Here is a 111,966-nt window from a genome sequence, read left to right on the forward strand (position 1 = left end):
GGTGCAGGGCGGGGACTTCGCGGTGCTGCGGCGCGTCTACGTCGACTTCGCAGGGATCAGCTTCAAGCGCAAGTTCCTGGGGGGGCTGGAGCCCGAGGCCGTCAACATGATGATCGGTGAGCACCCATGGGTGCTGGGGGGAGGGGGGGGCACCCATGGGTGCTGCGGGGGGTGTCCTGGGGGCAGGGGGAGAAGTCAAAGGGGGTTATGGGGGCGGATGGGGGGGTTTAGGGGCGCCCGTGGGGTGGTTTGGGGGGCTCTATTGGGGTGTCTAGGTGCTGGGGGGCACCCATGGGTGCTGGGGGGGCAGGGGGGTACCCATGGGTGCTGCATGGGGTGTCCCGAGGGGAAGGGGGCAGCCAAAGGGGGTTATGGGGTGGATGGGGGGGTTTAGGGGCGCCCGTGGGGTGCTTTGGGGGGCTCTATGGGGGTGTCTGGGTGCTGGGGGGCACCCATGGGTGCTTTTGGGGTCCCTATGGGGGTGTCTAGGTGTTGGGAGGCACCCATGGGTGCTTTTGGGGTCCTCCATAGGGTGTTTTGGGGTGCTTTTGGGGTCCTCGTGGAAGTTTTGGGGTCTCCGTGGGGGTTTTGGGGGTGCTCCGGGTGTCCCTATGGGGGTTTTGGGGTGCTGGGGGGCACCCATGGGTGCTTTTGGGGTCCCTATGGGGGTTTTGGGGTGCTGGGGGTCCCCACGGGGTGTTTTGGGGTGGGGGCGGCGCCGGCAGCACCCATGGGTGCTGCGGGTGCTGATCGGGGGGGGGGGCGCAGGCTCCATCCGCATCGACAGCCTGGGGGCGCTGACGGAGCTGTCGGAGTGCGACGGGCGCCTCTTCCCAGTGGGCTACCAGTGAGCACTGGGACGGACTGGGAGGGACTGGGAGGGACTGGGAGGGGGCGGGGGGGCTGGGGGGCACTGCGAGGGGACTGGGAGGGGGCTGGGGGGTACTGGGAGGGCACTGGGGGGTACTGGGAGGGACTGGGAGGGGGCTGGGGGGTACTGGGAGGGCACTGGGGGGTACTGGGAGGGCACTGGGAGGGGACTGGGAGGCATTGGTCCATACTGGGGGTTACTGTTCTGTACTGGGACACCCATAGGTGCTGGCAGCTTTACCGGTGGTTGCAGTGGGGGATACTGGGCGGCACTGGGGTGTACTGGGAGGGTCCTGGGGGGTTCCTAGTTCATACTGGGGGGTTGTAGTTCATACTGGGTGGCACTGGTTCATACTGGGAGGGCTCAGAGGAGGTCCTGGCTCCTCCTGCGAGGCTCCCCAGTTGGTACTGGGTGCACTGGTTCATACTGGGAGGGCCTGGTAGGGTTCCTAGCACATACTGGAAGGGCCCTGGAGCATACTGGGAGGCACTGGTCCATACTGGGGGGGCTCAGAGGAGGTCCTGGCTCCTCCACGGGGCCTCCCAGTTGGTACTGGGTGCACTGGTTCATACTGGGAGGGCTCAGAGTAGGTCCTGGTGTATACTGGGGCTCCCAGTCCATACTGGGAGCACTGTTTCATACTGGGAGAGCCTGGTAGGGTTCCTAGTTCATACTGAGGTGCTCCCAGTCCATACTGGGAGCACTGGTTCATACTGGAAGGGCACTAATGAGGTCCTAGTGCATACTGGGGGGCCTTACAGTCAGTACTGGGAGCACTGGTTCATACTGGGAAGGCCCATTAGGGTTCTTAGCACCTCCCAGGGGTCTCTAGTCCATACTGGGTGGCACTGGTTCATACTGGGAGGGCTCAGAGGAGGCCCTGGTGCCTCCCAGGGGTCTCCCAGTTGGAACTGGGCACACTGGTTCATACTGGGAGGGCCCAGTAGGGTTCCTAGCACCTCTTGGGGGCCTCCCAGTTGGTACTGGGAGCACTGGTTCATACTGGGAGGGCCCATTAGGGTACGTAATGCCTCCTGGGGGGCCTCCCAGCATGTACTGGGCGCACTGGTTCATACTGGGAGGGCCCATTAGGGTACCTAGCTCCTCCCAGGGGCCTCCCAGTCCATACTGGGAGCACTGGTTCATACTGGGAGGGCACTAATGAGGTCCTAGTTCATACTGGAGGGCTCCCAGTCCATACTGGGTGCACTGGTTCATACTGGGAGGGCCCTGTTAGGGTACGTAATGCCTCCAAGGGGCCTCCCAGTCCTTACTGGGCGCACTGGTTCATACTGGGAGGGCCCGTTAGGGTACCTAGCGCCTCCCGGGGGCCTCCCAGTCCATACTGGGCGCACTGGTCCATACTGGGAGGGCTCTGATGAGGTCCTAGTTCATACTGGAGGGCTCCCAGTCCGTACTGGGAGGCACTGGTCCGTACTGGGGGGCTCAGAGGGGGCCCTGGCTCCTCCCGGGGCCGTCCCAGCGGGTGCACTGGGCGCACTGGTTCCTACTGGGCGGCAGGTGCTGGCGGCTGTACTGGAGCACGCGGGACGCGCGGCGCCGCTGCTGGTATCGCTGCCGCATCCTGGAGCACCACCCCCGCCCCCCGGGGGGGCCCCGCGCCCGGCGGCCCCGAGGAGAACAGGACCATCGCCCACGGGACCCCGGTGAGGGACCCCCACCCATGGGACCCCCCCACCCATGGGACTCCCCCCAGCCTTGGGACACCCCAAACCTATGGGACCCCCACCCATGGGACCCCCACCCATGGGACATCCCCCATCCCCCCCGTGGGACCCTACCTATGGGAGACCCCCACCCACAGGACCCCCACCCATGGGAGCCCCCCACCCTATGGGACACCCCCCCATAGACCCCCAGCCATGGGACCCCATCTGTGGGACACCCCTCACCCACGGGAGACCCCCCAAGTCTATGGGACCCCACCCATGGGACCCCCCACCCTTGGGACACCCCAAACCTATGGGACCCCCACCCATGGGACCCCCCACCCTCCCATGGGACCCCATCTATGGGACACCCCCACCCACGGGAAACCCCCAAAATCTATGGGACCCCACCCATGGGACCCCCCACCCTTGGGACACCCCAAACCCATGAGACACCCCCCCCCACCCATGGGACCCCCCACCCATGGGACCACCCACCCATGGGACACCCCCACCCACGGGAAACCCCCCAAATCTATGGGACCCCACCCATGGGACCCCCCACCCTTGGGACACCCCCCACCCCCCGTGGGACCCTACCTCTGGGAGACCCCCACCCATGGGACCCCCACCCATGGGACCACCCACCCATGGGACACCCCCACCCACGGGAAACCCCCAAACCTATGGGACCCCACCCATGGGACCCCCCACCCTTGGGACACCCCCCACCCCCCGTGGGACCCTACCTCTGGGAGACCCCACCCATGGGACCCCCACCCATGGGACTCCCTCACCCTTGGGACACCCCAAACCTATGGGACCTCCCCCATAGGGACCCCCCAGCCATGGGACCCCATCTGTGGGACACCCCCACCCACGGGAGACCCCCCAAGTCTATGGGACCCCACCCATGGGACCCCCACCCTTGGGACACCCCAAACCTATGGGAGACCCCCACCCACGGGACTCCCACCAATGGGACCCCATCTATGGGACACCCCCACCCATGGGAAACCCCCCAAATCTATGGGACCCCCACCCATGGGACCCCCCACCCAGGGGACTCCCCCACCCATGGGACCCCCACCCATGGGACCCCATCTATGGGACACCCCCACCCACGGGAAACCCCCCAAATCTATGGGACCCCACCCATGGGACCCCCCACCCTTGGGACACCCCCCACCCCCCCGTGGGACCCTACCTCTGGGAGACCCCCACCCATGGGACGCCCACCTATGGGACTCCCCCACCCTTGGGACACCCCAAACCTCTGGGACCCCCACCCATGGGACCCCCCACCCTTGGGACATCCCCCACCCCCCTGTGGGACCCTACCTATGGGACCCCCACCCACAGGACCCCCCCACCCATGGGACCCCCCACCCATGGGACCCCATCTATGGGACACCCCCACCCACGGGAAACCCCCCAAATCTATGGGACCCCACCCATGGGACCCCCACCCTTGGGACACCCCAAACCTATGGGAGACCCCCACCCACGGGACCCCCCCCATGGGACCCCTACACCCTTGGGACACCACAAACCTATGGGACCCCCACCCATGGGACCCCCACCAATCGGACCCCATCTATGGGACACCCCCACCCATGGGAAACCCCCCAAATCTATGGGACCCCCACCCATGGGACCCCCCACCCTTGGGACACCCCCCACCCCCCCTGTTGGACCCTACCTATGGGACCCCCACCCACAGGACCCCCCACCCATGGGACCCCGACTCATGGGACCCCCCACCCATGGGACACCCCCACCCACAGGAAACCCCCCAAATCTATGAGACCCCACCCATGAGACCCCCCACCCATGGGACCCCCCCACACTCCTGTGAGCCCCCACCCATAGGACCCCCACACCCATGGGACCCCCCCCAACCCATAAGACCCCCCCCCTAAATCCTGGGACCCCCCCCCCCATGGGACCCCCACCCATCACCCCCCCCCCATGGGACCCCCACCCATCACCCCCCACCCATGGGACCCCCACCCATCACCCCCCTACCCATTCCCCCCCACCCATGGGACCCCCACCCATGGGACCCCCACCCATCACCCCCCACCCATCACCCCCCACCCATGCCCCCCCCCCCCAACCCTCAAACAAAGGGCTTGGGGGGGGTGGTCAAAACAGACTTGGGTGGGGGGGGCACCCTTGGGTCCCTTTCCATCGGAGGGGGTTGGGTCAGGACGGGGCAGGACACCCTTGGGTGCCCCCTGACCCCCCTCCCTTTCTCCCCTCCCCCCCCAGGCGGCAGCAGCGGGGCCCCCCCCCAGCCCCGGCGGCGGGACCCCCCCCGAGGCCCCCCGGGGCCCCCCCAGCGCCCGCCCGCGGGCCCCCGGCTTCTCGCCCACCCGGCGGCCCCCCCCCGGCAGCTCCTCGCGGCCCCTCCCCTCCCCCGGTGAGTTTGGGGACGTTTGGGGACATTTGGGGACGTTTGGGGACGGGGGGGCACACGGGGGGGCTTTGGGGACCCTTTGGGGTCAAGGGGGGGGGCTTTGGGGTCCCTTGGGGGCATGGGGCACCCTTTGGGGACGCGGAGGGCATTTGGGGTCACGGAGAGGGGGGACGGGGACACCCCCTTGTCCCCCGGCGTCCCCGTAACCGGTGTCCCCCCCCCCCTCCTGTGTCCCCCCCCCCTCCAGGCAGCGCCCCCCCGGTGCCCCACCACATCCTGACCGTGGGGGACCCCGAGTTCCCCCCGCCCCGCCGGGCGCGCCGGGCGCTGTCCCCCGCCGGCGTCACCCGCGGCCACCGGTGGCCCCCGGGGGCCACCCGCCCGCCGCCACCGTCACCCGTGGGGACGAGGTCGGCCACCAAGGCGGCGTCACCCAACGGGCCAGCGTCACCCAACGGGACGTCACCCAACGGGACGTCACCCAACGGGCCACCGTCACCCAACGGGCCACCGTCACCCAACTGGACGTCGCCCAATGGGCCGGCGTCACCCAACGGGCCACCGTCACCTGACTGGATGTCACCCAACGGGCCACCGTCACCCAACGGGCCAGCGTCACCCCGACTGGCCCATGTCACCTCGTGGGCCATCGTCACCCAACGGGCCATCGTCACCCAACTGGACGTCACCCAACGGGCCAATGTCACCCAACGGGCCAACGTCAACCAGCAAGCCATTGTCACCCAGCGGGCCAAGGTCAACCAATGGGGTGCTGTCACCCAGCGGGCCACCATCAACCAACGGGCCATCGTCACCCAGCGGGCCACCAACGGTCTTCGGACAAGCGTCACCCATGGGATCAAGGTCACCCCTGAGGCCAGCGTCACCCATGGGATCAATGTCACCCATAAGGCCAACGTCACCCATGGGATCAACATCACCCCTGAGGCCAACGTCACCCCTAAGGACAATGTCACCCGCGGGACCAGCGTCACCCACGGGACCAGCGTCCCCCATGAGGCCAACGTCACCCATGGGACCGCGCCCCCCCCCGACGCCGCCGTCCCCTCTGGAGCCGCTGTCCCCGCCGGGTGGCCCGGACCTGGCGCTGGACGAGCTGGACGTCACCGAGCTGGCCCTGGCCGCCGGGCTCCTCGTCCCCCCGGGCCCGGTGACGGGGGACAGCAGCGAGGACGAGGAGGGGGCGCGGGGCGGCCCCCGGGGGCGCTACTACCGCTTCGCCCGCACCGTGGTGACGCGGGAGCCGCCCCCCGCCGTCGCCGTGTCCCCTCCCGCTGCCCCACATCGACCAGCTGGACGGGGTGGACGACGGGGACAAGGGGGCGCGGGGACGGCGGGACGGGGCGCCCCCGGTGCCGCCCCCCCCCGCCCCCCGCCGCCGGTGCCACCGCCCGCCGCCGAGGACCTGCCCTCGGACATCGTCGACTTCGTCCTGAAGAACATGGCGAGGGACGGCGCCAAGGCCAGCGCCACGCGGCCCGCGGGGGCGGGCGTCAACGGCGACAGCGGCGGTGGCACCCAGTGGGTGACGGAAGAGCCCGCCCGGCGCCCTGCCGGGGGGTGGGGGGCACGGGACGGCCACCCCGGGGTGCCCCGCGGCGGGGACGCGGAAGCGGGTGACGGAGGTGGCGCCTACGGGGACGTCACCGGTGGACGCGGCACCCGCGGGGGTGGCACCCATGGGCGCATCGTCGATGGCCACCGCCTCCTCGGAGATGCCACCAACGGCCACGCCACCCGTGAAGACGCCACCCGTGAAGACGCCACCCGCAGAGACCCCACCCACGAAGGCGTCACCCCTGGAGACCCCACCCACGAAGACGTCGCCCACCACAACGGCACCCACGGCCACGCCGCCACCCACGGGCGCCACCACGCCGACGCCGCCCGCCGCGGCGCCACCTTCTGCGCCAGCACCCACGGCCGCGTCACCCGCCTCAGCGCCACCCGGCACAGCGCCGCCCTGGGCGAGGCCGCCTGGGGGGCACCCTGGGGACCCGCCGGGGTGCCCAACACCCAAGGGGGGGCACCCAGCACCCAAGGGGGGGCACCCAAGCGCCCCGGGGAGACGCTGGGTCCGGGTGCCAAGAGGCCCAAGCTGGAGGCCACCGACGATGAGGAAGGGGACACCAAGGACGCGCTGGCCACCGGGTGAGTCACGGCCAACGGCACCCAAGGGTGTCCCCCAGCACCCAGGGGTGCCCACCATGGTGGGACCATCCCAGTACTCCCAGTAGGGCCCATAGGTTCCCACCGTGCTGGGACCGTCCCAGTTGGGCCCATGGGTGTCCCCCATGATGGGGCCATCCCAGTACTCCCAGTTGGTTCCAGTTGGGCCCATGGGTGCCTACCATGCTGGGTCCATCCCAGTTGGGCCCATGGGTGCCCACCATACTGGGACCATCCCAGTACTCCCAGTTGGGCCAGTGGGTGCCCACCATAGTGGGACCATCCCAGTTGGACCCATGGGTGCCCACCATGATGGGATGGGACCATCCCAGTTGGGCCCATGGGTGCTCCCAGCCCTCCTTGGCATTGGAGGAGGTGGCCGCGGGAGCCGGGAGCACCCATGGGTGACGCTGCACCCGCAGGCTGGGCCAGGTCCCCGTACCACCACTGCCACCGCTCCGGGACCTGCTGGACGTCAAGGAGGAGCCCGAGGACCTCAGCGACACCGGGAGCTACGGGTGAGCGCCCAGCACCCATCCTGAGCGCCCAGCACCCATCCATGGGTGCCCAGCACCCATCCTTGAGCACCCTCCACCTGTCCTTGGGTGTCCAGCACCCATCCTTGAGCACCCTCCACCTGTCTTTGGGTGCCCAGCACCCATCCTGAGCACCCAGCACCCATCTATAGGCACCCAGCACCCATCCAGGGGCACCCAGCACCCATCCTGAGCACCCAGCACCTATCCAGGGGCACCCAACACCCATCCACAGGCACCCAGCACCCATCCTGAGCACCCAGCACCCATCCATGGGTGTCCAGCACCCATCCGTGAGCACCCTCCACCTGTCTTTGGGTGCCCAGCACCCATCCTGAGCACCCAGCACCCTTCATTGGGCACCCCAGCACCCATCCAGGGGCACCCAGCACCCATCCTGAGCACCCAGCACCCATCCAAGGGTACCCAACACCCATCCTGAGCACCCAGCACCCATCTATAGGCACCCAGCACCCATCCAGGGGCACCCAGCACCCATCCTGAGCACCCATCACCTATCCAGGGGCACCCAACACCCATCCACAGGCACCCAGCACCCATCCTGAGCACCCAGCACCCATCTATAGGCACCCAACACCCATCCTGAGCACCCAGCACCCATCTATAGGCACCCAGCACCCATCCATGGGCACCCAGTACCCATCCTGAGCACCCAGCACCCCTCGTTGGGCACCCAGCACCCCAGGGTGCCGCGCCCCCCCCTGACCCCTGTCCCCTCAGGTCCCCTCCGGGCCCGTCGCCCTCCCCTGGCTGCAGCCCCCCCCGGAGTGACGGCGCCTTGGAGCCCCCCTGGGCCGCCTGCGCAGGTAGGGGCACCCATGGGTGCCACTGGGGTGGGGTGGGAGACACCCCTGTGGGACACCAGCTTCAGGTGGGGGCACCCATGGGTGCCACTGGGGTGGGGTGGGGGACACCCCTCTGGGACACCAGCTTCAGGTGGGGGCACCCATGGGTGCCATTGGCTTGAGGTAGGGGACACCCTTGGGTGCTACCAGCTGGTGTAGGGGGCACCCATGGGTGCCACTGGCTTTATGTAGGGGGCACCAATGGTTGCTACCAGCTTGAGGTAGGAGACACCCATGGGTGCCATGGGCTTGATGTAGGGGTACCCATGGGTGCCACTGACTTTATAGAGGGGGCACCCATGGGTGCTATCAGCTTGAGGTAGGGGACACCCTTGGGTGCTACCAGCTGGTGTAGGGGGCACCCATGGGTGCCACTGGCTTTATGTAGGGGGCACCAATGGTTGCTACCAGCTTGTGGTAGGAGACACCCATGGGTGCCATGGGCTTGATGTAGGGGTACCCATGGGTGCCACTGACTTTATAGAGGGGGCACCCATGGGTGCTATCAGCTTGAGGTAGGGGACACCCATGGGTGCCACCATCTCGGTGTAGGGGCACCCATGGGTGCTACCAGCTTGAGGTAGGGGACACCCATGGGTGCCACCATCTTGGTGTAGGGGCACCCATGGGTGCTACCAGCTCGACGTAGGAGGCACCCATGGGTGGCGCTGGCTTTATGTAGGGGGTACCCATGGGTGCTAGCAGCTGGTGTGGGGCCACCCATGGGTGCCACTGCCTTTATGTAGGGGCCACCCATGGGTGCCCCCCCCCACACACAACGGGAGGGAATCGGGGCCACCCCTGGGCGCCCCCAGCTTGGCGTAGGGCCCACCCCTGGGCGCCCCCAGCCCGGGATCGGATCAGGGCCACCCATGGGTGCCCCCCCCGCCCCCCCCAGGTGGCAGCTCGGAGGACGAGGCCCCCCCCGAGCCCCCCCCCGGGCCGGCCGAGCCCCCCCCCCCCGGGCGCCCCCACCTGCGCTTCGAGATCAGCAGCGAGGACGGGCTGAGCGTCAGCGCCGACACCATCGACGGTGGGGGGGGGCGCGGGGACGGGGGGGGACACGGGGGGGGGGACACGGGGACACGGGGGGGGGGCTCGGGGACATGGGGGGGGACATGGGGACATGGGGGGGACGGGGGGGGGACATTGGGGACATGGGGGGGTGGGGGGCACGGGGGGGGCACGGGGTGGTTGGGGACATTGGGGGGGGGGCAAGGGGGGGGCATTGGGGACATTGGGGGACGTTGGGGATATGGGGGGGGGGCAAGGGGACATTGGGGGGACATTGGGGACGGGGGGGGCCATGGGGGGCTCTGGGGGGGGGGGGACATCGGGCTCGGGGGGGGGGGGGGGTGACGCGGGGCACCCATGGGTGCTGCTCCCCCCCCCAGGCGCCTGGCGCGCCGTCATCGAGAAGGTGCAGGAGGCGCGCGCCCACGCCCGGCTCAAGCAGCTCTCCTTCGCCGGTCAGCGGGCACCCATGGGTGCTGGGGGGGGGGGGGCAGGGGGGCGGGCAATGGGTGCTGGGGGGGGGCTGGGGGGGGCTGGGGGGGTGGGTGCTGGGGGGGGGCGGGGGGTAATGGGGGGGTAATGGGGGTTGGGGGGGGGGGTGCTGGGGGGGTAATGGGTGCTCGGGGCACCCATGGGTGCTGCGGGGGGGGCCCTATGGGGGCTGGGGGGGGGCTAACACCCCCCCCAAAAAAAAGCCCCTCCCCAATAAAATTCCCTCCCCCCCCAAAAAATTGCCCCCCCCCAAAGATGATTGCCCCCCCCCCCAAAGAAAATGCCCCCCAAAAATCCCCCCTCCCTCAAAATCCCCCCATAAAACCACCCCAGTTCTGCCCCAAATCCCCCAATACCCCCCAACCCCCCCCCCAAAATCCCCCAATAGCCCCCCCCAAATAAAATGCCCCCCCCCAAATAATTCCCCCCCCCCCCAAAAAACCGCCCCCCCCCCCAGGGATGAGCAGGATGCTGGGCATGCACCACGACGCCGTGCTGTTCCTGGATTTCCTCCCCCAAAAAAAAGCCCCCCCCCCAAATCCAACCCCCCCAAAGTGCCCCCCCCAATAAAATCGACCCCCCCTCAAAATAAAATGACCCCCCCAAATTAAAATGACCCCCCCAAATAATAAATGACCCCCCCCAAAATAAAATGACCCCCTAAAATCACCCCCAATATCAAATCCCCCACGAAACCAGCGCCCCATTGCCCCCCAAATCCCCCAATACCCCCCCGAAATGCCCCCCCCCGATAAAATTGACCCCCCCCCAAAATAAAATGACCCCCCCAAGTCAAAAAGACCCCCCCCAAAATAAAATGCCCCCCCCCAATAAACCTCCCCCCCCCCAAGGGATGAGCGGGTGCTGGGCATGCACGGTGCCACCGATGGCGTGTTCCTGGTTTTCCTCCCCCCAAAAAAGCCCCCCCCCAAAAAAATACCCCCCCAAAATGACCCCCCCGCCCCCCCCAAAAAAATAAATGCCCCCCCCAAATAAAATCACCCCCCCCAAAATGAAATCCTCCTCCAAAATGACCCCAAAATCAAATCCCCCCACGAAACCAGTGCCCCCTTCCCCCCCAAATCCCAAATACCCCCCCCAATAAAATCGCCCCCCCCCCCCAAAATAAATTTGCCCCCCCCCCCAAAATAACTGCCCCCCCCCAGGGATGAGCGGCCTGCGCCTGCTGGGCATGCACCACGACGCCGTGCTGTTCCTGGTGGAGCAGCTGCCGGGGGCGGGCGCCTGCCCCTCGTACCGCTTCCGCTACCACCCCCGGGGGCAGCCCCTGCCCGCCCCCCCCCCGCAACCCCTCCGGCTGCGCCCGCGCCGAGCTCTACGTGAGGTGGGTGCTGCCTCGGGGGGGGGGGCACCCTTGGGTGCTGCGGGGGGGGGGGGGGTCAAAGGGGGCTGGGGGGGGTTAAGGGAGAGTGTGGGGTGCTGGGGGGGGCCTTAAAGGGGGCTGTGGGGGGGGTTGGGGTGGTCTAGGGGCACCCATGGGTGCTAGGGGGGGTTAAAGGGGGGCTGGGGGGGGTCTAAAGGGGGAGTGGGGAGGGGTTAAGGGGGGCTGGAGGGGGTCCTGGGGGGGCTCAAAGGGGGCTTGGGGGGGGGTTGGGGGTGGCCACGGGGCACCCATGGGTGCTGGGGGGGCACCCGGGGGTGCTGGGGGGCAAGTAGGGGGGTTCAAATGGGGCTGGGGGAGGGGTTGGGGGTGGCTAAGGGGCACCCATGGGTGCTGGGGGGGGGTTAAAGTGGGGCGTGGGGGGGTCCTGGGGGGGCTCAAAGGGGGCTGGGGGGGCTCTGGGGGGGGTTTAAAGGGGGCTGGGGGGGGTTGGGGTGGTCTAGGGGCACCCATGGGTGCTGGGGGGGGTTAAAGGGGGCTTGGGGGAGGGTTGGGGGTGGCCACGGGGCACCCATGGGTGCTGGGGGGGCACCCGGGGGTGCTGGGGGGCACGGCCAGGGTGGTTCTGAACCCCTACGGGGCACCCATGGGTGCTGGGGGGCATCCCTGGGGTTGTTTCACAACCTTTCTGGGGCACCAATGGGTGCTAGGACCCTCCCCGGAGCACCCATGGGTGCCAGGTATACCCCCCAGGGCACCCATGGGTGCCTAGAGGGGGCTGCGTCACCCCATTGGGGTGCTTGAGGGGGTCTGGGAAGGTTCCCTGGGCACCCCTGGGTGCTGGGGAGCATCATCAGGGTGGTTCTAAGCCTCTGTGGGGCACCCCTGGGTGTCTGGGACCCTCCCCGGGGCACCCATGGGTGCTGGGGGACACAGCTAGGGTGGTTCTGAACCCCTATGGGGCACCCATGGGTGCTGGGGGGCATCTCTGGGGTTGTTTCACAACCTCTCTGGGGCACCCATGGGTGTCAGGGATAGCCCCCAGGGCACCTATGGGTGCCTAGAGGGGGCAGCTTCACCCCGTTGGGGTGCTTGAGGGGGTCTGGGAAGGTGCCGTGGGCACCCATGGGTGCTGGGGGGGCATCATCAGGGTGGTTCCAAGCCTCTGTGGGGCACCCCTGGGTGTCTGGGACCCTCCCCGGGGCACCCATGGGTGCTGGGGGGCATCCCTGGGATTGTTTCACAACCTCTCCGGGGCACCCATGGGTGTCAGGGATACCCCGCAGGGCACCCATGGGTGCCTAGAGGGGGCAGCGTCACCCCGTTGGGGTGCTTGAGGAGGTCTGGGAAGGTGCCGTGGGCACCCATGGGTGCTGGGCGGCATCATCAGGGTGGTTCCAAGCGTCTCTGGAGCACCCCTGGGTGTCTGGGACCCTCCCCAGAGCACCCATGGGTGCCCCACTGACCCCCCCAGGAAGTGCACCTTCGACATGTTCAGCTTCCTGGCGTCCCAGCACCGCACCCTGCCCGAGGGGCGGCCCCGCGACGACGAGGAGGACGAGGTGCAGCTGAAGCCCACCCGGTGAGCGCCCCTCCCCCCCCCCCCCCCCGTGGGTGCGCCCCCCCACCCATGGGTGCTCCCCCATACGCCTGGGTCCCGCCCCGAAAAAATGGGTTATTCCTCTCCAAATTTGGGTTCTGCCCCAAAACTTGGGTCTTTTTCTGAATATTTGGGTGCACCCGAATATTCGGGTGCCCCCACCCATGGGCGCCCCCACCCTTGGGTGCCTCCCACCCTTGGGTGCCTCCCACCCTTGGGTGCCTCCCACCCATGGGTGCTCCCCAAAAAACGTTGGGTTTGCCCCCAAAATGTGTGTTCTTTCTGCAAAACTTGGGTTATTCCCCAAAACTTGGGTCTTTTCCTGGGTATTTGGGTGCACCCAAATATTTGGGTGCCCCCCCCCCCCATGGGGGCCCCCCCCCATGGGTGTCCCCACCCTTGGGTGCCCCCCAAAACATTGGATTCGCCCCCGAAATGGGGGTTCTTCCTCAAAACTTGATTTCTTGCCCCAAAATTGGGTCTTCTCCTGGCTACCCGGGTGCCCCTAAATATTTGGTGACCCCCACCCGTGGGTGCCCCCACCCATGGGTGCCCCCCAGAACTTGGGTTTCTTCTCAAAACTTAGGTCCTTCCCCCAAAATTGGCCCTTCTCTTGGGTCTCTGGGTGCCCCCAAACCTCTCGGTACCCCCACCCCTGGGTGCCCCCCACCCCTGGGTACCCCCCCACCCCTGGGCGCCCCCACCCATGGGTGCCCCCACCCACGGGCGCTCCCCCAAATCCCTGCACATCCCCCGAACACCTGGGTTCTGCCCCAAAAATTGAGCCTTCCCCTGGGTCTCTGGGCGCCCCCCACCCCTGGGTGCCCCCTACCCCTGGGTACCCCCACCCTTGGGTGCCCCCCACCCATGGGTGCCCCCGGGGGGGGGAGGGGCGTTGCCCTGACCGCCCCCCAGCCGTGCCACCAGCCTGGAGCTGCCCATGGCCATAGCGCTTCCGGCACCTCAAGAGGACCTCGAAGGAGGCCGTGGGCGTCTACCGGTGAGTGGTGGCGCCGTCACCCCGTCACCCTGTCACTGTGTCACCATGTCACCCTGTCACCCCGTCACCCTGTCACCCTGTAACCGTGTCACCCCGTCACTGTGTCACCCTGTCACCGTGTCACCCCCGTCACCGTGTCACCCCGTCACCCCGTCACCCGTCACCGTGTCACCCCATCACTGTGTCACCCCGTCACCCTGTCACCCCGTCACTGTGTCACCTTGTCACCCCCGTCACCATGTCACCCCCATCACCCTGTCACCATGTCACCCCATCACCGTGTCACCGTGTCACTATGTCACCCTGTCACCTTGTCACCCTGTCACCGTGTCACCTCATCACTGTCACCTTGTCACCGTGTCACCGTGTCACTATGTCACCCCGTCACCCTGTCACCTTGTCACCCTGTCACCTTGTCACCCCATCACCGTGTCACCTCATCACCCTGTCACCCTGTCACCCCATCACCGTGTCACCTCATCACCCTGTCACCGTGTCACCCTGTCACCGTGTCACCCCGTCACCATGTCACCCTGTCTCCATGTCACCCCATCACCTTGTCACCCTGTCACCATGCCACCCTGTCACCTTGTCACCATGTCACCTTGTCACCATGTCACCGTGTCACCATGTCACCCTGTCACGTCAACGTGTCACCTTATCACCGTGTCATCACATCACGGTATCACTGTGTCACCCCGTCACCGTGTCACCCTGTCACTACACCACCACGTCACCACGTCCCCACATCACTACATCACCATGTCACCACGTCACCGTATCACTATGTCACCGTGTCACTTTGTCACCACGTCACCACGTCACTCTGTCACCACGTCACTCTGTCACCATGTCACCGTGCCACCATGTCACCACGTCACCGTATCACTATGTCACCGTGTCACTCTGTCACCACGTCACTCTGTCACTCTGTCACCATGTCACCATGTACCTATGTCACCATGTCACCGTGTCACTATGTCACCGTGTCACTTTGTCACCACGTCCCCATGTCCCCATGTCACCCTGTCACCCTGTCACCATGTCACCAATGCACATCACTGTGTCACTTTGTCACCCCGTCACCCTGTCACCGTGTCCCCGCACCACCCCGCGTCCCCATCCCAATCCCACCCCCACCCCGGACCCTCCCCGTCCGTGCGCGCCCGTTCCCAGGGCGGTGGCCCTTGGGTGGGGTCAGGTTTCGTGGCGACGGCCGTGTCACCCCCCTGTCCCCAACCCTGTCCCCGCGCCCCCAGGTCGGCCATCCACGGGCGGGGGCTGTTCTGCAAGCGCAACATCGACGCGGGCGAGATGGTGATCGAGTACTCGGGCATCGTCGTGCGCTCCGTGCTCACCGACAAGCGCGAGAAGTTCTACGACAGCAAGGTGGGGGACGCCTGGGGACACCCTGGGGACACCTGGGGACATCCTGGGGGCACCTTGGGGGCACCTTGGGGGCAGTTGGGGACATTTTGGGGGCACCTGGGGGCAGTTGGGGACATCCTGGGGGCACCTTAGGGGCACTTGGGGACATCGTAGGGGCAAGTGGGGGCACTTGGGGGCACGTGGGGACATCTTGGGGGCACCTGGGGGCATTTGGGGACATCTTGGGGACTCTTGGAGACACCTTGGGGGCACCTTGGGGCTGTTGGGGACATTTTGGGGGCACTTGGGGTCATCTTGGGGACACCTTGGGGGCACCTTGGGGCTGTTGGGGACATCCTGGGGGCACTTGAGGTCATCTTGGGGACACCTTGGGGCACTTGGGGACACCTTAGGGGCAACTGGAGGCACCTGGGGACATTTTGGGGGGCACGTGGGGGACATCTTGGGGGCACGTGGGGGCATTTGGGGGACACCTGGGGGCATTTGGGGACATCTTGGGGACTCTTGGAGACACCTTGGGGGCACCTTGGGGCCAGTTGGGGACATTTTGGGGACACCTTGGAGGCACTTGGGGACATCTTGGGGGCAACTGGGGACATCTTGGGGGCACGTGGGGGCATTTGGGGACACCTGGGGGCATTTGGGGACATCTTGGGGACTCTTGGGGACACCTTGGGGGCACCTTGGGGCCAACTGGGGACATTTTGGGGGCACTTGGGGTCATCTTGGGGACACCTTGGGGGGACTTGGGGACATCTTAGGGGCAACTGGGGGCACCTTGGGACATCTGGGGACATCCTGGGGGCACTTGAGGGCACTTGAGGACATTTTGGGGGCACCTTTGGGGCACTTGGGGACATTTTGGGAGCACCTGGGGACACTTGGGGGTACTTGGGGACACCTGGGGGCATTTGGGGACATCTTGGAGACATCTCGGGGACACCTGGGGACATTTTGGAGGCACCTGGGGACATCCTGGGGGCACCAGGAGGCACTTGGGGGACACTCGGAGACTTCTTGGGGGCACCTTGGGGACATCTTGGGGCTCCTGGGAGCATTTGGGGACGCTTGGGGACGTCTTGGGGACATCCGGGGGCACCCTGGGGACGTGGTGGGGACAGGGAGGCACCTTGGGGATGTGTTGGGGACACCTGGGGACACCTTTGGGACACTTAGGGACATCTTGGGGGCACTTGGGGACACCTGGGGACATCTTGGAGGCACTTGGGGACATTTTGGTGGCACGTGGGGACACTTGGTGATAGTTTGGGGTACATGGGGATATTTTGGGGGCATTTGGGGACATTTTGGGGCATCTTGAGGGCACTTTGGGACACTTGGGGGTACTTGGGAACACCTTGGGGGCATCTGGGGACACTTGGGGACATCTTGGGGACCCTTGGAGATACCTTGGGGCACCTGGGGACACCTTGAAGGCAGCTGGGGACATCCTGGGGACACTTGTGGGCACCTTGGGGACGCATGGGGACATCTTGGGGGGCACGTGGGGACACCCTGGGGACATCTTTGGGACAGCTGGGGGGCACCTCGGGGCACCGGGGGGACACCTTGGGGGCACTTGGGGACATCTTGGGGGCACCTTGGGGGCAGTTGGGGACGTCTTGGGGGCACCTTGGGGAAGTGGTTGGGGCACCTTGGGGACATCCTGGGGACACCACGGGGACACGAGGACACCTTGGGGACGCCTTGGGGACGCCTTGGGGACACCTTGGGGACGCCTTGGGGACGCCTTGGGGACGCCTTGGGGACACCTTGGGGACACCTTGGGGGCACGGGGGTGTCCCCACCCCGTGTTGACGTCCCCATCCCTTGATGACGTCCCCATCCCCCAACGATGTCCCCATCTCCCCAAGGGCGTCTTGACCCCATAACGACGCCCCCACCCCATAACTCCCCGCGTCCCTCCCACGGCATTGGGTGCTCCATGCCCCCACCCCATGGTGATGTCCCCACCCCATGGCGATGTCCCCATCTCCCAACGATGTCCCCACCCAATAACGACGTCCCCATCTCCCAAGGGCGTCTCGACCCCATAACGACGCCCCCACCCCATAACTCCCCCTGTCCCCCCCCAGGACATCGGGTGCTCCATGCCCCCGCCCCACAACGCTGCCCCCACTCCATGGCAGTGTCCCCACCCCATGGCGACGTCCCCATCCCTTGATGACGTCCCCATCCCCCAACGATGTCCCAGTCCCCCAAGGGTATCTTGACCCCATAACGACGCCCCCACCCCATAACTCCCCGCGTCCCTCCCACGGCATTGGCTGCTCCATGCCCCCACCCCATGGCGATGTCCCCACCCAATAACGACGTCCCCATCTCCCAAGGGCGTCTCAACCCCATAACGACGCGTCCACCCCATAACTCCTCGTGTCCCTCCCAGGGCGTTGGGTGCTCCATGCCCCCACCCCATGGCGACGTCCCCATCCCTTGATGACGTCCCCATCCCCCAACGATGTCCCAGTCTCCCAAGGGCGTCTCGACCCCATAACGACGCCCCCACCCCATAACTCCCCGTGTCCCTCCCAAGGCATTGGGTGCTCCATGCCCCCACCCCATGGCGATGTCCCCATGATGATGTCCCCATCCCTTGATGATGTCCCCACCTCCCAACGATGTCCCAATCTCCCCATGGCATCTCGACCCCATAATGACGCCCCCGCCCCATAACGCCCCCACTACCCTTTAGGGCATCGGGTGCTCCATGCCCCCACCCCATGGCGATGTCCCCACCCCATGATGATGTCCCCACCTCTTGATGACGTCCCCATCTCCCAACGATGTCCCCACCCAATAACGATGTCCCCATCTCCCAAGGGCATCTCGACCCCATAACGACGCCCCCACCCCATAACTCCCCGTGTCCCTCCCAAGGCATTGGGTGCTCCATGCCCCCACTCCATGGCGATGTCCCCATGATGATGTCCCCACCTCTTGGTGATGTCCCCACCTCCCAACGATGTCCCAATCCCCCCCGGGCGTCTCTTTCCCGTAACGACTCCCCACCCCCACCCCATAACCATCTCTCCCCGTGCCGTCTCGACCCCGTAACGCCCCTCCCCCTTTTACCGCCCCCCCCGCAGGGCATCGGCTGCTACATGTTCCGCATCGACGACGCCGAGGTGGTGGACGCCACCATGCACGGCAGCGCGGCGCGCTTCATCAACCACTCGTGCGAGCCCAACTGCTACTCGCGCGTCATCCACGTGGAGGGCCACAAGCGCATCGTCATCTTCGCCCTGCGCCGCATCCTGCGCGGCGAGGAGCTCACCTACGACTACAAGTTCCCCATCGAGGAGCCCGCCGCCAAGCTGCCCTGCAACTGCGGCGCCAAGCGCTGCCGCCGCTTCCTCAACTGAGGCGGGGGCGAGGGCGCCCCCCCCCGAGGGCGTGCCGGGGTGTCCCGGGGGCGTTGCGGGGCGCCCTGAGGTGTTACGGGGCGTCTTGGGGGTGTTACGGGGCGTCTTGAGGGTGTTACGGGGCGCCCCGAGGGCATTCCGGGGTGTTCCGGGGGTGTTGCGGGGCGCCCTGAGGTGTTACGGGGCTTCTTGGGGGTGTTACGGGGCACCCTAAGGTGCTATGGGGTGCCTTGAGGGTGCTGTGGGGCGCCCCGAGGGCGTGCCGGGGTGTCCCGGGGGCGTTGCGGGGCGCCCTGAGGGTGTTGCGGGGCGTTTCGGGGGTGTTCCAGGGTGTCTTGGGGGTGTTACGGGGCACCCTGAGGCGTTACAGGGCACCCTGAGGCGTTACGGGGCACCCTGAGGTGTTACGGGGCGTCTTGAGGGTGTTGCGGGGCGCCCTGAGGGTGTTACGGGGCGTCTTGAGGGTGTTACGGGGCGCCCTGAGGGTGTTACGGGGCGTCTTGGGGGTGTTACGGGGCACCCTAAGGTGCTATGGGGTGCCTTGAGGGTGCTGTGGGGCGCCCTGAGGGCATTCTGGGGTGTCCCGGGGGTGTTGCGGGGTGCCCTGAGGTGTTACGGGGCACCCTGAGGCATTACGGGGCATCTTGAGGGTGTTACGGGGCGCCCCGAGGGCATTCCGGGGTGTTCCGGGGGTGTTGCGGGGCGTCTTGGGGTGTTACAGGGCACCCTAAGGTGCTATGGGGCGCCTTGAGGGTGCTGTGGGGTGCCCCGAGGGCGTGCCGGGGTGTTCCAGGGGTGTTGCGGGGCGCCCGGAGGCATTATGGGGTGTCTTGGGGGTGTGACGGGGCACCCTAAGGTGTTACGGGGCACCCTGAGGTGTTATGGGGCGCCTTGGGGGTGTTACGGGGCACCCTAAGGTGTTATGGGGCACCCTGAGGTGTTATGGGGCGTCTTGGGGGTGTTACGGGGCACCCTAAGGTGTTGCAGGGCGCCTTGAGGGTGCTATGGGGTGCGTTGGGGTGTTACGGGGCGCCTTGAGGTTGTTATGGGGCACCCCGAGGTGCTATGGGGCACCCCGAGGTGCTGTGGGGTGTCTTGAGGGTGCTACGGGGCGTCTTGATGGTGTTACAGGGTGCATTGAGGTGTTACGGGGCACCTTGAGGTGGTTACGGGGCACCCCGAGGTGCTACAGGGCACCCCAAGGTGTTACGGGGCACCCCAAGGTGCTATGGGGTGCCTTGAGGGTGTTACGGGGCGCGTTGAGGTGTTATGGGGCACCTTGAGGTTGTTACAGGGCACCTTGAGGGTGTAACGGGGCACCCTGAGGTGCCACGGGGCACCCCGAGGTGCTATGGGGCACCCCGAGGTGTTTCGGGGTGCCGGTGGGGAGGTGGGTGCGGAAGTCCTGGAGGTGCCTACAAGCAACGGGACCAATCGCTGGGCACGGGGAGCACCCATTGGCCACGGGGAGCACCCATGGGTCTTGGGGAGCGCCCACTGACAACAGGGAGCACCCATTGACCACAAAGCCCTCGTGCAAATGCTTCCAGGAACCACCGAGCACCCATGGGTGCTGAGGACACACCACCACCCTTGAGGCCGCCCCGGAGCACGCATGGGTGCTGAGGACATCAAAAACACCCCCCATAGGTCCACCCCGGAGCACCCATGGGTGCTGAGGAGAACACGAGGCCACCCCGGAGCACCCATGGGTGCAGAGGCCAACACGACACCGCCCATGAGGCCACCCCAGAGCACCCATGGGTGCTGAAGACATCAGAACCCCCCCCCCCCATGGGTTCATCCCGGAGCACCCATGGGTGCCGAGGCCAACACGACAACAGCCATGAAGCCACCCCGGAGCACCCATGGGTGCTGAGGAGGACACGAGGCCACCCTGGAGCACCCATCGGTGCCGAGGCCAACAGGACACCAGCCATGAAGCCACCCCGGAGCACCCATGGGTGCTGAGGAGGACACACCACCACCACCCTTGAGGCCCCCACGGAGCACCCACGCGTGCCGAAGCCAACACGACACCACCCATGAAGCCACCACCGAGCACCCATGGGTGCCAAGGACATCAAAACATCACCCACGAGGCCACCCCGGAGCACCCATGGGTGACGAGGAGGACACAAGGCCACCCCGGAGCACCCGTGGGTGCCGAGGCCAACAGGACACCAGCCATGAAGCCACCCCAGAGCACCCATGGGTGCTGAAGACATCAAATCACCCCCCCATGGGTCCACCCCGGAGCACCCATGGGTGCCGAGGAGGACGCGAGGCCCCCGCGGAGCACCCATGGGTGCCCCCCCTGTAGATACTGTACAGCTCCTTTGTAGACTTTTTGGGCTTTTTTCTATGCACTTTTGGGTCCGGTTTTGGTTTTTTTTTGGTTGTTTTTTTTTTCTCGTCTTTTTTTGTTGTTTTTCCGATTTTTTGGTTTTTTATTTAAGGCGGGCGAGGCTCCGCCCCCTCCCCCCCCCTCCTCCTCCTCTCCCCCCCCCCCCCCCAATAAAGGAGGCGCTTTGGAAGTCGCTGTGGGGGGGGATTTGGGGACGCGGGGGGGGGGGCACGGGGGGGTTGGGGACATGGGGGGGGGTCGTGGGGACATGGGGGGGCACGGGGGGTCCTGGGGGGGGTCATTGGGGATTTGGGGGGGGGGCGTGGGGGGGGATTTGGGGACATGGGGGGGGCATTGGGGACATGGGGGGGGCGTCTTTGGGGTGGGGGGGTCACGGGGGGGGGGGGCGGTCCTGGGGTCGGGGGGGGCATTTGAGGCCCGGGGGGGGTCACCGGGGGACACGGGGGGGCTTCGGGGGGTCACGGGGTCGCGGCGGGGTCACGGGGGGGCTCTGGGGACGAGGGGGGGGGGGGGGCGCTGCCGCAGACCACGTGACCCCTCCCCCCCGCCCTCCCCTCGTCACGTGACAGCGGCCGGGCGGCGGTGACCACGTGACCGCGGCGACGCTTCTCCCTCGGGGGGGCGGGGCATATGGAAGGGGGCGGGGCAAGGGGAGGGGCGGGGCCAGGGGGAAGGGGCGGGGCCAGGGGGAAGGGGGCGGGGCCAGGGGAAGGGGGCGGGGCTAGGGGAAGGGGGCGGGGCTAGGGAAGGGGCGGGGCCAGGGGAAGGGGCGGGGCGCTGCCATTGGCCGAGCCGCGCCTGCTCCCGGCGTGCCCCGCGCGGGGCGGGGCCGGAAGTGCCGCTGCCGGGGCCCGGGCAGGTACCGGGGGGGGGGCCCGGGGGGCCTGGGGGGGGCAATTGGGGGCCCTGGGGGGCAACCGTGGGGCTGGGGGCGCTCCTGGGGCAGTTACGGGGCTGGGGGGGCGCCTGGGGGGCGGTTACGGGGCTGGGGAGGCCCGGGGGGCAGTTGGGGGGCTGGGGGGTGCTTGGGGGTATTTGGGGGGCCTGGGGGGCAATTGGGGGCCGGGGAGGGGCAATTGAGGGGCTGGGGGGCAGTTGTGGGGCTGGGGGCTCTTGGGGGGCAGTTGTGGGGCATTTATGGGGCTGGAGAGGCCCGGGGGGGGCAGTTGGGGGGCCGGGGGGCTCCTGGGGGGTATTTATGGGGGTGGGGGGGCCCGGGGGGGGGCACTTGAGGGGCTGGAGAGCCCCGGGGGGGGCACTTGGGGGGTATTTATGGGGCTGGGGAGGCCATGGGGGGCACTTGGGGGGTATTTATGGGGCTGGGGGCTCTTGGGGGGCACTTATGGGGCTGGAAAGGGGCTGGGGGGGCACTTACGGGGCTGGAGAGCCCCGGGGGGGGCACTTGGGGGTATTTATGGGGCTGGGGAGGCCCGGGGGGGCAATTGGGGGGCTGGGGGGCAGTTGTGGGGTGGTTATGGGGATGGGGGGGCAATTGGGGGGCAACTGGGGGCTGGGGGCGCCCTGGGGGGCACTTGGGAAGGGTGGGGGGGCCACTTATGGGGCTGGAGAGCCCGGGGGGGGGCATTTATGGGGCTGGGGGCTCTTGGGGGGGACACTTACGGGGCCGGGGAGCCGCTTGTGGGGCTGAGGAGTGCTGCTGGGGGCGGTTGTGGGGCCGGGGGGGCACTTGTGGGGCCGGGGGGATGTGGGGGGGTTGGGGGGCACTTGTGGGGCTGGGCCTCCCCCCCATCGCCCCCCCGCCCCCCCCCCCCCCCCCCCCCAGGATGAACCTGGAGCGGGTTTCCAACGAGGACAAGCTGGAGCTGTGCCGCAAGTACTACCTGGGTGAGCGCCCCATAGCGCCCCACGGCTGCCCCATGGCTGCCCCACGGCTGCCCCATGGCTGCCCCATGGCTGCCCCATGGCTGCCCCATAGCGGCTCCACGGCTGCCCCACGGCTGCCCCATAACTGCCCCATAGCTGCCCTATAGATACCCTATAAGTGCCCCATAGGTACCCCATGGCTGCCCCATAGGTACCCCAGAGACACCCCACAGCCACCCCTGCGGACCCCCTATAGCTCCCCATAGACCCCCCCCCATAGCCCCTATAGGTCCCCCTATAGCTCCCCATAGACCCCCCCCATAGCCCCTATAGGTCCCCCCATAGCTCCCCATAGCTCCCCCCACCCCCCTATAGGCTCCCTGCAGGCTCCTTACGGCCCCCACAGATTCCCCGTAGACCCTCTATAGGTGCCCTGCAGCCCCTATAGATTCCCACCGCTCCCTGTGGACCCCCTATAGATTCTCTGCAGGTCCCCTATGGATTCTATAGGCCCCCTCTAGCCCCCCCGCAGACCCCCGTATCGATCCCCCATAACCCCAGGAGACCCTATGGACCCCCTATAGGTCCCCTTAGCTCCTCAGAGAGTCCCTATAGATTCCACATAGACCCTTTACGGCCCCTCCTGCAGCTCCTATAGATCGCTGTCTCCCTATAGACCTCCTGTAGACCCTATAGATCTCCTTAGTTCTTCCCATAGACCTTCTATGGATCCCCTATAGATCCTCCTAGCTCCCTATAGCTTCCCTGTAGACCCCCTATAGATCCCCCACAGGCCCCCTATAGATCCCCCACAGCCCCCGTGGGCCCCTATAGATCCCCCATCCCGCCCTACATCTCCTCCACAGATCCCCTTTCGGCTGCCCGTGGCACCTATAGATCCCGTGTGGCCTACGTAGGCCCCCCATAGATGCCCCACAACCCCCTATAGATCCCCTATAGATCTCCCACAACCCCCCGGCCCCTATATCCCCCCATACTGCCCACAGATCCCCTTTAGCCCCCCTCCAGCCCCCCATATACCCCCTGTACCCCCCTATATGCCCCCCGTAGACCCATTCTAGGCCCCCTCTGGGCCCCTATAGATCCCCCACAACCCCCGTAGAGCCCCCGTATCCCCCCTATACCCCCCATACACCCTCTTTAGCCCCCCGTATCCTCCCCATACCACCTATAGATCCCCCAAACCCCTATAGAGCCCCCATAGAGCCCCTATATCCCTCCTATACCCCCCGTAAAACCATTATACTGCCCCCGGACCCCCTACAACCCCCCACTCCAGACCCCTATATCCACCCCCCAGACCCTATACGCCCCCACTGCCCCCTGTGGCCCCCATATCCCGTATCTCCCCCCGCCAGACCCCTATATCCCCCCCAGACGCCTATATTCCCCCCCCCAGACCCCTATAAACCCCACCCCAAACCCCTATTGCCCCCATATCCCCCCAAGACCCCCCTATACCCCCCCCAGACCCCCCAGACCTCCCTATATCCCCCCAGACCCTATAAAAGCCCCCCCAGACCCCCATATGCCCCCCATATCCCTCCTCCAGACCCCCCACCGCCCCCTGTGGCTCCCATACCCCCCCATATCCCCCCCCAAACCCTATAACCCCCCTGACCCTATAAAAGCCCCCCAGACCCCTATAAACCCCGCTCAGACCCCCTCAGACCCCCATATGCCCCCCCATATCCCCGCAAGAGCCCCCTATATCCCCCCATACCCCCTGAGACCCCCATATACCCCCCCACCCCCTATGGCCCCCATATCCCCCCATATCCCCCCAGCCCCCCCCCACACCCCCTATGGCCCCCATACCCCCCCATATGCCCCCAAGACCCCCTTATACCCCCCCAGACCCCCTATATCCCCCCCAGACCCCCATATGCCCCCCCCCCGCCCCCTATGGCCCCCATATCCCACCCCCAATACCCCCCCAGACCCACTCCCTGCCCCCTATGGCTCCCATATCCCCCCCATACCCCCCAAAACCCCCCAATACCCCCCCCCCCATCCCCCCCATCCCCCCCCGCCCCCTATGGCCCCCATAGGTGACCCCCCCCGCCCCCCCGCAGGGGGCTTCGCGCTGCTGCCCTTCCTGTGGCTGGTGAACGTGCTCTGGTTCTTCCGCGAGGCCTTCGTGGCCCCCCCTACGGGCAGCAGCCGCTCATCAAGCGCTGTGAGCGGGGGGCGCGGGGGGGCTGGGGGGTCCTGGGGGGCTTTGGGGGAGTTTGGGAGGGTCCTGGGGGGTTTGGGGGGGGCTTTGGGGGAATTTGGGGGGGGTCCTGGGGGATTTGGGGGGGCTGGGGGGTCCTGGGGGAGTTTGGGAGGGTCCTGGGGGGGTTGGGGGGCAACTGAGGGGGCTGGGGGGAATTTGGGGGGGTCCTGGGGGCTTTGGGGGGGTTGGGGGGTCCTGGGGGGTTGGGGGGCAACTGAGGGGGCTGGGGGAATTTGGGGGTCCTGGGGGCTTTGGGGGTTGGGGGGTCCTGGGGGGGGGGGGGGGGGTTTGGGGGGGCACCTTTGGGGGGGGCTGGGGGGTCCTGGGGGGAATTTGGGGGTGGTTGAAGGGGATCTGGGGGTCCTGGGGGGAATTTGGGGGGTTTTGGGGGGTCCTGGGGGCCTGGGGGGGTTAAGGGAATTTGGGGGTTGGGGGGCTTTGGGGGGAATTTGGGGGTCCTGGGGGGTTGGGGGAGTTTGGGGGGTCCTGGGGGGTTTGGGGGGGGTTTTGGGGGGGTCCTGGGGGGTCCTGGGGGCTGGGGGGGTTAAGGGAATTTGGGGGTTGGGGGGCTGGGGGAATTTTGGGGGGGTTTGGGGGCTTTGGGGGAATTTGGGGGGGGTCCTGGGGGGCTTTGGGGGGGGGGTTAGGGGGGGTCATGGGGGGAATTTGGGGGGTCCTGGGGGTCCTGGGGGCCTGGGAGCTTTGGGGGCTCCTGGGGGGCTTTGGGTGAATTTGGGGGCTCCTGGGGGGGGGTCCCCGGGGGCTCTGGGGGGAGTTTGGGGGGGGTTATGGGGTTGGGGGGGGCCCTTACTGCTTCGGGGGGGGGGGGGCGTTATGGGGTCGTGGGGGGGGCTATAGGATTTGGGGGCTGTTACGGGGTTTGTGGGTTCGGGGGGGCTTTACGGGTTCGGGGAGTCCTGGGGTCGGGGGGGGTGCTGTGTTTTTTTTCGGGGGGGGGGGTCCCGGGGCTGTCCCCGACCCCCCCCCCCCCCCCCCCCCCCCCCCCCCCCAGACGTGCGGCGCTCGGCGCTGGGGCTGCTGCTGTGGGCGCTGGCGCTGGGGGCCTGGGTGGGCGCCTTCCAGAGCCAGCGCGGGGCCTGGGGGGCGCTGGGGGAGCGCCTCGCCTTCACCCTGCCCCTGGGGGCGCCCTGACCCCCCCCCGGGGCCCCCGGACCCCCCGCACCGACGGGACCCCCCCGGACCCCCCCACATTGAGGAGACCCCCCCCATTTCAGGGGGACCCCCCCCATGTAATTGGGAGCCCATTGGGACCCCCCCGCCTTCACCCTGCCCCTGGGGGCGCCCTGACCCCCCCCCAGGACCCCCGGACCCCCCGCATCAAGGAGACCCCCCATTTAAATGGGACCCCCCCGGACCCCCCCAATACCGAGGAGACCCCCCATTTAAATGGGACCCCCCCATTTCACAGGGACCCCCCACACACCGAGGGGACCCCCAGGACCCCCCCCCCCATTTAATTGGGACCCCCCCCCGTTTTAATTGGGACCCCCCATTTAATTGGACCCCCCCATTTCATCGGGACCCCCCCCCAAATTCCAATTACCCCCCCCCGTTAATACTGCCCCCCCATTTAAATTGGGACCCCCCCCTTTTAATTACGCCCCCCCCCCCATTTAAATGGGAGCCCCCCCACCAAGACCAGGACCCCCCCCTTTAAATTAGGACCCCCCCATTTATTTTGCCCCCCCCCCATTTAAATTGGAGCCCCCCCCTTAACCAGGACCCCCGTTTTAATTAGCGCCCCCAGATTGCAATTGGGGACCCCCCATTTAATTTAAGGCCCCCCCCCCATTAAGTTTAGGCCCCCCCCCCTTTTATTGGGACCCTCCCCCCAAATTGGACCTGGGACCCCCCATTTAATTTAGGCCCCCCCCCCATTTTAATTGGGACCCCCCCATTAAGACCACGACCCCCCCATTTAATTGAGACCCCCCATTAATACTGGGACCCCCCAATTAAGACCAAGACCCCCCATTTTAATTGGGACCCCCCTTTAATTTAGACCCCCCCTTTTATTGATGGACCCCCCCAAATTGGAACTGGGACCCCCCCTTTAATTTAGGGCCCCCCATTTTAATTGGAGCCCCCTAATTAAGACCAGGACCCCCCCATTTAATTTAGGCCCCCCCCCCCCTTGAAACCGACCCCCCAGGACCCCCCCCCCAATTAACCCCCCCAGCCCCCCCCATTTTAAAGAGACCCCCCACTGGCCCCGCCCCCAGGACCTCGGGGAGCCCCCAGGATGGGGGGCGCAGGTAAGGGGGGGGGCAGTTTTGGGGTGAAATCCTCGGGTTTTGGGGAAATTGTTGGGGGGGGGGCAGGGAGGAATGTGGGGGGTGGGGGGGCTGGGAGGGGACGGGGATTTTGGGGGAGAAAATTGGGGTTTTGGGGGAGGGGGGGGCTGGGGGGAAAATCGAGGGGTTTGGGGCAAAATTGTAAAATTTTGGGGGTCGTTTTGGGGGGAGAAAATCAGGATTTGGGGGGTGGGGGGATTTGGGGGGAAATTGTAATGTTTTGGGGTGAATTTTGGGGGGTTTTGGGGGCGTAGGGGCTCAGTGGTGGGATTTGGGGGGGAAATCAGCGAAATTTGGGGGAAAATTCCCAATATTTAGGGAATATTTGGGAAAAAACCTCCAGTATTTGAAAACAGATGACAACATTTGGGGCGAAATAGCAGTGGTTTGGGGAAAAAACCTGAAACGGGGTTGGAATCTGTAAGTTTAGAGGGAAATCTCCAATATTTTGGGGTGAAACGGTGAAATTCGGAGGGAAATTTCCAAAATGTTGGGGGAAATGCTCCAAATTTGTGAAATTGCCCAAATTCGGGAGAGGATCCCCAAAAATAAGGCGAAAATCTCCGATACGTGTTGTGAGCTCCCAAAATTTGGGGGAAGAGTTCCCCAAAATTTGGATAATAACCCCAAAATCTGGAGTGAAATTCCCAAATTTGGCAGAAAAACAAAAACAAACTTTAGGAGCAAATTCAAGAATTTGGGATGAAATCCCCAAATTTGGGGGAAAATCCCAGTATTTAAATTGAAATCCTGAAATCGTGGGGGAAATCTTTGACGGTGGAGAGTTAGTTCCAAAATTTGGGAGAAAAGCAATAAAAATTCGGGTAACGCCCCCCCAAATGTGAAGCGAATTTCCTAAATTTTGGTGAAAACGCACAAATTTCGGTGACGATCCCCAAATTTACAGAAAAACTCTAAAATTTAGGTGCAAAATCTGAAAACTTTGTGCAAAAGCAGCACTTGAGGCGAAACCTCGAGTATCTTAGGAAAAAAATCCCAGAATTTGGGTTAAAACCTCAAAATTTTGGGGCAAATCCCCAAATTTGGGGCAACCCCCTTTTTTTGGTGCCGCGGTCGGATTTTGGGGTAAAACCCCGCCGTTTTCTCCCGCCGCTGACCCCGCCCCTTTCTTCCTCCCCCCAGGCGTGGCTCCGCCCCCTCCCACCACCGACCAATAAAAACCGCCCGGCCCCGCCCCCCCGGACCCCATCAACCAATCAGCGCCCGCCTCCTCTGTTCCGGGGGGGGCGTTTATTGACCGATAACCAACGCCGGGAGGGGAGGGGGCGGGGCCACACCGAGGGGGCGTGGCCTGCTGGGACAGGCCCCGCCCCCGCCGCGCGCTGATTGGCCGGGGGCGGGGCCGGGGGGCGTGGCCTCACTGCCGCTCGTAGATGCGCCGCAGGAGGCGGAGGCTGGCGCCGTAGCGCTGCTGCTGCCGCTGGGCCGCCTCCTTCCACCTGCCGTGACGTCATCGGGGGCGTGACGTCACCGTGACGTCACCACCCCCGAGGCCCCGCCCACCCACCCCCCCGAGGCCCCGCCCCTCACCGCTGCCGGACGCGCTTCCAGCGCTCCATGTGCTTGTAGATGAGCGCCGGCATCGAGGGGGCGGGGTCGGGGGGCTGTGACGTCATCGGGGGCGTGACGTCATCGAGGGGGGCGTGATGTCATCGAGGGGGCGTGACGTCATCGAGGGGGGCAGGGCGTCGTCGGCCACGCCCCCCCCCCCAGATGGGGGTGACGTCACGCCCGAAGGGGGAGGGGAGGGGGGGAAAGGGAGGGGTGGGGGCGGGTGATATTGGGGGGCGGTCACATCATGGGGGGTGATGATGTCATCGGGGTGGTGACGTCATCATGAGGGCAGTGACGTCATCGGGGGACGTGATGATGTCATATGGGGTCAGGTGACTGGATGGGGGAGGGGGGAAGGGGATTTGGGGCTGTTTTGGGGGGGGCCCCGGGGGGATTGGGGGCGCTTGGGGGTCCCGGGGGGGATTTGGGGTCTGGGGATTTTGGGGTTGGGGGGGGGGACTTTGGGGTCCTGGGGAAGGATTTGGGGTCCCCGGGGGGGGTTGGGGTCTCGGGGGGATTTGGGGTCCCGGGGGGATTTGGGGATCTCGGGGGGGGGGATTTGGGGTCCCAGGGGGGATGTGGGGTCTGGGGGGGGGGATGTGGGGTCTCGGGGGGGGATTTGGGGTCTGTGGGGGGATTTGGGGTCCCGGGGGGTCTCACCTGGTCGGGGGGGGGCGCCCCTTCCCTCAGGCCCCAGGGGCGAGGGGGATGCGGGGGGCCCCGGCGGGGCGGGGGGGGCAGCTCGTAAATGTCCTCGCCCTTCCCGGGGGCCCCGCAGAGCCCTGGGGGGGGGGGGGGAGAAAAAATACAAAGGGGGGTTGTGGGGGGAGCTCGACCCCCCCCCCCCCAGCCCCATATGGGGACCTTGGGACCCCCCCCCAGCCCCATACGGGGGATATGGGGACCCCCACACCCCGTTCTCGTAGGGGGGGGGGGCCTGACCTCGGGGCGGGGGGGGCCGGGGGCGGGGGCGGGTGCCCCCCCCCTGGCGGCGGGGCAGTTGCGCATCCAGGCGCGGCAGACGGGGTAGAGGGGGTGCCCGCGGGGAACTGCCCCAGCTCCACGCTGCGGTCGAACAGCTTGATCACGTACGTGCCTGGGGGGGGCCGGGGGGGGTCACGGGGGGGGCACGGCCCCACAGAGGGCCCGCCCGCCCCATAGAGAGCCTGCCCGCCCCATAGGAATCCGTCCTGCTCCCATAGAAACGGGTTCTGCCCCATAGAAACCCTCCCACCCCATAGAAATGGCTCTCGCCCTATAGAATCCCTCCTACCCCATAGAAATGCCTTGGCCCCATAGAATCCCTCCTGCCCCATAGAAATGGTTCCAGCCCCATAGAAATGTTTCCTGCCCCATAGGAATCTCTCCTGCCTCGTATGAATCCCTCCTGCCCCATAGGAATCCCCCCACCCCATAGAAATTCCTCCCTCCCCATAGAAGTCCCTCCTGCCCCACAGAAATTCCTCCTGCCCCACAGAAGTCCCGCCCGCCCCATAGAATCCCTCTCGCCCCATAGAAACGTGCCCTGCCCCATAGAAATCCCTCCTGCCCCATAGAAATGTCTCCTGCCCCATAGAAAGGGTTTCTGCCCCATAGAAGTTCCTCCCTGCCCCATAGAAATCCCTCCTGCCCCATAGACTCTCTCCTGCCCCATAGAAACCCCCCCGCCCCATAGGAATCCCTCCCCGCCCCATAGAATTTCCTCCCGCCCCATAGAATCCCTCCTGCCCCATACAATCGCTCCTGCCCCATAGAAATCCCACCCCATAGGAATCCCTCCTGCCCTATAGAAACGCCTGCGTGCCCCATAGAATCCCTCCCGCCCCCATAGAATTCCTTCTGCCCATAGAACCTTTCCTGCCCCATAGAAATCCCGCCCCACAGCGACCCCTCCTGCCCCATAGAAGTGGCTCCTGCCCCATAGCGCGGTGTCGGGGACCCCCCCCCCCCCAGCCTTCCCCCCGGGGCGCCCCCCTCACTGTGCCGCTGCTGGGGGCGTCGGGGAGCCCCTCGTCCGCCTCGCGCCGCTTCTTGCGCCGGTGGTGGGAGAAGCGCCCCGAGGGCCTGGGGGGAGAGATGTGGGGCTGCCCCATAGATCCGGGGCTGCCCCACAACTTTGGGGCTGCCCCATAGATGTGGGGCTGCCCCATAGATGTGGGGCTGCCCCATAGATGTGGGGCTGCCCCATAGAGCCGGAGGGCTGCCCCATAGAGCCGGGGCTGCCCCATAGATGTGGGGCTGGCCCCACAGATCCACCCCCGCCCCATAGATGTGGGGCAGCCCCACAGCCCTGCCCCCGCCCCACAGATGTGGGGCACCCCACAGATCCCACCCCCGCCCCATAGATGTGGGGCACCCCATAGATCCCACCCCCACCCCATAGATGTGGGGCACCCCATAGATCCCACCCCCACCCCATAGATGTGGGGCTGGCCCCATAGATCCTGCCCCTGCCCCACAGATCCCACCCCCGCCCCATAGATGTGGGGCAGCCCTATAGCCCTGCCCCCACCCCACAGATCCCGCCCCCGCCCCATAGATGTGGGGCTGGCCCCATAGATCCCACCCCCGCCCCACAGATGTGGGGCAGCCCCACACACCCCCCCCTCCCCCCCTCACCTCTTCCCCGGCGCCGTGGGGGAGGCGTCCCTGCGAGACACGAGACGGGGGGCGGGGCTTCAGCGCCGAGGGGGCGGAGCCTCGCCAAAGGGGGCGTGGCCAACGCAAGCCCCGCCCCTCCCAGGCCCCGCCCCCTTTAGGCCCCGCCCCCTTTAGGCCCCGCCCCTCACTTGCTGTGGGCGTCGCCCGGCGCCTTCCCGGCCTCCTCCTCCAGCGGCTCCCTGGGGGCACAGAACGGGGGGGGGACCCAAAATTGGGGGTTTTTGCCCCATTTTCCCCCCCCCCCGTTTCCCCCCCCCCCGCGGGATTTTTCCCGATTTTGGCCGTTCCCTCCCCATTCCCGGCCCCGGCCCCGGCCCCAAACCCCCCAAATCCCCCCCCCCAAATTCCCCCGGTTTTCCCCCAAATTTTCCCCCTTTCCCCCCATTTTTTTGCCGCCCCCCCCCAAATTCCCCCCCCATTTCTTAGGGCCCCCCCAATATTTTTGGGGTCCCCCCCCCAATTTTAAGCCCCCCCACCCCATTTCCCCCCAATTTTAGGGTCTCCCCCCAATCCTGCCCCCAAATCCCCCCAAATTTCCCCCCTTTTCCCCATTTTTTTCACCGCCCCCCCCCCAAATTCCCCCCCCCCCATTTCTTAGGACCCCCCCCCATATTTTTGGGGCCCCCCTCAATATTTGGGGTCCCCCCCCCAAATCTCCCCCCATTTTCCGCTGCCCCCCCCCAAATCCTGCCCCCAAATCCCCCCAATTTCTCCCCAAATTTCCCCCATTTTTCACCGCCCCCCCCAAATCCCCCCCCCCATTTCTTAGGACCCCCCAATATTTTTAGGGCCCCCCCCTCAATTTTTGCCCCCCCCCCCCACTTTTCGGGCCCTCACCGCTCGCCCTCGCTGCGCTCCAGCAGCCCCTGCAGCACCGCGTCCAGGCGGCTCCGCGCCGACGCCATCTCCAGGTCTGGGGGGGGGGAAATAAGGGGGGGGGGGCCCAAAATTGAGGGGGCCCCAAAAATATTGGGGGGGGCAAAAATATTGGGGGGGGGATTTGGGGGGGGGCAGGGGAAAATGGGGGGAAAGGGGGATTTGGGGGAAATTGGGGGATTTGGGGGCAGGATTTGGGGGCACCGTAAAATGGGGGGGGGAGATTTGGGGGGACCCCAAAAAATTGAGGGGGGGCCCAAAAATATTGGGGGGGGGCTTAAAAAATGGGGGGGGGGGATTGTGTGTGGGGGGGGGAAGGGGGAAAATGGGGGGAAAGGGGGGGATTTGGGGGGAAATTGGGGGGATTTGGGTTTTTTTTGGGGGGGGGGGGCAGAGGTTTGGGGGGCCCCCGGGGGGTTGGGGGTCGCGGGGGGGGGGGCCCCAAAATGTTGGGGGGGTCCAAAGGGGTGGGGGGCAATGGGGGTCCTGAAATGGGGGGTCCCCAAAAATGGGGGGAGGGGGAGGGGGGGGCACTCACCCGGCTTCTCCACCTTCACCTTGACGGCCAGCATGGCCCTGGGGGGGGGGGGGGGACCCTATGGATCCCATAGGGAGCCCCCCGGGACCCCCCCCCCCCCCACCCTATAGGGACCCCATAACCCCCCCCCCATAACCCCCCCCCCCATAACCCCCCCAGCCCCCCATAACCCCCCCCCCGACACCCTATAGCCCCCCCCCAGCCCCTATAGGACCCCGCAAGCCCCCCCCCGGCCCCTATAGAGACCCTTAACCCCCCCCCATATGCCCCGGAGACCCCCCGTAGGCCCCTATAGCCCCCATAACGCCCCCCCGACCACCTTTAGCCCCCCGCAGCACCCCTATAGGGGCTTACGGCCCCCCCCCCCGGCCCCTATAGTCCCCCTATAAGACCCCCCAGGCCCCTACAGCCCCCCTATAGGCCCCCTATAGGCCCCTATAGGCCCCATAGCCCCCCCCCCAACACTCCCCAGACCCCAGAGGCCCCCTCATAAAGCCCTATACGGCCTTATAGCCCCACCATAAACCCCTATAGCCCCCCCAGCCCCCTATACACCCCCTATAGGCCCCATAGGACCCCGTAAGCCCCCGTAACACCCCACAGGCCCCCATAACCCCCTATAGCCCTTTATAATCCCCCAATAAGCCCCTATAGCCCCCTTATAGGTCCCCTTTAGGCTCCTATACACCCCCCATAGCCCCCTATACGCCCCTATAGGCCCCCGTAACACCCCGCAGGCCCCCATAAGCCCCCATAGGACCTTATAATCCCCCCCATAGCCCCCCTATAGGCCCCACAGCCCCCCATGAACCCCTACAGTTGTTTATGCCCCCCCATAACCCCTATAGCCCCCTATAGACCCCCTTTAAACACCTATACACTCTCTATAAACCCTCTACAGCCCCATATATGTCCCCGTAACCCGTTACAGATCTTCTATACAACCCCCATAGACCCCTATATGCCCCCAAAAGCCTCTATAGAGCCTTATAACTCCTCATAAACCCCCATAACCCCCTATAGACCCCCTATAGACCCCCTATAGGCCCCTATAGGCCCCATAGGACCCCATAGCGCCCTACAAGCCCCTGTAAGGCCTTATAAGCCCCAATAAACGCCTACAAACCCCTACGAACCGTCTATATATGCTCTATATCCCCCATAGATCCCCTATAGACCCCCTATAGACCCCTATGGAAGCCCAGCGCCTCACCGCTCCGCTCCCCGCCGCCGCTCACCCGCCCGCCACCGCCTCGGGCCCCGCCGCGCCCCTCCCATTGGCCGCCCGGCCCGCCCGTCAAACCCCTCCGCCAATCACAACGCGGAGCGGCCAAGGGGGGCGGGGCCGGCGCGGCCGCCATTTCGAGCCGGCCGCCATTTTGGGCGGCGGCGCGGGGGCCATGGGAAATGGAGTCCGGCGCGGGTGTGGGGCGTTGCTAGGCGACGGGAGGCGGAAGTAGCGGGCAGAGCGGAAGTGGTCGCGAAGGGAATGCTGGGAAATGTAGTCTGGCGGGGGGCGTTGCTAAGCGACGGGAGGCGGAAGTGGGAGTCCGCTCCCCCGCGCGGGGGCTGCCGGGATCGTGGCGGACCCCATGGAGCCGGTGAGGGCCGGGGGGGGGGGCGCGGGGGGCACCCATGGGTGCTGGGGGGGGCCTTTAACCCCCCCCCCACCACCCCCGGGATTTTACAGGGCCTGGGCCTGCAGGAGCGCACGGAGCGGCTGCTGAGGAGAAGGTGCCCCCCGCCCCATAAGTGCCCCCCCAGCCCCATAAGTGCTCCCCCCTCACCCCATAACTGACCCCCCAGCCCCATAAGTGCCCCCCGCCCCCCATTTCCCCCCCTAACTGCCCCCTCCCACCAGCGAGGCCGTGCTCTGCCAGCGCCCGCCGCCCCCGCGCCCCCCAGGTAAGAGACCACGCCCCCTTTCCCCTAGCCCCGCCCCCTTTCCCCTAGCCCCGCCCCCTAGCCCCTAGCCCCGCCCCCTTTCCCCAGCCCCGCCCCTTTCCCCATAGCCCCGCCCCCTTTCCCCTAGCCCCGCCCCCTTTCCCCTAGCCCCGCCCCTTTCCCATAGCCCCGCCCCTTTCCCCATAGCCCCGCCCATTTCCCATAGCCCCGCCCCCTTTCCCCAGCCCCGCCCCTTTCCCCATAGCCCCGCCCCTTTCCCCTAGCCCCGCCCCCTTTCCCCTAGCCCCGCCCCCTTGGCCCCACCCTCCTTCCACCCACCCCCAGGTCCTCCAGCCCCGCCCCCCTCGGTCCCAGGGGCGGGGGTTTAAATCGGCCACGCCCCTTTTCCTCTGGGCGGGGGGCGTGGCCTGCCTAGGCCACGCCCCTCCCCCCATGATGCCTTGCGCACAGGGCGGGGCCGGGAGGGGCGGGGCCACGAGGAGGAGGAGGGGGCCTCCCAGGATGCTTTGCAGCTCTGGCGGGCCGCCAGGAGGCGGGGCTCCCGGCTGGCCCCGCCCCCCGTGACGTCACACGAGGGGCGGGGCTCCCCCGCTCCCAGGAGGCCGTGCGGCGGCGGGGGGCGGAGCCCGAGGACTACAGCTCCCATGAGGCTCTGCGGCCCGGGGGGCGGGGCTACGAGGAGGAGGTGGGGGCGGGGCTATGGGGCTGGGGGCGGGGTTAAAAGGGATGGGGCGGGGCTATGGGGTTGGGGGCGGGGCTACGGGGCTGGGGGCGGGGCTATGGGGCGGGGGGCGGGGCTACGGGGCTGGGGGCGGGGCTACGGGGCTGGGGGCGGGGCTACGGGGCTGGGGGCGGGGCTACGGGGCTGGGGGCGGGGCTATGGGGCGGGGGCGGGGCTACGGGGCTGGGGGCGGGGCTATGGGGCTGGGGCGGGGCTACGGGGCTGGGGGCGGGGCTACGGGGCTGGGGGCGGGGCCATGGGGCTGGGGGCGGGGCCATGGGGCTGGGGGCGGGGCTACGGGGCTGGGGGGCGGGGCTACGGGGCTGGGGGCGGGGCTATGGGTTGGGGCGGGGCTATGGGGCTGGGGGCGGGGCTACGGGGGCTGGGGGGCGGGGCCACGGGGCTGGGGGCGGGGCCATGGGGCTGGGGGCGGGGCCATGGGGCTGGGGGCGGGGCTATGGGGCTGGGGGCGGGGCTGCAGGGCTGGGGGCGGGGCCATGGGGCCGGGGGCGGGGCTATGGGGCCGAGCCGTGGGGCCGGGGCCTCCCGCAGGCGCCGTGGGGCCGAGCCGTGGGGCAGGAGGCGGCCGCCGGGGAGCTGCTGCAGCAGGCGCTGGGTGAGGGGGGCGCCGGGGGGGGCTGGGGGGTTGGGGGTCCTGGGGGGGCACTTGGGGGTCCTGGGGGGGGGTTGGGGTCTGGGGGGGCACTTGGGGGTATTTGGGGGGCACTTGGGGGTCCCTGGACGGATTTTGGGGGTTCCGGGGGGCACTTGGGGGTCCCGGGGGGGGGTTGGGGTCGGGGGGGGAGATATTTGGGGGGCACTTGGGGGTCCTGGGGGGGATTTTGGGGTCTGGGGGGGGCACTTGGGGGGCTGGGGGGCACTTGGGGGTCCCGGGGCGGGGGTTGGGGTCCCGGGAGGGAAACTCTGGGGGGGCACTTGGGGGTCCCGGGGGGGGGGGGTTGGGGTCAGGGGGGATTTGGGGGTCCTGGGGGGCACTTGGGGGTCCCAGGGGGGATTTTGGGGTCGGGGGGGCACTTGGGGGTCCCAGGGGGGATTTTGGGGTCGGGGGTGGGCATTTGGGGGTCCTGGGGGGGATTTTTGAGGTCTGAGGGGGGGCACTTGGGGGTCCTGGGGGGGATTTAGGGTCGGGGGGGACTTGGGGGGTATTTGGGGGGCACTTGGGGGTCCCTGGACGGATTTTGGGGGTCCCGGGGGGGATTTTGGGGTCCCGGGGGGCAATTGGGGGGCTGGGGGCACTTGGGGCTCCTGGGGGGTTGGGGTCCCGGGGGGGGCATTTGGGGGTCCTGGGGGATTTAGGGTCGGGGGGCACTTGGGGGTCCCGGGGCGGGATTTGGGGTTCGGGGGGCTTTTGGGGGCTATTTGGGGGGCGCTTGGGGGTCTGGGGGTTGGGGGGGGACTTGGGGGTCCCGGGGGGGATTCGGGGCGGGGGGGGGGCACTTGTGGGGCAGCCCCCCACCCTCTGACCCCCCCCGGCCTCCCCCAGATTCGGACGAGGCCGAGGCCCCCGAGGACCCGGTGCTGCGGGCGCTGCGGGGCCGGCGCCGGGCGCTGCGGGGGCTGCTGCGGTACGTGGGGGGGGGACCCCAAAAGGGGGCGCCCCATAAGTCGGGGGGCGCCCCCATAAGTCGGGGGGCCGCCCCATAAGTTGGGGGGCCGCCCCATAACTTGGTTTGCCCCATAAGTTGGGGGGCTGCCCCATAAATTATGGGATTACCCTATAGGTTGGGGGGCTGCCCCATAACTTCTGGGGTTACCCCATAACTTGGGGGCTGCCCCCTAACTTGGGGGCTGCCCCCTAACTCCGCGTGCCCCCTAACTTAGGGGTCTGCCCCATAAATTGTAGGATTGGGCCCCAAATTGGGGGTCTGCCCCATAACTTGGGGGTCTGCCCCATAGATTGTGGGGTTACCCCCTAATTTATGGGGCTGCCCCCTAACTTGTGGGGCTGCCCCATAGATTGTGGGGCTGCCCCATAAGTGACGCTTCTCCCCCCCCCCCCCCCCAGGGCCGTCGAGAGCCTCCTGGCCGCCCCCCCCCAGATTTGGGGGGCGCAATAAAAGCGCTGCTGCCCCCCGCTGCCTTGTGGGGGTGTCCCCATCCCCCCCCCCCCGGGACCCCCCAGAGCCCCCCAAAACCCCTTGAGGACCCCCAGAGCCCCCCCCCCAAGCCCCCCAAATCCTTTGGGACCCCGCAGAGCCCCCCAAATCCTTTAAGGACCCCCAGAGCCCCCCCCAAGCCCCCCAAATCCTTTGGGGACCCCCCAGAGCCCCCCCAAATCCCTTTAAGGACCCCCAGAGACCCCCCCAAGCCCCCCCAAATCCTTTGGGGACCCCCCAGAGCCCCCCAAATCCCTTAAGGACCCCCAAAGACCCCCCCCCCAAGCCCCCCGAATACTCTGGGGACCCCCAGAGCTCCCCCAAAACCCCTTGGGGACCCCCAGAGACCCCCCCCCAAGCCCCCCCAAAAGCCTTTGGGGACCCCCAGAATCCCCCCCCCAAATTGCCTTGGGAGCCCCCAGGACCCCCCCCCCCAAAAGCCCTTAAGGACCCCAGAGCCCCCCCAAATCCCATGGGGACCCCAAAAGCCCCCCCCAAATCCCATGGGGACCCCCAGAGCCCCCCCCCCCAAATCCCATGGGGACCCCAAAAGCCCCCCCCAAATCCCATGGGGACCCCCAGAGCCCCCCCAAATCCCATGGGGACCCCGAAAGCCCCCCCAAATCCCATGGGGACCCCAACCCCATTTTGGGGACCCCCACCAGCCCCCTTCTCCCCCCCCCCCGTTGCCTTTTGTGCCCCCCAGGACATTTTGGGGACCCCCCGGGACATTTTGGGGCCCCCTGGGTCGCTTAGCCCCCCCCCCGCCCCCCAAATCCCCCTAGGAGCCCCCCCACCCTATTCCGTAATGGCTGCCCACCCCTCGGACTACATCTCCCAGCACACCCCGCGCGCCGCCTGCAACTCCCATCAGCCCCCGGGCTCCTTTCCCGCCTCTCCCCCTCCGTTCCCTTTAATGGGCATCGCTCCGCGCCGCCTACAACTCCCAGCGCCCCTCGCGGCCCCCTCTCGTCCAATCAATGCTCCCCGTCGTCCCCCCGCGCCCCGCCTACAACTCCCATCACCCCCCGCGCCCCTCCCATTCCCTCCGTTACCCGCCCCGCCCTCCGCGACTACAACTCCCGGCGTCCCTTGCGCGCGCGCGCGGGCTCTTTCCCGCCGCTGCCGCCATTTTGCGACCGCCTCCCCGCCGGCATTTCGCGGCCATGGCGGCCGCCGAGGCCGCGCTGCGGCGCTGGGCCGAGGCCGAGATGGCGCTGCCCGCCCCCCCCGCCGCCCCCGTCCTCCGCAGGTGCCGCCGGCGGGACCCCCCCGTCCCCCCCCCACCCCGACCCCTTTCCCCGGGGGGCTTCGCCTCACGGGAGCCCCGGGGATGGGGCCCTTTAGCGGGGGGGGGGGGCGGGTTCTCTTCATAGAACTGGGGGCCCCGTGCGAACCGGGGCCGCTTTTTCTTCGCGGGACCCCCCCGCGAATATTTTCCCCTCAGGGGCCCCCCAGAACCCTTTTTTCATTCATAGAAGACCCCCCCCAGGAATCTATATCCCTTCACGAGGCCCCCACGGGACCATTTTTCTCTCAGAGCCCCCCCCCAAAAAAACATTTTTCATTACAGAACCCCCCAGACCCTTTTTCCCCTCACAGACTCCCCCCCCCCCCCCCCAAAAAAAAAAAAAACTTTTACCTCGCTGACTCCCCCCAAATCCATTTTCCTCTCATGGGACCCCCCGGGTCCATTTTTCCGCCAGAGCCCCCCAAAACCCTTTTTCCCCTCCCAGACCCCCCGAAAAAGCCTTCTTCCTTCACAGATTTCCTCCCAAACCCCATTTTCTTTTTACAGACCCCCCCCAAGACCCTTTTTCCCCTCACAGACTCCCCCCAAAGAGAAATAAAACTTTTACCTTCCTGACCCCCCCCCAAATCCATTTTCCCCTCATGGGACCCCCCACACCCCATTTTTCCCTCACAGACCCGCCCCGAAAAACCCTTTATCCCCTCGCAACCCCCCCAAAACCCTTTTTATCTCACAGGACCCCCCCCCCAAACTTTTTATCTCCTCACAGACCCCCCAAAACCCTTTATCTCCTCACAGACCCTCACCCCAAAAACTCTTTTACCTCACACCCCCCCCAAAACCCATTTTCCCCTCAGAGACCGCCCCAAAAAAGATTTTTCCCCTCCCACAGCCCCCCAAAATCCCTTTTTACCTCACAAACCCCCCAAAAAAACTTCTTCCCCTCACAGCCCCCCCTTAAAACCTTTTTTACCTCACAGACCACCCCCAAAAAAAAAACTTTTCCCCTCACAACCCCCCCAAAAACCCTTTTTGCCTCACAAACCCCCAAAAGCCCTTTTTACCTCACAAACCCCCCAAAAAAACCTTTTACCTCACAGACCCCCCCCAAAAACCCTTTTTCCCCTCAGAGATCCCCCCCAAAATCCCTTTTTACCTCACAACCCCCCCCAAAAACCCTTTTTTTACCTCCCACCCCCCCAAAAAAACCCTTTTTCCCCTCCTGCGAACCCCCCAGGGGTTTAGGATTGGGATTTTGGGGTCCTCGGGGGGCTTATGGGGTTTGGGGGGTATTTTTTAGGGGTTTTAGGGAATTTGGGGAGGATTTGGGGAATTTTTGGGGTATTTGGGGTTATTTTAAAAGGGCTGTAGGGAATTTAGGGAGGATTTGAGGATTTTGGGGGGCATTTGGGGTTATTTTTTTAAGGTTTTTATGGAGTTTAGGGAGGATTTGGGTTTTTTTGCGGGGGATTATGTTTATTTTAAAAGCGTTTGGGCATTCTTTTGGGGTAGAAAAAGGGGATTTGGGGCTTGGAGGCGGTTTGAGTTTTTTTAAGGGGCTTTTGGGGTTTTCTGTGAGGGGGTTTGGGGTTTCTTTGGGGTCTTCAGGGTCTGCGGGAGGTTTTGGGGTTGATTTTTGGGACAAAACCATGAAGATTCGGGTGTTTATAAAGGGAAAAGGAACGCATCGGGATTTTTTTTTAATGGGGGGATTTTGGGGTCCTTCGTAGGTTTTGGGCTGCCCCCAGACCCCGTTAATTTTATTCCCCCCCCAGGTTGTGCTCGGGGCCCTGCGCTGACATCTGGCTCTACGTCACCCGCCACGTGCGGCACCCGCAGTGAGTGGGACCCCAAAACCCCGAAACTGTCCCCAAAACCCCACATGGGGGCCCCAAAACCCCATAGGGGGCCCCAAAACCCCGAAAGGGTCCCAAAACCCTAATAAAGAGGTCCCAAAACCCCAATAAAGGGGCCCCAAACCCCACCAAGGGCCCCGAAACCCCACAGGGGTCCCCAAAACCCCATAAAGGGCCCCCAAATCCCATAAATTGTACCCAAATCCCCCTAAAGGGGCCCCAAAACCCCATAGGGGACCCCAAAACCACATAAATGGCCCCAAAACCCCACAAAGGGTCCCCAAAACCCCATAGGGGTCCCCAATATTCCAAAAGTTATCCCCAAAACCCCACAAAGGGGCCCCAAAACCCCATAGAGGGCCCCAAAACGCCACAGGTGTCTCCAAAACCCCATAAAGGGCCCCAAAATCCCATAAATTGTCCCCAACCCCCCCCCAAAGGGGCCCCAAAACCCCATAGGGGACCCCAAAACCACATAAATGGCCCCAAAATCCCACAAAGGGGCCCCAAAACTGTATAAGCGGGTCCCCAAAATCCCATAAAGAGCCTCAAAACCCCATAGGGGTCCCCAAAATCCCAAAAGTTATCCCCAAAACCCCACAAAGGGGCCCGAAAACCCCATAAGGGGACCCCAAAACCCCATAGGGGGTCTCCAAAACCGCATAAAGGGCCCCAAAATCCCATATATTGTACCCAAAACCCCCACAAAGGGGCCTCAAAACCCCATAAAGGAGCCCCCAAACCCCCTAAATTGTCCCCAAAACCCCATAAATTGTCCCCAAAATCCTGTAAAGCGCCCCAAAACCCCATAAGTTGTCCCCAAAACCCTAAACTTGGCTTTTTTTGTTTTTTATAGGAACGTGAAGAAGATTCGGGGCAATTTGCTGTGGTATCCTTAAAAAAAAAATCCTAAAAAATGGGTGGGGGACCCCAAAATTTATGGGGCCGCCCCCAAATCCTCCCAGAAACCCCAAAAAGCTCCAAGAATCCCCCAAATCTTGCCCCAAATCGCCCAAATTTTGCCCCAAATCCTCCCGGACACCCCAAAAACCTCCAATTATCCCCCAAATCTTGCCCCAAATCCCCAAATCTTGCCCCAAATCCTCCCCAAATCTTTTGGGGTCGCCACAACTCCTTTAGGGTCCCCCCAAATCCGTTCCCCTGAAAGGGTTTTTGGGGATTTTCCCCAAAATCGCTCGTTTTTGGGGTCCTTGACTCGGGGTCAGGTACCGGCACCTGGAGGAGACGGAGGTGAGGAGGGGGGGGAGAAGGGATTTTGGGGGGAAAAATGGGGAATTTGGGGTTATTTGGGGGGGGGGCTGTGGGGTTTGGGGGATTATGGGGGTTAAAAGGGGATTCCTGTAAATTTTGGGGGGAGAAAAGGTGGATTTGGGTTTTGGGGGGGGTGATTGAAGGGATTTTGGGGGGATTGGGGGGGATTAAGGGAGTTTGGGGGGATTTTGGGGGGGATTAAGGGATTTTGGGGGGCAGGTTGGAGGGGATTTGGGGGGATTAAAGGGTTTTGGGTGGGAGAGGAGGGGGATAAAGGGATTGGGGTTAGGATTTGGGGGGATTTTGAGGGGGATTGGGGGATTTGGGGGAGATTAAGGGATTTTGGGGAGGGTTTGGGGGGAATTAAGGGGTTCTGGGGGGATTTTGGGGAGAGTTGAAGGGATTTGGGGGTTATTGTGGGATTTTAGTGGGATTTCGGGGCGTTTAGGGGATTTTAGTGGGATTTGGGATTCAAGGGATTTGGGGAGGATTTGAGGGATTTTAGTGGGATTTGGGGGCAATTGTAGGGAATTTGGGGCGTATTCAGGGATTTTGGTGGGATTTGGAAGGAATTCAAGGATTTGAGGGGAGTTAAAGGGATTTTAGTGGGATTTGGGGAAGAATTTCAGGGATTTGGGGGAGAATTGAAGGGATTTGCGGGTTATTGAGGGATTTTAGTAGGATTTCGGGAGGAATTAGAGAGATTTTGGTTGGGATTAAGGGATTTTAGTGGGATTTTGGTGAGAATTGAAGGCATTTGGGGGTTTTTAAGGAATTGTAGGATTTCAGGAGGAATTAAAGAGGTTTCGGTTGGGATTAAGGGATTTTAGTGGGATTTGGGGGAGAATTGAAGGGATTTGGGGTTTATTGAGGAACTTTAATAGGATTTTGGGGGCTATTAAAGGTGTTTTGGTGATGATTGGGGGATTTTTAATGGGATTTTGGGGGAAATTAAGAGAATCTGGAGAGAGTTAAAGGGATTTTAATGGGATTTTGGGGAGAATTGAAGGGATTTGGGGGTTAGTAAGGAATTGTAGTAGGCTTTTGGGAGGAATTAAAGAGATTTTAGTGGGATTTTGGGGAGAATTGAAGGGATTTGGGGGAGAATTGAAGGGATTTGGGGGTTAATAAGGAATTGTAGTAGGATTTTGGGAGGAATTAAAGAGATCTTGGTTGGGATTAAGGGATTTTAGTGGGATTTTGGTGGGAATTAAGGGGATTTGGGGGCGTTAAAGGGATTTTATTGGGATTATGGGAAGATTTGAAGGGATTTTGGGTAGAATTGAAGGGATTTGGGGGTTTTTAAGGAATTGTAGTAGGATTTCGGGAGGAATTAAAGAGGTTTTGGTTGGGATTAAGGGATTTTAGTGGGATTTGGGGGAGAATTGAAGGGATTTGGGGTTTATTGAGGAATTTTAATAGGATTTTGGGGGCTATTAAAGGTGTTTTGGTGACAATTGAGGGATTTTAATGGGATTTGGGGGAAATTAAGAGAATCTGGAGGGAGTTAAAGGGATTTTAATGGGATTTTGGGGAGGTTTGAAGGGATTGTGGGGGTTATTGAGGCTTTTTAGTGGGATTTGGGGGGAAATAAAGGGATTTTAGTGGGATTTTGGGGAGAATTGAAGGGATTTGGGGGAGAATTCAAGGGATGTGGCGGTTAATGTGGAATTTTAGTAGGATTTCGGGAGGAATTAAAGAGATTTTGGTTGGGATTAAGGGATTTTAGTGGGATTTTGGGAGCAAGTAAAGGGATTTGAGGGGATTAAAGGGATTTTAGTGGGATTTGGTGGAGATTAAAGGGATTTCAGTGGGATTTGGGGGAGGATTGGAGGGATCTCAGTGAGATTTGGGGCAAATTCAAGGGATTTTGGGAGGATTAAAGGGATTTTAGTGGGATTTGGGGGAGGATTGAAGGGATTTTAGTGAGATTTGGGGCAAATTCAAGGGATTTTGGGAGGATTAAAGGCATTTTAGTGGGAATTAAAGGGATTTGGGGCCCGTTAAAGGGATTTTAGCGGAATTTGGGTGGGTTAAAGGCGCTTTAATGGGATTTTGGGGGGATTTAAGGAATCCCCATGGGATTTGGGGGGATTCAGTGGATTTGGGGCCGTTACGGGTTTGGGGGGCTCTTTGGGGTCCCCCCTGAGCGGTGCCGTGCAGGGGGCGCCTCCCCCCCGTCCCCGCCGCGCGGGCGGAGCTGCAGCGGCTGCGCCAGGAGCTGGGGGGGCTGCAGGAGGCGCTGGGGGGCCCAGCGCGAGGCCCTGGCCCTGGGTGAGTATTTTGGGGGCGTTTAGGGCTTTTTGCTTATTTTTGTGTTTTTTTGGGGGGGAGGTTGGGGGGTTCTAAAGGGGTTTGGGGAGGATTGGGGGGGTTGGGGGGAATTTGGGGTTTTTGGGGAGGCTGGGGGGTTAGGAGGGTGTCCATGGGGTTCGGGGGGTCGCAGAAGGGTTTGGGGGGGGGGCTGGGGGGTTTTGGGGTCAAATTGGGGGTTTTTGGGTGTCTCGTAGGGTTTTGGGGGGAGCTGGGGGAATTGGGGTTTTGGGGGAGAAAATGTGATTTTGGGGGGTGTTTGGAGGCGTTTGGGGGGGTTCTGAGTTTATAGGGGAGTTCCGGGGGGCGGTGGGGAGATTTTCGGGGTGAAACGTTGGGGTTTTGGGGCTCTCCCAGTATCGAAGCGCAGGGCGCTGAGAATGGGGGCGCGGCCCCTTTAAGCGCGCTGACCCCGCCCCCTCCCCCTCCCCGCAGAGGAGGAGCTGGGGGCGGGGCTTCGCCGCCGGGGGCGGGGCTTGCCGGGGCTCTGCGCCTGCGCGTGCTGGGGGAGGCGGCGGCGGCGGAGGGGCGGCGCCTGAGGGCGGGGCTTCCGGCCACGCCCCCTCGGCCTCGGTGAGTGGGCGGGGCTTGGGCGAGTGGGCGGGGCTTTGGTGGGCGTGGCATGCCCCTTAGCCCCTCCCCCGCGACGCCCGCAGGCCGGAAGGGGCGGGGCCGGAGCTGGCAGCGGCCGTCGCCATGGGAACGGAGCCGGAAGTGCTGGTGAGTGTGGGGGGCGTGGCCAAGCCTTGCCCGGAGCCTCCCCATTGGCTGGGCGGTTGCCGGGTAACGGCGAGGCCCCGCCCCCCAGGTGGCGCTGCGCAGCCTGAGCCGGGAGCGGGCGGAGACGCTGCGGGGGCTGCTGGAGCCCCGCCCACCCGCCGGGTAAGCCCCGCCCCTCCCCGCCCCCCGCCAATCACTGCTGGTGCTCCCCTAGTCCCGCCTACCGGCTGTCAATCACCCGCAGCCCACCAATCACAGCCCTTGGGGGCCGTTGGATTGGCAACGATTGGCTATTTTAATTATTAAGGACCTAATTAGGTGCTAGGCGACCAGATTAATTAATTGTTAATTAAGTGTTGGTGCATTAATGATGGGTAATCAGTTATTCTTTGTTGATTGGGAATTAGTAGGGTGTTAATTTTATTTTAATTAGTCAAAATTGGGGCTGAAACAGGCTGAGTTGGTAATTATCATAGGGCATTTGTTATTTTGAATGTTTTAATTAGCTGTGTGTTTATTATATATTTTTAAATTAGTCTTCATTAATTTTAATTTAGCTCAATTAGTAGTCATTTGGTTTAATTAATACTATTTATGCATATTAATTAGCTATTAAGACATCTGAAAACATGATTTTTAAGCTATTTTTTGTGATTTTGGGCTTGTCGGGGTTGTTTCCTACCCCCGCCCTTTCCCGCGTTGCTCATTCCCTCGCTAATTACCTTGAACGCGGACCGCTAATTAATCCCCCGCCCCCCCCCCAGCAGCCAGCAGCAGCCGACGGACGCCGCCCAGTGGCGCTGGCTCCGAGCCGCCCAGGTAGGTGCTGCCCCCCCTGTGACATCACCCCATGACGTCACCACCCCGGTGATGACGTCATCAACACCCTGATGACATCATCAACACCCCCGATGACGTCATCACCCCCCCCCCAGGAGGTGCTGTCCCGCCACCCCCGGCGGCGGTGCTGTGGGCGCTGGAGCAGCTGGCGCTGGAGAGCACCCGGGGGCTGAAGCCCCTCCCCAGGTGGGCGGGGCCTAAAAGGGGGCGGGGCCCTGGTGGGGCGGGGCCTAAAGGGGCGGGGCCTAAAGGGGCGGGGCTTGAGGGGGCGGGGCTAAGGGGCAGGGGGCGTGGCCTGTGCTGACCCCGCCCCCTTTCAGCCCGCTGGACCTGGAGGCTGAGGCCGGGGCCCCGCCCACGGTGCAGAGCCTGCTGCAGGTGGGGGGGCTATGGGGGCGGGGGGCATTTGGGGTCTTGGGGGGGCATTTGGGGTCTTGGGGGGGCATTTGGGGTCTTGGGGAGGGCATTTGGGGTCTTGGGGGGATTCAAAGGGGTCTGGGGTGGGGTTTTAGGGTCTAAGGGGGAAGCATTTTGGGGGCAGGGGGGGCATTTGGGGGCTGGGGGGGCATTTTGGGGTCTTGGGGGGCGTTCGGGGTCTGGGGGGATTCAAAGGGTTCTGGGGGGGTTATAGGGTCTAAGGGGGGCATTTTGGGGTCGGGGGGGCATTTTGGGGCCTTGGGGGGCGTTTGGGGTGTGGGGGGGATTCAAAGGGTTCTGGGGGTTATAGGGTCTAAGGGGGGAGCATTTTGGGGTCTGGGGGGGCATTTGGGGTCTTGGGGGGATTCAAAGGGGTCTGGGGGGGTTATAGGGTCTAAGGGGGGGCATTTGGGGTCTGGGAGGGGGCATTTGGGGGCTGGGGGGGCATTTGGGGTCTTGGGGGGGGATTCAAAGGGGTCAGGGGGGTTATAGGCTCTAAGGGAGGAGCATTTTGGGGTCGGGGGGCATTTTGGGGTCTTGGGGGGGCGTTTGGGGTGTGGGGGATTCAAAGGAGTCTTGGGGGGTTATAGGGTCTAAGGGGGGAGCATTTGGGGGCTGGGTGGGGGATTCAAAGGGTTCTGGGGGGGTTATAGGGTCTAAGGGGGGCATTTGGGGTCTGGGGTCGGCTTTTGGGGGCTGGGGGGGCTATGGGGGCGGGGAGGGGGCATTTGGGGTCTTGGGGGGGTTCAAAGGGGTCGGGGGGGCTATAGGGTCTAAGGGGTGTATTTTGGGGGCTGGGGGGCATTTGGGGGCTGGGGGGCATTCAAAGGGGTTTGGGGGGGTTATAGGGTCTAAGGGGGGGCATTTTGGGGTCGGGGGGGGGCATTTAGTGTCTGGGAGGGGGCATTTGGGGGTCTGTGGGGGGTTATTATGGGGCCGGGAGGGGCGTTTGGGGGGCACAGGGGGGATTTAGGGGGCATTTATGGGTCTGGGGGGGGGGGATATTTGGGGTCTTGGGGGGCGTTTGGGGTTGGGGGGTGAATCGGGGTCTGGGAGGAGATGTTCAGGGTCTGGGGGGGGCATTTGGGGAGTTCATGGGGGTCTGGGGGGGATTTGGGGTCTGGGGGGGGGGATATTTGGGGTCGGGGGGGATTTGGGGTCGGGGGGGCATTTGGGGGGTCTGAGGGGGGCTATTCGGTGTGGGGGGGGGGCATTTATGGGGCTGGGGGGCTCCTTTGGGGTCCAGGGAGGGGGAATTGGGGGTTGGGGGGGGCAGGGGAGGGTTGGGGGGGCGTTTATGGGGCTGGGGGGATTCGGGGGGGGGATTTATGGGGTTTGCGGGGTTGGGGGGCAGTTGGGGGTCCTGGGGGGGCTTATTTGTTTCGGGGGTGTCCGGGGGCCCCCAAAGGGGTTGTCGGGGCCGTGACCCCCCCGTGCCCCCCCCCCAGGAGTGTTGGGGCACCGTGGGGGGCTGTGGGCCCGGCTGCCCCCCCTGGGCGCCCGCCTGCGCCCTGCGCCTGCGGCTGCAGCGCCTGCGCCGGGAGCTGGACGCGGCCCTGGGGGGGACCCCGGGGCCCTGCAGGCTGCCAGGTAACGGCCCCCCCCAAATACCCCCCCCAAATACCCCCTAAATACCCCCCCCCCCCAAATTAACCCTCCCCAGGGATCTCCCCCCCCCCCAGCTGCTATTTTGGGGTCTCTTTGCCCCCCCCCCCAAATAGGCTTTTTGCCCCCCAAAACTGGAGTTTTTTCCCCTTCCCCCCCCCAAAAACCTTTTAACCCCCCCCAACACCCTCAGGGACCCTTTGGGCCCCCCCCCGGCCCCATTTTGGGGTCCCAAAGCCCCCCAAAGCCCTTTAACCCCCCCCCCCCCAACTCCCCCAAGGACCCTTTGGGGTCCCCTCAGGCCGCATTTTGGGGTCCCAGAGACCCCCCCAAACCCTAAATAGGATTTTTCCGTCCCCCACCCCCCTAAAAAAGCCTTTTAACCCCCCCAAAGCTCCTTTAACCTCCCCAAGACCCCCAGGAACCCTTTGCCCCCCAGGCCCCATTTTAGGGTTTTTTTGCCCCCCCCCCCAAACCCCTAAATAGGATTTTTCCCCCCCAAAACCTGCTTTAACCCCCCCCCCAAAACTCTTTAGCCCCCCACCCCAACCTCCCCAGGCCCCATTTTAGGATCCGTTCCCCCCCAAAACCCTAAATAGGATTTTTCCCCCCCAAAAAAACCCTTTAACCCCTCCCAAAGCCCTTTAACCTCCCCCAAGACCCCCAACACCCCTTTGCCCCCCCAGGCCCCATTTTAGGGACTTTTGCCCCCCCAAAAACCCCTAAGTAGGATTTTTCCCCCAAAACCCCCCCTTAAACCCCCCCCCCCCAAAACTCTTTAATCCCCCCCAACCCCCCAGGCCCCATTTTAGGCTCCCTTCCCCCCCCAAAACCCTACATAGGATTTTTCCCCCAAAAAAACCCTAAATAGGATTTTTCTCTCCTAAAATCCCCTTTAACCCCCCCAAACCCCAGTAACTCCCCCCAAGACCCTCCCCAACACCCCTTTGCCCCCCCCCGGCCCCATCTTGGGGTCCCTTGGGCACCCCCCTTCAAATAGGATTTGTCCCCCCAAAAAAACCCTTTAACGCCCCCCCCCAAAGCCCCTTTAACCCCCTCAATGCCCCTCAGGAACCTTTTGCCCCCCCCCAGGCCCCCATTTTAGGGTTTTTGCCCCCCCCCCACTCCCCCAAATAGGATTTTACCCCCAAAAACTCCCTTTAACCCCCCCCCAAAACTCTTTAATCCCCCCAACCCCCCCCAGGCCCCATTTTAGGATCTGTGTCGTCCCCCCCCACCCCCAAAACCCTAAATAGGATTTTTCCCCCCAACACCCCTTTGCCCCCCCCCCCCCCAGCCCCCCATTTTGGGGTCCCTTTGTGCCCCCCCCCAACCCCCAAATAGGATTTCCCCCTCAAAACCCCCTTTAACCCCCCCCCAAAGCCCCTTTAACCCCCCCAGTCCCCCTCAGGAACCCTTTGCTGCCCCCCAGGCCCCATTTTAGGGTTTTTTGCCCCCCCCCCAAACCCCCAAATAGGATTTTTCCCCCCCAAAACCCCGTTTAACCCCCCCAAAGCCCCTTTAACCCCCCAAACCCCTTTAACCCCCCCAAAACCCCCTTTAACCCCCCAAACCCCCATTAAACCCCCCCAAAACTCCTTAACGCCCCCAAAACCCTTTTAACCCCCCCCAAATCCCCCCTTAACCCCCCCAAATCCCCCTTAACCTCCCCCAAGTCCCTTTAACCCCCCAAAACCCCTTTAACCTCCCCAAATCCCCCTTAACTCCCCCAAACCCCCATTAGCCCCCCCAAACCCCCTTAACCCCCCCAAACCCCATTAACCCCCCCAAACCCCATAACCCCCCCCCCAAACCCCCCATTAACCCCCCCCCCAAACCCCCTTAGCGCCCCCCAACCCCCCATTACCCCCCCCCCAAACCCCCCGTTAACCCCCCAAACCTTTGTGCCCCCCCCCCAGGCTGGCGCTGGTGGCGGCGGGGCTGGGGGCGCGGGCGGCGCTGGCGGGGGGTTGCGGAGCCTGGGGGGCCCCCCCGAACCCCCCGGAGCCAGGGAGGAGCTGAGGGGAGCCGGGGCACGGCCCTGAGGAGCCGGCACCGCCTGGTAAAGGGGGGGGGGGGGGGTTTGGGGGTCCTGGGGGGCTTGGGGGGTTTGGGGGGCTGGGGGGTCTTGGGGGTTCCTGGGGGCTTTAGGGGGTCTTGGGGGGGGGGTTTGGGGGGTGCTGGGGGGGATTGGGGGGTTCGGGGGGGCTTGGGGGGTCCTGGGGGGAGGTTGGGGGGTCCTGGGGGTGCTGGAGGGATTTGGGGGGGGGTCCTGGGGGTTTGGGGGGGTCATGGGGGGGTCCTGGATGGGATTTGGGGGGCTCTTGGGGGGACTGAGGAGTGCTGGAGGGATTTGGGGGGGTCCTGGGGGGCTTTGAGGGGGTTGGGGGGTCCTAGGGGGGTTTGCAGGGGCCCGGGGGTCCTTGGGGGGTCTTCGGGGGTTCCTGGGGGCTTTAGGGGGAATCTTGGGGGGATTGGGGGGGTTTGGGGGGTCCTGGAGGGATTTGGGGGGGTCCTGGGGGGGGTTGGGGGGATTTGGGGGGTCCTGGGGGGGTTTGGGGGGGGGGCGTTGGGGGGTCCTGGGGAGGTTTGGGGGGATTTGGGGGATCCTGGGAGGTTTGGGGGGTCCTAGGGGGGTTGTGGGGGGTCCTGGGGGATTTGGGGGGTCCAGGGGGGCTGGAGGGTGCGGGGGGGATTTGGGGGGCTTGGGGGTGCTGGGGGGTCCTGGGGGTGTTCGGGGGGGTCCTTCGGGGGCTGGGGGGTCTTGGGGGTTCCTGGGGGGCTTTAGGGGGGATCTTGGGGGGTGGGGGGGCCTGGGGGGGGCTTGGGGGGGCTTGGGGGTGCTGGAGGGATTTGGGGAGGTCCTGGGGGGGTTGGGGGGGAGCTGGGGGGGGTCCTGGGGGATTTGGGTGGCGGTAGGGGTTCAAGGGGGGGATTTGGGGTCTCGGGGTGGGGCTTTGGGGTTTTGGGGTGTTTTTGGGGTCTCTGTTTCATCCCCCCCCCCCCCCCCCCCCGCCAGTTGCGGCGCCAGCAGCGGCTCCGCTCCCTCGCGGCCTCCACGGCGGCCCTGAGAGGGGGCTGCGGACCCGGCAGGCCCAGGTGAGCCCCCCCACCCCAAACACCCCCCCCCAAAACCCCCCAAGTCCCCCCCCCCAACCCCCCCCCCCCCAAAACCCCAACCCCCCAAAACCCCAAAACAACTCCAAATCCCCCCTAAAACCCCAAATCCCCCAATTTTGAGGGGGCTTTTAGCGCCTCCTCCCCTGTTTTTGGTGTCCCCTCTCCCTTTTTGGGTCCCCTCCCCTTTTTGGGGTCCCTTCCCTCTTTTTGGGGTGCCCCCCTTTATCGGGGGCTCCTTTTGGGGTCCCCTCCCCTTTTGGGGTCCCCCCCGACCCCCTTTTACCCCCCCCCCCCAGGTGCGGGCGGCGGCGGCGGCGCTGAGCCGGGCCCCGGAGGCGCTGGGCCGGGAGGGGCAGCGGCTGCGGGAGGTACTGGGAGCACTGGGAGCACTGGGAGCCCCCCGCTGGGAGCCCCCACCCACGGGTGAGTACCCTAAAACCCCAAATCCCCCCAAAAGACCCCAAACCGCCCAAAAAGAGCCAAAAAAACGCCCAGAAAGAGCCGAAACCCCGCAAAAAGAGCCAAAATTGTCAAAAAAAAACCCCAAAACCCTGCAAAAACGCCCCAAAAAACACAAGAAGACCCAAAAAAGAAGGCAAAAAGACCCCAAAGCCTCGCGAAAAGATCAAAAATCCCACGGAAACGGGCAAAATCCCACAAAAAGACCCAAAAACCCGCAAGAAGAGCCAAAACCCTGCAAAAAGACGCAAAAACCTTGCAAGAAAGACCAAAAATCCCATAAAAAAAACCACAAAATCACATAAAAAAGACCCAAAGACCCCAGACCCCATAAAAAACGCCTGGCCCTGCAAAAAAACAACCAAAACCCGACAAAAAGACCCCAAACCTTCACAGGAAGACCCCCCAAAAACGCAGAAAAACACAAAACCCCACAAAAAGACCTCAAAACCGCACAAAAAAGACCCAGAACCCCACAAAAAGACCCAAAATCCCATAAAAAAGACCCCAAACCCCACAATAAAGACCCAAAATCCTACTAAAAGACCCGAAACCCCACAAAAAGACACAAAAATCCCGCAAAAAAGACCCAAAACCCCATAAAAAAGACCCAAACACCCCAGACCCCGTAAAACAGACCCAAGACCCCGCAAAAAAACAACCAAAACCCCACAAAAAGACCCAAAACCCCCACAAAAAGACCCCAAGAAACAGAAAAAGACACAAAACCCCAGAAAAAGACCCCAAAACCCCACAGAAAGACCCCAAAACCCCACAAAAAGATACAAAACCCCGCAAAAGAGACCCAGAACCCCAATAAAAGACCCAAAATCTCCAGAAAAAAGATCCAAAAATCCCCCAAAAAGACCCAAAACCCCGTAAAAAAGACCCCAAACCCCACAGTAGACACACAAAACCCACAAAAAGGACCCGAAGCCCGTAAAGAAGACCCAAGACCCCACAAAAAACAACCAAAACCCCCCAAAGGCCAAATACCCCAGAAAATGCAGAAAGACGCAAACCCCGCAAAAAAAAAAAAAAAAAAATGAAAACCGCACAAAAAGACCCCAAACCCCCAGAAAAAGACCCCAAACCCCTGCAAAAAGACCCAAAACCTCCCCAAAAACAAACCCCAAAAGCCCCCAAAAACCCCAAACCCCCCAAAGCCCAGCCACAAACTGACCCCAAAAGACCCCAAAATCCCCCCAATGCCCTCAACCCCTAAAAAAAAAATTTGCCCAGAAAAAGATACCCCAAAATACCCCAAATCCGCCCCCCAAATCCCCCCGTAATCCCCAAAATCCCCCCAAAACGCCCGCAAAACCCCTCAAAACCCACCAAAATCCCCCAAATACCCCCAAATCCCCTCAAAATCCCCCCAAATCCGTCCAAATCCTCCCAAAATACCCCAAAATTCCCCCCCAAATCCCAAAATCCCCCCAAATCCCCCCCCAAACCCCAAAATCGCCCCAAGTCCCCCCAAATCCCCCAAACTCCCCCAATTCCCCCCAAAATATTCCAGAATACCCCAAATCCGCCCAAATCACCCCAAATCCCCTCAAAATCCCCCAAACCCCCAAAATCCCCCAAATCCCCCAAAATCCCCCAAATCCTCCCCAAATTCCCCCAAATCCTCACAAAATCCCCCAAAATTCCCTCTGAAATCCCCCCAAATCCCCTCAAAATTCCCCCAAATCCACCCCAAAATCCCCCCAAATGCCCCCAAATCCCCCTAAATCCTCCCAAAATCCCCCAAATCCCCCCATAACCCCCTAAATCCCCCCAAATCCCCCACAAACCCCAAAATCCCCAAAAAATCCCCCCAAAATCACCTTGAACCCCCAACTCCCCCAAATCCCCCCAAATCCCCCCAAATTCCCCCAAATGCCTCCAAAATCCCCCAAAATCCCCTCCAAAATCCCCCAAAATCCCCTGAAAATCCCCCAAATCCCAAATCCCCCCAAATGCCCCCAAATGCCCCAAAATGCCCCCAAATCCCCCAAAATACTCCAGAACACCCCAAATCCCCCCAAATCCCCCCAAATGCCTTCAAAATACCCCAAATCCCCTCCAAAAATCCCCCAAAATCCTTCAAATCCCCGAAAATCCCCCCAAAATCCCAAATCCCCCCAAATGCCCCCAAATGCCCCAAAATGCCCCCAAATCCCCCCAAAATACTCCAGAACACCCCAAATCCCCCAAATCCCCCAAATCCCCCAAAATCCCGCAAATCCCCCCAAATCCCCCCAAATCCCCCAAATTCCCCAAATCCCCCCAAAATCTCCCCAAATCCCCCCAAATCCCCCCAACCCCCCCAGCCCCCAAAAGCCCCAAAAGCCCCCGGAATTTACCCCAAATCTTCCCCCCCCCCCCCCCCAGGCTCCCCCTGTGGCTGCCCCCCGAGCACCCCCTGCGGGGCCTCTGCGACTCCCTGGGGCTGCCCCCACAAGGTGAGGGGAGGGGGGCACCCATGGGTGCTGGGGGGGGGCTGGGGGGCACCCATGGGTGGGGAGGGGGATGCACCCATGGGTGCTGGGGGGAGTTTGAGGGGGATTTATGGGGGGGGGGGCTGGGGGGCACCCATGGCGGTGCGGGGGGGGACAGGGCACCCATGGGTGGGGGGGGGAGGGGAACCATGGGTGCTGGGGGGCGTTGGGGGAAGGATTTGGAGGCAGTTTGGGGGAGATTTACGGGGCCGGGGGGGATTGGGGAGCACCCATGGGTGCTGGGGGGCACCCGTGGGTGGGGTGGGGGTTGGGGGGCACCCATGGGTGCTAGGAGGGGGCTTTGGGTGCTGAGGGGGGGGGTTTGGAGGGGGTTGGGGGGATTTGTGGGGTCTGGGGGGGGTCAAGGGGCACCCATGGGTGCTGGGGGGGGGTGGATTTGGGGCCACCCATGGGGGCGGGGGGCACCTATGGGTGCTGGGGGGGTTGGGGGTGGGATTTGGGGGGAATTTATGGGGTTGGGGGGATTGTGGGGGAGTTATGAGGTGGGGGGATTTGGGGGCACCCATGGGTGTTGGGGGAGGGGGCACCCATGGGTGGGGGGTGCAGCGAGAGGGGAAGATTTGGGGGGGGGGGGTGCTGTGGAGGGTTATGGGGTGGGGGAGGGGTTAAAGGGGCGGGGATTTGGGGTTGGGGGGCACCCACGGGTGTGGGGGCACCCGGCGAGGGCCGGGAGCACCCATGGGTGCCCCCCTCCCCCCAGGCCCCCCAGGAGCTGCTGCTGCGGGTGCTGCGCCTGCGCCGGGAGCTGGGCCGGCGGCGGGGGCGGGGCTGCCGCAGGCCCCGCCCATCCCGGCACGTGAGTGGGCGGGGCTTGGGGGTGGGCGGGGCTTCGGGGGTGGGCGGGGCTCTGCCCTCCCTGACCCCGCCCCTTTGTCCCTCTCCGCAGCGGCCCCGCCCCCGAGGAGGGATTGGCCGAGCTCCTGCCCCGCCTCCACGCCGTGGCCAATCAGAGCCGGCGCCGCATCGAGGCCTGGCCCCGCCTCCAGGCCCTCATCAGCCAATGGTAAGGAGAAGCGGGACCCCCACCCCCTCGCGGCCACGCCCATATAAGGGGTGGCGGCGAGGCCCCGCCCCTCACGGTGACGTCACCGCAGGTGGGAGCAGCCGGCGCAGTGGGTCCAGGCCACGCCCCCGGCGCCGTCCCCTTCTCCCATTGGCTGCAGCGCTGGGCACGGGCCGCCCACGGCCACGCCCCCTCCTCCTGGCCACGCCCCCTCCCCGCGGCCACGCCCACCTCGGAGGGGCGGGGCGAGGAGGAGGAGCCCCGCCCCTGAGGCGGGTGCTGCGATTGGCTCGGGAAGGGGCGGGGCCTGAGGGGGGCGGGGCCTTGTGGCCACGCCTGCCCGCGGCAGGCAGCCAATGAGGAGCCCCCAGGAGCTGGCGGGGGCGGGGAGAGGTCGTAAATAAAGGAGGTCCTACGGTAATGGGACGTAAATAAAGCGCAGCCTACGGTAACGGGATGTAAATAAAGGAGGTCCTACGGTAACGGGACGTAAATAAAGCGGGGCCTACAGTAACGGGACGTAAATAAAGCGGGGCCTACGGTAACGGGACATAAAGTGGGGCCTACGGTAACAGGACATAAATAAAGCGGGGCCTACAGTAACATGGTGTAAATAGAGCAGGTCCTACAATACCAAACGTCGTAAATAGAGCGGGTCCTACAATAATCCAGTGTAAATAAAGCAGGTCCTACAATAACAAACGTTGTAAATAAAGGAGGTTCTACAATAACAGCCTGTAAACAAAGCAGGCCCTGCGGCAAGGTGCTGTAAATAAAGCGGGTCCTACAACAACGCAGTGTAAATAGCGTGGGTCCTGCAATAACGCAGCGTAAATAAAGCAGGTCCTACGATAACACCTTGTAAACAAAGAAGGGCCTACGATAACTCAGCGTAAATAGAGCAGGTCCTACAACAACACGATGTAAATAAAGCAGGTCCTGTAATAACGGCCAGTAAGTAAAGCAGGCCCTACAATAACAAACAACGTCAACAAGGCAGGGCCTACAGCAACACCCCCATGTGTGGAGACCCTACAATAACAACACCCCCCAATACTGTAGGTCCTACAATATCCCTGTATTTGGAGGTCCTATAACAACATCCCCCCCCCCCCCCCCAAACACTGTAGGCCCTACAATAACATCCTCGCAATATGACAGGCCCTACAATAACATGCCCAATTTTGTAGGTCCTGCAACAATACCCAGTCCCCGAGGTCCCAAAACACCACCCCACAATACCGTAGGTCCTACAAAAACACTCCCCCCCCCCCCCCCACCCCCAGAATACGGTAGGTCCTACGACAACAACACCCCACCCCACAATATTCTAGGCCCTACAACACCACCCCCCAATCCTGTAGGTCCTACAGTAACACCCCACAATCCTGTAGGCCCTACAACAACCCCCCCACAACACAGCAGGCCCTGTAACAACACCCCGCGATATTGTAGGCCCTACAACAACATAACCCCACGATACCGTAGGCCCTACAACAACACCCAATACCGTAGGCCCTACAGCAACCCCCCCCCCCCCCCAATAATGGAGGCCCTACAATAACACCCTGCAGTCCTATCAGCCCTACAATAACACTGCCCCACGATACCGTAGGCCCTACAATAACAACACTGCACAATACCGTAGGCCCTACAGCAACCCCCCCCCCCCCCCCCCCCCCCCCCCCCAATAATGGAGGCCCTACAATAACACCCTGCAGTCCTATCAGCCCTACAATAACACTGCCCCACGATACCGTAGGCCCTACAATAACAACACTGCACAATACCGTAGGCCCTACAATAACACCCTACAATATTGTAGGCCCTACAACAACACCCCACGATACAACGGGCCACACCACAACACCCCCTGGTCCTGTAGGCTGTACAACAACACCCCCCGATTCTGTAGGCCCTACAATAACAACACCCCCCCCCCGCCCGGCTCGGAAGGTGCAGCCATACAAAGTCCCAACAACCTTTATTGCGCCGCGCTCCCAGTAACTCCCAGTCCCTCCGAGTCCCCTCCCAGTCCCTCCCAGCGCCCTCCAGTCCCTCCCAGTGCCCCCCCCGGCGCTATCTGAGGCCCAGCTTCTTCTTCTCGCGCTGCTTCTTGCGCACCACGTCCAGGTTCCGGTCCTTCCACATGCTCTTGCGCAGCTTGATGGGGCGGCTGCCCACGTACTTCCCTGCGGGGGGGGGGTACTGGGAGGCACTGGGAGGGACTGGGGGGGACTGGGAGGGGACTGGGGGGGGACTGGGAGGGGACTGGGGGGACTGGGAGGGACTGGGAGGGGGCTGGGGGGAACTGGGAGGGGGTTTGGGGGGATTTGGGGGGGTTGGGGGGTTTTGGGGGGGTTTGAGGCACTGAGGGTGGACTGGGAGGGACTGGGAGGGGACTGGGGGATACTGGGAGGGAACTGGGATATACTGGGATGTACTGGAAAGGGACTGGGAATGGGTTTGGGGGGTCATAGGGGCATTTGGGGACACTGGGAGGGGTTTGGGGGGGGGGGGTTGAGGGACTGGGGGGGATTGGGAGGGACTGGAAGGGGACTGGGAGGGGACTAGGGGGAACTGGGAGGAACTGGGAGGGGACTAGGGGGAACTGGGTGGGACTGGGGGGCACTGGGAGGGACTGGGAGGGGACTGGGGGGGCTGGGAGGGACTGGGGGGCACTGGGGGCCCTGCAGTCCCCATGACCCCGATGTCCCCAATGTCCCTGAAGTCCCCAAACGTCCCCAAATGTCCCCAGACATCCCCCCAAAATGTCCCCAGACGCCCCCAATGGCCTCCCCATGTCCCCAAATGTCCCCAGCGCCCCGAAATGTCCCCAAATGTCCCCAAATGTCCCCAAATGTCCCCAAATCCCCACTGTGTCCCCAAATGTCCCCAGTGTCCCCAACGCCCCCGATGTCCCCAGCATCCCTGATTGCCCCAAATGCCCCCAACGCCCCAAATGTCCCCGATGTCCCCAAATGTCCCCGACGTCCCCAACGCCCCCGATGTCCCCAACGCCCCAAATGTCCCCAGCGCCCCCAATGTCCCCAATGCCCCAACGCCCCCCGGCGGCCCCGCACCGTTCATCTCGCGCATGGCGCGCACGTAGTCGTTGGGGTCCTTGGGTGTCCCCAATGTCCCCAACACCCCAAATGTCCCCAAATGTCCCCAACGTCCCCAACGCCCCCAATGTCCCCAACACCCCAAATGTCCCCAATGTCCCTGATGTCCCCAACGCCCCAAATGTCCCCAACGCCCCTGATGTCCCCAATATCCCTGATTGCCCCAAATGTCTCCAATGTCCCCAAATGTCCCCGATGTCCCTGATGTCCCCAACGTCCCCCATGTCCCCAATGCCCCAAATGTCCCCGACGCCCCCCGGCGGCCCCGCACCGTTCATCTCGCGCATGGCGCGCACGTAGTCGTTGGGGTCCTTGAAGGAGACGAAGCCGTAGCCCTTGGTCTTGCCGGTGCGCTTGTCGCGGATCACCTTGGCCTTGAGGAAGGACGGGTAGCGCCCGAAGGCGCGCGCCAGGATGTCGTCGTTCACCTCGTTGCCCAGGTCCCCGCAGAAGATCCGGAAGTCGTCTGCGGGGACGGGGGAAGTCCCGCGGGTCCCCAAATGCCCCCGACCCTATAGCCGCATCTCCCCCACACCTCCCCGTATCGCCCCGACCCTACAGCCCCGTGTCCCGTAGCCCCAGCGGCCCCGTAACTCCCTGACCCTATAGCCGTGCGTCCTCATAGCCCCCCGATCCTATATCCTCATACCCCGTATCCCCAATGTCCCCATAGCCCCCTGACCCTATAGCCCTACGTCCCCATAGCCCCCCGATCCTATATCCTCATACCCCGTATCCCCAACGTCCCCATAGCCCCCGACCCTATTTCCCATGTCCCCATAGCCCCCTAATCCCATATCCTCCTATCCCATACCCCCCAACGTCCCCATATCCCCCAACCCTACAGCTCCATATCCCATAGCCCCAATGTCCCCATGTGTCCCTGACCCTATAGCCCCATATACCGTATCCCCCAATGCCCCCATACCCCCTGACCCTACAGCCCCATGTCCCATAGCCCCAGTGGCCCCATATCCCACTGACCCCATATCCGTATGTCGCCGTGTCCCCATACCCCCCAATGTCCCCATATCCCTGCCCGGGTCCCCATATCCCCCTGACCCTATATCCCTACGTCCCCATATCCCCCTGACCCTATAGCCCTATGTCCCCATAGCCCCCCGATCCTATATCCCTCATACCCCGTATCCCCAACGTCCCCATAGCCCCCGACCCTATTTCCCATGTCCCCATATCCCCCTAATCCCATATTCTCATATCCCATACCCCCCAGTGTCCCCATATCCCCCGACCCTATAACCCCATATCCCACAGCCCCCAAAGCCCCCGTATCCCCTGACCCTATAGCCCCACGTCCCATAGCCCCAATGTCCCCGACCCTATATCCAGATGTCTCCACGTTCCCACATCCCCCCAAGTTCTCCATATGCTCCTAACCCTATATCCCTATGTCCTCATATGCTCCTGATCCTATATCCTCGTATCCCATACCCCAATGTCCCCATAACCCCCCAGTGTCCCCATATCCCCCTGACCCTATAGCCCCATGTCCCATACCCCAGTGTCCCCATAACCCCCCAATGTCCCCATATCCCCCCAACCCTATATCGCTCTGTCCCCATATCCCTCTGTTCCCATATCCCTCTGTCCTCATATCCCAGTGTCCCCATAGCCCCCCAGTGTCCCCATACCTCCCCCGACCCTATATCCCTCTGTCCCCATATCCCAGTGTCCCCATAGCCCCCCAGTGTCCCCATACCTCCCCCGACCCTATCTCCCTCTGTCCCCATAGCCCCCAGTGTCCCCATAGCCCCCCAGTGTCCCCATACCCCCCCGACCCTATATCTCTCTGTCCCCATAGCCCCCCAGTGTCCCCATACCCCCCCGACCCTATATCCCAGTGTCCCCATATCCCCCAGTGTCCCCATAACCCCCCAGTGTCCCCATACCCCCCCCGACCCTATATCCCAGTGTCCCCATATCCCCCAGTGTCCCCATAACCCCCCAGTGTCCCCATACCCCCCGACCCTATATCCCAGTGTCCCCATATCCCCCAGTGTCCCCATAACCCCCCAGTGTCCCCATACCCCCCGACCCCATATCCCTCTGTCCCCATATCCCAGTGTCCCCATAACCCCCCAGTGTCCCCATACCCCCCGACCCCATATCCCTCTGTCCCCATATCCCAGTGTCCCCATAACCCCCCAGTGCCCCCATACCCCCTCTGCCCCCGTACCCCCCGGCCCTACAGCCACGGCTCCACGTCCCCCGACCCCGCACCCCCCCACGTCCCCCAGCCCCCTGACCCTATAACCCCACGGAGCCCCGCCCCTTTGACGCCCCGCCCCGTGAAGCCACACCCACTCGAGACCCCGCCCCCTTTAAGCCCCGCCCCCTTAGGCCCCTCCCCCTTTTAGCCCTGCCCCCGCCCCCACATCCCGCTCCAGCCGGACAGGCTCCTCCCACTTACCACCCCCATGACCCCGCCCCCTTTGAAGCCCCACCCCTCGAGACCACGCCCCCTTAGGCCCCTCCCCTTTAAGCCCCGCCCCCTCAGGCCCCGCCCCCCTCAGGCCCCGCCCCTACCGGCGTCCCACTCGAGCAGGCTGGGGTCCTCCCAGCTGCTGCCGGCGGCCGTGCGGATGCAGCGCTTCAGCCGCTCCGGCCTCCCCTTCTTCTTGTCCTCCGCCGCGGGCTCCGCCCCCACCTGGGTGGGGCCGGGACACGTCACTCGGCGGGGACACGCCCCCCCGCTGCCGGTAACCCCGCCCACCCCCCGCAGGCCCCGCCCCCTCCAGGAGGCTCCTCCCCCACCATGGACCTGCCCCCGGAGTCCCGCCCCTGTAGCCCCACCCCCTGTAGCCCCGCCCCTTTGGCCCCGCCCCTTTAAGCCCCACCCCCTTTTAACCCCCACGACCCCGCCCCCTTGAGCCCCGCCCCCTTTAGCTCCCCCATAACCCCACCCCTAAAACCCCACCCCCCCCTTTAGCCCCGCCCCTTCGACCCCCACCCTTACAACCCCACCCCCTTTAGCTCCTCCCCCTTTAACCCCGCCCCTATAACCGCACCAATAGCCCCACCCCTTTAAGCCCCACCCCTTTAAGCCCCACCCCCTTGAGCCCCACCCCTTTAAGCCCCACCCCCTTTAACCCCATAACCCCACCCCCTTTGGCCCCACCCTCTATAACCCCACCCCTTTAAGCCCCGCCCCCTTTAACCCCACCCTCTTTAGCCCCACCCCTTTCACCTCCCACGGCCACGCCCCCTTTAACCCCACCCCTTAAGCCCCACCCTCTTAAGCCCCACCCCCTTCAACCCACATAACCCCACCCCCTATAGCCCCGCCCCTTTAACCCCATAACCCACCCCCTTTAAGCCCCGCCCCCTTTCGCCCAAATAACCCACGCCCCTTTAAGCCCCGCCCCGCCCCCAGCCCCCACCCCTTTAAGCCCCACCCCTTTAAGCCCCCGCCCCCTCACCTCTGGCCCCAGGAAGGGCTCCGCGGGGCGTGGCCTCCGGGGGCGGGGCGGGGCCAGGTCGGGGCCGCGGGGGCCGGGGGGGCCGCGGGGGCTCGGGGGCCGGGGGGGGGCTCGGGCAGGGCCGGGGGCGGGGCCAGGGCGGCCGGGAGGCAGGGCCCGATCCGGGCCTCCTCGGGGGCGGGGCTCCGGGGGGCGGGGCCTCGTCCTGCGGGGGGGCGGGGTCAGGAAAAGGCCCCGCCCCCCTCCCCAAAATATGGGGGGGGGCGGAGGGGGGCCCTGCTCAAGTCTATGGGGCACTGGGGGGGCACTGGGAGCAACTGGGAGCGATTGGGAGCAACTGGGACCCCCCCCCACCCCCCTCTGAACCATTTTCCCTCGAATTTACCCCAAAAATTGGGCCCCCCACCCCCAAAATATGGAAGGGGGCACTGGGGGGGTCCCTGCTCCCATCTGTGGGGCACTGGGGGGGCACTGGGAGCTGCTGGGAGCCGCTGGGAGCCACTGGGAGCAACTGGGACCCCCCACCCCCTCTGAACCATTTTCCCTCGAATTTACCCCAAAAATTGGGCCCCCCACCCCCAAAATATGGAAGGGGGCGCTGGGGGGTCCCTGCTCCCATCTATGGGGCACTGGGGGGGGCACTGGGAGCAACTGGGAGCCACTGGGACCCCCCAGCCCCCTCTGAACCATTTTCCCCCGAATTTACCCCGAAAATTGGGCCCCCCCACCCCCAAAATATGGAAGGGGGGCACTGGGGGTCCCTGCTCCCATCTGTGGGGCACTGGGGGGGCACTGGGAGCTGCTGGGAGCCGCTGGGAGCCACTGGGAGCAACTGGGACCCCCCCACCCCCCCTCTGAACCATTTTCCCTCGAATTTACCCCAAAAATTGGGCCCCCCCACCCCCAAAATATGGAAGGGGGGCGCTGGGGGGTCCCTGCTCCCATCTATGGGGCACTGGGGGGGCACTGGGAGCAACTGGGAGCCACTGGGACCCGCCCAGCCCCCTCTGAACCATTTTCCCTCAAATTTACCCCAAAAATTGGGCCCCCACCCCCAAAATATGGAAGGGGGGCACTGGGGGGGCCCTGCTCCCATCTATGGGGCACTGGGTGGGGCACTGGGAGCAACTGGGAGCCACTGGGAGCAACTGGGACCCCCCCACCCCCTTCTGAACCATTTTCCCTCAAATTTACCCCAAAAATTGGGCCTCACCCCCAAAATATGGAAGGAGGGGCACTAGGGGGGTCCCTGCTCCCATCTATGGGGCACTGGGGGGGCACTGGGAGCAACTGGGAGCCACTGGGACCCCCCCAGCCCCCTGTGAACCATTTTCCCCGAATTTACCCCGAAAATTGGGCCCCCCACCCCAAAATATGAAAGGGGGGCACTGGGGGGGTCCCTGCTCCCATCTGTGGGGCACTGGGGGGCACTGGGAGCTACTGGGAGCAACTGGGACCCCCCGTATCCACCCTCTAACCCTTTTTCCCCAAAATTTACCCCAAAAATTGCCCCCCACCCCCCCCCAAAAAATTGGGGACCCCCCCCAAATTAGCCCCCCCCCCCGGATCACACCCTCCCCCCCCCCCCCCAGTGCCCCCATAACCCCGCCCCCAACCCCCTAAGCCCCGCCCCCACCCCTAAGCCCCACCCCCAACCCCTCAAGCCCCGCCCCCAACCCCTAAGCCCCGCCCCCGCCCCTAAGCCCCGCCCCCACCTGCCCCTTCTTGGCGGGGGGCGCTGTACACGGTGGGGGCCGCCTGGATGACGCTGGGGCTCAGCTTGGGGGCGCCCAGCACCGGGCGGGGGGGGCACCAGCGGGGCCAGGGGGGCACCGGGACCCCCGGACCCACCTGGGGGGGGACACAAATATAGGGGGGGTAAAAATTGGGGGGGGGGGGGGGGTAAAATACTGGGGGGGGGCGGGAGACCCCAAATAGCCCCCCACGTTGCCCCCACCCCATAACTGCCCCTATTTCCCCCCCGTTGTCCCACTGAGCCCCCAACCCCCGGACACCCCCCCCCGTTTGCCCCCCACCCAAAGCCCCCAAATGCCCCCCACCCTCCCCAAAGTCCCCCCAAAATCCCCCCCCCCAAATCCCCCCCCCCAAAATCCCCTAAATCCCCCCCCAAATCCCCCCCCAAACCCCCCAAACCCCCAGCCCCCCCAAAATCCCATAAATCCCCCCCAACCCCCCTAACCCCCCCAACCCCCCCCAAATCCCCCCCCAAATCCCTCCCAATTCCCCCAAATCCCACCCCAAACCCCCCCCAACCCCCCAAAATCCCCTAAATCCCCCCCAAATCCCCCCCCAAATCCCCTAAATCCTCCAGAATCCCATAAATCCCCCCGCAACCCCCCCTCAACCCCCCCCCAAATCCCCTAAATCCCCCCCCCAAAATCCCCTAAATCCCCCCCAACCCCCCCAAATCCCCCCCCCCAAAATCCCATAAATCCCCCCCCCAACCCCCCCCCCCCAAATCCCATAAATCCCCCCCCCAACCCCCCCCCCCCCCGACCCCAACCCCCCCACTCACGGGGCTGTTGGGGCGCATCCCCCCCCCAACCCCAAAATCCCCCAAATCCCCCCAAATCCCCCCCAACCCCCCCAAATCCCCCCAATCCCCTCCAAAATCCCCCAAATCCCCCCCAACCCCCCCAACCCCCCCCCCCCCCAACCCCCCAAACCCCCCAAATCCCTCCCAACCCCCCAAACCCCCCCCCCAAAACCCCCCCCCCAAATCCCATAAATCTCCCCCCAAATCCCCCCCCCCCAAATCCCCCGAAATCCCCTCCAAAATCCCCTAAATCCCCCCCCCAACCCCCCCAAATCCCTCCCACTCCCCCAAATCCCCCCCAAAACCCCCCAACCCCCCCCCCCAAATCCCATAAATCCCCCCAACCCCCCAAATCCCCTAAATCCCCCCCCCCCCCCCCAAATCCCATAAATCCCCCCCAAATCCCCCCCAAAATCCCCTAAATCCCCCCCAACCCCCCTAACCCCCCCAACCCCCCCAAATCCCCCCCCAAATCCCCTAAATCCCCTCCAAAATCCCATAAATCCCCCCAAACCCCCCCAGAATCCCATAAATCCCCCCCAACCCCCCCCTCAACCCCCCCCCCCCAAATCCCCTAAATCCCCCCCCCAAAATCCCCTAAATCCCCCCCAACCCCCCCCAAATCCCCCTAAATCCCCCCCCCCCCCCCAACCCCCCCCCCCCCCCCCCCCCCCCACTCACGGGGCTGTTGGGGCGCATCCCCCCAGGGGCTGCAGGGGGGCCCGGGGGCGCTGCAGGGGGGGGGCCATCAGCAGGGGGGGGGCGGGGGGCGCCCAGGGGGGCCCCACCATGGCGCCGGGGGGCGCAGGGACAGCGCCCGCGGGCCCGCTGCGGGGGGGGAACGGGGTCGGGGGGCGCCCGAAAATGGGGGGGGGCCCCGAACCCCGTAACGGACCCCCCCCAACCCCGTAACGACCCCATAAAATCCCAGAAGCCCCCCCCAAACCCCATAAACCCCCCCCCAAACCCCCCCCAAACCCCATAAACCCGCCCCCAGACCCCATAAAGCCCCCCACCCCGTAACAAACCCATAAAATCCCAGAAGCCCCCCCAACCCCATAAAACCCCCCAAAACCCATAAAGCCCCCCCAAACCCCGTAACAACCCCATAACGCACCCCCACCCCGTAACGACCCCATAAAATCCCTTAAAACCCCCCAACCCCATACCCCCCCCCCCACGCCCATAAACCCCCCCCAAATCCCATAAACCGCCCCCAAACCCCATAAGGAAACCCCCACCCCATAATAACCCCCCAAACCCCATAACCCCCCCCAAACCCCATAAGGCCCCCCCACCCCATAAAGCCTCCCCCAAACCCCGTAACAACCCCGTAACGCCCCCCCCACCCCATAAAGCCCCATAAGGCCCCCATCCTATAAAGCCCCCCCAAACCCCATAAGCCCCCCCAAACCCCATAAACCCCCACCAAACCCCATAAGGCCCCCCATCCTATAAAGCCCCCCCCCAAACCCCATAAATCCCCCCAAACCCCATAAACCCCCACCAAACCCCATAAGGCCCCCCCATCCTATAAAGCCCCCCCCAAACCCCATAAATCCCCCCAAACCCCATAATGCCCCCAGATCCCGCCAAACCCCGTAAGCCCCCCGATCCTATAACCCCCCCAACCCCCTAACCCCGTACCGGCCCTTTATAGGACCTACAAGATGAAGCCCCCGTAACGCCCCCTGACCCCATAAGGCCCTGTAACAACCCCACATGACTCCGCAAGGCCCTATAAGCTCCCCCCCATGACCCCATAACGCCCCCGACCCCATAACAGCCCCATAACGACCCCATAACCCCGTACTGGCCCTTTATAGGACCTACAAGACGAAGCCCCCGTAACGCCCCCTGACCCCATAACGCCCCATAACACCCCCATATGACCCCATAAGGCCCCATAAGCCCCCCCCATGACCCCATAACGCCCCCGACCCCATAACGGCCCCGTAACGACCCCATAACCCCGCACCGGCCCTCTGTAGGACGTGCGGGACGAAGGCCGGCCGTAGGATCGGGCTGCGCTGCGGGGCCACGGCTGTGGGGTCGGGGATTTGGGGTCGTCATTGGGGTTTCGGGGCGCGAGCGGGCGGTTTCGGGGCGAAACCGGGCGGTTTTGGGGTCGGGACGCACCTGGCCCTACAAACGGCCCCGGGGGCCACCAGCGGGGCGACGACGGTGGCGGCGGCCGCGGCGCGGGCCTCGAGGGTCTGCTGCACCTGGTTATAGGGTCGGGGCGGTTGTGGGGTCGGGGGTTACAGGGTCGGGGGGTTGTGGGGTCAGGGGGTTACGGGGTCGGGGGTTATAAGGTCAGGGGGTTGTAGGGCCGGGGGGTTATAGGGGTGGGGGGTTATAGGGTCAGGTGTTTATAGGGTCGGGGCGGTTTATAGGGTCAGAAAGGTTATAGAGTCATAGGGTTATAGGGTCAAGGAATTTATAAGGTCATAGGGTCATAAGATCATGGGTTTTATAGGGTCATACAGGCAACAAATCATAGGGTTATAGGGTCAAGGAGTTATGGGGTCAGGGGAGTTATAGAATCATAAGGTTATAGGGTCAGAGAGCCAAGGGATCATAGGGTTATAGGGTCAGGGAGTTATGGGGTCGTGGGGTTATAGGATTGGGGGGTTATAGGGTCAAGAATTTATGGGGTCAGGAGGTTATAGGGTCAGGAAGTTATAGGGCCAAAGAGTTGTAGCATTGGGGAGTTATAGGGTCAAGAATTTATGGGATCAGGAGGTTATGGGGTTGGGGGGTTATAGGGTCGGGGGTTTTATAGGGGCAGGGGTTATGGGGTCAAGGGGTTTGTAGGGTCAGAGAGTTACGGGGTCAAGGGGGTTATAGGGTCGGGGGTTTTAGGGTCATAGGGTTATAGGGTCATACGGTTATAGGGTCAAGGGGTTATAGGGTCAGGGGGTTATAGAGCCACAGGGTTATAGGGTCAGGGGGTTGTAGGGTCAGGGGGTTACGGGTTCGGGGGTTATAAGGTCAGGGGGTTGTCGGGCCGGGGGGTTATAGGATTGGGGGTTATAGGGTCAAGAATTTACGGGGTCAGGGGCTTATGGGGTTGGGGGGTTATAGGGTCGGGGAGTTTACAGGGTCAGGGGTTATGGGGTCAGGGGGCTATAGGGTCGGGGCGTTATGGGGAGGTATGGGGTCATGGGGGGATATAGGATTATTGGGGGGATACGGGGGGCGTTGCGGGTTTATATGGGATATGGGGTTGTTCGGGGGGTTATGGGGCCGTTGGGGAGGGCTGGGGGGCGTTATGGGGTCCCAGGGGGTTATGGGGTCACAAGGGGGTTATGGGGGTTATGGGGTCATTGGGGGGACGTGGAGGGGTTATGGGGGGACGTTGGGGTATGGGGGGTTATGGGGCCGTTGGGGGGGCTATGGGGGGGTTATGGGGGGTTATGGGGTCACCGGGGGGCTATGGGGGGGTTACCGGGGGGTTATGGGGGGCTTATGGGGTCACAGGGGGCTTATGGGGCCATGGGGGGATGTGGGGGGTTATGGGGTTGTGGGGGGTTATGGGGTCATAGTGGGGTCACGGGGGGTTCCGGGGTTATTGGGGGGTTATGGGGTCACGGGGGGGGTTATGGGGGGGTTATGGAGGGGTTATGGGGGGTTATGGGGTCATAGTGGGGTCACAGGGGGGTTCTGGAGGGGTTATGGGGCCATGGGTGGGTTATGGAGGGGTTATGGGGGGTTATGGGGTCATTGGGGGGACGTTGAGGGGTTATGGGAGGACACTGGGGTATGGAGGGTTATGGGGCCATTATGGGGGGCTATGGGGGGGTTATGGGGGGTTATGGGGTCCCAGGGGGGTTATGGGGGTTATGGGGTCACAGGGGGGGGTCTATGCGGGGGTTATGGGGGGTTATGGGGTCACAAGGGGGTTATGGGGCCATGGGGGTCCCGGGGGTTCTGGGGGGGCCGCCCCCACCTGCTGGTAGGTGTTGGTGGCGATGACGGGGCGCAGGACGGGGGCGGGGGGCAGGGGCAGCGCCTCCCCCCCCCACGGGGGCGGGGGGGGGGGGGCCCGGCGGGGGGCCCCCAGCACCTCCTGCTCGAACCTGGGGGGGCACAAACGGATTGGGGGGGGGGGGGGGCGCTCAAATAGGGCCCCCCCAGGACCCCCCACGGACACGGCGACCCCCCGGGCCCCCCCCCCCCCAAATCCCCCAGCCCCCCCCCCCAAAGCCCCCCCCTAAAATCCCCTTACGCCCCCCCATGACTCAAGACCCCCCAGGACCCCCCCAAAATCCCCGTTACCCCCCCCCCCCAACGGCCTGGGACCCCCCCCCCAACACCCCCAGACCCCCCCCCCCCAAAACCCCCCAGGACCCCCCAGTGCCCCCAAGCCCCCCCAACCCCCCAGAGCCTCCCAACCACGTGACCCCCCGCCCCGTCGCCATGGCGACCCGCCCGGCCCCGCCCCGTTGCCATGGCGACCCCGCCCCCCGCAAAACCACGTGACCGCGCCCCCTCACAGCGCCATCTCGGCCTCCATCTCCTTCAGCCGCTCCTCGCCGCTCTTGGCCGCGCCGCCGCCGCTTCCTCCCCTCCTCCTCCTCCTCCTCCCGCCCCTCCCCCTCCCCCCCGGCTCCCCCAGGCCCGGGCCCAGCCGGAGCCGCCGGGGTCGCCCCCGCCGCCGCCGCCGCCGCCGCCATGCCGGCTGCCCGGAGCCGCTTCCGGTCCCCGCGGCCACTTCCGGTCCCCGCCAGCCCCCTCCCTTCCGCTCGGCCGCTTCCGGCGCCGCCTGATGACGTCACCAAAACGCTCTTTCCCACTCCCCCCGCCCTCTAGGAGGCTCCGGGGTGACGTCATCGAGGCGAAATGGGGCGAAAAGAGGCGAAATGAGGCAAAAAGACGAGGAATGAGGCGAAAAGGGCCGGGGATGTTTATTGGGGGCGGGGCTTCGCGGCCGGGGGAGGGTCCCCGGGGGCGGGGTCAGGCGCGGAGGTTGCTGTAGATGTCGGTGCGGGTGCCCTGCAGCTCCTGCGGGGTCAGAGGTCAGGGGTCAGAGGTCAGAGGTCAGGGTTCTGGGGTCAGGGGTCGGGGTCAATGGTCAGGGGTCACAGGTCAGGGGTCAGAGGTCTGGGAGCAGGGGATAGGGGTCGGGGTGCGGGGCTAGGGTCGAAGGTCAGGGGTCAGAGGTCAAGGTTCTGGGGTCAGAGGTCATGGGTCAGGGGTCGAGGGTCAAGGGTTGGGGTCAGGGGTTGGGGTCTGGGAGCAGGCGTAGGGGCACGGGCGAGGGGCTGGGGACAGGTCAGGGGATCAGAGGTCAGGGGTCAAGGGTCACGGTGCTGGGGTCAGGGGTTGGGCTCAGGGGTCAAGGGTCAGGGGTCAAGGGTCAGGGAGCAGGGGGTAGGGGTCAGGGTGCGGGGCTAGGGTCAAAGGTCAGGGGTCAGAGGTCAAGGTTCTGGGGTCAGGGGTCAGAGATCATGGACCCAGGGGTCAGGGGTCAAGGGTTGAGGTCAGGGGTCAGAGGTCAGGGGTCACAGGTTGGGGTCGGGGGTCTCAGGTCAGGGGTCGGGGGGTCACGGGTTGGGGTCAGAGGTCAGGGGTCACGGCCCAGAGGTCAGGGGGTCATCTGGGGTCAGCCCCGCCCTGTGCCAGGCCCCGCCCCCCACCTGATAGGTCAGGTCCATCTCGGGGGCGGGCCTTCGCGATGACCTCTGGGGGAGGAGGCGGGGTCAGGAGGGGAGGCCCCGCCCCTGCCTCCACGGCCCCGCCCTCTCCCCTTTAGCCCCGCCCCTCCCCTTTAACCCCCCTCTGCCCCCTTTAGCCCCTCCCCCTTAGTCCCTCCCCTCAGGCCCCTCCCCCTTTAGCCCCACCCCTTTAGCACCGCCCCCTTTGGCACCGCCCCCTTCAGTCCCTGCCCACCTTTGCCCCGCCCACCTTAGCCCCGCCCACCTGTCAGCAGGCCCCACCCTTGGCCCCTCCCCACCCCTTTAACCCCTCCCCATTTGGCCCCGCCCCCCTCAGGCCCCACCCCCTTTAGCCCCACCCCCTTGGCCCCAGCCCCCTATAGCTCTGCCCCCTTTAGCCCCACCCCCTTTAGGCCCCGCCCCCTCAGGCCCCGCCCCCTCAGGCCCCGCCCCCTTGAGGCCCCGCCCACCTGGGCGCCCCTCCTGGCCAGGCACCAGGCCCCGCCCGCCACCAGCAGCGTCATGGCGACGTCGGCGCCCACCAGCAGCGCCAGCGGGCCCGGGCCCGGCAGGCAGGGGGCGCAGTCTGGGGGGGGGCATTAAAAGGGGGCGCACCGTGTGTAACCGCCGCCGGGACCCCCCCGGAAACGAGGCAACACACGAAACGAGGAAACGAGGAAACACACGAAGGTTCCCCCCTCCCCAACAAAATGGGTCCCCCCCCAAAAGGTTCCCCACCCAAACCAGGACCCTCACAAAGGTTCCCCCTTACATTGATTCCCCCCAGTCCCAATGTACCCCTGCCCCCGGGGTGTCCCCCCAAAATGGGTCCCCCACAGTGGGTGTCCCCATGTTTGTGTCCTCCCCCAAAGGTTCCCCCGTGAAACCAGGACCCTCACAAAGGTTCCCCCTCACATCGGTTCCCCCAGTCCCAATGTTTCTGTGTCCCCCCAAAATGGGTCCCCCACAGTGGGCGCCCCCATGCTTGGGTCCCCCCCAAAAGTTTCCACCCGAAACCAGGATCCTCACAAAGGTTCCCCCTCACATTGGTTCCCCCCAGTCCCAATGTTTCTGTGTCCCCCCAAAATGGGTCCCCCACAGTGGGTGTCCCCATGTTTGGATCCCCCCCCAAAGGTTCCCCCCTGAAACTGGGGCACTCACAAAGGTTCCCCCACCAAAATGGTTCCCCCCCAATGGGTCCCCCCACCCCTGGGTGTCCCCCCAAAATGGGTCCCCCCACAATGGGTGGCACCATATTTGGGTCCCCCCCCCCAATTGCTCCCCCTGGAAATAGGACCGCGCACAAAGGTTCCCCCACACAAAGGTTCCCCCCACCCCAACAAAATGGGTCCCCCCCAGGTGTCCCCCCCAAAATGGGTCCCCCACAGTGGGCGTCCCCATATTTGGGTCCTGCCCCCTCAATGGCTCCCCCTGGAAATAGGACCCTGCACAAGGGTTCCCCCACACAAAGGTTCCCCCCACCCGCAATGGGTCCCCCCTAGGTGTCCCCCCCAAATGGATCCCCCACTATGGGACCCCCATATCGTAGTCCCCCCCCCCCACAAGGTTCCCACTACAACCAGGACCCCGCACAAAGGTTCCCCCTACATTGTGTCCCAACCACCCCCCAATGCGCCCCTGTCACCCCTGGGTGGCCCCCCCAAAATGGATCCCGCCATAGCAGGGTCCCCCCCCCAGCGGTCCCCCTGCAAATGGGCCCCCACACTTTGGTTCCCCCCAAAATGTTTTCCCCCACCAATGGGTCACCCCCACCCCTGGGTGCCCCCCTCAATTGGGTGTCCCCCCAAAATGGGTCCCCCCCCACAAGGCCCCCCCACAACTGGGATCCCCCCAACGGTTCCCCCTTCCCCCAAGGTCCTCCCTCCCCACCTGAGCCCCCGACCCCCACATGGATCCCCCCCAATGTTTCACCCCCCAACAGTTCCCCCCACCCCTGGATCCCCCCCAACCCCCCCAATCCCCCCCTCACCTCTCTGCGCGGCAGCCAGCCCTGCAAAACAACCGGGACCCCCCTGAGCCCCCGAAACCGCCCCCTATAAGGGGGGGGGCAGCTTGGTGCCCCCCTCTTTACAAACAACGTAGGCACCCAAATGCCCCCCCTCCTCCCCCCCCAACTTCCCCTTTTCCACTTCCCTTTCCAAAGTGGGGGGGAGGAGGGGGGGATTTGGGGACACCGGGGTCCCCTAGGAACGAGGAGGGGGATGGGGGCACTAGGGACCCCCCCCCCCCAAAAAAGGTGAGGAGGGGTTGGGGGCAGTTGTGGTCCTAGGGGGGGGGCACTGTGGTTCCCTATTGGGGTATAAAGGGGGGGGGGATTTTGGGGAGGTTTGGGGGCTTTTGGGGGGCTTGGGGGATTTTGGGGGGGACAAGGGGGGGGCAAAAGGGGGGGACTCACCCAGGAGCAGCAGGACGAGGGCGGGGGGCCAGGGGGGCTCATGGTGGCAGCGGGAGCCGAGGCGATGAGAGGGGACGGGGGGGGACGGGTGACGGATCCGCCCCGGGGGGCGGGGGGCAAATATGAAAAGCCCCGCCCCCTTTTTGTAGCCCCGCCCCTTAATTTGGGGGGAGAAGTGTTGGGGGGAAGTGGAGGGGGTGTGACAAAAGGGGGGGGTGAAATTGCCCCCAAATGGGGGAATCTGCCCCTGTGGGGGGAAATTTGCCTCAAGGGGAGTAAAACTGCCCCTGGGGGGTTAAACTGCCCCATGTAGGAGAATTCTGCCCCAAGGGGGGGGAAACTGCCCAAAGGGGGGAAACTGCCCCAAGGGGGGGGGAATTACCCCAAAAGGGGGAGGAAAATGCCCCTGGGGGGGTAAAATTGCCCCAAGGGGGGAGAACTGCCCTAAGGAGGGGAATTGCGCAATGGGGGGGTAAAACTGCAGCAAGGGGGGTTGAAACTGCCCCTGAGGGAGGCAAAACTGCCCCAAGGCGGGGAATTTGCCTCAAGGGGGTAAAACTGCCTCAAGGGGGGAGGAAACTGCCCTAAGGGGGTAAATCTGCCCCGAGGGGGGAAACTGCCCAAAGGGGAGGGGGGAAGTGCCCCAAGGGGGTGAAATGGCCCCAAGGGGGGAAATCTGCCCCTGTGGGGGTAAAATTACCCCAAGGGGGGGGTGAAACTGCCCCTGGGGATGATTATTACCCCAAGGGGGTGATAATTGCCCCCGGAAGGGGTTTTATTGCCCCCAAGAGTGGCAAAACTGCCCCGGGTGGTGACTATCAACCCCCACTGAGGGCAATAAGTGGCGTTGGGGGGTAATTGGGCTGGGGGGGGGCTTAAATTTTCTTTAGGGGGTATTCAGCGTGGTCTGGGGGCTATAAATTCCCCGGGGGGGCAGAAGAGCGCACATGGGGGGGTAAATTTGCCCCGGGGTGGGGCAAAACTGCCCCGTGGGGGGGTTAAAAGATCCCGGGGAGGCTTGGAGGTGGTTGAGGGGGGCAATAAGGGCTCCTGGGGGGGTAAATGCTCACTGGGGGGGGTTAAAAGCCCCCCGGGGGGTTAATTGCCCCCTGGGATGTGTTAATTGCCTCCGGGAAGGGGGTAAGTGCCCCCTCCCCACTGCGCATGCGCGGCTCCCCTCAGCGCGCAGCCGGGGGCGGGGCCGAGCCCCCGCCTGTCCCCCCCACACACACACCGCGCATGCGCGGCTCCGGTTCCGCGCCGCGCCGCCGCGTGGGCGTGGCCGGGCGTCCGCCGCGCTCCCATTGGCCCTCCGGGCGCGGAGGGGGCGTGGCCGGAAGGGAGGCGGGGAAAAGGGGGCGTGGCCAGGAGCGGCGGGAGGGCAGCGGCGGAGCCGGGGGCGCCTCGCGCGTGAGTCACGTGGTTGGGGGGCGCGACCACTTCCGGGGTGCCGGGGGGGGTTCAGGGGGGCGGGAGGAGCCATTTTGGGGGCCCGGGGGGGGGGGGGACGGGGCTGGGGGGGGCACCCAGGGGAGACCCCTGAAGGGGGGGAGGGGCACCGGGGGGAAATGGCCGCCGGTGGGGGCACCCCTGGGTGGTCCTGAGCCGGAACGGGCACCCCTGGGTGCTGGCACCCAAACGTGGGGCACCCTTGGGTGCTGCTAGGCCAATATGGGGCACCCACACCCCAATGGGGGGCACCCATGGGTGCTGCTACTCTGATATGATGACACCCATGGGCTCTTTTAGACCACAAGGGCAAGGGGTACCCATGGGTGGTGCTAGACCAGTATAGGGGCACCCATGGACACTCATGCCCCAGTATAGGGGCACCCATGGGCACCTACACACCATATGGGGCACCCATGGGTGCTCCTACCCCAATATGGGGCACCCATGGGCTCTTCTAGACCATAACAGGCACCCATGGGTGCTGCTACACCAATGTGGGGCACCCATGGGCACCCACACCCCAATACGGGGCACCCTTGGGTGCTCCCATGTCAATTTTGGGCACCCGCACCCCAATATGGGACACCTATGGGCACCTACACACCACATGGGGCACCCATGGGTGCTCCTACACTAATTTTGAGCACCCGCACCCCAATATGGGGCACCCATGGGCACCCGCACCCAGGGAAAGGGGCACCCATGGGCACCTTCACCCTGCTATGGGACACCTGTGGGTGCTCTTACACCAATACGGGGCACCCGTAGGCGCCCTCACCCCAGTGTAGGGTCACCCACGACCACCCCCACCCAACAGTGGGGACACCCACGACCACCCCCACCCAACGAAAACCCCCCAAACCCAACGATGAAGACCCCCGTGACCACCCCCACCCAACGTAGGGTCGCCCATGACCACCCACACCCAATTTATGGTTGCCCACAACCACCCACACCCAACAAAGACCACCCACACCCAACGATGGGGACACCTAAGACCACCCCCACCCAACGCAGGGTCACCCAAGACCACCCCCACCCAACAAAGACCACCCAAACCCAACGATGAGGACCCCCTTGACCACCCCCACCCAACGAAGACCACCCAAACCCAACGATGAAGACCCCTGTGACCACCCCAACCCAACGTAGGGTCACCCAAGACCACCCACACCCAACGAAGACCACCCACACCCAACGATAGGGACCCCCACGACCACCCCCACCCAACAAAGACCCCCCAAACCCAACGATGGGGACCCCCGTGACCACCCCAACCCAACGTAGGGTCGCCCACGACCACCCCCACCCAACAAAGACCCCCCAAACCCAACGATGAAGACCCCCAGGACCACCCCCACCCAACGTAGGGTCACCCAAGACCACCCACACCCAACGAAGACCCCCCAAACCCAACGATGAAGACCCCCGTGACCACCCCCACCCAACGTAGTGTCGGCCATGACCCCCCCCTCCCCCAATAACCTCCCCACGTCCCCCCACCCCACGTAGGGCCGCCCGCCGCCACCCCAACACCCTCTCTCTCCCCTCCCCCCCCACAGCCCGCCATGCCGCCCCCCCTGTGCCTCCGCTGCCGCCGCCCCGCCGCCCTCCGCCGCCCGCGCACCGGCGAGGCGCTGTGCCGCCCCTGCTTCGTGGCCGCCTTCGAGGCCGAAGCCCACCGCGCCCTGCTGGCCGGCGGCCCCCGCGGCCCGGCGAGACCGTGGCCGTGGCCTCCTCGGGGGGGAAGGACTCGGCGGTCCTTGCCACCTCCTCGCCCGCCTGGAGGGGCGCCACGGCTACGGCATGCGCCTGGTGCTGCTCTCGGTGGACGAGGGCATCGCCGGCTACCGGGACGCCTCGCTGGGGGCCGTGAGGAGGGGCCGGGGGGCTCTGCCCCTCCTGGTGGTCTCCTTCGAGGAGCTCTTCGGCTGGAGCATGGACCGGGGTGGCGCGGCGCCTGGCGGGGGGCGCCAGCCACTGCACCTTCTGCGGGGTGCTGCGGCGCCAGGCGCTGGAGAGGGGGGCCAGGCTGCTGGGGGTCGACCGGATCGCCACGGGTGAGGCTGGGGAAGGTGGCGGGAGGGACCGGGAGGCGCTGGGAGGGACTGGGAGGGGAGTGGGAGTGATAGGAGGGGGGTGGGAGGCACTGGGAGGGGAGTGGGTGGCACTTGGAGGGGAGTGGGAGGCACTGGGAGGGGAGGGGGAGGCACTGGGAGGGGAGTGGGAGGCACTGGGAGTGGGTGGCACTGGGAAGGGGAGCGGGAGGGGAGTGGGAGGCACTGGGAGGGGCACTGGGAGGGGAGTGGGAGGGGAGCGGGAGGCACTGGGAGGGACTGGGAGGGGAGTGGGAGTGATAGGAGGGGAGTGGGAGGCACTGGGAGGGGGTGGGAGGGGAGTGGGAAGCACTGGAGGGACTGGGAGTGGATGAAAGGATATGAGAAGGGACTGGGAGGCACTGGGAGGGACTGGAAGGGGAGTGGGAGTGATAGGAGGGGAGTGGGAGGCACTGGGAGGTGATGGGAGGGAACTGGGATGGTCTGGGAGGCACTGGGATGGACTGGGAGAGAACTGGGAAGGAACTGGGAGGGAACTGGGATGGACTGGGCTGAACTGGGCAGCACTGGCGAGCCGCGGCCGTGCCCCGTGTCCCCCCCCCAGGCCACAACGCCGACGACATCGCCGAGACCGTGCTGATGAATTTCCTGCGCGGGGACGTGGCCCGGCTGCGCCGCGCGGCCACCGAGGCCACCGCCACGGCCACCGGGACCACCGAGGCCACCACGAGCCCCCTGGAGGCCACCGAGACCCCTCTGGAGGCCACCACAGACTCCCCAAAGAGCTCCACGGCCTCCGTGACCAGCGGGAGCCCCGTGGGGGCCACCAGGAATTCCACGGAGGTCATCGCGAAGTCCACGGAGGCCACCACGAATTGTTCGGAGGCCACCACGAGGCCTGTGGAGGCCACCAGGAGCCCCGTGAAGGTCCCTGTGGCCTCCACAACCTCCACCAACCCCACGGAGACCACCACGAACCCCACGGAGACCACCAACAACCCCATGGAGAACCAACAACCCATGGAGACCCCCACAAAGCTTGTGGAGGCCACCAGGAGCCCCATGGAGGTTCCTACAGCCTCCACGACCACCACCAGCTCCACGGAGCCCGCCACGAAGCCCACCAAGACCCCCGCCAAGCCCACCAGGAGGACCCCAAAGGCCACCACCAGGCGCCCTAAGCCCACCCACCGCCCCGCGGCCCACCCACGGGTCCCGCGACCCCTGGAGGGCGGCCCGTGGCCCGCGGTGCCCCCGTTGCAAGCCCCTGCGCCACGCCTACGAGAAGGAGATCGTTCTCTACGCCTACTTCGAGGGCTTGGACTACGTCAGCACCGAGTGCGTCTACGCCCCCCACGCCTACCGGGGCCACGCGCGGGCTCTCCTCAAGGACCTGGAGGCCACCCGGGCCAGCACGGTGGCCGCCCTGGGCCACTCGGGCCGCCGGTTGGCGGTGGCCCGCCCAGGTGGCCACCAAGACGTTGGGGGCTTGCGGCCGTTGCGGCTACGCGGCCAGCCAGCCCCTCTGCAAGGCCTGCGTCCTCCTGGCCTCGCTCGAGCGCGGGTTGCCCCCGCTTGGGGTTGGGCAAGAGGTCCTTGGGGTTGGCCACCGGGGACGGCGGGGGCTGGGGTGGCGGCCACGGGGATGGTGGCCACGAGGCTAGCGGTCTTGGGGTTGGTAGCCACGGGGTTGGTGGTCTTGGGGATGGCGGCCACGGGGATGGTGGCCACGGGGACGTTGGTTGTGGGGTTGAGGGCCAAAGGGGTGGTTGCTGTGGGGTTGGTGGCCATGGGGCTAGTGGTCTTGGGGTTGGTAGCCATGGGGTTGGTGGTCTTGGGGTTGATGGTTGTGGGGTGGGTGGGTGTGGGGGTAATGGCCACGGGGGTTGTGGCCATGGGGTTGGTGGCCAAGGGGTTGGTAGTCATGGGGCTGGTGGTCACGGGGCTAGTAGTCTTGGGGTGGTGGCCACAGAGCTGATGACCGTGACCTTGGTGGTCTTGGGGTTGATGGCCATGGGGTTGGTGGTCATGGGGCTGATGGCCATGACCTTGGTGGTCTTGGGGTTGATGGCCATGGGGTTGGTGGTCTTGGGGCTGGTGGCCATGGGGCTGGTGGCCGCGGGGAGGAGGAGGGGCCGGGGACAGTGGGGGAGGGGGAGCGGGAGGTGGAAGTGGAGGTGGTGGGCAGGGGGGGGCGCACGGTGCGGCGCTGGGTGCGGGGGCTGGGCCGGGCCCGGGGCGCCCTCAACATCTGGGACTTCTAGGGGGGGGCAACTGGGGGGGTCTGGGGGCAATTGGGGGGGTCTTGGGGCAATTGGGGGGCTCTGGGGGCAATTGGGAGGGGAAATGAGGGGCAATTGGGGGAGTTTGGGGGCAATGGGGGGGGTCTCGGGGTAATTGGGGGGCCCTGGGGGCAATTGTGCGTATTTTGGGGGGGGAATGAAATAGGGGGGGTGGGGGGCAATTATCTGGGGGTAATTCGAGGGGATCTGGGGGCAGTTGGGAGGGGAAATGGGGGGCAGTTGGGGGGTTCTGGGGGTAATTGGGGGGGGAAACCGGGATGAATAGGGGGGTCTTGGGGTAACTAGGGGCATCTGGGGGCAATTGGGGAGCTCTAGGGGTAATTGAGGGGTTGTGGGGGAAATTCGGGGGGGAGATGGGGGGTAGTTGGGGGGGTTCTGGGGGCATTTGGGGGGCTCTTGGGGCAATTCTTGGGGCAACTGGGGAGGGAAATGGGGGGCAATTGGGCCCTGGGGCAATAGGGGGGTCTGGGGGGCTCTAGGGGCAATATGGGGGCAATTGGGGGTGATTGGGAGGGCTCTAGGGGTAATTAGTGGGGCTGTGGGGGTAATTAGGGGGCCTGGGGTTAATTAGGGGGGGCTTAGGGGTAATTAGGGGGGTCTGGGGGTAATTAGGGGGGGTCTGGGAGTAATTGGGGGGCCCTGGGGGGGCAATTGATCCTGGAGGGGCAATTGGGGGCCCTGGGGGCGGGGTCAGGAGAGGGGGCGTGTCCGTGTGTATGCAAATGAGGCGTGGGCGTGGACATGCAAATAAAAGACTAAAATGTGAGATGCTGGGCGTGGTTATGCAAATGAGATGCGATGTTATGCAAACAACCCACTGGGCCTGGCCTAATTAACGCCAAGCTGCCTGGTTAATTAATACCGCCGGTGGCATGATCGTTATGCAAATGAGGGGGGCGTGGCCAGCCAGGAGACCCACGGAGGCGTGCTGCAGGGCGGGCTGGGCGTGGCCCGTTATGCAAACGAGCCACCGAGGGGGCGTGGCCACGCAAACGAACGCGTACAAGGAAGCGCGGGTCCGCGGGAGGGGGCGTGGCTTGATATGCAAATGAACGCAGGGGGCGTGGCCGCGCCGCCAGCCCGGCGGGACGGGGTCATTTGCATGCGCGGCCCCGCCCCCGGTGACGTCACTTCCGCCGCGTCGGCCGCAGGAAAATGTCGGGGCTGCGGCTGGGGCTGGGGCCGGCCAAGGAGCCGCTGGGGCTGGTGCGGGGCCTGCAGTGGGTGCGTGGCACTGGGGGGGACTGGGAGGCACTGGGGGGGACTGGGGAGGGACTGGGGGGGGCTGGGGGGGGCTGGGAGCCTTCCTGCGGGGGGCGGGGGGGGACGGGGAGGGACTGGGAGGCACTGGGAGGGGATTGGGAGGGACTGGGAGGCACTGGGAGGGGACTGGGGAGAACTGGGAGGGACTGCGAGCCTTCCTGGGGAGTACTGGGAGGGGACTGGGGGGCACTGGGAGGGACTGTGAGCCACTGTGAGCCTTCCTGGGGGTTACTGGGAAGGGACTGGGAGGGACTGGAGGGTAGTGGGAGGGGATTGGGGGGCATTAGGAGGGACTGGGAGGGGACTGGGAAGGGACTGGGGGGCACTGGGAGGGACTGGGGGGCACTGGGAGGGACTGGGAGTCTTCCTGGGGGGTACTGGGAAGGGACTGGGGGGAACTGGGAGGGACTGGGAGGGGACTGGGGGCACTGGGAGGGACTGGGAGTCTTCCTGGGGGGTACTGGGAAGGGACTGGGAGGGGACTGGGGGGCACTGGGAAGGACTGTGAGTTTTCTTGGGGGGGACTGGGAGGGGACTGGGGAGCACTGGGAGGGACTGCGAGCTTTCTTGGGGGGTACTCGGAGGGGACTGGGAGAGGACTGGGGGGAACTGGGAGGGACTGCGAGTCTTCCTGGGGGGTACTGGGAAGGGACTGGGGAGAACTGGGAGGGGACTGGGGGGCACTGGGAAGGACTGCGAGCTTTCTTGGGGGGTACTGGGAGGGGACTGGGAGGGGACTGGGGAGCACTAGGAGGGACTGGGAGTCTTCCTGGGGGAGCACTGGGAGGGACTGCGAGTCTTCCTGGGGGGTACTGGGAGGGGACTGGGGGGGACTGGGAAGGGACTGGGGGGAACTGGGAGGGACTGGAAGGGGACTGGGGGGCACTGGGAGGGGACTAGGAGCGCTGGGGGGGGTTCTGGGAGGGGACTGGGAGCGACTGGGAGCCTTCCTGGGGGGGCTGGGGAGGCCTGAGAGAGACTGGGAAGGTTTGGGAGACTTGCTGGTGGGTACTGGGAGCACAGGGAGGGACTGGGAGGGGGCTGGGAGGGACTGGGAGCCTTCCTGAGAGGTGCTGGGAGGCGACTGGAAGGGACTGGGAGCAACTGGGGGGGGCTGGGGGGGGGTTGAGGAGGACTGGGTGGAACTGGTAGTGCTGGGGGGGGACTAGGAGGGGGCTGGGGGGGCAACTGGGGGTTACTGGGAGTGGACTGGGAGAGGCTGGGAGGGACTGGGAGCGTTTCTAGGAGTTGCTGGGAGCACTGGGGAGTTACTGGGAGGTAACTGGTATGTACTGGGGGGGACGGGGAGACGACTGGGGGTACTGGGAGTGTACTGGAGGGGACTGGGAGATGACTGGGAGTGCTGGGGGGTACTGGGAAGGGGCAGGGGGGGCTGGTAGGGACTGGGAGCCTTTCTAGGGGCTGCTGGGAGCACTGAGGGGGTTACTGGGGAGGCTGGGAGTGCTGGGAAGGACTGGGAGCGCTGGGAGGGGCAACTGGGGGTTACTGGGAAGGATTGGGAGTCTTTCTAGGAGTGTTGTGGGGGGTTACTGGGAGGGGTCTGGGAGTGCTGGGGGGTTACTGGGGCAGGTCTGTGGGGCTCTTGGAGCGGACTGGGAGTACTGGGGGATACTGGGAAGGGACTGGGAGTACTGGGAGGGGTGCAGGACATGGAGGGGTCCTCGTGGGAGGGACTGGGAGCACTGGGAGGGGGTTGCTGGGAGGAAGCTGGGGACCTTCTTGGGAGGGTGTGGGGGTTACTGGGACAGACTGGGAGGGTCTGGGAGCGCTGTGGGAGGGACTGGGGGGGGGAGCTGGGAGATTGTGTGCCTACCTGGGACAGACTTGGGGTTACTGGGATGGACTGGGAACACTGGGGAGGGGAACAGGATAGGGCTGGGGGAAGACCGGGACCTTACTGGGAGGAGGATGGGGCCTTACTGGGAGAGTATGGGAGGGACTGGGGTTTTACTGGGAAGGACTGGGAACACTTTGGGAGGGCCTGGAAAAGCTGGGCAGATTACTGGTTTATACTGGGACGGGCTGGAGAGTTACCGGGAAGGACTGGGAGGGACTGGCAGAGTTCGGGGGGGTGTTACTGGGAGGGACTAGGGGATACTGGGGAGCAGCACAACCCCAGTACGAGCCCCTGGAGAATCCCCTTGTGAGCGGGGGCAGTTTGGGGAGAAACGAGCGCTAATTGGGGCGATCGAGCGCCGCTGATCGTAATTAAAGCGGGTTGTTGGCGTTAATTAACAACAGCGGCCGTTAACGGCTATCGGGGTAATTCGCCCGATAGGCCGTGGGGTAATTAATGGCCAATAGTAATTAGGAGCCGCCTACTACTTGTTTACTACTAGGAGCAACCTCCTATTTAATTACTATCAGGACCAGTTTGTTATTTGATATTAGGAGCAATCTGCTGTTAGATTACTATTAGGAGCAGTCTAGTTACTACTAGGAGCAATCTACGACCTACTTACTATTAGGAGTAAAGTAATTAATTACTATTAGGAGTAATCTACTTTTTTACAATTAGATCCAATCTTTTATTTTTTTCTTGTTGGGTGCAATCTAGTATTTGATTATTATTACAAACAATCTAGTTACTATTAGGAGTAATCTAATATCTAATTACTATCAGAAACAAAGTAGTATCTAATTACTATTAGCAGTAATCCACTATTTATTTACTGTTAGGACCAATCTATTATTTATTTGTTAATGGGTGCAATTTACTATTTGATTACTATTAGGAACAATCTAGTTACTGTTAGGATCAATCTACTATTTAATTACTATTAAGACCAATTAATTTGTTTTTAGGTGCAATCTACTAATTGATTACTGTTAGGAACAATCTAGTTACTATTATGAGCTATCTGCTATTTAATTGGTGGTAGGAATAATTTAATATTTGATTACCACTAGGAGCAATCTAGTTACTATTAGGACTAATCTACTACTCAATTAGTATTAGAAACAATTTACTATTTGATTACTATTAGGAACAACCTAATTACTATTAGGAGTAATCTGCTATTCAGTTAGAATGAGAAACAATTTACTATTTGATTACAGTTAGGAACAAGCTAATTACTACTAGAAGTAATCTACTCTTTGAATATTGTTAGGAACAATTTAATTATTATTAGGAGTAACCTAATTAATATTATGAACAATTTTCTACTTGATTACTATTAACGTTACTAGCTGTAGTTAGTTATCGATTTTTATCTACAACCATTACTCAAGACTAATAATTATGAGTGCTTTTTACTAATTAGTTTATTTTCGAGATTAATTTTGGAAAATTACTGTAGATAATTGGTAACGGGGGTTGTAGTAATGAGTCGCTGTTAATTAGTGGTTATTAGTGGCAATTTGGGGTGAATTCTGCTGGTAACGGGGTTGTAGCTGTGGGTGACACGTTTTTTTTTTGCCAAAACCTGCAGAATTGTGTTGGGATGGGGCCTGTAATGCTCCAAAATGAAGGATTTCCCCCCCAAAAATGAAGGATTTCCCCCCAAAAAATGAAGGATTTTCCCCCCAAAATGAAGGATTTCCCCCCAGAATGAAAAAAATCATGGCGATAAATGAAAATTAATCATGAAAAAGGAGAGAAAAAATGTTTTATTTGGGTGATTGTGGGGTTTTGAGTAAATAATGATTTTTTTTTTTATTACGAGTTTTAATTTTTGAGGGTTAAAAATTGGGAAAAAAATGTGAAATTGGATTCAAAAGATTTCTGGTAAAAAAAATGAATCAGGTTTTAATAATATAAGTTAAAATAGGATTTAGTTAAGGTAAATTTAAGGTAAAATTACTGTAAAAACAGGTATTTTTAGACATTTGGAAAAGCAAACTTGAAATTTGAATTTTACCCTCATTTAGTAAATTTAATTGAAAATGGCTTCCTGCTCTGATGTCGCAGTTCATCCCAAAATCGCCTCACTTGTTGTTTTCGCCCCGATATTTCAGTATTTCGATATTTTTGCCGGATGATTTTTTCCCTAACCGCTTCTTTTCGTCCCTTTTTTTGTGCGCGAAACCCCTTTTTTCCCTCTTTCCCCCCCCCCCCCCAGTTTTTCTCCATCTTCGCCTTCGCCACCTGCGGGGGGTACAGCGGGAAAGTCTCCTACTGGGTGAGCTGCAACGGAAAACCCAACGTTACCGTCACGGTGCCCTTCGGTTACCCGTTCCGGTGAGTTTTTACCCCAAATCCCCGCTCTCGCAGTTTGGGGCGGATTTGGGGGATTTTGGTAGCTCCGGGTGGTGGGGAAGGATGAAAAGGTTCCCTAAAATGTGGGAGACCACCGGGCGTTGGGTGGGAGACCCCCTACTTGGCCAACTGGTGCCCGTAGGCCGCGGTTGGTGGAAAAGGGAGATTTGGGGAGATTTGGGGGATGTTGGGGTCCGAGGAAGTCCAAGAAAATCCGAGGAAATCTCCTTAAATTTGGGAGTGGAAGAGGAGAGGAGCAGGAGTTGGGTTGGAGACCTGTAGGGTTGGCCAACCGGCACCTGTAGGATGTGGTTGAGGGGAAAATGGGGGTCTAGAAGGGTTTGGGGGGGTCTTGGGGTTCAAGGAAATCCAAGAAAATCCGAGGAAATCTCCTTAAATTTGGGAGTGGAAGAGGAGAGGAGCAGCCGTTGGGTTGGAGACCTGTAGGGTTGGCCAACCAGCACCCATAGGACGTGGTTGATGGGAAATGGAGGTTTGGGGGGGTCTTGGGGTTCAAGGAAGTCCAAGAAAATCCAGGAAAATGTCCTCAAATTTGGGTGTGGAAGAGGAGAGGAGCAGCCGTTGGGCTGGAGACCTGTAGGGTTGGCCAACCGGCACCTGTAGGACGTGGTTGAGGGGAAAATGGGGGTCTAGAAGGGTTTGGGGGGGTCTTGGGGTTCAAGGAAATCCAAGAAAATCCAGGAAAATGTCCTCAAATTTGGGAGTGGAAGAGGAGAGGAGCAGCCGTTGGGTTGGAGACCTGTAGGGTCGGTCAACCGGACCGCGTAGGACGCATTTGGGGGGAAAATAAACCCGGTGAAGGATCTGTGGGGTGGCTACGGGGTGGGGAGAGGTGAGGACACCCCCCTCACCCCCCGCCCGCCCCCCCCCCCCAGGTTGAACCAGGCCGTCTTCTCGCCGCCGACGGCCGAGCTGTGCAACAAGACGGAGCCGGGGGAGGTGCACCTGGTGGGCGACTTCTCCTCCTCGGCCCAGTTCTTCGTCACCGTCGCCGTCTTCGCCTTCCTCTACAGCATGGCCGCCCTCGCCGTCTACCTGGGCTACTTCCACCTCTACCGGGGGGCGGGCGGGAAGCTGCCCTTGGCGGTGAGTCCGTCCGTCCGTCCGTCCTTGTGGTGGTGGGGGGGGGGGGGGCCTACGGGGCGGACTACAGCTCCCACAATGCATCGTGTCGTGTTTGGGTGGACTACAACCCCCATAATGCATTGTGTCATGGGGATCGGGGAGCCTGTTGGCCTGGTGGCAATATGGCCGCCATTCGTAGAGGTCCCATGGTGCACCAGGGCGTTGTGGGGGTTGCGGCCTGCCCTGTGGGGCAGCCCTAGCCCAGGACTACAACTCCCACAATGCACTGTGTTGTGTTTGGGTGGACTACAACTCCCATAATGCACTGCGTCGCAGGGATCGGGGAGCCTGTTGGCCTTGTGGCAATATGGCCGCCGTTCGTAGAGGTCCCATGATGCACCAGGGCATTGTGGGGTTTGCGGCCTACCCTGTAGGGCAGCCGTAAAGGGGCAACACCCCTGGGACTACAACTCCCACAATGCATCGTGCTCTACATGCTGAGGTGCCTCCCATGATCCTTTGCCCTGGGGGGGCTGGGCTACTGGCCTTCCCAACCTGGTGGCCCCCATTGGCCAGTCCATGGCTCCCCCGCCCCCTGAGGCATCATGGGAGTTGTAGTCTGAGCCCCTCCCGCCCTGAGGCATCATGGGAGTTGTAGTCCTGGGGGTATTGGGGTGGGAATTTGGGGCGCGGGGGGGCGTTTTGGGGGGTTTATAACCCCCCCCCCGAATTTCTCTCCTGCTGCTGCCGTGGACAGGGCACGGGGTAAGTTCCTCCCCTAATTTTTGGGGTCTCGGTCCCCAAATACCCCGGTTTTCCCCCCAAAAATCGCACGGGGGCAGGATTTGGGGGCACAGTGCGGGGATCCCCCTCTTTGGGGGGGGGCTGGAATCGGGGGGGATGGGAGGGTTCTCCCCGCCTCCCCGAGGTTTGGGTTTTGGGGTCCCGAAGGACTTGGGGGTGTCCCCCGTATTTGGGATTTGGGGGCTGGCCCCTCGCGCTGTCAGTTTTTGGGGTCCCTCCCCCAAAAATTAGGGTCTGTCCCCCTCAAGCTTTTGGGGTCCACCTGGATCACTTGGATTTGGGGTTCTGCAGTGGGATTTGGGGTTCCCCAAGGGATTTGGGGTCCCCTCAAATTTTCGGGGTCCACCTGGATCGGTGGGACTTGGGGTTTTCCAGTGGGATTTGGGGTTCTCCAAGAGGATTGGGGTTCCCTCAAGTTTTTGGGGTCCACCTGGATCTGTGGGCTTTGGGGTTCACCGTTGGGATTTGGGGTTCTCCAAGGGGTTTGGGGTCTCTCCCCTCTAGTTTTTGGGGTCCACCTGGATCTGTGGGCTTTGGGGTTCTCCAGTGGGACTTGGGGTTCTCCAAGGGGTTTGGGCTCTCTCCCCTCTAGTTTTTGGGGTCCACCTGGATCTGAGGGACTTGGGGTTCTCCAAGAGGATTGGGCTCTGTCCCCCTCAAGCTTTTGGGGTCCACTGCATCTGTGGGATTTGGGGCTTTCCAGTGGGATTTGGGGTTCTCCAAGAGGATTGGGGTTCCCTCAAGTTTTTGGGGTCCCCTCGGATCTGAGGGACTTGGGGTTCACCGTTGGGATTTGGGGTTCTCCAAGGGGTTTGGGCTCCCTCCCCTCAAATTTTTTGGGTTCACCTGGATCTGAGGGACTTGGGGTTCTCCAAGGAATTTGGGGTTTCTCTCCCCTAGTTTTTGGGGTCCACCTGGATCTGTGGGATTTGGGGTTTTCCAGTGAGATTTGGGGTTCTCCAAGAGGATTGGGGTTCCCTCAAGTTTTTGGGGTCCACCTGGATCAGTAGGATTTGGGGTTTTCCAGTGGGATTTGGAGTTCTCCAAGGGATTTGGGGTCTCCCCCCTTATGTTTTGGGGTCCACCTGGATCTGTGGGCTTTGGGGTTCTCCAGGGGGACTTGGGGTTCTCCAAGGGGTTTGGGCTCTCTCCCCTATAGTTTTTGGGGTCCACCTGGATTTGAGGGACTTGGGGTTCTCCAAGAGGATTGGGCTCTGTCCCCCTCAAGCTTTTGGGGTCCACCTGGATCTGTGGGACTTGGGGTTTTCCAGTGGGATTTGGGGTTCTCCAAGAGGATTGGGGTTCCCTCAAGTTTTTGGGGTCCGCTCGGATCTGAGGGACTTGGGGTTCACCGTTGGGATTTGGGGTTCTCCAAGGGGTTTGGGCTCCCTCCCCTCAAATTTTTGGGGTCCACCTGGATCAGTTGGATTTGGGGTTTTCCAGGGGGATTTGGAGTTCTCCAAGGGATTTGGGGTCTCCCCCCTTATGTTTTGGGGTCCACCTGGATCTGTGGGCTTTGGGGTTCTCCAGGGGGACTTGGGGTTCTCCAAGGGGTTTGGGCTCTCTCCCCTCAAGCTTTTGGGGTCCACCTGGGTCTGTGGGATTTGGGGTTCTCCAGTGGGATTTGGGGTTCTCCAAGGGATTTGGGGTCCCCTCAAGCTTTTGGGGTCCACCTGGATCTGCGGGATTTGGGGTTCTCCAGTGGGATTTGGGGTTCTCCAAGGGGATTGGGGTCTGTCCCCTCAAATTTTTGGGGTCCACTTGGATCTGTGGGTCTTTGGGTTCTCCAAAGAATTTGGGGTCTTTCTCCTCTAGCTTTTGGGGTCCACCTGGATCTGTGGGACTTGGGGTTCACCGGTGGGCTTTGGGGTTCTCCAAGGGGTTTGGGCTCTCTCCCCTCGCCTTTTTGGGGCCCGCCTCCGCCTTGTGCGCCTCGGGCTCCGTCCGTGCCGCGTCCTCCCCTCCCCACCCCACATTTTTTCGGGGTGCCCCCCCTCACCTCCTGTGTCCCCCCCCTCCCCCAAAAAAGGACTTCCTGGCCACCGTGGCCTTCTCCTTCCTGTGGCTGGTGAGCACCTCGGCGTGGGCCAAGGCCCTGACGGACGTCAAGATCTCGACGGGTGCCCCCCTGCCCAACTGCAACGGCCCCCGCGTCGCCTGCTACCACGCGGGGGTCAGCCCCATGGGGTCCCTCAACGTCTCCGTGGTGGGTGCCGGGGAGGGGAAACTGAGGCGGGGCGGGGGGGGGGGGGCGGGGAAGGGAAGAAAATGGCGGTGGGGGGGAAACTGAGGCATGGGGAGGGGAAAAAATGGAGGGTGGGGGGGAAACTGAGGCACGGGGAGGGGAAGGGAATGGAGGGTGGGGGAAACTGAGGCATGGGGAGGGGAAGAAAATGGGGGTGGGGGGGGAACGGAGGCATGGGGAGGGGAAAAAATGGAGGGTGGGGGGAAACTGAGGCACGGTTGAGGGAGATTTAGGGGGAAACGGAGGCCGGGATGAGAAAACGGGGAGGAAAATTGAGTGTAGGGGAAACTGAGGCACGGGGAGGGGAAGGGAATGGAGGGTTGGGGGGGGGGAAACTGAGGCACGGGGTGGGTGTTTTGGGGTGGCCTCACATCCCCCCCCCCCCCCAATTCGCGTCCCTCCAGGTCTTCGGCTTCCTCAACCTCGTCCTCTGGGCCGGCAGCTCCTGGTTCGTCTACAAGGAGACCGACTTCCACCGCCCGGCCCCGCCGCCCCCCGCCGCCCCCACCGCCATGTAACCCCCCCACCCCCGGCCCCCCCAAATTCCTTCCCCGACCAGGGTCCGTGTCCCCGTCCCCCCCCCCCCACCCCAAAAAATTTCCCGGCCCCCCTCGTCACCACCTCCGGCTTTTCTCCGGGGAGTCGCTCCCGGAATTTCCGCCCCCCCCTCGGCGTCGTCGGTCTTAGTATTGTTTTTGGGGGGCCTTGTTTTTGGGTGGGGGGGGGTCGCTAAATTTGGGTCATTTTTACTTTTAGTGGTATTTTTGGGTGGGAGTCGCTAAATTTGGGATTTTTTTTTTTTTTTGCATTTTTGGGTGGGGGTCGCTAAATTTGGGTAATTTTTATTTTTAGTGTTACTTTTGGGTGGGAGTCGCTAAATTTGGGATTATCTTTTTGTTGTAGTTTAGGGTGCGTGTTGCTAAATTTGGGTCATTTTTATTTTTAGTGTTATTTTGGCGTGGGAGTCGCTAAATTTGGGATTTTTTTTTTTTGCGTTTTTGGGTGGGGGTTGCTAAATTTGGGTAATTTTTATTTTTAGTGTTATTTTTGGGTGGGAGTTGCTAAATTTGGGATTATTATTTATTTTATTTGTATTTTTTTGGTATTCTTGGGTAGGGGTCGCTAAATTGGGGCATGTTTTTTTTTTAGTGTTATTTTTGGGTGGGGGTCGCTAAATTTGCGATTTTTTGTATTTTTGGGTGGAAGGGGTCACTAAATTTGGGTTTAGTATATTTTTTAGTGTTATTTTTGGGTGGGGGGCGCTAAATTTGGGATTACTATTTTTTTTTGGTAGTTTTGGTTGGGGGTCGCTAAATTTGGGGTTAGTATTTTTTTGGTGCTATTTTTGGGTGGTGGTCTCTAAATTTGGGATTATTGCTATTTTTTTGTATTTTTGGTTGGGAGTCTCTAAATTTGAGGTTAGTTTTTTTTTTTTAGTGCTATTTTTGTGTGTGGGTCGCTAAATTTGGGATTAGTATATTTTTTTAGTGCTGTTTTTGGGTGAAGGTTGCTAAATTTGGGAATTTTTTTATTATTTTTCGGTGGGGAGTCACTAAATTTGAGATTAGTTTTTTTTTTTAGTGTTATTTTTGGGTGGGGGTCGCTAAATCTGGGGTTAGTATATTTTTGTAGTGGTGTTTTTGGGTGGGTGGTCACTAAATTTTTTCTTTTAGTGTTATTTTTGCGTGGGGGTCACTAAATTCGGGATTATTATTAATTCTTTCGGTATTTTTGGTCAGGGGGTCGCTAAATTTGAGGTTAGTATTTTTTTTTTTTTAGTGCTGTTTTCGGGTGGGGGGGGGTCGCTGAATTCGGAGCATCCGGGGCTTGCCGGGTTGATATATATATATATTTTTTTTCTTTTTTTTTCCTTTTTTAAGCTAATTTTATTGCCGGAGACAGATCCGCCCGGCGGGAGGCGCTGCCGAGGAAGGGCCCCGATGCCTTCCCCGGGGCGGGGTGGGCGCGGCGCGGCCGCGTGGGTTGGGTGCTGGGTGGGGGCCCCGCGGGCAGAGCGGCGTCCGCCCCTTGGCACGGGCACGGTTGGGCGGCGTTGGCTTGGCCCCGGGCGCGGATCAGCCGCGGTTGGAGCAGGGTGAGGTGGGCACGTGGGAAACGAGGTCGCCTTGACCTTGGGTCGGGCTCGCCTCGTTATTTCTCCTTTTTTTGGGGGCTTTCGGAGGGATTTCGGTCAAGTTGGGTTTGGCCATCGGTTGGCCAACGGCCTTGGCTCGGTGACTTCTTGCAGGTCTTGGCCGACCAGCGGTTTGGCCGGCGGTTGGCCAACGGCCTTTGGCTCGTTGACTTCTTGCAGGTCTCGGTTGACCATCGATGGTTGGTCAACGGGGCAGGGCTGTGATTGGGTTGCACGAGGGCTGCATTGGGATTGGTCAACTTGGCCAAGACCACCTGGATCGAGAGTTGGGTTGGGTCGGGTTTGACCAAGAAGACCACCAAGAGGAGCGGTTGGGTTGGGTCGGGTTTGGGTCGGCCCCTTGGGGACCTCGTTGACCTTCGGTGGTCGCTGGGGCCAGATTTGGGGTCGGGCGTCATCGGGGGGGTTGGATCGGCCCCTTCCAGTTGGCCCTGGGTGGGGATGGGCTCCGATTGGTCGGGATTTGAGTTGAGACGGTCAAGAGCAGGGTCTTGGCTTCATCCAGACGAGGTTCGTGATTGGCTGGGGGGGGGGGGTTGGAGCGGGACAGGATTGGCCCGGTTGGCCCGAGTGGATTTTGGGTTGCGAGTCGCTGATTGGTTGAATTCGGTTAAACGAGACCAAAACCAGTTTCGACCGTTGAAGGTCGGCGTGAGGCAGATCCGTAGGTGACCAATGGTGGCCAGATGGGAGCAGGCATGGGCCAACCTCTTCCAATTGGCCCAGGCCAAAGGCAGTTTGCTCATTGGTTGCTTGCTTGCTTCGATCATGGCTGATTGGCTGTTGGCGGTTGGGTCCATTTGGCATCGGTTGGGTTCCTCCAATCACGGTTGGGTGTCTTGGCCTCTTCCTTCTCCCATTGGCTCCTCCAAGATCTGGATCGACCGCCGATTTCGCGCCACGGTTGGCTTCGCGTCTTCCCGATCGGTCAAGACGCGACGCGACCGCCGCTGATTGGCCGAGCGCGTCACCAAGCCCAGCGTGGCCTTCACCGATTGGCTTGTTCCTAACCCAGGTTACTCATTGGTGGGTGAGTTGACCGAGACCCGCTGGTGATTGGTCCAGGCTTGGGCTCGCCTCTTCCTCGCGAGTCCTCCTCCATGCGTCTTGACCGCCGGTGGCCATCTTGCTCCGCGCCCAACCCTCTCCTACTCCTTCCTCTCAGGGCTCCACCCCCGGGGGGGGCCGGGGGGGCGCGGGGACACCTCCGACGCCCCCCACCCGTGTCCCCAACTCCTCCTGCCCTCGGGGGACCGGGCAGGGACGAACACTACAGCCCCCGCCCCGATGCTTCTACCTACTCTCGGGGGGCAGAGTTACGGTGACCTCAGGGCCCCGTGGGGGCGAGCGTAGCCCAACCCTCGTGGGCGGAGCTTCGTTCCCCTCCTACCCACGCCCCCCCGTTATCTGCTGTTACGGGAACGTGTCCCCCCCAACCCCACCCCCCCCCGGCCACTTTTTCAACGGGGGGGTTGTCCTTGTCCCCCCCCCTGCACTCCCCCCCCCCCGACTTTTTCTGCAACTGCCTCAATAAAGAGATTATGGTGGAATGCCAAGAATCCGTGTCTAGGGGGTCCCCACCCCCCTGGTGGGGCCTTTTTTGGGGTGGTCGGGGGCGTTTTGGGGGTTCCGGTGGGGAGGGTTGGGATGCAGAGAGGGACTCGAGGCTGGTTTTGCTCCTAGTTTATTGTCCCTACCCCCAAATGCGTGTGCCCGTCCGTGTCCTCGTGTCTGCGTGTCCTCGGTCGTAGTCCGCGGTGGCCCGAGTCCGGGTCCCCCGTCGGGTTGCGTGGTCGTCGGGGTTTGCGTCTCCGTGTCCGTACGCGTGGTTGGTGGTGGCCCTACTCGTGGTAGGTGGTGGCCGAGTTCTGTGTCTTGGTGGTCCTGTTTGTGGTGGCCGAGTTCCGTGTCTTGGTGGCCGAGTTCCGTGTCTTGGTGGCCTTACTCAGTGTTAGTAATGGCCAAATTCTGTGTCTTGATGGCCCTACTTGTGGTTGGTAGTGGCCAGGTTCCACGTCTTGGTTGTTCCTACTTGTGGTGTTCAAGTTCTGTGTCTTGGTGGTCCTACTCATAGTAATGGCCAAGTTCCGTGTCTTGGTGGCCCTACTCATGGTAGGTGGTGGTCAAGTTCTGTGTCTTGATGGCCCTACTTGTGGTTGGTGGTGGCCAAGTTCCACATCTTGGTGGTCCTACTTGTGGTGGCCAAGTTCTGTGTCTTAGTGGTCCTACTCATGGTTAGTAATGGCCAAGTTCCGTGTCTTGGTGGCCCTACTCGTGGTTGGTGGTGGTCAAGTTCCACATCTTGGTGTTCCTACTTGTGGTCGGTGGTGGCCAAGCTCCACGTCTTGGTGGCCCTACTTGCAGTGTCCAAGTTCCATGTCTTGGTGGTCCTACTCATGGTTAGTGATGGCCAAGTTCCGTGTCTTGGTGGCCCTACTCATGGTAGGTGGCGGTCAAATTCTGTGTCTTGTGGTCGGTGGTGGCCTGGATTCATGGCCTCGTGTCCTTAGTCGTAGTCCGTGGTGTCCCTACTCATGGTCTGTCCTCCCCCAAGCTCCGTGTCCCTACACAGCATCTGCGGTGGCCCGGCTCGGTGTCGCCACCTCCTAGTTGTTGTTCATGGTGTTCAGGATCCAGTCCACGTAGTTGCACACCCGGGTGTAGACCCCCGGGCGCCCCGGCAGGGCGCAGGTCTGCAGCCCCCACGACACGATGCCTTGGAGGGTCCGGTTACAGGACAGCGGCCCCCCGGAGTCACCCTGCGGGGAGAGGGGGGTGGGGGACACCGTGAGGGGGGTGGGGGACACTTTGGGGGGGGGGGTCCAAGGGTCGGGGTCCACCTTGGGGCCGAGGTTTCCAAGCTGGGTGCAGGGCTTGGGGGTGGAGGACGCGTGGAGTTGGGGGGACATCAAGGTGGGAGGTGGGAGATGATGGAGTGTGGGCCTCCACCAGCAAGATGTGGATATTGGGGGGGGGGTCTTTGGGGTTGGATTTGGGGTGAGGGGGGGCCACAACACAAGGGTTAGTGTAGATTTGGGGGTTCTTACCCAAAAGGGAACGACCACCCTCATTCCTGGGGGATGGGAGCGGGGGCGACTTCGCGAGCACGGGGGTGGCCCAACCGGGGGGGAGGGGGGGGGGGCTTGGAGGGTGGTGTAAAGATGGGGGAGGGATTTTAGGGGTGCCCCCCCCCCCCCCCCCCCCAAAAAAAAAATACCTGGCAGGAGTCGATGCGCTGGTTGCGCACCCCGGCGCAGAGCATGTTGGGGGTGACGCGCCCCGGGTAGGCCCTGCGGCAGACGTCGTCGGGGAAGATGTCCACGTAGGCGCAGATCAGCTGCCGGGGCATGGTCACTGCGGGGGGGAGGGGTGTTGGGGAGGTCGGGGGGGGTGAGGAACACCCCCTGGGGGCTTCCAGGCAGCTCTAGGGCCTACTCATAGGTTACTCATAGGTTACTCACAGGTTACTAATAAGCTACTCGCAAGTTACTCGTGGGATATTCAGACTTACGGCTGTGAGGCAGCTGCCTGATGTCTTGGAAATTACTGGGGCTTGCTATAGGTTTGCTACAGGTTTACTAGTGGCTTATTACAGTTTCAGTGGGGTTTACTAATGGTTTACTAGGGGGGTCACTCTAAGGCTACTGGGTTTCCTATTGGTTTGCTGCACACGTAGTATGGATACAGTGGGGTTTGCTAAAGGTCTACTAGGGGAGTCACTCTAGGATTACCAGGTTTGCTAGGGGTTAGCTATGGGTTTACTACTGGTTCAGTGGGGTTTACTGAAGGTCTACTAGGGGAGCCACACCAGAGTTTCTGAGGTTTACTACGTGTTTAAGACAGCTCTGGTAGGGGGTTGCTGCAGGTTTAGGGGGGATTACTAAGGGTCTGGGGGGGGGGGTCCAGATCTTCTGGGTTTACTATGGCTTAGTACAGGCTTACTACAGGCTTTGTACAGGTTCACTGCGGGATTACTATGGGTTCACTATAGGCTTACTAGATCTTGCTATGGGTTCACTGCAGGATTGCTGTTGGCTAGGGGCTTACTATGGGTTCACTGTAGGCTTACTATGGGTTAACTGTGGGCATACTATAGGATTACTAAAGGCTCACTGCAGGCTCACTCCATGTTCACTACAGGCTCACTATACGCTCACTATCGACTCACTGCAGGCTTACTATGGGCTCACTGCAGGATTACCATGGGCTCACTGCAGGCTCACTTCAGGCTCGCTATGGACTTACTATGGGTTCAGTACAGGCTCACTATGGGCTTACTATGGGTTCACTCCAGGCTCACTGCAGGGTCACTGTTGGTTTGCTATTGGGCTCACTGCTTGCTCGCTACAGGATTACTATGGGCTCACTGCAAGATTACTATGGGTTTACTGTAGGTTCAGTGCAGAATTAGTACGGGCTCACTCTGGGCTCACTGCAGGCTCACTTTGGGCTTACTACAGCCTCACTGCAGGATCACTATGGGCTTCCTATAGGTTCAGTGCAGGATTACTACGGGCTCATTTCAGGATTACTATGGGCTTACTGTGAGTTCACTGCAGGCTCACTCCATTCTTACTCTGGGCTCACTGCAGGCTCACTATGGGCTTATTACAGGTTCACTCCAGAATCACTATGGGCTTACTCTGTGTTCAATGCAGGATTACTATGGGCTCACTGCAGTTTCACTGCAGGCTCACTCTGAGCTCACTCCAGGCTCACTGCAGGATTACTCTAGGCTCATTTCAGGCTTACTCTGGGCTTACTCCAGGCTCATTTCAGGCCCACTTTGGGCTTACTACAGGCTCACTGCAGGATCACTATGGACTTACTATAGGTTCGATGCAGGATTAGTACAGGCTCACTTCAGGCTCACTGCAGGCTCACTCTGGGCTCACTGCAGGATTACTATGGAGTCACTTCAGGCTCACTCAGGGCTTACTCTGGGCTCACTGCAGGCTCACTATGGGCTTACTATAAGTTCAGTGCAGGCTCACTGCAGGCTCACTCCGGGCTTACCCTGGGCTCCCTTCAGGCTCACTGCAGGATTACTATGGGCTCACTTTGGGCTTACTACAGGCTCACTGCAGGATCACTATGGGCTTCCTATAGGTTCAGTGCAGGATTACTATGGGCTCATTTCAGGCTCACTGCAGGATCACTACGGGCTTCCTCCGCACTCACTCCAGGCTCACTCCGTGCTCACCCCGGACTTACTCCGCGCTCCCTCCAACCTCTCACCTTGCGGGGTGGTGACCGTGCCCCACCCTGAGACCAGGCAGGTGGTGCCGGGGGGGCGCGCAGGAGCGGGGCAGGGCCAGGGGTTGCACGGCACGGCTGAGGCGCGCGGGGCGGTCGAGCTGGAGCAGCATGAGGTCGTTGTCCAGCGTGGTGGGGTCGAAGGCCGGGTGGCGGAAGGCGCGCAGGACCCTGCGCTCCTGCTCCGTCCCCTCCGCCTGCCCCAGGTCGTTCTCGCCCAGGCGGACCCGCAGGCCCCTGCGGGGTTGGGGACACGGGGTAGGGACGTTGGGGCCATGGGTAGGGGTTGTGGGGGCGTGAGTAGGGACAGGGGGCCATGGGTAGGGGATGTGGGGGCATGAGTAGGGACATGGGGACGTGGATAAGGGGATGTGGGGCCATGAGTAGGGACGTGGGGACATGGGTAGGGGATGTGGGGACGTGGATAGGGAACATGGAGACATGGGTAGGGGATGTGGGGCCATGAGTAGGGACGTGGGGACGTGGGTAGGGGATGTGGGGCCATGAGTAGGGACGTGGGGACATGGGTAGGGGATGTGGGGCCATGAGTAGGGACGTGGGTAGGGGATGTGGGGCCATGAGTAGGGACGTGGGGACGTGGGTAGGGGATGTGGGGCCATGAGTAGGGACGTGGGGACGTGGGTAGGGGATGTGGGGACGTGGATAGGGAACATGGGGACATGGGTAGGGGATGTGGGGGCATGAGTAGGGACATGGGGACGTGGGTAGGGGACTTGGGGACATGGGTAGGGGATGTGGGGACATGGGTAGGGGATGTGGGGACACGGCTGTCCCCATGTCCTTGTCCTCCAGCCCTGTCCCCACGTCCTCCCCGTGTCCCCCTGTCCCTCTCCCCCTGTCTCTATGTCCCCATGTCCCCATGTCCCCCCATCCCCATGTCCCCACGTCCCTGTCCCCCTGACATCCCCATGTCCCCCTCCCCTGTCCCCCACATCCCCGCGTCCCGTCCCCATGTCCCTGTCCCCCTGCCGTCCCCATCTTCATGTCCCCATCCCATCCCTCATGTCCCCATGTCCCCATATCCCCATCCCCCTGCCATCCCCATCCCCATGTCCCCATCCCGTCCCCCATGTCCCCACACCCCGTCCCCATGTCCCCATGTCCCCATGTCCCTGTCCCCCAGCCCTGTCCCCATGCCTGCCCCATGTCCCCATGTCCCTGTCCCCCTGCCGTCCCCATCCTCATGTCCCCATCCCGTTCCCCTATGTCCCCATGTCCCCACGTCCCCCATCCCCATACCGTCCCCATCCCCATGTCTCCATCCCGTCCCCCACGTCCCCACGCCCCGTCCCTATGTCCCCACATCCCTGTCCCCATGTCCCTGTCACCATGCCCTCCCCATGTCCCCATGTCCCTGTCCCCCTGCCGTCCCCATCCCCATATCCCCATCCCATCCCCCATGTCCCCCTATGCCCCACCCCCCATCCCCCCTGCCCCCACCTGTAGAGGCAGTGGCCGGCCGACAGCACCCAGCGGGGCCGCAGCAGGATCCCGCCGCAGCGCACGGGCTGGTAGATGTACACCTGCCACGGCTGCGAGTAGGGGACGCACGGGTACCCCCCGATGATCCGGTCCTCGTCCTGCACCGCCCGCGGCCGCGGGGCGCACGCCTCCGCCTGGCCCCCGGGGCACGGGGAGCTGGCGGCATCCCCTCCCTCGGCTCCTGCTGCTGGGGACACGGGGGACGGTGTGGGTGGCCCCTTCCCGTGTCCCCTAGGGACGTGGGACCCCAAAAGTGTCCCCTCCTCGTGTCCCTTAGGGACATGGGGCACCAAAAGTGTCCCCTCCCCATGTCCTATAGGCACGTGGGGCACCAAAACTGTCCTGTAGGGATACGGGGACAGCGTGGGTGTCCCCTTCCCATGTCCCCTAGGGACGTGGGACCCCAAAAGTGTCCCCTCCCTGTGTCCTATAGGGACATGGGGTACCATGGGTGGCCCCTTACCATGTCCCATAGGGACGTGGGGCACCAAAACTTTCCCATAGGGACATGGGGATGGCGTGGGTGGCCTCTCCTCGTGTCCCTTAGGGATGTGGGGTACCAAAAGTGTCCCCTCCCCATGTCCTGTAGGGACGTGGGATGCCAGAACTGTCCCACAGGGACACGGGGACAGCGTGCGTGGCCCCTTCTCGTGTCCCATAGGGACGTGGGACACCAAAACTGTCCCTATGGGACACGGGGACAGCGTGGGTGGCCCCTTCCCGTGTCCCCTAGGGACGTGGGATGCTAAAAATGTCCCACAGGGACACGGGGACGGCATGGGTGGCCTCTTCCTGTGTCCCCTAGGGACATGGGACCCCAAAAGTGTCCCCTCCTCGTGTCCTTATAGGGATGTGGGGCACCAAAAGTGTCCCATAAGGGACATGGTGACGGCGTGGGTGGCCCCTTCCCGTGTCCCGTGGGGACGTGGGGCACCAAAACTGTCCCCTTCCTATGTCCCATAGGGATTTGGGATGCCAAAAATGTCCCCTTCCCCATGTCCCCTAGGGAAATCGGGTACCAAAAGTGTCCCCTCCCCATGTCCTATAGGGATGTGGGACACCAAAACTGTCCCATAAGGGACGTGGGGATGGCGTGGGTGTCCCCTTCCCGTGTCCCCTAGGGATGTGGGACCCCAAAAGTGTCCCCTCCTCGTGTGCCTTAGGGACATGGGGCACCAAAAGTGTCCCCTCCCCATGTCCTGTAGGGACGTGGGACACCAAAACTGTCCCATAAGGGACACGGGGACAGCGTGAGTGTCCCCTTCCCGTGTCCCATAGGGATGTGGGGTACCAAAAATGTCCCCTTCTCTTGTCCCGTAGGAATGTGGGACACCAAAAGTGTCCCATAGGGACACGGGGACGGCGTGGGTGTCCCCTTCCCGTGTCCCCTAGGGACATGGGATGCCAAAAATGTCCCACAGGGACACGGGGACGGCATGGGTGGCCTCTTCCTGTGTCCCCTAGGGACATGGGACCCCAAAAGTGTCCCCTCCTCGTGTCCTTATAGGGATGTGGGGCACCAAAAGTGTCCCATAAGGGACGTGGTGACGGCGTGGGTGGCCCCTTCCCGTGTCCCGTGGGGACGTGGGGCACCAAAACTGTCCCCTTCCTATGTCCCATAGGGATTTGGGATGCCAAAAATGTCCCCTTCCCCATGTCCCCTAGGGAAATCGGGTACCAAAAGTGTCCCCTCCCCATGTCCTATAGGGATGTGGGACACCAAAACTGTCCCATAAGGGACGTGGGGACGGCTTGGGTGTCCCCTTCCCGTGTCCCCTAGGGATGTGGGACCCCAAAAGTGTCCCCTTCTCTTGTCCCATAGGGACGTGGGGCACCAAAACTGTCCCATAGGGACATGGCGATGGCGTGGGTGGCCCCTTCCCGTGTCCCCTAGGGACGTGGGACCCCAAAAGTGTCCCCTCCTCGTGTGCCTTAGGGACATGGGGCACCAAAAGTGTCCCCTCCCCATGTCCTGTAGGGACGTGGGACACCAAAACTGTCCCATAAGGGACACGGGGACAGCGTGCGTGGCCCCTTCCCGTGTCCCATAGGGACATGGGGTACCAAAAATGTCCCCTTCTCTTGTCCCGTAGGAATGTGGGACACCAAAAGTGTCCCATAGGGACACGGGGACGGCGTGGGTGGCCCCTTCCCATGTCCCCTAGGGATGTGGGATGCCAAAACTGTCCCACAGGGACATGGGGACGGCATGGGTGGCCCCTTCCTGTGTCCCCTAGGGACATGGGACCCCAAAAGTGTCCCCTCCCCATGTCCTATAGGGACATGGGGTACCATGGGTGGCCCCTTACCATGTCCCGTGGGGACGTGGGGCACCAAAACTTTCCCATAAGGGACATGGCGACGGCGTGGGTGGCCCCTTCCCGTGTCCCACAGGGACGTGGGATGACAAAAGTGTCCCCTCCCCATGTCCCATAGGGGTGTGGGGCACCAAAACTGTCCCATAGGGACATGGGGATGGTGTGGGTGGCCCCTTCCTATGTCCCCTAGGGACGCGGGACGCCAAAAATGCCCCCTCCCCGTGTCCTATAGGGACGTTGGCACCATGGGTGGCCCCTCCCTTTGCCCCATGGGGACGTGGGGCACCAAAAGTGTCCCCTCCCCGTCTTCATCCCATGGGGACGCCGTGGGGGCGGGGGCCCCACGTACCCGCGAGCAGCAGCAGGAGGAGCACCGTGATGGGCAGCAGCTCCGTGGCCCTGGGGAGACGTGGAGGAGGTCAGGGGACGCCCCGGCCGCCCCTCCAACCATCCTCCTCCTCCTCCTCCTTCTCCTCCTTCTCCTCCCTCTCTCCTCCTCCTCCTCCCTCCTTTCTCCCTCCCTCCCTCCCCTCCTCCTCCTTCCATCCTCCTCCCATCCTCCCTCCATCTCTCGTTCCATCCTCCGTCCACCCCCCATCCATCTCTCCAGCCATCCTTCCTTTCATCTCTCCACCTCTCCATCCCTCCATCCCTCTCTCCATCCCTCTCTCCATCCCTCTCTCCATCCCCTTCCATCTTCCCTCCACCCCTCCCTCCATCTTCTTCCGTCTTCCATTCCCCCATCTCTCCGCCCATCCTGCATCCATCCCTCTCTCCATCCCTCCTCCATCCCTCTGTCCCTCTCTCCATCCCTCTGTCCCTCTCTCCACCCCCCTGTCCAGCCCTCCATCTCTCTCGCCATCCCCCTATCCATCCCTCCATCCCCCCCTCCATCCCCTGTCCCTCTCCCCATCCCTCTCTCCACCCCTCCATCCCTCTCCCTACCCCTCTTCCCATCACTCCATCCCTCTCTCTGTCCCTCTCTTCATCTCTCCATCCCCCCTCCACCCCCTGTCCCTCTCCCCATCCCCGTCTCCACTCCTCCATCCCTCTCTCCATCCCTCTTCCCATCCCTCCATCCCCCCTCCATCCCTCTCCCTACCCCTCTGCCCATCCCTCCATCCCTCTCCCCATCCCTTCTCCTCCCCTTTGTCCCTCTCCCCATCCCTCCATCCCTCTCTCCATCCCTCTCTCGACCCCTCCATCCCCCCTCCACCTCTCTGTCCCTCTCTCGACCCCTCCATCCCTCTCCCTACCCCTCTGCCCGTCCCTCCAGCCCTCTCTCCATCTCTCCATCCCTCCTCCACCCCTCTCTTCATCCCTCTCTCCATCCCTCTGTCCCTCTCTCCACCCCTCTACCCCCCGTCCATCCCTCCATCCCTCTCTCTACCCCTCTCTCCGTCCCTCCTCCATCCCTCCATCCCCCCTCCATCCCCCCTCCATCCCTCTCTCTACCCCTCTGCCCATCCCTCCACCCCTCCCTCCATCCCTCCGTCCCTCTCTCCACCCCTTCCACCATGTCCCCCCCCCCGCCACTTGCCGTCCCCCCCGCGTGTTGCTGCGTGTCCCCCACCTCATGTCACCGCGTGTCGCCATGTGTCGGGGCATGTCGCCGCGTGTCGCCGGCCCCGCGTGTCCGTGTCCGTGCGGGTCCGTGCCCGCTTTTGGTGGGGGCGGGGCGGGGTGGCCCCGTTTTGTGCCCGGCTGGGAGGGGCCGGGACCGCCCCACCCCGGGGTGCCCGGGGCCAGGGAGGGATGGGATGGGATGGGATGGAGGATGGGTGGAGGATGGATGGAGGATGGAGGATGGGGTGGAGGGTAGAGGATGGATGGAGGATGGAGGATGGGATGGAGTTGATGGGATGGGGTGGGGTGGGGTGGGATGGGGATGATGGGATGGAGGACGAGTGGAGGATGGAGGACAGGTGAAAGGTGGAGGATGGAATGGGTGGAGGATGGAGGATGGGATGGAATGGAGATGATGGGATGGGATGGACTGGAGATGATGGGATGGGAATGGGATGAAGATGATGGGATAGGATGGGATGGAGATGATGGGATGGAGATGATGGGATGGGATGAAGAAGATGGGATGCGATAGAGGATGGGATGTAATGGAGGATGGAGGATGGGAATGGATGGAGGCTAGAGGATGGGATGCAATGGAGGATGGGGGATAGGATGGAGGTGAAGGGATGAGACGGGTGGAGGATGGTGGATGGGATGGAAGATGGTGGAGGATAGGATGGGATGGAGATGATGGGATGGGATGGAGGGTGGAGGATGGGATAAATGGAGGCTGGAGGAGGGATAAGATGGGATGGGATGAGATGGAGATGATGGGATAGGATGGGATGGGTGGAGGATGGGATCAGATGGAGGATGGATGATAGAGGATTGGATGGGTTAGGATGGGATGGAGATGATGGGATAGGATGGGATGGGATGGAGCATGGATGGAGGATGGGATGGAGGATGGAGGATGGGGGTTGGGATGGGATGGGATGGGATGGGATGGAAGAAGGATGTAGGGTCAGGATGGAGGATGAAATGGAAGGATGAGGTGGAGGATGAAAGGGGATGGGATGGAGGATGAATGGAAGGATGCGATGGAGGGAAGGGACGGAGGGAAGGGATGGAGGATGCAACACAGGGAGGATGGAGGGATGAGGTGGAGGAGAGAGGAGGTGGAGGATGGAAAGAGGGGTGGGATGGAGGATGAATGGAGGAAGGATGGAGGAAGGAGGGAGAGAGGGAGGGAGGAAGGGATGGGTGGAAAGAATCAACGGCCCATGGAGGACTCAGCAAAAGGAGGGAGGGGATCATGCAGTGGGGGACAGAGCGAAGGATGCTGGGATGCAGCCAGGGATGGAACTAGGTGGCCCCCATGGCACCCCAACTCCTCCAAGAGGACCCAGATGACCCCAGATACTTCAAGGGGACCCAGATGACCCCATGGCACCCCAAATCCTCCAAGAGGACCCAGGCGACCCATGGCACCCCATATTCTCCTTGGGGACCCAACCCCCCCAGATGCCCCCTGTGCCACCCCGCAAGCACCCCGGCAGCAACGTAGCCATGGGAACCCACGCTCCCGCTCTCCCAGTTGCACCCAGTCTCCTCCTCCCAGTTAAACTGGACGGGGTGGTGGCGGTGGGAGACGCCGGGTGCCCTGCCCGCGCCCAGGGCGGAGTGCGGCACCCGCAGGTGCCAGGACGCCCGGGCGCCCTCCCAGGGCTCAGCCCGGTTCCTCCACCCGACCCAGCACGCGGCGGCCGCGGCCTCCCGTTCCCCTGGCCTCCCTTTCCCTCCGGCCTCGTTATCTGCCCTAATTACCCCGCCGACGCGGGCGGCGACGCACCCCGTGACTCACGGCCCTGCCTCCGCGCTGACTAGGCCGGAGCGCCCCGACGCCTCGCGGGGTGCTCGGGGATCAGGCCCAGGGCAAGGCCGGGGGGATCCCAACACGGCTGGGCCTCCCTTCCCCTTGATTTTGCCCAATGTTGCATGTTTTGGCCCAATTTGGAGCGCTTTGGCTCAGTTTTGCCTGACTTTTGCCCATTTCTGTGTAATCTAAGCCCTTTTTAAAAGAATTTCACCACTTTGCCCAGATCTGCCCAATTTCAATCACTTTTCCACTTGCTTTTGCTTGACTTTTGGTCACTTTTCATGATTTTGCCCTTTTATGCCCAATTTCACCCACTTTTCATCTTGCCTTTGCCTAATTTCCCCCCTTTGGTTCAATTTGGTTCACTTTTACCCAATTTCTCTCATCTTTGCCCAGTCCTACCTAGTTTAACCCACTTTTCTGCCTGCTTTTTCTCACTTCTTCTGCCTTTGGCTCTTCTTAGCCCATTTTACCCATTTCTGTCCAACTTTGGCCCACTTTGACTCAATTTTGCCCATTTTTGCTAGATTTACCCACTTCTATCCAATTTCACCAGTCATTGCCCAGTTTTGCCCACTGTCGCCCACTTTTGCCCAATTTACCTTACTCTTGCCTCATTTAGCCTACATTTACCCAATTTCCCCCACATTTTCCTATTTCCCCCAATTTGCCCCCTTTTCCCCAAGTTTCCCCCTTTTCCCCAGTTTCACCCCCGCTTCCCCACCTCTTCCCCCCTGCTTCCTTCCGATTTAAACCTCTTTTTTTCCCCAATTTTCATCACATTCACACTCTTCCCCCCTCCCCTTGGGCTTCATTTTACTTGCCTTCCCCTCATTTTTTTACCCATTTTGCCCCAAAATTGAGCTTCGTTTCCCCTGGAGGAATGTGAATGCGGCCATGGAGATGCAGGGGGTTTATTGGGGGGAGGTGGGCCTGCGCTGGACGTTTTGGGGGGGCGTGGTGGGGTTGGTCCATCTGTGATGTCATTCCATCCGTGGTGATGTCACTCCATCCGTGATGTTCCTCCATCCATGATGTCACTCCATCCAGGGTGATGTCACGCCATCCTTGGTGACGTCACGCCATCCATGATGTTGGTCCATTCATGGTGATGTTGGTCTATTTTTCATGATGTCCATCCATCCATGGAGATGTCGGTCTATCCACAGTGATGTCACTCCATCTGTGATGTCACTCGATCCATGATGTCACTCCACCCATGCTGATGTCGGTCCATCCATGGTGGGACCTATGGTGGGGGTCAGATCCATGGTGGGCCCAGCTGGGTATGATGGGATCGGTTGTCTGTGGTGGGATCACTCCAAGCTTCATGAGCTCGGTCCTTCCATGGTGGGGTTGGTCCATCTGTGGTAGGTTCAAGCCAAGCACGACGGGGGCAGTCCACGCGTGGTGGGATCTGTGGTGTGCTTGGAGTGTCCACAGTGAGATCAATCAGACATGGTGGAGACCACGGTAGAGCCAACCTGCTCGTGATGGGGTCAGCCTGGTGGAGAGGTCCATGGCGGGGGCAACCCAACCAAGGTGGGTTCTGTGGTGGGGCTGGTCAGAAGATGGCGGCATTCATTGGTCCTCGATGGGGTCAACCCAACTGTGACGGAGGCCATGATGGGGTAAGAGCGTGATGGGTTTCATTGGTTCTTGATGGGATCAACACGACCATGATGGGGTAAGTCCACTTAGGGGTTCATTGGTTCTTGATGGGATCAACCCAACCATGATGAAGTCCATGATGGGGTAAGACCATGATGGCATTCATTGGTCCTTGATGAAGTCAGCTGAGCCATGATGGAGTCTACGGCGAGGTTCATTGGTCCTTGATGGGATCAGCCCAACCATGGTGGGGTTTGGTCCTTGATGGGGTCAACCCAACCATGATGGGGTGAGTCCATGATGGGGTTTGGTCCTCGATGGGGTAAAGTCCAAGATGGGTTTCATTGGTTCTCGATGGGATGGATCAACCCAACCATGATGGGCTGAGTCCATTAAGAGGTAAGACCATAATGGGGTTTGCTGGTTCTTGGTGGGATCAACTGAACTATGATGGGGTGAGACCATGGTGGGGTTTGGTCCTTGATGGGGTCAACCCAACCATGGTGGAGTCCATGATGAGGTAAGACCATGATGGGGTTCGCTGCTTCTTGGTGGGATCAACCCAGCCGAGCTGGGGTCCATTTTGGGGGGGGGGGGGGTGTCAATCCACCCACGACGGTGTTGGTGGGTCTGCCGTGGCGTTGATCCTTTCTCAGTGGCTTCAGCCTGTCCATGGTGGGCTCAAGTGCTCCCCATTGGGATCCCCGGTGGGGTCGGTTTGTCTGTGGTGGTGTTGGTGGGTCCGTGGTGGGGTCGGTGGGTCCGTGATGGGATTGGAGGGTCTGTGATGGGTTTGGTGGGTCCGTGGTGGGACCAGGAGACCTCAGTCCTCCGCCATGGTCTCCCTGATCCAGTTGAGGTAGTTGTAGACCCGGCTGTAGACCCCTGGCCTCCCCGCCTGCCCGCAGGGGTGGTCGCCCCAGGAGACGATGCCTTGCAGCACCCCGTTGCATATGAGGGGTCCCCCCGAGTCACCCTGGGGACAAAAGGGACCGTGACAGGACCTGGACCACAGCCCCCGGACAGGGGGGACACCTGGCCACCGGGGGGGTGTACAACTGGTCTTGGAGCCAACGGTGTGGGTCCAACCAAAGCGAGGTGGACCCACAAAGACGTGGCTGTGGGGCAGGAGGTGGTTGTGGAGCATGGGGACACGGTGGCGGCCCCACAGAGACGTGGTTGTGGGGCAGGAGGTGGCCATGGGGTGTCAGGACACGGTGGTGGTTTGAAGACCATGGGACCAAAAGGGCTTGGGCGTGGGGTTGTGGCAAGGGGACACGGGGACATCTCAAAGCCCAGGGGACAACGGGCACCAGAGGGACGTGGCTGTGGGACACGGGGACACGGTGGTGGGACAGCTCCGTACCAAAGCCCAGGGGACAACGGGGACAAGAGGGACGTGGCTGTAGGGCATGGGGACACGGTTATGGGACACGGGGATGTGGTGATGGGACATGGAGATGTGGCTGAAGGACACGGAGATGTGGCTGTAGGACATGGAGGCGTGGCGATGGGACATGGGGACACAGTTATGGGACACGGGGATGTGGTGATGGGACATGGAGACATGGGGATGGGACATGGGGACATAGCTGTAGGACATGGGGACATGGTGATGGGACACGGAGATGTGGCTGTAGGAGATGGAGATGTGGCTGTAGGACATGGGGACACGGGCAGGTCCCCACAGCCAGGGGACGCGGGTGACCAGACGCACCTGGCAGGAGTCCTTGCCCCCCGCGGCCACGCCGGCGCACAGCATGTCCTCGGTGACTTTGCTGCCGTAGATCTCCTGGCACCGGCTGTCACTCACCACGGTGACGTTCACGCACTGGGGGGTGTCGGGGTAGGTCACTGGGTGGGGGAAGGGGGGACACAGATGTCCAACCAGGCCTGGGCTGCGTTCCCCGGACACCTGGGTCCCTTCTCTGCAGAGAAGCCTCCACCCAACCCAACCTAACCCAACTCAACCCAACGCTGGTTGAGATGTCCATCCCATGGACACCTGGGTCACTTCTCTGCCTAGATGTCCCCAGCCCAACTCTGGTTGAGATGTTCATCCCATGGACACCTGGGTCCCCACCCAACCCTGGACACCTGGGTCCCTTCCTTCCAGAGACATCCCAACTCAACCCAACCCAACCCAGCCAAACCCAACCCAACCCAATGGTGGTTGAGATGTCCATCCCATGGACACCTGGGTCCCTTTTCTGCCTAGATGCCCCCAACCCAACCCAATGCTGGTGGAGAAGTCCATCCCATGGACACCTGGGTCCCCACCCAACCCTGGACACCTGGGTCCCTTCCTTCCAGAGACATCCCAACCCAAACCAATCCAACCCAACCCAACCCAACCCAACCCAACCCAACCCAACGCTGGTTGAGATGACCACCCCATGGACCCCTGGGAGCTCCCTACCCTCGGGGCTGGTGGTGGTCCCCCAGCCCATGACGGTGCAGTTGGTGCCGGGGGCCGGGGGGGCGCTGGGCAGGGCCAGGGGCCGGACGTAGCGCGTGACGGTCAGGGTGGGCTGAATGCGCAGCAGCATGAGGTCGTCGGCGTAGCTGCCGTCCCCCTCCTGGTCGCTGAAGCCGGGGTGGACCACCACCTTCGTGGCCACTGCGTACTGCTCCTGTCCCGTCAGGGTCTCCAAGCTGTGGGACCCCGCCCGCACCTGGATGTGGCTTGGGGACGAGGGGACACGTGAGGGACGTGGCCTCAGGGATGTGGGATGGCATGGCTGGAGGCGTGGGGGAGGTGGCCATGGAGGGACGTGGACATGGGGGATGTGGTCATGGAGGGACGTGGTTATGGAAGGACATAGAGGGACGTGATCATGGACGTGGTCATGGGGGACATGGTCATGAAGGGATGTGGACATGGGAGACATGGTCATGGGGAACGTGGTCATGGAGGGACGTGATCATGGGGGAATGTGGACATGGGCATGGGAGGACGTGGACATGGGCATGGGGCGATGTGGACACTGAGGGACGTGGACATGCAGGGACGTGGTCATGGAGGGACATGGACATGGAGGGACATGGACATGGGGGAACGTGGTCATGGAGGGACATGGCGTGGAGGGATATGGTCATGGGGGACATGGTCAGGGAGGGATGTGGATGTGGGAGACGTGGCCATGAAGAGATGGAGATGGGAGGGATGGGGACATGGGTGACGTGGACATGGAGGGACATGGTCATGGGGACCTGGTCATGGGGAACATGGTTATGGAGGGACGTGGACATGGGCAACGTGGACATGGAGAACTGGAGATGGGAGGGATGGGGACATGGTCACGGAGGGACGTGGTTATGGAGGGATGTGGTCATGGAGGGACATGGTCACGGGGGATGTGGTCATGGGAGGACATGGTCATGGCAGGACGTGGTCATGGGAGAATGTGGACATGGAGATGGGAGGGATGGGGACATGGAGGATGTGGTCATGGAGGGACGTGGTCATGGAGAGACGTGGACGTGGGGACATGGTCACGGAGGGACATGGACATGGGAGGACGTGGACATGGGGGACACCAACATGGAGGGACGTGGCCACGGAGGGACGTGGACACTGGGGGACACGGACATGGGAGGACGTGGACATGGGGGACACCAACGTGGAGGGACGTGGCCATGGAGACACGGAGACAGGAGGGATGGGGACGTGCGGGGCAGGGCGCAGGTTGTGATGACCCAGTTCTCTTCCCAGTTCCCCTCCCAGTACTTCTTGGTTACCCTCCCGGTTCCTCCCAGTGCTTCCCAGTTCCTCCCAGCGCTTCCCAGTTCCCCTCCCAGCGCTTCCCAGAACTGCCTGGCAGTGGGCAGCCATGAACATGCAGTGGGTGCTGAGTAGGGCTACCAGTGCCTCCCAGTGCCACCCAGCACTCCCAGTTCCCCTCCCAGTTCTCTCCAGTGCCCCTCCCAGTGCCTCTCAGTGTCCCCAGTTCCCATTCCAGTGTCTCCCAGTAGCCCCCAGCCCCCCTCCCAGTGATCCTGGTACCCTGCAGTAGCCCCAGTCCCCCTCCTCGTGCCTCCCAGTGCCCCCAGTGTCCCTCCTCATGCCTCCCAGTAGCAAATAGTCCCCCCCTGAGTTACTCTCCCAGTGGCTCCCAATGCTTCCCACTAGCCCCCAGTCCCCCTCCCAGTACCACCAGTCCCCGTCCATTGCTTTCCAGTAGCCTCCAGTGCCTCTCAGTAACTCCCAGTCCCCCACGAGTTCCCCCAGTCCATCTACCTGTGCCTCCCAATGCCTCCAGTAGACCCCAGTCCCCCACCAGTCCCCCCAGTAGCACCCAGACTCCATTCCAGTGCCTCCCAGTGCCCCCAGAACCCCTCCATTCCCCCCCCAGTATCCCCCAGAGACCCTCCCAGTGCCTCCCAGTCCCCCCCAGCGCCTCTCCCAGTGCCTCCTAGTGCCTCCCAGTCACCCCCAGCCCTCCCCTAGTGCCCCTCCCAGTGCCTCCAGTCCCCCCCAGCGCCCCTCCCAGTGCCTCCCAGCGCCCCACCTGGTCAGGCAGTGGGCAGCCGTGAGCACCCACTCGGTGCTGAGCAGGGCCCCCCCGCACTGGTGCTGGTCGAAGTAGAAGAGCAGGACGAGGCCGGGGTGGGCCCGGGGGGGGCACTCGCTGCCCCCCAGGATCCGCTCGTCCCAAGGCCGGGCTGGCACCGCCCACATTAAAATGGGGGGGACAACACCAGGACCCCCCCCCCCCCTTTTTTTCTGGACCCCTCCCCCATGTCTCCCCCCCATATCCACCCTTGGGACCCCCCCTGCACCCCCTTTCCCACCATAGGGACCCCCAGAACCCCCCCAGTTCCCATCCTTAGCCGCCCCCATCCCCACATTTGGGACCCCCCCATCCCCAAATTTGGGACCCCCCCCCCTTGGACCCCCCCATATCCTCCCTTAGGAACCCCAGGATCCCCCATCCGCACCCAGGACACTCCCAAGATCCCCCCCCATCCACCCTTAGGACCCGCAGAACCCCCCCTTTTCCACCCAAGGGACACCAAGGACCCCTCCATATCCTCCCTTGGGCCCCCCAGGGACCCCCACATCCACCCTTTAGACCCCCAGGGACCCCCACATCCACCCTTTAGACCCCCAGGACCCCCCTCTCCCTACCCCAAAGACCCTCTGCACCCCAATACCCAACCGTGGGACACCCAGGACCCCCCATTCCCACCCTGGGGACCCCCAGGACCCCTCATCCCCACCTGGGGACGCCCCCCCACCCCCATATCCACCCTTAGGACCCCCAGCCCTCCCAATTCCTACCCTGGGGACCCCCAGGACCCCTCTTCCCCACCCTGGGGACCACCAGGACCCCCCCATCCCCATCCTTGGGACCCTCAGCCCCCCAGTTCCCATGCTGGGGACCCCCAGGACCCCTCGCCCCCACCCTGGGGGCCCCCAAGACCCCACCCGTCCCCATCCTTGGGACCCCCCCAGCCTCTCACCGGGGGCCACCAGCGCCTGGAGGAAGAGGAGGAGGAAGAAGAGGCGAGGAGACGCCATGACGGGGGGGGGGGGGCACGGGGGCTGGGTGCCGGGGGGCTGGGTGCCCCCGGCTATCAAGGCTTTGTGTTAATTATTAACGGGGACTCATTAGCAGCCCCCCCCCTCCCCAACCATGTTTGCTTGCTGACGTCCCCAGGCAGGTGCCACATTCACATGGCCCCCCCTCGAAGGGACGCGGTGGTGGCTTTGGGGCGAGCTGTGGGGCCACCGAGAAAGGGGGTCCTGGACCCCAAAACCCCCTGCAGCAATGGGGCTGAGCAAGGGGGTCCCAGACCCCTAAATCCCCTGGATCAATGGGGCTGAGCAAAGGGGGTCCCAGACCCCTATATCCCTGCATTAATGGGGCTGAGCAAGGGGGTCCCAGACCCCTAAATCCCCTGGATCAATGGGGCTGAGCTTAGGGGTCCCAGACCCCTAAATACCTAATAGGGCTGAGCAAAGGGGTCCCGAATCCCTAAATTTTCTGCAAAAACGGGGCTGTGCAAGGGGGTTTCAGACCCCTAAATCCCCTGCAATAATGGGGCTGAGCTTAGGGGTCCCAGACCCCCAAGTCCCCTGGATCAAGGGGGTCCAGACCCGCAAAATATCTAATAGGGCCAAGCAAGGGGGTCCCAGACCCCTAAATCCCCTGGATTAATAGGGATGACCATGGGGGTCCCAGACCCTTGGATCCCCTATGGTGCTCATGGGGTGCAGCAGGGCACCCCGATTTCTGGGGGGGGGGGGGGGGATCACGGAGCGGGGGATTGGCGCTTCTCCTCCTCCGGATTTAATCCGGATTAAGCAAATCACCCCCTGACGCAGCGGCTGAGAAACCGCCCGGGGCGGGCAACGAACACACCTTGGGCGTGATGCGGCCGCTGTTGTAATATTATTGCCCCCCCCGTCATTAACGCTAATTACAGTAATAACGATTTTCCTCGCGGCGGGGCCGTAATCACGGGGGAAAACAGCGTGGTGCCGCATGTTATTAGGGGGAATTAACGATCGTCCCCCCTCGGGCGTTCGCACGGGGTGCACCCACACCCGGCGGGGAGGTGGCACCCCCTTGCGCGGGATGGGGTGGTGGGGTCTCGTGGGGGTTCGTGGTCACCTCCCATTGCCCACCCATGGGGGATTTGGTGGGGTCTACGCGTCCGTAGGGGTGGTACGGGGGTGGTGGTGGCGAGACCCTAAATTGGGCAGGGGTGGGGCTTGGGGAGAGCCCGACCAATGGTGTTTCTCCTTTTTGGGGTGGGTGGGAGTTGGGAAGAGCTCAACCGATGGAGGTTCTCCAATTTGGGGTGGGTGGGAGTTGGGAAGAGGCCAACCAATGACGGTTCTCTGTTTTGGGGTGGGCAGGACTTGAGAAGTTTCCCCCAATTGATGTGGGAGCTGGGGAGAGCCCGGCCAATGGAGTTTCCCCAGTTCAGGGTGGGAGGGACTTGGGGTGAGCCCAACCAACGGCACTTCCCCAGTTTGAGGTGGGCGGGGCTTAGGAAGAGCCCACCCAATGGCGTTTCCCCAGTGCGGGGTGGGCGGGACGGATTGTGTGGCTGACGTGGCCCCATCCCCTCTGTGGTGTTGAGGGGCTGGGAGCCACGACCCCTCCCCAGATGCCACCAAGACGAGTCCCACCAACTCGTCCCACCTCGGGCTCACAAGGGAAGTCCCCGTGGTGGCCAAACTGTGGAGGTCAGTGCCAAAAAAGTCCCCCAGCTGAGCCCCTGCATGGACCCAAAGCATCTCCAGATGCCTCCTCCACAAGGAAGGAGACCATTTTCCCTGCCAACAAGTTCCTCGGGGCCACGAACTCCCCCGGGGACCTGTGTGCATCATCTTGGGACACCCAGATTTGGGGAAAAAGGACAATGAAAAAATCTTGACGGCATGCAAAGATGGGGTGGGATGGAGGAACTTAGGGGGCAACATCACAGCCAAAACAAACCCGTGGCCACCAGCCTCAGAAGGACCCAGCAGACATTGGGTTGACCAACCATCATCGCTGGGTTGGGTAACCCTTGTTGGATTTGCCAACCCTCGTTGGGTTGGCCATGCATCGTTGGTTGGGTGACCCTCCCGGCCAATCGGATCGGCCAACTGCCTTAGGTTTGCCAACCAGCTTGGCTGCTGATAGGCTCTTGTTGGGTTGGCCAACCATCACTGGGGCCCTTGGGTGCCCCTCGTGGGATTGGGTGTCCCCTGCTGATGCTCCTTGTGTTGTTTGTTCCCACCGGGGATCTCCTATTGGATAGGAGATTGCTGGATGGCCAGACGTCAACGAATTGGGCAGCCATCATTGGTTAGTTTACCCTTGTTGG

At 63.0% G+C, this 111,966-nt stretch overlaps 7 protein-coding genes and 2 long non-coding RNA genes across 14 annotated transcripts; 5 read left to right on the forward strand and 4 right to left on the reverse strand.

Moving 5' to 3' along the window:
- The first annotated feature begins 21,890 nt into the window (after positions 1-21,890).
- Positions 21,891-26,526, forward strand: PSENEN (presenilin enhancer, gamma-secretase subunit). The gene is given in 5 exon segments (XM_066987030.1): positions 21,891-22,002; positions 22,927-22,988; positions 25,064-25,135; positions 25,138-25,167; positions 26,219-26,526. Coding segments are annotated over 4 exon segments (303 nt in total). The 5' UTR covers positions 21,891-22,002; position 22,927; the 3' UTR covers positions 26,359-26,526.
- A 2,239-nt stretch (positions 26,527-28,765) lies between these two features.
- On the reverse strand, positions 28,766-34,483 carry LIN37 (lin-37 DREAM MuvB core complex component). The gene is given in 11 exon segments (XM_066987009.1): positions 28,766-28,981; positions 29,073-29,146; positions 29,757-29,878; positions 29,987-30,127; positions 30,130-30,192; positions 31,081-31,160; positions 31,716-31,745; positions 31,886-31,936; positions 32,595-32,670; positions 33,172-33,209; positions 34,385-34,483. Coding segments are annotated over 11 exon segments (822 nt in total). The 5' UTR covers positions 34,450-34,483; the 3' UTR covers positions 28,766-28,899.
- A 168-nt stretch (positions 34,484-34,651) lies between these two features.
- HAUS5 (HAUS augmin like complex subunit 5) lies at positions 34,652-54,224 on the forward strand. 6 transcript variants are annotated; one of them, XM_066987024.1, is made up of 21 exons: positions 34,657-34,772; positions 34,862-34,905; positions 35,033-35,074; positions 35,524-35,761; positions 36,350-36,413; positions 37,302-37,383; positions 40,942-41,004; positions 41,879-41,911; positions 42,249-42,273; positions 44,458-44,568; positions 45,043-45,180; positions 45,264-45,327; positions 45,416-45,489; positions 46,092-46,146; positions 46,263-46,353; positions 46,488-46,545; positions 48,033-48,174; positions 50,109-50,251; positions 51,209-51,288; positions 51,606-51,732; positions 54,148-54,224. In XM_066987024.1, exons 1-20 carry the CDS (start codon positions 34,764-34,766, stop codon positions 51,628-51,630), a joined length of 1,581 nt encoding a protein of 526 aa, XP_066843125.1. In that variant the 5' UTR covers positions 34,657-34,763; the 3' UTR covers positions 51,631-51,732; positions 54,148-54,224. The 6 variants fall into 6 exon arrangements, with proteins under 6 accessions (XP_066843128.1, XP_066843130.1, XP_066843125.1 ...); XM_066987025.1 differs by having other exon boundaries at positions 34,659-34,772; positions 46,095-46,146; XM_066987027.1 differs by lacking the exon at positions 45,043-45,180 and having other exon boundaries at positions 34,652-34,772.
- Positions 54,225-54,969: 745 nt separating this feature from the next.
- On the forward strand, positions 54,970-56,071 carry LOC136788482 (uncharacterized). The gene is made up of 2 exons (XR_010827239.1): positions 54,970-55,278; positions 55,370-56,071. It is a non-coding gene; the product is annotated as an uncharacterized lncRNA (long non-coding RNA).
- A 1,174-nt stretch (positions 56,072-57,245) lies between these two features.
- Positions 57,246-69,177, reverse strand: RBM42 (RNA binding motif protein 42; the record flags this gene model as incomplete). The annotated part of the gene is given in 10 exon segments (XM_066987010.1): positions 57,246-57,470; positions 58,675-58,869; positions 60,951-61,071; positions 61,844-62,048; positions 63,559-63,694; positions 66,379-66,444; positions 66,540-66,565; positions 66,567-66,625; positions 68,353-68,482; positions 68,900-69,177. Coding segments are annotated over 10 exon segments (1,329 nt in total), but the record flags the coding sequence as incomplete, so codon positions are not given.
- Positions 69,178-69,286: 109 nt separating this feature from the next.
- Positions 69,287-70,295, reverse strand: LOC136788477 (uncharacterized). Its single transcript, XR_010827236.1, has 2 exons — positions 70,043-70,295; positions 69,287-69,407 (listed from the first exon to the last, which is right to left on the reverse strand). It is a non-coding gene; the product is annotated as an uncharacterized lncRNA (long non-coding RNA).
- Positions 70,296-73,700: 3,405 nt separating this feature from the next.
- CTU1 (cytosolic thiouridylase subunit 1) lies at positions 73,701-78,382 on the forward strand. The gene is given in 6 exon segments (XM_066987011.1): positions 73,701-73,886; positions 75,491-75,632; positions 75,635-75,691; positions 75,694-75,874; positions 75,876-75,988; positions 76,590-78,382. Coding segments are annotated over 6 exon segments (2,457 nt in total). The 5' UTR covers positions 73,701-73,715.
- Positions 78,383-79,379: 997 nt separating this feature from the next.
- LOC125181358 (synaptophysin-like protein 1) lies at positions 79,380-88,859 on the forward strand. The gene is made up of 5 exons (XM_066986974.1): positions 79,380-79,512; positions 83,637-83,755; positions 84,670-84,880; positions 87,693-87,869; positions 88,313-88,859. Exons 1-5 carry the CDS (start codon positions 79,444-79,446, stop codon positions 88,424-88,426), a joined length of 690 nt encoding a protein of 229 aa, XP_066843075.1. The 5' UTR covers positions 79,380-79,443; the 3' UTR covers positions 88,427-88,859.
- A 3,810-nt stretch (positions 88,860-92,669) lies between these two features.
- Positions 92,670-97,295, reverse strand: LOC136788464 (kallikrein-14-like). The gene is given in 7 exon segments (XM_066987012.1): positions 92,670-92,822; positions 93,281-93,417; positions 95,302-95,356; positions 95,358-95,577; positions 96,035-96,052; positions 96,781-97,009; positions 97,286-97,295. Coding segments are annotated over 7 exon segments (822 nt in total).
- Between the last annotated feature and the right edge of the window lie 14,671 nt (positions 97,296-111,966).

Source organism: Anser cygnoides, chromosome 37, assembly GCF_040182565.1.
Source record: "Anser cygnoides isolate HZ-2024a breed goose chromosome 37, Taihu_goose_T2T_genome, whole genome shotgun sequence".
NCBI classification, from domain to species: Eukaryota; Metazoa; Chordata; class Aves; order Anseriformes; family Anatidae; genus Anser; species Anser cygnoides.

Coding starts and splice junctions, on each gene's coding strand:
- HAUS5 (XM_066987024.1), top strand. Junction 36,414..37,301: donor GCTGCTGCAGCAGGCGCTGG/GTGAGGGGGGCG, acceptor GGCCTCCCCCAG/ATTCGGACGAGGCCGAGGCC. Junction 46,147..46,262: donor GCTGGCTCCGAGCCGCCCAG/GTAGGTGCTGCC, acceptor CCCCCCCCCCAG/GAGGTGCTGTCCCGCCACCC.
- LOC125181358 (XM_066986974.1), top strand. CDS start 79,444: ATGTCGGGGCTGCGGCTGGGGCTGGGGCCGGCCAAGGAGCCGCTGGGG. Junction 83,756..84,669: donor CCCTTCGGTTACCCGTTCCG/GTGAGTTTTTAC, acceptor CCCCCCCCCCAG/GTTGAACCAGGCCGTCTTCT. Junction 84,881..87,692: donor GCGGGAAGCTGCCCTTGGCG/GTGAGTCCGTCC, acceptor CCCCCAAAAAAG/GACTTCCTGGCCACCGTGGC.